We start from the raw sequence: 121,896 nt of genomic DNA, 5'->3' as shown, positions 1-121,896 counted from the left end.
TCCCTAAGTTTTTAAGCTCAAGGCTTGTACTCTATCATTTGAGGCACAGCACCATTTCTGCTTCTTTTTTCTTTCATTCTTTTCTTTTTTTGCGATTTCACTGGCCATAAAAGTCTCCTGGCTGGGCATCAGCGGCTCATGCCTATAATTCTAGCTACTCAGGAGGCGGAGATCTGAGGATCATGGTTCAAAGCCAGCCAGGGCAGAAAAGTCTATGAACTCTTACCTCCAATAAACCACTCAGAAAACCAGAAGTAGAGCTGTAGCTTACATGGTAGAGCATTCACCTTGAGCTGAAGAGTGTAGGGATAGCACTCAGGCCCAGAGTTCAAGCCCCATGACCAAAAAACAAAAAAGTCTCCTGGTCTTTCTTGCCCTGAGCTGGCTTTGAACTGTGATTCTCAGATCTCAGCCCATTGAGTAGCTGGGATTATAGGTATGAACCACCAGCACCCAGTTTGGATCTCTGTATATTTGAGGGTCTCTCTAGGAAGCAGGTGTTTTGGTGGATGAGCCTGGAATCTTATCATTTAAAGGCCTGAGATATGCCTACCACTGGCAGGAAAGTCTCCCGTGTCTCCAATTACCACCTAGAAAACCGGAAGTGGCTCTGTGGCTCTGTGGCTCAACGTGGTAGAAGTTCTAGTCAAGCAGAAAAGCTCAGGGACAGCACCCAGACCTTGAGTTCAAGTCCCATGACCAACTGTCATAGGCAAGCATTTTTCCCACAAAGCACTGGTTTTCATCAACCCTATGCAGAAAAACCTTTTTTCAGTAGAGGTGGAAGCGCCTCCTGGTGACCATCCATGTCATTACAACAATGTGTCTTAAACCAGACACCAGTGGCTCACATCTATCACGCAGCTACTTCAGGAGGCTGAGATCTGAGGAAGCAGGTTTAAAGTCAGCCTGGGCAGGAAGTCCATGAGACTTATCTCTAATGAACTTGCAAAAAGCTGGAAGTGGAGCCCAAGTACAGCACTAACTAGCCTTGAGCAAAAAATCTCAGGGATAGTACCCAGGCCCTGAGTTTAAGCCCCAGGACTGGCTCCAAAAATAAATAAATAGAGGGCTGGGAAGGTGGCTCAGTGGTAGAGTGCTTGCCTTGCAAGCCGGAGGCCCTGGGTTCGATTCCTCAGCACCACATAAGCAAAAAGAAAAAAGCCGGAAGTGGGGCTGTAGCTCAAGTGGTAGAGTGCTAGCCTTGAGCTGAAGAGCTGAGGGACAGCGCCCAGGCCCAGAGTTCAAGCCCCACGACCAGACCCAAAAAAAAAAAAAATAATAAAATAAATAAATAAATAGATAAATGATCTGTGAATGTTCCAGAAAAAGCAGAGAAGGAGGATGGGTAGAGGTGTGGGAGGCTCAAGCCCAGATGGAGGGAGAAAAGGGCAGACGGGGTCTCTGGCTGTGCCTGTGTTGGCCCCAAGTAGATGTCCCTACACTGGGCATCTTTTCTAGAAATGTGTGCCTTTTCCAGAAATAAGTTTTCCTTTAGACATCTTCCCATCTTCAGCTTATGTGGTTTTCAAACTCAGTGTCCCCCACCATGCTATAAACCAGGTACACAAAGATTTGATGAGAGGATCACATGACCCATACCTGTCCAATGAGAGCTCCATCACATGACCCAAATATATCCAATGAGAGCAGGGTCTCCTTGGATATTTTTACCCTCCTGGCCTATAAGACTTGGAATTTACAGGGAGGTAGGTGTGTGTGTGTGTGTGTGTGTGTGTGTGTGTGTGTGTGTGTGTGTGTGTGTGTGCTGGGAAGATGGCTCAGTAGTAGTCTGCTTGTGTGTGTGTGTATGCTGGGAAGGTGGCTCAGTGGTAGAGTGCTTGCCTCACATGCATGAGGCCCTAGGTTTGATTCCTCAGCACCACATAAACAGAAAAAGCTGAAAGTGGCGTTGTGGTTCAAGTGGTAGAGGGCTCGCCTTGAGCTGAAGAGCTAAGGGGCAGCACCCAGACCCTGAGTTCAAGTCCCATGACCAAAAAAAAAAAAGAAAAGAAATGGATCAACCAGGTGCCTGTGGCTCACACCTGTCATCCTAGCTACTCAGGAGACAGAGATCTGAGTATCGTGGTTCAAAGCTAGCTCTGGCAGGAAAGTCGATGAGACTCTTAGTTCCAACTAGTCCCTGGAAAACCAGAAGTGGCACTGTGGCTTAGAGTAGTAGAGCACTGGCCTTGAGTGATAAAGCTCAGGGACAGTGCCCAGGCCCTGAGTTCAAGCCCCACAACCAACACGAAACAAAAAAAGATCAGACAACAGTTGGATCCAGCTGAAACCTGATCCAGGTATTTCCAATGAATCAACCAGCTAAAAACTTTTATTCTCTTAAGTCGACAATTGGGAGATCAAATTTCCTGCCTGCTTCATGCCAGTCCCCTAATTCTTCTCTTCCCCTCTCCCCACAATTTCCTCACTGCTGCTTACATTTGCGAATGCGGAGACCACGTTAATCAAAACCATCTTTATTATTTAAAGAGCATCCTGTCACCAGGGTCCCCTAAACAAGGGTTCCCCAGAGGGCAGAATAATATTTACACATGGTGCGTGGGGAGGCGTGGCTGGCTGGGGGGGGGCCCGCCACTATGGCACACGAGGAGCTCAGAGGGGGTCCTTGGACCCGTAGACTGGGCTCGAGAAGAAACATGGGCCATCCTGGACTCTGTGTGGTGCCAACCACAGGCAGCCAGGGCAGCCACACGCAGGCCAGCGTGGGCGCTGGAGACACGGGCAGCACGGAGATACCACAGGTCAGAGGTGGCTCAGTATGCCGCTGGCTTCGGAGTGAGTCTGGGGAGAGACGGCTGCAGGCTGTGGTGTGCTGAGCACCCCCTCCCCAAGATCCACAACTAATGCCCCTTCTGGATGCCCCAGAATTTCTGCCTCTGTGGTAGACCCACAAAACTTCCCACAGGGGCCGGTGGCTCACACCTGTCAGCTACTCAGGAGGCTGAGATCCGAAGATTGTGGTTTGAGGCCAGCCTGAGCAGGGGAGTCTGTGAGACTCTTATCACCAAGGAACCGGCCAAAAGCCAGAAGTGGAGCTGTGACTCAAAGGGTAGAGTGCTAGCCTTGAGTGAAAAAGCTCAGGGACAGCGTCCAGGCCCTGAGTTCAAATCCCAGGACTGGCATAAGAAACCGAAAACACAGCCGCTGCCTTCTACTGGGCCTGGCTCACCTTAATGGCCTGGAAGATCCACTCTCGGAAGTCCATGACTTTGGTGTAGACTCCTGGCTTCTGAGCTAAGGCGCAGCCGGTGCCCCAGCTCACGATGCCGCACAGGCGCCAGCGCGGGGCTCGCGAGATGCTGTCCTCACACACGAATGGCCCGCCACTGTCCCCCTGCGGGGAGGGGAAGCGCGCTGGAGGCCCAGAGGGGAGGGATGGGGGGGGGCTCCCTCCAACTTTGAGAAGGGCGGCCCTCCCTGCTCACCTGGCAGGCATCCACGCCCCCCTCGGGGTAGCCGGCGCAGAACATCTTGGGTTTGATTTGGTTTCCATAGAAGTCGGGGCCGTTGCAGACATCGTTGCTGATTATGGGGACCCGGGCCTCCTGCAGCACCCGAGCCTGCTGGCCTGGGGGGGGGGGGGCGCGAGGCTAGAGGGAGCTGGGGGAACCAGCCTGCCCCCTCCCTCGGGTTCTGCCCCCTTGTACCCCAGAGGGGGACCCCAGAGCTACCAACCTACCAGAGTGTTTGCTCTCCTTTTCCTTCCTTCCCTCTCTCTCTTCCACCTTCCTTTTTCTTTCACTGACCCCCAGGACTTGAACTCAGGGCCTGGGCACTGTCTTTAACTTTTTCACTGAAGACTGGTTGCTCTACCACTTGAGCCACAATTCCACTTGCAGCCTTTTTTCCTTTTTCGGATGGTTACTTGGAGATAAAGAGTCTCACAGACTTTCCTGCCCGGGCTGGTTTCAAACCACAGTGCTCAGACCTTAGTCCCCTGAATAGCTAGGATGACAGGCATGAGCTACTGGCACTTTGCCTGCCTTCCTCCCTCCCTTCCTTCTCTCTCTCTCCCTTCCCTGCCCCTCCCCGTGCCGGGCAGGCACAGGGCACAGGGCACAGGCAGGACTCACCGTAGTACTGCATGTTTCCCCAGCCGGTCACTGTGCAGATCTTGCCGTCCACCAGGTCCTGGCCGGCCGCGGGGAGACACACAGGCTGGATGTATTCTGTGAGAGAGGCCCCAGCCCCGGGCTGACCTGCTGCAGGCGGGGTGAACCTGTCCATCTGCAGCTCATACCCTCCAACCCCGCCATGGGAAATCAGGGAAATTGAGGCAGGAGAAAGAGCAGCCAGGAAGTTGGAAACTGTATTAGTGAGAAGCTTCATTAGAACATCCGGCTATCACTTTCTTGGTTTTGTGTGTGTGTGTGTGTGTGTGTGTGTGTGTGTGTGTGCGCATGCATGCACATGTGTGTGTGTGTGTGTGCGCATGCGCGCACGCATGTGTTGGTCCTGGGGCTTGAACTCAGTGCCTGGGCGCTATCCCTGAGCTTTTCTTGCTCAAGGTTGGTGCTCTACCACTTGAGCCACGGGTCTATTTCCGGCTTTTTGGTGATTCACTGGAGATAAAGGAGCCTACAGACTTTCCTGCCCAGGCTGGCTTTGAACCCTAATCCTCAGATCGCAGCCTCCTGAGTAGCTAGGGCAGGCGTGACCGACTCACCCGTGAGGGGCAGGGGGCTGGACAGGTGGACAAGAGCGATATCGTTGCTGTTCTCTCCGCTGTTGGGGTCTTGAAAGGGAAGGTAGCCCCCGTGGTAGATGACAGCCCGCACCCCCAGTTGCACGCCATGGGGGGAGCCCTGGGCCACAGCCCCAGCAAATACTTTCCATAGAGACAGGACTCGGTTCCTCCTGCCAGGCAATGGGAGGGACGGCTGGTGGGCAGCCTGGGCACTGCCCTGCCCCCCCCACCGGCTGGCGCTGCGCGGGGCACTCACTCTGGGAAGCAGTGGGCAGCGGTTAGCACCCAGTCTCCAGATAGCAGGGACCCCCCGCACAGGTGCGCCCCGTCATAACGCAGGCTGACCTGCCACGGCCACCGGCCCAGGCTGCTGTCCTGGCCGCCCACGATGCGGTCCACGGGCAGCTTCCTGCGGCCACAGTCTGTGCCAGAGGGGTGTGGGTCAGTGGGGGAGGGGGGACGGGGAGGTGGAGGCCTGCGTCTGGTCCCAGGGGATCTGAGACCACAGGTTCCCCCCCCCCCCGGGCAGATTGAGGGGACACAGCCTTGTTGTTGGGGGGAGGGAGGGAGGGGGTCCTCAGGATGATGGATGCTCTGCCTGGGGCACTGTCCCTGAGCTTTTCTTGCTCAAGGCTGGTGCTCTACCACTTGAACCACAGTGCCACTTCCAGTTTTCTGGTGCTTAATTCGAGGTAAGAATCTCACAGATTTTTGAACTGTGATCCTCAGATCTCAGCCTCCTGAGTAGCTAGGATGACAGGTGTGAGCCACCAGCGCCCCACACAGTCCTCTCTTTGGGGGACCCCAGAGCTCTGTCCCAGGGACACTGAATCATGGGGATGGCGGTGAGGTCCAGGCTCACCTTGGCAGACGGTGGACAGGAAGCGGCCTCTGGGACAGTCGCTGCGGGGCAGGGGAGGGCGACAATGGAGAGAGAGAGAACGCAGGGCAATGAAGGCCTCGGGGGACGGTGGGCGGGCAGGCCCCGGGTCTCCCCGCCCCCGCCCCGCTCACCACACAGAGATGACATCCAGCAGGCTCTGGGCGTGGGGCAGCCGGCCCTCGTCCACGCAGAAGAAGCCCCACGTGCCGTTGGCACCCGCGGCCCTCACGTCCAGCTCGGAATGGACCAAAGCCCTGGGCAGGGCAGGGGTCAGCACCGCTCCATCTGTGTCCCTTCCCCCCCGCCCCCCCCCCCAAAAAAAACCAACCCGTCCGCTTCTGGGGTGCCCAGTACCTGAGAAAGCCCATCTCCTCGCAGCTGAGACTCGCCACCCTGGCGTTGGAGCGGGAGGAGCACAGCAGACGCCACGTCCCCTCCATCCTGTCAAACACCGTGATGCGCGCGTCCACAGGGCTGACCTGCACTGCAGGGCACAAAGGGGGCGCTGGGGCCCAGGTCGCCCCAGACTCGGGGCCCCCCCAGCCTCCCTTCCATGACGATGGCCACAGCACAGGCCTCTTCCCCCAGAGGCTGGGCGCCCAGACAAGCCCTGGGGACACCACGCTCTTGGTTCCCTTGGGTGGGGGAGTGGGGGGTGGACTGGCATGAAAGAACGTTCCAGATTTCCAGAAAGCTCCTTGAAGCCACCCACCCTGAGGAGCCTCCAGAATCACATGAGTTACTAACGGCCCCCTCCCTTTTTTTGGGTGGGTCATGGGGCCTGAACTCTGGGCCTGGGCGCTGTCCTTCAGCTCTTCAGCTCAAGGTGAGCACTCTACCACTTGAGCCACAGCGCCAGTGCTGGTTTTCTGGTGGTTAATTGGAGATACGAATCTCACAGATTTTACTGCCCGGGCTGGCTTTGAACGGTGATCCACAGATCTCAGCCTCCTGAGTAGCTAGGATGACAGGCGTGAGCCACTGGTGCTTGCTACTAATGGCCCCTTTGATCCAGCTGGCTTCTACATTTTTCACTTTGGTGTGTGTGTGTGTACACACGCATGCATACCTGTGTGGAAGACCTGGGGCCTGAACTCGGGCTGGGCGCTGTCTTTAGGTCACTCATGGCTTAGTGCTCTACCCCTTGAGCCACAGCTCTACTGTCAAAGCTTTGTCAGTTCATTGGAGGTAAGAGCCTCATGTCTGTCCCAGTGTTGGCTTCAAACCTTGATCCTCACACCTCAGCCTCCTGCGCAGCTGGGCTTACAGGCGTGCCCAGCTTCCCTTTTTCTTTTGCAGCCTGAAGACTGTTGGCCATCTAAATACTTAAATAAATAACTATGTGGTTGGAGGGGGTGGGGGAAGAGGGAAAAGATGGGGAAGTCCTGGGAGAAGGGGGAGGAGGAGGAAGAAAAAGCAGAAGCAGAAGAAGGTACAGGAGAGAGGAGGAGGAGGAGAAGGAAGAAAAAAAAACAGGAGGAGGAGGAAGAAAAAGAAGAAGAAAGCCAGGGACTGGGAACCCGATTGGGAGGGGGGCTCTTGGGGCTGGCCAGTGGCCACTGGCTGGCAGATCCCTCAGTCCATCCCCCCACGCAGTTGGGGGACCCTTCCTCCCATGTCAGGTCCAACCCCAGCGCCTCTCTTCACACATTTACCAAGCGTGGTGTGATCCAGGCTCTATTTTGGGCAATGACCAAGGCACCACAAGAAGAAACAAATGCAAACTGCTGGGGCTGCTGGGGCTGAGCCTCAGATCCCAGCGGGGAGGTGGGGAAGGAAAGGGACAAATGAGGGACAAATCAGAAAACCCAGTGGTGCTCACCTGGGAGGGGCCCTGAAGCAGGCGGTGTGGGGGAGGGGGCAGAGAAGCCGATGACAGAGGGCAGTGGGGAGAGACGGGGAATCAAGTAGGACACAGGAAACAAACACCGAGAGCAAGCAGCAGCAGAGCCAGGGGTGGGGAGGGGAGGAAGGAGAGAGGGAAGGAGGAAGGGAGGAGGGAAGGGGTAACAGAGGGGAGGAGCAGAGATTTTTGATCTCTTAGCAAGAACAAGTTGCTAGTGGCTCATGCCTGTGATCCTAGCTACTCAGGAGGCTGAGATCTGAGGATCACAGTTCAAAGCCAGTTTGGAGGAGGAATGTCCACGAGACTAATCACCAGAAAACCGGAAGTGGCGCTATGGTTCAAGTGGTAGAGCGCTAGCCTTGAGCTGAAGAGCTGAGGGACAGCGCCCAGGCCCAGAGTTTAAGCCTCAGAACCAACAAAAAAAAAAAAAAAAACAAAACCCCAAGAAGGTGCCATGTCCAAAACACACGAGCCACTGGCCCTCGGCTATATTTTGTGTTTGAGATATGGTCTCCATAATGTGACATTGCCACATTCTTCTTTGAAGCGGCTCTAACTATGTACCCCAGGCTGGCCCTGAACTTCTACCCTTTTACCCCAACTTCCCCTGGAGCACACCGCCATTCTTGGCTCTCCTCCAATTATTTTTAAAACGATGCTTTATGCCACGGGCCTCTCACTTTTCAATTCTTTATTCCTGTCTATATTATTTTAAGCAAGGTAAGAAGTCTGTTCTAGATCACCTGGTGTGCTTCCCAGATTGTGTGATATACTTAGAGCTGTGAAAATCCCAGAAAAAACAAGGTAGGGACAGGGAGAGGGGGTGTTGCTTTTGTTTTTATTTTGTGCTGGTCTTGGGCCTTGAACTCAGCTCTTTCACTCAAGGCTGGCACTCTTATCACGTGAGCCGCAGCTCTACTTCTGGCTTTTTGGGCAGTTAATTAGAGATAAAAGCCTCACAGACTTTCCTGCCCCAGCTGCATTTGAACTACGATCCTCAGATCTCAGCCTTCTGAGTAGCTAGGATGACAGGTGTGAGCTACTGGTACCAGGTCCATTGCTCCATTTGTAAAGTGAAGAGAATGAAAGTCCATGCTCACTGGGTTTGGGGAAAATCTCACGAGATTAGGACCATGGCATGGGTCAGTAATGGAAAGCCAACCTGCCTAGGAAGTGTGAGTTCAGTCCCCAGTACTGCAGGATCACACGTGTATAAACACCATATTGATACATAAGCTAAACAAAAAAGGAACAAAATCGTTTTGTTAACCGGGCAACAGTGCCCAGGCAGTAAAGGCTGTGAGAAATGTATCTCCAATGAACCACCAAAAAGCTGGAAGTGGAGCTGTGGCTCAAGCAGTAGAGCACTAGCCTTGGGCACAAAAGCTCAGGGACAGCTTCCAAGTCCTGAGTTTAAGCCTCAGAACCAGCACAAAAACAAAACAAAATAAAACAAATGTGTGTGTGTGTGTGTGTATATATATATATATATATGTATATATATACAATATACACAAGTAAATAAGTAGATGCAGCATAGAAAAATGAGTAAATAAAAACAAGCAGATAAGTGATTGATGACAGATGAACAAATAAAAACTAGTAAAGGTGCTGGGTGCTGGTGGCTCACACTTGTAATCCTAGCTACTCAGGAGGCTGAGATCTGAGGATCGCAGTTCAAAGCCAGCCCGGGCAGGAAAGACCATGAGACTCCTGTCTCCAATAAACCACCAGAACACCGGAAGTGGCGCTGTAGCTCAAGTGGTAGAGCGCTTGCCTTGAGCTGAAGAGCTGAAGGACAGCGCCCAGGCCCAGAGTTCAAGGCCTACGACTGACAAAAACAAAACCAAAAAAAATAGTAAAGGAGCAAATAGATAAGTGGATAAAAATAACCAATGCAAAAGGGTGCTGTGTGCCTGACTCAAGTCAGGCAAGGCTCAACCTTTAAGAGCATCAACAAAAAAATGAAAATACTTTCACACACATACACAAACATGCACATGCACATGCGCGCACACAGGCCCCCGTCCTCCAGCCCTGTGTACTCACCTGGGTACAGTGGCTGCTGATCACTCCTGAGTAGCGTCACTGTGGAGAAGGTGGAGGTGAGGATGGGCTGGTGGGAGGCCCAGTGTATGTGTGGGGGGAACCAGCCGGGGAGTGGAGGGAGACCCAGCACGGGGGAGGTCAGAGGTAAATACTATGCTCACCAACAGCCCAGGAAGCTGCTCCGATGGCCGTGAGGAGCAGCAGGGTTCCCACGGAGAGCGCAGCCACCTTGGGTCCAGAGCAGCCGTGTACCCTCCGGCCACCTGTAACAGATACCAGGCTGCAGCCACGGCCAGGCCCGGCCCCAGACCTCACCTGGCCCCAGTGTCCTGGTGTCTGTGCTACTCAGAAGGTTGAGATCCAGAGGATTGATGTCCAAAGTTGGCCCAGGCAGAAAACGCACAGGAGACTCCATTTCCAAAATAATCAGTTAAAAAAAAAAAAAAAGCTGAGCTGGAGGCGTGGCTCATGTGGTAGAGTGCCAGCCAAGCAAGCAAGCACAAGCAAGTGTAAGGACCTGAGTTCAAACACTGGCAAAAAAAAAAAAAGGAGAGAGAAAAATAGAGAAATTCAGGATTGGAAACATGGCTCAGGTGGTAGAATACCAGTGAGTGAGTGAAAGCAAATGTGAGCTAGCAAGTAGAAGTCTCAGGCAAAAAAAAAAAAAAGCTCAAGGATCCCTGCCCAGGCCCAGAGTTCTTGCCTGGGCTGGCCTTGAACTATGATGCTCAGAGCTCAGCCTCCTGAGCAGCTGGGCTGACAGATTGTCTTCTGAGTGTTGAGTCAGCATCTTATCTGGGAGTACCCGGATGCCGACACACGATCAGATCTCAAACTGCCTTCCATGTTGTCCCAGATCTGCCGCGCGCAGGCCTGTCTCCAAGGCCCTCATTCCTACTGCTTGGCAGTTGCACAGTCTGACTAGCCCTATCTAACCATTGGGCAGTCTCCCCCTCTGCTCCCCAAGATACAGAAGCCTGGTAATCTGCCTTTCAAGTCCATAGCTTCCCAGTTCCCTTATCGCCCTCAGACTAATATGGCTTTTAGAGATCTGAGGTTTGAACTTGCTTCCTCAAATCCCCAGACAGCAATGTGGGTCATTATCAGACATTTAATAGAACTTCTGCAGAGCAACACAAACCACGGAACTTGTAAAATAACCTATTAAATAGCCGGGCACTGGTAGCTCATGCTTGTAATCCCAGCTACCCAGGAGTCTGAGATTCAAGGATGGAGGTTCAAAGCCAGCCCAGGCAGGGCACTGGTGGCTCATGCCTGTAATCCTAGCTTCTCAGGAGATTGAGGACTGAGGATCGTGGTTCAAAGCCAGCCTGAGCAAGGAAAGTCTGTGAGACACTTATCTCCAATAAACCACCAGAAAACCGGAAGTGGCTCAATGTAGAGCTCTCGCCTTGAGCTGAAGAGCTCAGGGACGGTGCCCAGGCCCAGAGTTCAAGCCCCATGACCAAAAAAAAAAAAAAAAAAAGCCAGCCCAGGCAGAAAAGTCTATGAGACTCTTCTCTTATTAATAAAACAAGCTAGAAATGGAGCTGTGGCTCAAGGGTAGAGCTCCAGCCTTGAACAAAAGAAGGAGTGCTGACTGCAAATCCTGGTACCGCCTCCCAAATCATGATAAAAATAAAATTAAAAACAAAACACAAAGTAACAACAAAACCTAGAAAGGAAGTCATAGCACCAGCGCCATCTGGTGGGGAGACCCTGCACTACCTCGAACCCTCCAACCTTGCGATCAGCCAGTCTCCTCCAACTTCAACTCCAGATATACTAGTGTCCTGTGTGCACATATACTCAGCCCTGCTCTTCCGGCTGCCTGGTCCACTCTAGCTCCTTCCCGCTGGTTCTCTGAGTTGAAACTCAGCTCTCTCTTCTGATCCCAATCCCAGAAGCTTTGGGGGAACCTTGGGTGAATTTCCACTGCACTAAGAAATCTAAAACTAGAAGCTGGTAGCTCACGCCTTAATCCTAGCTACTTAGGAGGCTGAGATTTGAGGACCATGGTTCGATGCCAGCCCAGGGCAAGAAAGACTATGAGACTTTTATCTCCAATTAAGCAGCTTAGTGTTACGGCACTATGGAAAAAGCTAAGTGACATCACCCAGGCCCTGAGTTCAAGACCTAGTACTGATAAATACACAAGAAAAAGAAAATTCCGGGCTGGGAAGGTGGCTGCGTGGTAGAGCGCTTGCCTTGCATGCCTGAGGCCCTGGGTTCGATTCCTCAGCACCACATAAGCAAAAAGAAAAAAATCCGGAAGTGGTGCTGTGGCTCAAGAGGTAGAGCGCTAGCCTTGAGCTGAAGAGCTGAGGGACAGCGCCCAGGCCAAGAGTTCAGCCCCCATGACCAGCAAAAGAAAAGGAAAGGAGCCGGGCACTGGTGGCTCACGCCTGTAATCCTAGCTACTCAGGAGGCTGAGATCTGAGGATTGCGGTTCAAAGCCAGCCCGGGTAGGAAAGACCGTGAGACTCCTATCTCCAATAAACCACCAGAAAACTGGAAGTGGCGCTGTAGCTCAAGTGGTAGAGCGCTCGCCTTGAGCTGAAGAGCTAAGGAACAGCGCCCAGGCCCAGAGTTCAAGCCCCACGACCGATTAAAAAAAAAAAAAAAGAAAAGGAAAGGAAAGGAAAGGAAAATTGCTATTTATACACAAGGAAAGGAAACCCAGAGAGGCCCAGCCACCAATGCCTACTTAGTCCCATCAGGAAAATAGTCCTCAGGATTCCAGCCTCTGCTGTCCACATGCTCAGAGAGCCTGGTTTCATGCGGGACCACAGCTCAGTGATCTGGGGGGAGGGCTCTCAGTGCTACCTGGGTCAAGATCGAGACCCCCTGGAGGAGGCCACAGAGCTGTGCGAATCATTACAGCCACATTTCAATCCTCACACCAGCCAGCACCAGAGGCTCATGCCTATAATCCTAGCTCCTCAGGAGGCTGAGATCTGAGGATTGTGGTTCAAAGCCAGCCCAGGGCAGAAAAAAAATATCCTGGATTTTTTTTTTTTTTTGCTAGTCCTGGGGCTGGCACTCAGGGCCTGGGCACTGTCCCTGAGCTTCTTTTGCTCAAGATTAACACTCTACCACTTCTGGGTATGTGGTACTGAGGAATCAAACCCAGGGCTTCATGCATGCTAGGCAAGCACTTTACGACTCAGCCATATTCTCAGCCCCTGGAAACTCTTATCTCCAATGAACCAGCCAAAAAAACCCAAAGTGGACCTGTGGCTCAAGGGGCAAGGTACCAGCCTTGAGTGGAAAAAGCTAAGGGATGGTGCCAGGCCCTGAGTTCGAGCCCTCTCCAGCTGGTCCGATCAGCCTAGGGAAGAAGACCCCAAGAGCCCACTGCAGGGGTTTCTGAGACCCTGCCTGCCAGCTGATCTGTCGGATGGTTTTCCTGTCATCTCCTAAGTGGTCTCTCTCCCCTCTGTCTCTGTCTGTCTCTTTCTCTCTCTGTCTCTGTCTCTATCCTGGCCAAGTCCCAATCTTCTCTCTGCTCTGTCCATAGGATTAGGAAGCATCTGGAATGGGTGGAGGTTCTGAGCTTTTAGGACCCCCAAATCTACCCAACCCTGCATGACAACTGAATTGTGACTCTATCATCCATTCTGAGCCCTGTTCCGGTGCCTTGGCCCCTCTATTCTCCCCACAATCTCATCCTCACTGGACCCAATGATGTGTATGTTAGGGGGGTTGGGGAGCTGAAGACCAGAGACACAATGCTACTCACACAAAACCACACAGCAAAGAGCGGCACAAGACGCAAATGTAAACTGTTTCACTCTAGAATGGCCGTCCTCCACCCCAAGCAGTGACCACCATGTCCACGCCGCTCCCCATCTGCCACCCCACCACCTCCATCCCAAGTCCAACTGGGGGAAACTGAGGCAAGGTGCCAGCAAGGTCACACAGGGTTAGCAGAGAGGCAAGCCACACATAGAGACAATTTGGTTAATAGTTAATTAGGTGGAGGAGACTTCAGATGGGGGGTGGGGATGAGGGTAGGAGGGGTATCTGGAGAATGGGAAGGGGGGAACCCATGCGAGTGGAGGGGCTGAGGACAGACAGAACACAGGGGAAGGGTGTCAAAGTCGAGCCAAGGTTGGGGTTCAGAGACAAGTAGGGGACACTCACCCTCCTTCTCCGCCATGTCCCGGACTTTCATTAATGATTCCCGGGCTGGCCTCCTGGGCCGGGGCGGGCCCTGTGGGGAGATGAACAGGGACAGGGGAGACAGGCCTGGGGGAGACTGGCCCCCCCCCAATTCTAGGCATCCATCTGGGTTCTAGTCAGGTCAGGCCTTGGTCATGGCCACAGCTTGGAGGCAGGTTTCAAAGATGGGGTCCAAGCAGAGGCTGGGGTGACAGTGAAGATTTTTTTTAGGGCTCAGGACCTCTCCCAAAGCTAAGCCTGGGGAGGAGGAAGGGGGGGACTGAAGATCTGAACTCCTGGATTCGACTGCGGGGTTTGAGGGGGGCGGCTGCTCTCCTGGCGTGAGAGCCAGCAGCTGGAGGTCCAGGGCCCAGGGACACAAGCCACGTCTTAGGGGGGGGTGTGTGGGGGGAACGACAGATGGTGGGAGCCCCTTGTGTGAGGAGTGAGGCTCAGGTGGGCTCGACAAGGGGGTGTGGACGAGTCTCCCTGAGTCTGGGGAGTAAGGGGGGGGAGGGGGGCTCTGGGCCTTACCCTGGGGTCCACCGGAGACAGTGCGGATTTGAGATTAGTCTCCAGGCCTGGGCAGGAACATGGTGCTGGCCCCCACAAGAAGTGTGAGGGGGGGCCTGCAGGGCGATGGCGAAGGCGGCGGGCGACAGGCAGGGGCGGCAGGGGCGGCGGGGGCAGCGGGGCTGGGCTCGGCCTGCTAGGCCCGGGCGGCCTCACCTGAGGAGGAGGGGCGGGGGAAGGGGCGGGGAGGGGCTGGCCCGCGGGATTGGTGACCGCAGAGGCCACCTGGCATTGGGGGCCGGGCTTATTAGAACAAAAAAAAAAAATAAAAAAAAGAGGGGTGGTGGTGGTGGGAGGAGGCTGGACCTGCAGGCTGCGGCCTCAGGCTTGCAGAGGGGTTCAGGTAGGCCTGAGAACAGGCTGGGGTGAGGGTGTTTTTTTTTTTTCCCCCAAAGCTGGAAGAATCTGAGTAGAAGGTTCTAGAAGCATGTGCTCCCTTACCCTCTCCCCGCCCACTGCTCCTGTAACCAGCCCTAGCCCCCTTGGCCTATGAATTCCCAATCACCTCCTGGGTCACCCCCCCCCCCCCCCGTCCCTAGCCCCGCCCCTCCCCCAACCCCTTTCCTAAAAGTCACGGGGCTGACCTGGTCAGCTGGCTGCAATGACCTCTGAGGCCCAGAAAGTCCTCCACTGGGGGAAGGGAGGGAGGAGGGAGGACTTGGCCCGGAAAAGGTGACACAGAGTGCTAAGGGCCAGGCCAAGTGGCCGGAAGGGACTAGAGGCAGATGGCAGCACGCTGTCCAGCCAGCAGGCCAAGAGCCGTCCACCGCTGACCCCGCACCACACAAACACAGCAGGCAGGCGGGGCCTCGGGCCGCAGCCTCCTCCCCAAGCTGGCTGACCCCAGAGCGATGCACCGCTGGGCCTGGACCAAGCTCTGATCACCCCCCTCTAGTGCTCAGCCTGGCTGAGGGCTTTCTATGTGTGTGTGGGGGGGGGGGGGGGTACTAGGACTTGACCTTAGGGCCTAGGCACTGTCTCTTAGCAGTTTGACTCCAAGATGGCTCTCTACCACTTGAACCACAGTTCCACTTCTGTTTTTTTGGTGATACACTGGAGTCTCACAGACTTTTCTACCCAGTCTGGCCTTGAACTGATCCTCAGAGTTCAACCTCCCAAGTGGCCGGGATTACAGGTGTGAACCACCGCACCTAGCAACCCCAGGCCTGAATGTCTCTTTCTCTTTTTCCTGTCTTCTCTCTTCTCCTCCCTCTCCTTCCTTCTCCCTTCCCTCTTTCCTCTGGAGACCCTCACGGAACTACTGTACCCCATCAACTGTGTTGCCCTCCATGGTATCCCCAGGTTTCAGAGCCAACTCTGGGATCCCCCACTGTACCCCAAATGGGTGATGCCTGGCTCACACCTGTCATCTAGCTACTTAGGAGGCTGAGACCTGAGGATCACAGTTCAAAACCAGCCTAGGCAGGCGTCTCCCTCATCTCCAATCAATCAACCAAAAGCCAGAGGTGGAGCTGTGGCTCAAGTGGTAGAGCAGCAGCCTTGAGCACAAAAAGCTCAAGGACAGCGTCTAGGCCCTGAGTTCAAGCCCTAGTTCTTGCACACACAAAAAAAATAAAGCTGAGATTTTACGGTTTGGGGCTAAACATAGGATGAGAACAGAAGGGGGAGGGAAGGAGGAAGAGGAGGAGGAGGAGGAGGAGAGAGGCAAATCAAGTCCAAGAATCTTTATTTCCAGAACAAAACTACTTCTGTAAAGAGAGATGAGGCCCTCAGCGGGCTCAGACCAGGGCTGGTGAGAGGGAGGATGGGGGGGGGGCACCGAGGCGGGAATGCATTACAGGAAGGGGGACCCCAGGTCCAGCCGGAGGAAGCAAGGAGAAGATGATGATGCTAGGGGGTCCAAGGATTGGGAGGGAGGGAGGAGAAGGCCCAGAACCTTCTGTCCCCACAGTCCTGGCCCATGCCAACCCCCTTGCTGGGCAGGGCCAGGGAGCAGGGATAAGAAAGGGCTGGCCCAGCAGTGTGTGTCTGGAGCGGCCAATGTGTGCAAATTAGCAAAAAGAGGGGTGCGGAGCCATTGGCCCCCACACACACTGCCTCACCGCCCTTCCCCTCCCACAGGCAGCAGAAGCAGGGGCTGGGGGACATGGCCAGTATTGCTTTACCCATCATGCACAGCGGCAGGGGGTGGCGGGCAGGAGGGCCACAGGGCAGGAGGAAGGCTGGGTGAGGGGCCCTTGCCCTCCCACCCTGGAGGCTCCTTGGCAGATTTCTGAGGCTCATGGAGGCCCAGGGGCAGCCAACCCCCCCTCCGTTGTGTATGTGGGGGGAGGCTGTACCCCAATGTTGGCATTAGGGCTGGCTCTTCCTTGAGGTGGCAGCCCAGGGCCTAAAGGGAAAGGGAGAGATGAGGGGGAATCAGAGGACCGACGCCCCTTCTCAGATGCCCCCACCACCCTCCCCCTGTGCCCACCGGACTCACCTGGGCTACTGAGCAACCTGAACGACCGTACAGTTCTCTTTGCTCTCCGAAGTGATGGCTAAGTATTCCGAGCTGGGAGAAAGAAAAACAAAAAAGACCAAAATGACAGCTCATCATAATCCAGGCTTGGAAAATGGGGAAGGTTGTTGGGGGTGGCGGTGAGGAGGTGTCTCTCCCTGAGGAACCCTGAATCCTAGCTACTCAGGAGGCTGAGATCTGAAGATCACAGTTCAAAACCCAGCCCGGGGGCAGGAAAGTCCAGGAGACTCTAATCTCCAAGGAAGTGCAGCTGTGGCTCCAAGTGGTAGAGGACCAGTCTTCAAGGACTATACCCAGTCCTTGAGTTCAAGTCCTGAGCCTGGCACAAAACAAACAAACAAATAAATAAAGGGGAGGGAATGCTGAGAGCAGCGGCAGTGGCCCTGGGCGCCGCACTCAACCTCTCTTTCTGGGCCTCTCCCCCTCCTCAGTTGTAGCCAATACATCTCTGGTATGCAGGTGGCTTCCTGCCCCCACACCCCCTGCCCAGGTGGTGTGAGGGTGCTGGTGGCCTCAGCCCTGCCTGACTCACGCGTTCTCCTGGGCCGCAGCCTCCGTGGCAGCTGCGATCTTCTTGTAGCAGTACACCATCTCGGCCACCAGCCAGATGGTCAGAACCACGATGAGTACATACATCATGATCTCAGACACAATGGACGCCATGTCTCTGTTGGCTGGGGGGACAGAGGAGGGAGAGAGGCCCACATTCAAGGACACACCACAGACAGACCCATGCACACTGTGCATGGACCAGCCGCTTGACCTCTCTGGGCCTAGCAAGCACTTTAAATCCTCCTGCTGATTGCCCTATTGCCATGGTGACTGGGATGCTTGACAACCAGCCCCCAGTGGCCTGGGAGTGGGGGTGTGACCTCAATACATCTCTCTCTGTAACTTCAGGAAGTATCTGTGACTTCCAGGGGGCAGTACAAAGGCTCAGGTTCAAATCCTGAGTCTGCTACTTGCCAGCTGTGTGATGTTGGGCAGGTGACACCACCTCTCTGCACTTGTTTTTCCACTCTCAAAAAAAAAAAAAAATAAATAAATGGGGCTGGGAAGCTGGCTCAGTGGTAGAACGCTTGCCTTGCATGCATGAGGCCCTGGGATCGATTCCTCAGCACCACATAAGCAGAGAAAAAAAAAAGCCGGAAGTGGCGCTGTGGCTCAAGTTGTAGAATACTAGCCTTGAGCTGAAGAGCTGAGCGACAGTGCCCAGGCCCAAAGTTCAGGCCCCACGACCAGACCCAAAAAATTAAAAAAAAAAATGCTCATGCCTGTAATCCTAGCTACTCAGGAGGCTGAGATCTGAGGATCAGAGTTCAAAGCCAGCCAGCCCAGGTAGGAAAGTCCAGGAGATTCTTTTTTTTTTTTTTTTTTGTCGGTCGTGGGGCTTGAACTCTGGGCCTGGGTGCTGTCCCTCAGCTCTTCAGCTCAAGGTGAGCGCTCTACCACTTGAGCTACAGCGCCACTTCCGGTTTTCTGGTGGTTTATTGGAGATAGGAGTCTCACGGTCTCTCCTGCCTGGGCTGGCTTTGAACCGCGATCCTCAGATCTCAGCCTCCTGAGTAGCTAGGATTACAGGCGTGAGCCACCAGCACCCGGCTCCAGGAGACTCTTATGTCCAATAAACCACTAGAGAACCGGAAATGGAGCTGTGGCTTGATCAAGCGGTAGAGCACTCACCTTGAGCTGAAAAGCTGAGGGACAGCGCCCAGGCCCAGAGTTCAAGTCCCACAATGGACAAAAAAAAAAAAAATGTGCATAACTACAATAGATTCTCATTGAAGTGTGTGAGAATCCTCAGAATAAGCGGACACTGGTGGCTCACGCCTGTCATCCCAGCTACTCAGGAGGCTAAGATCTGAGCATCACAGTTCAAAACCAGCCTAGGCAGGAAAGCCCATGAAAAAGCTCAGGGACAGTGCCCAGGCCTTGAGTTCAAACCTCAGGATTAGCACCAAAAATAAAAACAGGGAAGGGGAGGGAGAGCAGAAGCCCCTCCCCCAGGAGCAAGTGGCAGTCTGGGTGAGGGGCAGGCCAGGAGGCTGGCAGGAAAGCGCAGGTGCCCGGATGCTGGCTATGCGGGCTGCTGGCCCAAGGGACTCGTCTGCCAGGACTCTTCACTGGCGTGGAGCCTGGAAATGGTTCTCTGAGTCTCTGCGCCAATGGGCCCTGGAAAATTCCAGTGTATGCCAGTCAGAAGCTGGGCTCCAGTGGCTCACTCCTGTAATCCCAGCAATTTAGGAAGTTCAGATGTGAGGACCCCGGTTCAAAGCTAGCTGAGGCAGGAAAGTTGGTAAGACTCATCTCTAATGGACCAACGAAGAACTGGAAGTAGAGCTGTGGCTCAAGTTCAAGACCAAGACCAGCACACACACACACAAATAAAAATAGGGGGGCTGGGAAGGTGGCTCAGTGGTAGAGCGCTTGCCTTGCATGCATGAGGCCCTGGGTTCGATTCCTCAGCACCACATAAGCAGAAAAAGCAGGAAGTGGTGCTGTGACTCAAGTGGTAGAGCACTAGCCTTGAGCTGAAGAGCTGAGGGACAGCGCCCAGGCCCAGAGTTCAGGCACCATGACTGGCAAAAAAATAAATAAATAAATAAAAATAAAAATAGGCCAGGAAAAGGGATCTTGAACAGCTAACGGGCCAGGAAGGATCAAAAACATTACACACTGCTGGGCACTGGTGGCTCACGCCTGTCATCCTAGCTACTCAGGAGGCTGAGATCTGAGGATCGCAGTTCAAAGCCAGCAGGAAAGTCCGGCACCCAGGCCCTGAGTTCGAGCCTCATGAGTGACCAAAAAAAAAAAAGTTATTTTCCAAACCCCCAAGGCCTCGTTTGACCTCAGATCTTCTCTCCCCTTCTCTGCTGTGCACCGGGCATGGAGCCAGCCTGTCCCGAACCCGCCATCTGTCCCTCCGTGAGTCTCCGCAGCGGGTAACACGCACATGGGGGAAGGAGAGCCGGCCGTACCTTTATCCACCACCTCCAGGTGAATCTTCTTCACCACCGTGGTGTTGTGCTCGTAGCTGTCGAAGAAGAGCAGGCGGTAGACGTGGCACTCGTAGTCGCCGGAGTGGTTGTAGGTGACGTTGGTGATGAAGATGGATAGATCCTGCAGGTCCTTGGTGCCCCGACTGCCGTTCCACACCACCCGGCCCTCGAACCGCTCATCGTCCTCTAGCTGAAGCACCTCGTTCTCATAACGCAGGATCTGGGGGCACCCAAGGGGAGAGGAAGAGAAGGGCCACTGCTCGGGACTGTCTTTCCCACCCATAACCTGACCCCAATCTTGTGGCCCGATCTGACCCACACAAACACAGGATGGCCCACACACCTGGACACAGAGATTGTCCTTGGGCCTTGGGCCAAGACACACATGCCCACTCCCAAACCGCTCTCGCTCCTTACTTCTTCCCCGGGCACCAGCTGCTAGAGACACTCCCCTCCCCCCAACCACTGTCCAGCAGGTGCTGCTGACATGCAATTCAAAAATACAAGCCAGGTCACCAGTAGCTCCTGCCTGTAATCCAAGCTACTCAGGAGGTTGAAATCTGGAGGAGTCCAGTCCCAAGCCAACATGAGGAAAAAAAAAAAAAAATTCATGAGACTCCATCTTCAATCAAGCAGCAAAAAAAACGATCTGGAGGCAGGGCTCAAGAGGTACAACGCTAGCCATGAGCCAGAAAAAGAGAAAGCTCAGGGAGAGCATGGGTTCATGAACAGAATCAACACACATTTAAAAAATAAATAATGGGCTGGGAAGGTGGCTCAGTGGCAGAGCGCTTGCCTTGCATGCCTGAGGCCCTGGGTTCGATTCCTCAGTACCACAAAGAAAAAAGAAAAAAGCCAGAAGTGGCGCTGTGGCTCAAGTGGTAGAGCGCTAGCCTTGAGCTGAAGAGCTGAGGGACAGCGCCCAGGCCCAGAGTTCAGGCCCCACGACCGGACCCAATAAAATAAAATAAAAAATAAATAAAAATAAAACACACATTGTGCAGAAAACATAGGAAAAGTTTTGCTTTTGTTCCATGATGACAACCTAAGATTTATTTATTTGTTTATTTGGTGTCAGTCGTCGGGCTTGAACTCAGGGCTTGGGCTCTGAACCTGAGCTTCTTTTGCTCAAGGCTAGTGCTCTACCACTTGAGCCACAGCATCACTTTCGGTTTACTGGTGATTCCCTAGGGATAAGAATCTCATGGACCTTCCTGTCTGGCCTGACTTTGAACCTCCATCTTTAGATCTCAGCCTGTGCAGTGGCTGGGAGGACAGGTGTGGGCCACGGGTGTTGCCAAAGATTTTACTGGTGCCAAATAGTTCCAGTGACCTTTCTTTCCAGCCAGCCAGATGCCACATGACTTCCTTCACCTCCCACTGCCACCCCACCGTTGCAGAAGAGGAAACTGAGGCTTGGAGACTCTCTGTGAGCTGCCCAAGTTCAGCGTTATAACCAGAATTGGAACCTAGGTCATTCATCAGAGCTGATTATGATTATCTTGTTTTGTTTTTGTTTTTTTGGTATGAGGGATCAAACCCAGGATGTTGTACTTGCTAGGCAAGCACTTTGCCACTTAATTCTGATTTTATAGTAGTAAAATAACACTGGCTGCCAGGGGCTCATGGCTGCAATCCCAGCTACTCAGGGGGCAGAGATCTGAGGATTATAGTTCAAAGCAGGACACTCAAGGGAGATTTACTTCTAAGGAACCAGCCAATAACCAGAAGTGAAGCTGAGGCTCCAGTGGTAGAGCAAAAGCTCAGGGACAGCGCCCAGGCCCTGACTTCAAGACCTAGGATTGGAGTAAACAGAGAAGCAGTCTTCCTCCTAAGCTTGAAATCCTCACACATGCCCTGGCCCTTGGGTGCCAGGCCCTGGCACACCTTGACAAAGTCTTCTGTGCCCTTCTGGCGGAAGGTCCATTCGGTGAAGGTCTCCGCGGTGGTCTCACTGCGCCGCTTGCAGGAGATGCACAGGATTTTGAAGGTCATCCCGTACACGGCCTCCGTCTCTGAATCCACCTCCACGCAGCCTCCCCAGGCGGAAGACACTGTAGTGACAAGGGTGCTGGTCAGCCGAGGTACCTGGCAGCTCACACCCGACATCCTAGCTACCCAAGAGGTTGACATCTGAGCATCGTGGTTCAGGACCAACTCTGGGCAGGAAAGTCTGTGAGACTCTTATCACCCATGAACCAGCAAAAAGCCGGAAGTAGAGCTGTGACTCAAGTGGTAGAGCACCATGCTGGAGCACAAAAAGCCAACAAAAGCCCTGAATTTCAGTCCCAAGACTGGCACGTGAACAATTAAATAAACAGGGGCTGGGAATGTGGCTCAGTGGTAGAGTGCTTAGCATGAAGCCCTGGGTTTGATTCCTCAGTTACCACATACACAGAAAAAGCTAGAAGGGACGCTGTGGCTCAAATGGTCAGAGCGCTTGCCTTGAGCACAGAGAGGCTCAAGGACAGTGCCCAGGCCCTGAGTTCAAGCCCCAGGACCAGCAACATAAATAAATAAATAAAGCTCTTTTCCTGCCCCCGCAGCTCCCCTGGACTCCCAGGTCTTCTGAGTCCCTCCTCACCCTCTTCCCTGCTAATGCTGGGGCTCTAGCTCCAGCTCTGGGTCTTTCCCTGGTCTCCAAACTCCTGTCTTTAATCTCTTATGTTCCAGATTCAGCTCTCCTGGGACCTCTTTTCAGTGCACCCCATCTTTATTTCTCTTTGGAGGGGTCTTTCCTGGCTCAGATTTTCCTAAGGAAGGGGGAAGGGGTCGGTCTCTCTCTCTCTTTCACCTTGGCAATGTCTCTCCCGTTTTACTTATTTTTGATTTTTTTCGCCAGGTGTGGAGACTTGAACTCAGGGCCTGGACGCTGTCCCTGAACTTCTCCGCTCAAGGCTGCCTGCCGCCGCTCTTACCACTTAAGCCACAGCTCCACCTCTGGCTTTCTGGTGGGTCACTGGAGATCAGAGTCTCAAGGACTTTTCTGCCAGGGCTGGATTTGAACCTCCATCCTCGGATGTCAGCCTCCTGGGCAGCTAGGATGCCAGGCGGGCCGGGGCCGCCTCGGCCTCTTCCCTTTTGTAAACTCCACTGGGCCTTCCCTCCCTGGGCCTCGACCTCCCCTCCTCCTCCCGCGACCTCCATCTCCCCCTGCCTCTCTCAACTTTCCCTCACCAACTCCTCTTCCTCCCTCTCTCTCTAGCTGTCAGGCTCCGCACCCCAATCTCCCCGAGGAGCACTTGGGGGGGGGGTTCTGGCCGGGTCCTCCATCTCTGGCCTCCTCCCTCCCCTCCCCCCGCCCCGTCCCCCGCAGTCCCCTCTCGGGCTGCGGCGGGGGTTCGAGGCCCGCCGCCTCCTCCGGGCCGCCCCCCCCACCCCGTCCCCGCGCCCCCTCCTCCCCTCCCCGCGCCCCAAACTTCGGAGCCGGAGTCGGCCCGGGCGGGGGCCGCCGGGGGACGCGGCCGCCCGCGGTCCCGAGTGCGAATCCCGCCCGCCCGGGCCCCGCCGCCCCGGCCCGGCCCCGGCCCGGCCCCTCACCTAGCGCGGCGCCGACCACCCAGGCCAGCAGCGCCCCCATGGCGCGGAGCGGACGCGGCGCGGGACCCGCAGGAGGACGCGGCCGCCGCGCAGCAGCTGCGGCTCTGGGACCGGCGGGGGGAGGGGAGGACGGGGGGGCGCCCCCCCTCCGCTCCGGTTACCGCCGGGGGCTGAGCGCCGGGGCCCGGGGCCCCGGCATGGCGGCGGGCTGGGGCGGGCGCGGGGCGCGGCGCGGGGGGGCTGCGCACTGCGGCGGCGGCGGCGGCCCGGGCGGGGGAGGGCGGCGGGGTGAGTCACCGCGGGGGAGGGCGCGGCCGCCCCGCCTTTGCCGCAGCGGCCCGGGAGGCGCCGCCCGCCCGCCCGTTAGCACCGGGGGCTCCCGTGCGCGTGCGCGCGCGGGCGGGCGTGCGCGTGCCCGGGGCGGGGGGGGGGTCCCGGGTGGAGGGGAGGCGCTGCCTCCGGGGGCCCCCCACCCCCGGGTCATAGGTCACACACCCACCCCACTCCCTGACATCCTAAAGGATTGAACAGGGGGTCCCGGTGGAGAGATCCCCCCCAAAAAAGTTAAACGGTGGAGGCCAAGACGCAGAGGAGGCCCGGGGCTTTAGAGGCCTGCCCCCTCCCCTCCCCCCTCCCCCCCTCCCCCCTCTCCTTCCCCCTCCCCTCCCCTCCCTCCCCTCCCCCCTTCCCCCCTCCCCTCCCCTCCCCCCTTCCCCCCTCCCCTCCCCTCCCCCCTTCCCCCCTTCCCCTCCCCGTCCCTGAGGCCTGGGGGTGGGGGCTACACAGTATACAAACAGGAAAAAGTACCCTAGAGTCACCCCCCCCCCCACAGAGGTCACCCTGGGACTGTGGAGGTGCCTGTCACTCCCAAGATCCCCACTGCCCCCCCCCCCGAGAATGACGTCATCTGCCCCTCCCCCTCTAGGCTACCTGCCCCCCCCCCCCCAGCGCCAGAGGCCTTTGTACAACTTCTTGCTTGGGCTCCCCTTTGTCCACAAGGTGACCAGAAGTCTCCGTCTCTGTTAGCTCTCCGCAGCCAGGTGGCCGTGGTCGTTCAGGATAGAGGGTGTCTTTCCAACCTGATTCCTCCCTCCCTCCTTCCTCCCCTCTATAGGACCAGCTGCCCTGGAACTCATCATCCTGCTGCCTTTATCCATGGATAGTCTTGGAATTCTCACAGTGCTGGGATTGCAGGCGTACACCGCCACTCCTGATGTATGTTCTTCTATAGGCTTCACTGCCTGACCCTCCAGCCCTGGGAGAGCACCAGAAGCCCAAACTCTGCTGGCTTCCCAAATGAACAGTGTGAGTCCCCTCGGGTTCCCTCAAACCCATTTCTATGGCCTCCGTGGTCCACTTGCTTTGCTTCCTTCCTTCCTGGGGTTTGAACTCAGGGCCTGTTTGCTGTGTCCCCAAGCTCTTGCTCTACCACTGTAAGCCACAGCACCACTTCTGGTTTCCTGGTGGTTCACTGGAGATGAGGCTCAGGGACTTTCCTGCAGATCCTCAGATCTCAGCCTCCTGAGTTGGGATTACAGGTGGGAGCCTCCAGCACCTGGCTCAATCTTTCGTTTTCTACAGCAAGAAACTGAGGCTGGGGGAAGCTTCTCCCTCCCCGAGGGGTCAGGTAGCAGACCTGGCCAGCCCAGCATTGATGGCGGCCGCCTGTCTCCTGGCAGGACAGGGAATGGGTTGGCAAGTGCACGCTGGGGGATGTGAGACTCTCAGCTCGCCAATGCTGGATGGGTTACCGTCCCAGAATTCCCCTGGCCCAGCCAGGCCAAGGGCAAAAGGAACCAAGATGTGGGGGAGGGGGAGAGATGGCAGGCCCAGGGCAGAGGGGCCCAGTGCCAAGGACACCACACCACACCTCCTAGCTCAGGCCCTTAATCCAGCACCTCCTGAGCTGTGGAAAATAACCCTGAGGACGAACCAGACCTTTCTCTGGGGTGGGGTGGGGGATGGTAGGTGGAAACACAGTTTGCTTGGCCTGGGGGCGGGGGAGAGGGGGGCACCCGCTTCCTAACAGCCCTCTGGGCTGGAGTTCACCAAGTTACTAACGTGCTGCTGGTTCATCTTCTAGGGGGCGCGGGGAGAGGGGGAGCATTGATCATTATCCCCAGTTCACCGGCACGGGCAACTGAGGCACACAGCTCAGAGGGTAGAAAGCCCGCTCTACCTTCCTCTGCTGCCAGTGATTCACTCCCTTCCGCCATCCCTAAAGAAGATGCTCATAAGACGGAGGCTGTAGTGCATGCCTGTAATCCCAGCTACTCAGGAAGCTGAGATCTTGAGGGTTGTGGTTCTAAGCCAAGCTGGGGCAGGAAAGGCTGTGAAACTTTTTTTTTTTGGGGGGGGGTCCGGTCTTGGGGCCTGAACTCTGGGCCTGGGCGCTGTCCCTCAGCTCTTCAGCTCAAGGCTAGCAATCTACCACTTGAGCCACAGCGCCACTTCTGGCTTTTTTTCTTTTTGCTTATGTGGTGCTGGGAATCAAAACCAGGGCCTCATGAATGCAAGGCAAGCGCTCTACCACTGAGGCACCTTCCCAGCCCTTGTGAAACTCTTATCTCCAATGAACCAGCAAAAAAAGCCCGAGGTGTCTCTTGGACACCTGCCCAGGCAGGCTTTGAACAGCTCTCAGCCTCCTGAGCAGCTGGGATTACGCGCGTGAGTACCAGCGTGTGGGGCAGAAATAACATATTGTCAGGGCCGGAGCTGCTTGGCACAGCCATTATGTATGAGTTTCTTTTTTTTTTTTCCCTTCTCAATTTCTCTAAAATAAGCTTAACTTTTTCAAGTCTGTTCTGGGCCTATTATCGGGAGCTACATTTGCTCACACAGGCCTTGAATTATTCAAGCCTTGAATTTCCACAATTGTAGCTTTCTTTTCCTTTTTTCTGTGCCTGTCCTGGAGCCTGAACTCAGGGCCTGGGCACCACCCCTGAGTATGGAGTTTTCCTCCAACGTGGCGCTCTACCCCTTGAACCACAGCCATCCCTTGGAGCTTTTTTATGGCTCACAGGAGATAAAGAGTCTCATGGACTTTCCTGCCTAGGCTGGCTTTGAACTGCAATCCTCAGATCTCAGCCTCCTGAGTAGCTAGGGTAACAATTGGGGAACCCCTGATGCCCAGCCAACTGTGCCTTCTTCCCACCACCCCAAGATCGAGCATGACGGCCATCCTCCCCCCATTCCTGGGACCCCGAAGGCAAAGCCACAGCCATTTCTAACCCTTTATTAGAGCTCTGTGGCCCCAAATAAATATAATACATTATTAACCCCAGAACTGAGGGACGCGGGTACCCGCGGGTACTCCCCCCACCCAGCCCCGCCAAACTCCAGCCGGGTAAAATAAGTTAGTCAGGGCCTGCCAAAGGCCAGGCCAGCTCTCCAACTGGGCAGACCGGTTGCATTCGGTTCTGTGGCTCCCCGCTTCTGCATGGCCCCCATGGTCGGGCCACTGGGAGGGGCGGGCAGGAGAGTTCCAGCCCTCACACTGTGCCAGCAGTGGCGGCCGGGGGGGTTCAGTCTGTGGTGTGTTGTGTCCTTCTGTCCATTTTGGAGGTGACGGCTGTTCGGCTGGAGGCTCTCAGGAGAAGCCATCATCCGTCTGCGGCTGCGGGTCGAACGGAGGTTCCGAGACAGAGATGCCCTGCTGCAGTTTCTCCAGGGAGAATTTCATCTGCGAGGAAGAAAGTGGGGGTGAGCTCATCCCAACACTCCCTGGACAGCAAAGTCCCCTGTCCCCCTTCATCTTCCCAAAGACAGCAGAGGCTGGTGGCTCACGCCTATAATCCCTGCTCCTCAGAAGGCTGAGCTTGGAGGATCACTTTTTTACTCAAGGTTAGCACACAGCTTCACTTCTGACTTTCTGCTGGTTCACTGGAGGTAAGAGTCTCACGTCTGGACTAGCTGGGACCCATAATCCTCAGCTCTCAGTCTGCTGAGTAGCTGAGATTACAGGCATGCGCTACATGCACATTCTTTTATGTCTCATTAGGAAAACTACCCAACATAAAGACTGATTCTTCTATTTTACAGCAGGGGAAACAGAGGCCCAAAGAGCAGAAGCATCTGAACCCCAGGGTCCCATGGCTCTCCACCCTGGCCTGTACCTCATCCAGGAGCTCCACAGAAGCTCTGAGAATCTGCCTCCATTTGTGCACCTCGACGCTGTGGAACTGCTTTTGGAGGGCCAGGATCTCAGCCCACTCCGTGGCCGTCTGGGGGAATTTCCTGTGCGGGACAGAGGGTCTGAGTTGTGCCACCTCGGTTTCCCCCACGATGAGCACTGACTCCCCCTCCTCGCCCCTAAACCCCCTCCCACTACTTACCCCTTGGCTAGAGCCAGGTTGTGCCAGGATTGGAATGTGTGAGCTGTCCGCTCCAAGGACCACAGACGGTAAAAGAGGAGTACATTGAGGGCGATGAGGACGATGAGGCTGAGCATGGGGAATCAGAGGTGAGGAGTTTGGGGGATTGAGGGGGGGTCCTCAGTCTCCCTCCCCCAACCCCAATACAATCAACACTTGGCCCTTTTCAGCGGCATGAACTGTAGCTCAGAGAGGGTGAGTTATTTGCCTAGAGCCACACAGCCCAGAAGCAGAAAAGCCAAGGTTTTCATCCAATCCCATCTGGGGCGGGGGGGGGGGGGGTAGTAAGGGGGCTTCTGGGAGGATGAAACACACCGAGGGGAGCGTGGGGAGGGGGGACCCTACCTCACACAGATCCTGGAGTAGCAGCAGGGAAGAGGGGAAAGCAAAGAGGTGAACACCAGCCAGCCCTCCTGCAACCCCAGAGGCAGATTCCAACCAGCAGACTACTGAAACTGCTGGTCTAGGGGAAACTGAGGCCCAGTGTAGTTGAGGGTATGAAGTTGAGGGGTGCTTCCAGCCTAGGGAATCTGACTCATCTTCCCTCAAAGGACCCTGACTTTGCCAGGTACCACCGATCAGGCACCAGTATAATCCCAGCTACTCAGGAGGCTGAGATCTTGAGGATCACAGTTCGAAGCCAGCCCACCGGGTAGGAAATTCTGTGAGGCTCTTTTATCTCCAATGAACCAACAAAAAAGCCTGAAGTGAAGGTGTGGCTCAGCCTTGAATCAAAAAAGCTCAGAGACAGCGCCTAGGCCCTGAGTTCAAGCCCCAGGTCTGATCTGGGGGCCTTACCTCTCTCCATTCACCTGACTCTTTTTTTTTTTTTCCAGTTCTAGGGCTTGAACTCAGTTTCCCTGAGCCTCTCTGTGCACAAAGTTAGTGCTCTACCACTTGAGCCACAGCGCCACTTCAGGTTTTCTGGTGGTTTACTGGAGGTAAGAGTCTCACAGGGTCTTTTCTGCCTGGGCTGGCTTTGAGCCTCGATCCTCAGAGTAGCGAGGATTTCAGGCGTGAGCCATCAGGGCTCAGTTCACCTGGCTAATGCTGCATGCTCGAACCTTGTTCCTCTAGTCCTGGGTACGAGGCTAGACCAGGCTTCTCTGGGTACCCTGGCCCATCTGAGAGGGCCAGGTCTCTCATTGGCTGGCACTCTACCACTTGAACCACACCTCCAAACCTACTTTTTCTGTGCCAGTCCTGGACGCTATCCCTGAGCTTTTTCCTTCAAGGCTGGTGCTCTTACCACTTGAGCCACAACACCACAACTGCTCCCTCAATCTCCACCTTCTACAAGACAAACTGAGCAACTATTACATATGGCGCTCTCTGGGGTGTTTGCAACAGCCTGTGAGGCTGGCCAGCCCCTCTTCCCAGGTGAGCAGAGAGGCCCAGAGAGGCCCAGCATTTATCCAAGGCCACACAGCCCAGTTGCCGGTACTCACACAATGCTGATAAGAAACAGGGCGCTGGAGATGCCTGCCCCAGGGCCCTGGTCTATGGGTGGTTCTGAGAAGCGGGAACTGAGGGAGCCTATGGGAGAAAACAACTCAGGGTTAGCACAGCCCCCCCCAGCCCCCCACCCTCTCCATCCCCTGCTAGGTCCCTCTGCCCTCCCAGCTCCTCCATCTGTCCTGACTGAAACTCACCCGAGGTGTGCATGCCAGCCCGGGTACAAGGGTCAGTGTCCGGGTGCTGGGGCCCGTCTCCATGTCCCCTCCAGCTCAGGGGGCGCTTCCGCCTCCGGAGACCAGACAACAGTCCCCGAGTGTCCTTGCCACCTTCCTCCAGGGACAGCTTCTCTGCCTTGGCCAGCTCTCGCTCTGTGTGTGTGGGTTAGAGAGAGAAGAGAGAAAAATCCTTCAATGGCCGTGTATAGTAGTGCACACCTGTAATCCTAGCTACTCAGGAGGCTGAGATTGGAGGATGGTGGTTTTGCAGCCAGCCTAGAGAAGAAAAGTCCATGAGACTCATCTCCGAGAAACTGTCGAACAAAAAGCTAAAATTGGCCGGGCACCAGTGGCTCACGCCTATAATCCTAGCCACTCAGGAGGCTGAGATCTGAGGATCTCGGTTCAAAGCCAGCCCTGGAAGAAAGACCATGAGACTCCTATCTCCAATAAACACTCAGAAAACCAGAAGTGGTGCTGTAGCTCAAGTGGTAGAGCGCTCGCCTTGAGCTGAAGAGCTGAGGGGCAGCGCTCAGGCCCAGAGTTCAAGCCCCATGACTGACAAAAAAAAAAAAAAAAAAAGCGAAAAGTGTAGGTGTGGCTCAAGTGGTAGAACACCAGCCTTGAGCAAAAAAAAAAAAAAGACTAGAGCATGTGGTCCTGAGTTCAAATCCCAGTACTGGTACATATAAAATAAAGAAAGAAAGCCGGGCATGGGTGGCTCACCCCTGTCATCCTAGCTACTCAGGAGGCTGAGATCTGGGGATCATGGTTCAAAGCCAGCTTGGGGAAGGAAACTCTGAGACTCTTATCTCCAATGAACTACTCCAATAAACCACTCAGAAAACCGGAAGTGGCTCTGTGGTTCAAGTGGTAGAGTGCTGGCCTTGAGCTGAAGAGCTGAGGGACAGCGCCCAGGCCCAGAGTTCAAGCCCCAAGACTGACAATAAATAAATAAATAAATAAATCTAAAATAAATAAAGAGAAGGTTCTGGATGTCTGTCCCCAGCCAAGCCATTCCCCCCCCCCCCCCCCCCCCCCCCCCCCGCTGGTCTGTGATCCCATACCAAGATGGTGGAAATATTCTTCAATGCCACTCCAGGTATTCTTCTCAATGAGCGACTTCACCAGGCTCCATGGCTGCTTCCGGTAGCGGATTTCTGAGGACACCCTGGTGACACAGAACAGGGGGGACCAAGTTCAGGATCTGGGGGTGAGGACGGGGGACTGTTCCCCACCCCTAGTAGGACCCTCCTTCCCAGGACTCAAAGGCCCCTTTGTCCCACACAGGCAAAATGGAGGCAGGGGTTCTGTTGACTCACCCCAGTGGCTTTTCTGGACCCCCACTTCTCCCCTCTCTGGTGCCCACACACTCGCTGGCTCGGCTCAGCCCCCCAAGCCTCTTCCCCACTTGGCTCCTGACCTCCCTCTGCAGTCCTATATGGGGATTGGCTATGGTGGGGTTCAGTGTGTTCCCCAACATCTCCCAAGGTGGCCAAGATGGGAGCTCATCCTGCCAGAGGCTCAGGACAGATGACCGTGAACTTGCTGCTGCCCCTCCCTCCCCCCATGCCTTCCTACCAACTCACCATAAAGCCAATCTCAGCTGGCTGTTGGCTCGACTTACAAAACTTAACCAGAATCCAACTGCTCTGTGTGTATATTGGGGCTTGAACTCAGGGCCTAGGTGCTAGCCTGAGCTTTCTCCCTCAAGGATGTAGCTCTACCAGTGAAGCCACATTTCCACTTCTGGCTTTTGGGTGGTTCATTAGAGATAGTCTCACAGCCTATCTTGCTCTGGATGGCTTCGAACCACTATCTTCAGATTTTAGCCTCCTGAGTAGCTAGGATGCCAGGTGTGAGCTACCAGCATCCAGCTTACATCATCTTTTTCTTACCAGCCAATTTCCCACTATTAAATCTGAGTGCTGGTCCAAGGGCATAGCTGAAGACCTGGGTGCTGTCCCTGAGTTTTTTGGTTGGTTTTTTTTTCTGTTCGTCGCGGGGCTTGAACTCTGGGTCTGGGCTCTGTCCCTCAGCTCAAAGCGAGTGCTCCACAGCTTGAGCCACAGCGCCACTTCCAGTTTTCTAGTGGTTATTGGAGATAAGAGTTCTCCCAGACTTTCCTGCCCAGGCTGGCTTTGAACCGAGATCCTCGGATCTCAGCCTCCTGAGTAGCTAGGATGACAGGCAGTGAGCACACCTGGCAGCGTTGGGAATCAAATGGGGGTGAGGCGAGGAGGGCACGGGGTAGCCGGGCCTGGCTGTGGCTCACCGCAGCCGAGCCTTGTTCCGGGCCAGGCCCAAGATGCAGTAGCGATGCACGGTATAAAAGTAGTCCTGGTAGGGAATGCCCTGCGTCAGCACCTGGGAGTCCACCACGCACCCGCCCGCCTGCGGGCCCCGGCGGAACAGCGTCTGCAAGGACAGGAAAAGGGAGGGGGGAAAGGTCAGGGCCACTCCACCCTGGCCACCACCACAGGGCTGGCCAGGGCTGGCCAAGCTGGCCAAGCCACCGGGCCCTGTCCCGCGCTCCCCTGCCAAGCCCCACCCACCACACCCAAGCTATCACCCAGCCACTGGCCAGACTGCCTCCAGGCCCCGCCCTCCCCTGCCAAGCCACGCCTTCCCCTCCCAAGCTATCACCCTACCACTGCCCAACCCACCTCCAAGACCCCGCCCCTGCCACCAGGCCCCTCCCTCTTCCCACCGGCCCCGCCCACCTGCGTCTCCACCACAGAGGCGCTCTTGGGGCCCAGAGGGTTGCTGATGGGAATGGTGTAGGTCAGGACCCGACGCTGGTGGCACTTTGCATCCCCGCTCCAGGGGTTCAAGGTCACATCTGGAGAGGAGAGGAGAGGAGAGGAGAAAGGAGCAGAATGAGAAAAATATTCTCTGTTCTCTGGCATCCATGCTGTAGGAGGCTGGGCCTTTTATTTTGTCTGTCCTGGGGCTTGAACTCAGGGCCTGGGTGCTGTCCTTGAGCTCAAGGCTCTACCACTTTGAGCCACACCTACACTTCTGGCTTTTTTGCTGTTCACCGACCTTTCTGCCTGGGCTGGTTTGGAACTGTGATTCTCATACCTCAGCCTCCTGAGTAGCTAGGATGACAGGCGTGAGCCACCAGTGCTGGCAGCCTTTTAGTTTTTGGGAGGGCCTGGACGTCAGTTCTCTGTGGACTTGTCGCTGCCTACCTTCTTCATGTCCCCACTTGGCTCTATGTTACATGTTTCTTCTAAGGAGTCTGAAAACTTTCCCTCTTCCTGCCCAGACTGGTTTTGAACCATGATCTTCAGATCTCAGCCTCCTGAATAGTTGGAATTCATGCTCAGGCATGAATCTGAGCACTAGGCTAAAAACTTTAAACATGAATGATAGTTCTGGCTAAGATTTCATCCCAACATTTCTGGTCTCTCCAGGGTCTACCTCACCCAACCCCTCAGTCTCAATTTTTCTTTTTCTTTTTGTCGGTCATGGGGCTTGAACTCTGGGCCTGGGCGCTGTCCCTCAGCTCTTCAGCTCAAGGCACATGCTCTACCACTTGAGCCACAGCGCCACTTCTCGTTTTCTGGTGGTTTATTGGAAATAAGAGTCTCATAGACTTTCCTGCACGGGCTGGCTTTGAACCTTGATCCTCAGATCTCAGCCTCCTGAGTAGCTAGGATTACAGGCATGAGCCACAGGCACTCGGCTCAATCTGTTTCTGTCTCTGAACAAGTCCCTGCTTCTCTCCAGAGTATCAGACCAGAGAACATGGAACACATTTCCCTGGACCCCTCACTCTTATGGGGGACCCCCACTTTCTCTTGCTCACAAGTGGCCCCATATAAAACTACAGGATATAAGAATGCTCTGTGAGGGATGAGGATGTGGCTTAGTGGTAGAGTGCTTGCCTCCCATGCATGAGGCCCTGGGTTCGATTCCTCAGTACCACATAAACAGAAAAGGCTGGAAGTGGCACTGTGGCTCAAGTGGTAGAGTGCTAGCCTTGAGCTGAAGAGCTGAGGGACAGCACCCAAGCCTAGAGTTCAAGTCCCACGACTGACAGAAAAAAAAAAAAAAAAAAAAAAGAATGTTCTGTGAGCCGGGGCACTGGTGGCTCACACCTGTCATCTTAGCTACTCAGGAGGCTGAGATCTGAGGATCATGGTGCAAAGCCAGCCCAGACAGGAAAATCTGTGTGAGACTCCAATGCACCACTAGAAAACCAGAAGTAGAGCTGTGGCTCAAAGTGGCAGAGCAAAACAGCTTGATCCTTAAGCAGAAGAGGTCAGAGACAGTGTCCAGGCCCTGAGTTCAAACCCCATAACCAACCAAGGGGGGAAAAAAAAATACCTTTATGGGACTTGTGTGTGTGTGTGTGTGTGTGTGTGTACCCCAACACAGTGATTTTTCAGGGAAAGCCCACGATACTGACCTGTGAACTTGCTCTGCTTCAGGAAGCCCTGCAGGAAGGGCGAGTCGGAAAAGAGCATCTGCTGAAGCCGCTCAGCACCCACGTGGAAGACGGAGTTGATGAGGAGCCGGCCAGAGAGGTCAGGAAGCAGAGCGGCCAGGTCAGCTGGGAGGCGCACACAAGGGGGAGGGGAGGCCCTCAGTATTTGGGGTCTCATTCGTCTCTCTCTCTCTCTCCTCCTCCTCTTCTCTCTCTCTCTCTCCCTCCCCTGTATCTCTCTTTGAGCAGACCCAACTTTCTGGAGCACAAAGCACTATCCAGCCCCTTGGATACAGGATTGGTTGAAAGTGACCACATTGTCCCTCCAGCCAGCCACCAGCCAATCAGGGCCACATAATGATGGTTCTGGGTGGGAGAGCACACACACACACACACACACACACACACACACACACACACACACACACACACACACACACACACACACACACACACACACACACACACACACACACACACACACACACACACACACACACACACACACCCATCCTGGCCAATTACTTTCATGTGATCATAAGGTGGCCATGGGATTGGACCAGAAGTGTGGGTGTAACCCAGGCTGGGCCAGTCAGCTATAGTGATTGGCTCAGAGATGAGCTCCTTCTCCAAGAGGAACCAATCAGAGCCAACTCTAGGGGATGTGGTTTGGGTTTTTTTGTTTTTGGCTATAGCCACTGGCAAAAAGCCCAGGGCTTGGGCTTGCCCTGTCTCAGTTAGAATAAAGGGTACCCAAAAATTAGATGGCACAGAGAAAATTAAAAACAATACAATAATTGGCTCAAGAGCTTTAGGCATACTTTACGAATTCATTTGCTTTTCTTAACAATCCTATGGATATAGGATCTTGAACTCAAAGCTTCACACTCTTGCTTGGTTTACTTGCTCAAGGTTCACATTCTACCACACCTCCACTTCTGGCTTTTTTGGCTGGTTCACTGGAGATAGGAGGCTCAAGGATTTTCCTGCTCAGGCTACCTTTGAACCGTGATCCTCCTGAGTAGCTAGGATTACAGGTGTGAACCACCAGTACCTAGCCATGGAGTGATCATTATTAAGGGCTACCTCCATTTTTCTAGATGAGGAGAAAAAAAAAAAATCAGTGTTCAGAGAGGTTAAATCATGTTTACATGTTCACATCACAGAATGAGAGACACATGAGCCAGGATTTGCACCCCAGTGTCTGCCTTTGCTGTTTTGTTTTGTTTTCTTTTCTTTTTTTGTCGGGCATGAGGCCTGAACTCTGGGCCTGGGCACTGTCCCTCAGCTCGTCAGCCACTTGAGCCACAGCACCACTTCCGGTTTTCTGGTGGTTCACTGGAGATGAGTCTCCTGGACTTTCCTGCCTAGGCTGGCTTTGAAGTACGATCCTCAGATCTCAGCCTCCTGAGTAGCTAGGATGCCAGGCGGGAGCCACCGGCGCCTGGACTTGCTCCTTTTGTGTTTGGAGTCTTACAAGGCACCATTTAACCCTTGTAAGTAAAGTTTGCCCTGGGATAACTGAGATAAAAAGCCATTTGGTTCACGCGCGCCTCACCTTCCTCCCCCGTGGATGAAGAGGAGTTGCTCGTGTCTGTCAATAGCTCGTCTCTAGGCAGCAGATCCAAGGGGCCCAGGGTGCTGAGGTTCTCGGGTGGGGCGGGCTCTGTACTGGGGGGCTCTGTGACTGGCGTCACTGTCTGACTGGAGGAGGCGTCTGGCTGGCTGTCCGTTTGCTCTTCCTTGTCTTCCTCCACCTACACAGAAGGCTTCATCCGTCCCTTCCAAGTTCCTTATAAGGCCCACCCTAGCGCCCAGCTTCTCAGCCAGTCCTGGGACTTGAACTCAAGGCCTGGGCACTGTTCCTGAGCTGCTTTTGTTCAAGGCTAGCACGCTAACAGTTGAGCCACAGCACCACTTCTGGCTTTTACTGTTTCTGTGGTATTGAGGAATCGAACCCAGGACTTCATGCATGCTAGACAAGCACTCTACCACTGAGCCACCTTCCCAGTCCCCTGAGGAGTTTTTATTGGAGATAATCTCACAGACTTTCCTGTTCAGGCTGAGTTTGAACAGTGATCCTCAGATCTCAGCTTCAGGATGACAGGCATGAACCCCCAGCGCCTCAGCTCTTCAGCTCAAGGCTAGCGCTCTACCACTTGAGCCACAGCGCCACTTCCAGCTTTTTTCTGCTTATATGGGGCTGAAGAATCAAACCCACGGCCTCATGCATGCGAGGCAAGCACTGGACCACTGAGCCACCTTCCCAGCCTCTCTTTCCCCTGTTTTGTCCATGTCTTTTTCTATCTACATTCATTTTCTTGCCATCTTCCTATCTCCATCTGTTCCCCACACACTCCTGCCCCTCAATAATGCTCCTCTGTTCTGGCCTCTGTCACTGGGCCCCTACTTCCACTGTCACCCCATGAGCGCCCCCTCCTGCTCACCCCATGGTCTGCGTCACTGCTGGCTCGGGAAAGGTTGGGAGTGAGTCGGCCGCGACGTAACCCCACGGGGCTGGGCTCCTGGCTGCGGTCGGTGGCCCCGGAGGGAGCGATGTCACTCAGAGCGATGACATCTCCCACCTCCTTGGGGCTGCTGCGGGGGGAGAAAGAAGGAAGTGAGACTTCTACTCCTTGAGACACTACATAGCTGTTTGGGGAGGGGTTGGGGGGGATGCCAGTCCTGTGGCTTGAACCGGGCATGGCCTGGGTTTATTGCTATGCGTTTTTTTTGCTCAGGGCTAGTGCTCTTCCACTTCTGGCTTTGTGATGATTCACTGGAGATAAAAGTCTCATAGAAGTCAGGTGCTGCAATAGCCAGGATATGGAAACAACCCAGATGTCCCGCCACCGATGAATGGACCCAAAAATTGTGGTATCTATACACAATGGAATATTACGCAGCCATTAGAAAGGACAAAAATAGTGGCATTTGCAGGGCAATGGATGGAGCTAGAAGAAATCATCTTGAGTGAGGTAAGCCAAGAGCAAAGAGACAAACGGCACATGGTCTCCCTGATAAGTGGATGTTAAATCCAAAATGTTAGGTGATATGACAAAATTAACAGGACTTAAGAAACAAAGAACTTCCACTCATCTGGTCAAATCACTACTAAATGATCCCATGCTGCTGATCACATGTATGGTATATATGTGTATACTGGAGGGAAACCAGGAAGACAACACAGAACTAGAGGGAATCAGGGAAAAACATATAACAGCGGGACCCATCAGCTGCACTGGACATTGACCAAAATGAACTAAGCAACTCAATGGCAGCGATGGGAGGGAGGGAACAAGTGGGAAAGAAGGAACAGCTGATGCTATGCAAAACAAAAGAAATGTACATATCACCCAATGTGGAAGAAATAACTGTATTGCAAAGCTCATAGAACTCATAAATGCTATAGAACATGATAGACAACTTGCTCCAGGAAAGTTAGAATGTGTTTGTGACTTTAACTAAGCATCACTATCCCACAATACTGTGAAATTTGGGAAATTATGTAATCACTTAATCACAATAAAAAATTTGAAGAGGAAAAAAAAAAGTCAGGTGCCGGTGGCTCATGCCTGTTATCCTAGCTACTCAGGAGGCTGAGATCTGAGGATTGTAGTTCAAAAGCAGCCCAGGAAGGAAAGTCCATGAGACTTCAATGAACTACGCAGAAAAAGCCAGAAGTGGAGCTGTGGCTCAAGTGGTAGAGTACTAGTCTTGAGCACAAAGAAGCTTAGGGACAGCAACCAGGCCCTGAGTTCAAGCCCCAGGACTGGCAAAAAAAAAAAGAGTCTCATAGACTTTCTTCCCAGGCTGGCCTCGAACTGTGATCCTTAGATCTCAGCCTCCTGAGTAGCGGATGACAGATAGGAGCCAACAGTGCCTGGCCCCATACAGCCTCTTGAGTCTATCCAGGACTCTAGGAGGTCTGTACACAGCGCCCCCATTCCCAGAAATGCCACACACCACCGACTTACCCCAGTCCATTAAGCTGCAAAGGGCAGACATAGTCTTCATCTTCGCTGGTGAGACCCAGCTCCGAGCCGTAGCATTGATGGACCAGGTGCCACAGTTCCCGGGGACTCAGTGTCTGCACACACAGGACAAGATGATAGAAGGTTGGCTTTGCTCCTTGTGGTTTTCTTTTTTTCTGTCTTCTGCCCAGGCCAGTTTTTTTCTAGCCCAGGTTGCCTTTCAAGTCCTTTGTCCAAGCAGTTCCCATGGTGTCCACAAGAGGGCAGCATGACCTCCCTGGCCAGAGCAAAAAATGGAGGCCCAGGAAGGGAGAAGCCATGGATTCAACTCTGAGATTCCAATGCGGTCAAGACTGTGGGAGTGGCCATGATCCCAAGGTCTAAGCTGTTTTGTCCAGCGCCCCACTGTGACCCCAACTATTCCTCCAGGCATCCTCAGGACCCCCAGGGGCTCTGGGTCAACTACAGTCAGAATGGCAGGATGACAACAGGACACAGTTTTAACTGTCAGGAGCCCCAACAGCTCTATGTACTGAGCCCTTAGGAAAGGGAGCGGGGAGAGAAGACATTTCTCACACACGTTCAAAACAGTTCTACAAAGCTCATGCTGAGAGCCGGTGCTGGTGGCTCATGCCTGTCATCCTAGCTACTAAGGAGTCTGAGATCTCGCAGATCAGAGTTCAAAGCCAGCTTGGGCAGGAAAGCCTGTGAGCCTCTTATCTCCAATGAACTTCCAAAAAGCCAAAAGTGGATCTGTGGCTCAAGTGGTAGAGCGCCAGCCTTAAGCAAAAAAGCCAAGCAAGCCAGGCACCGGAGGCTCACACCTGTCATCCTACCTACTCAGGAGGCTGGGATTGGAGGATCACAGTTCAAAGCCAGCCTGGGAAGGAAAGCCTGTTAGACTCTTATCTCCAATCAACTACCAAAAAAAAAAAAAAAAAAGCCAAAAGTGGCATGTTCTCCCTGCGGAAGTTAGATCTAAAACACACTGGGACATGATGAATTACACAGGATTCTAGATACTCCAAAAGAGGAGATAGTCTTAGGAGAGAATCAGAAAGGTGCAATACCCAAGCGTCTCTTCATATCTATATAAAATAATATACATACTGAAATGAACTCCAAAGATATGGAAACAAAGGATTTTTTAAATTTGTTTTCTTCTGATGACTGTATTCTCTACCTTAGCTACAGTGCATTCACGTGCACATTTGTGGGCGGATGGGGGGAGGCCACAGAATCCGAGGAAAAAGGGTGAAAAAGTACAGCAGTGGAGTGCGGTGCACATTGGTGAAAGTGAACTATGCAACTCGTGGGTGGAGATGGGAGGAAGGGCAGGGGAGGTAATGTGGGAACAGATGACACTGTGAAAGGAAATGTACTTACTACCTGAAGTATGAAAATGTAACCACACTGTATCTCACCTCTAAAATAACAATCAGAAGCTAAAACAAAAAGCCAAAAGTCGAGCTGTGGCTCAAGTGGTAGAGCTCCAGCCTTGAGTACAAAAGTTCAAGGACAGGCTGGGCGCTGGTGGCTCACACCTGTCATCCTAGCTACACAGGAGGCTGAGAGCTGAGGATCACGGTTCAAAGCCAGCTTGGGCAGGAAAGTCCCTTAGACTCTTATCTCCAATAAACCACCAGAAAACTGGAAGTGGCACTGTGGCTCAAGTGGTAGAGCGCTTGCCTTGAGCTGAAGAGCTGAGGGACAGCGCCCAGGCCGAGTTCAGGCCCCACGACCGCCAAAAAAAAAAAAAAGGGTTCTGTTGGCACCCCAATCCCTCTGCCCGGGCCTCACCCGCACCCACCTTTTCCAGCAGCGCGTTCTGCCAGAGGCGGAAGATGAGAAGAAAGCAACGGTCACGGGCCCCAAAGGATGTGAAGAAATGCTGGAGAGGAGATGGGGGGAAACACACAGCCGAGTGAGAGGAGATCCCCAGCCTCAGGCAGCCCACGACCACCCCCGACCTGCACCGCCACGCATCGCCACGGGTGTCTCTACGTTCCTCCCACAAAGCATTGAGTGCCTGGCCCTGTGCTAGGTGAAGCTGAGCCCTCACTGGGAAGAGGACACACTGGACCTTCCTCAGAGCAAGCAAGCCAGGTTCGAAGCCAGCCCGGGAAGGAAAGTCCGTGAGACTCTTTATCTCCAATGAACCACTAGAAAACTGGAAGTGGTGCTGTGGCTCAGGTGGTAGAATGCCAGTCTTGAGTGAAAAAGCTCAGGGACAGCGCCCAGGCCCTGAGTTCAAGCCCTAGTACTGGCACAAACACACACACACACACACACACACAAAAAGGAAGTCTGCTGTGGCCTTTTCCCCTGTCCTTCCTGTTTCCTGTTGGGCCACTGGGGTGACATGAGCACTCTTGTCATGAGGACACTTGGATAGCATGGTGGTGCATGCCTATAATACCAGCACTTGGGAGGCTGAGGAAGGAGGATGTCAAGCTGGAGGCCAGCCTAGGCTACATAGATCTAGACCTTGTCTCAAAAGATCAAGTTGCAGCTGGGCGCTAGTGGCTCATGGCTGTCATCCTAGCTACTCAGGAGGCTGACATCTGAAGGTCATGGTTCAAAGCCAGCCCAGGCAAAAGTATCTCTGTGAAACTCTTTATCTCCAATGAACCATTCAAAAACTGGAAGTGGGGCCATGGCTCAATGGGGTAGAGCGTTAGCCTTGAGTGGAAATAGCTCAGGAACAGCACACAGGCCCTGATTTCAAGCCCCAGGATCAACTACATAACCAACTAACTAAGATCAAGTTGCTCAGTGGGAGAGCACTTGCCTTGCATGTACAAGACCTGGGTTTGATTCCAGCACTGTAGAAAGAAGTGGGAAAGGGATGGAAGGGGCTCACCTTCTCACTTTCTGTACAGATCTGGATGGCGTTGGGGATCAGCTTCGCTGTTTTTTCCTTCTTGAGACAAGTCACTTCTTTCAACTGGATGGAAATCTGCAGCCAGGGGATCAGAAGCAGCCAAGAGTTCTAGGAACCCCACCCCACACCCTCATGCCCCATCCCCAGGCACCCTCTCCTAGTCCCAGACCACCCAGGCTCACCGTGGTCTCCCAGCGGAAGATGTTACTATAGAAACAGATCCAGTTCTCGGAGAGGTAGAGGCGGCCCTGCAGCAGGATCTCGCGCTGCAGAGCGCAGGAGTAATCTGAGAGCAAGGAGAGGGGAGAGGGCATCAGGCAGGGGCATCGGAGGGTCACCCACAGGCAGGTGGGCTGGTCCTGGGGTACCCCAGTTCTCACCCACAATGAGACGCTCCGCTTCAGGAAGTTTGCTGAACAGTTTCCGGAAATCTTCATTGCGTTGTTTATACGTGGGGCTGAGCATCTAAGGGAAGTAAAGTCTGAACCCCAATCCAGTCCCAGAGCCGGGCGCTGGTGGTTCACACCTGTAATCCCAACAACGCTGGAGGCTGAGATCTGAGGATCGTGGTTTGAAGCCAGCCCGGATAAGAAGGTCCATAGCATGATTAACCCTGGTCTGCGGACCTCTGTGCCCACTCTGCTGCTGACTCCTGTAGTCCAGGGCTCCCACCCAGCATGTGATCCCTCGCTCCACACCCTCTGACACCCACTTCTGCCCAAATACTCACACTGTACCAGCTCTGCATCTTCTGCAAGAAAAAGAAGGGGGGGTCAGGATGAGCCAAGCGCCCCCGCCATCCTCCCGGCCAGCTGCGCACCCCCAGCTGGCTCCCACACATACCTTGCTGTTGCGGATGAAGTTCCGGCCTCCCAGGCTCTGCGTGCTGGGGGTTCCAGGCACCCCACCCTTCTCTGAGGAGCTATCTGACCCTTTCTCCACCATGCTGCCTGCTTCTGGCTCCACAGGGGGCCGGCCTGGGGGCAAAAGCTGCAGCCGCTTCCGGAGAGATGGAGAGCTGTTTGGGGTGCTCCGACCAGAGTGGGGCGTGGTGCTGTGGGCAGGGGAGGAAGAGGGTTAGAGGGGGAACAGGTTTGGGGGTGGGTGGGCTCAGGCTCACCCATCAATCAGCCCATGGATTCCCCAGCTACCTATTCATCCATTCACTCAACCATCCACTATGCATCCATCCACCATCATCCACCATCATCCACCATCATCCACCATCATCCATCATCATCCATCATCCACCATCCATCCACCATCCATCATTCATCCTCCACCATCCATCCACCATCCATCATTCATCCTCCACCATCCATCCATCCACCATCATCCATCCACATTCATCATCCATGAACCATCATCCATCCACTACCATCCATCCATCATCCACCACCATCCATCCATCCATCCACCATCTATCATACATCAACCATCATCCATCTACCATCTATCAACCATCATCCATCCACCACCATCCATCAACCATCATCCATCCACCACCATCCATCCACCACCATCCATCCATCCATCAACCATCTATCATCCATCCACCATCATCCATCCACCATCCATCCACCATCATCCATCCACCATCCATCAACCATCATCCATCCATCTACCATCATCCATCCATCATCCACCATCATCCATCCATCATCCATCATCATCCATCCACCATCATCCTTATATCATCCATCCATCATCTAGTCACCATTATCCATCCACCATCCATCCATTCATAATCCATTCATTCATTATCCACATAACCACTCACTCATCCACTCATCTACTCACTCATTCATGCATCCATCCACCCACTACCCATCCATTCATCTATCTATCTACCTACTCATCCATCCATCCATCCATCCACCCATGCATGAACTAATCTACCTATCCATCCATCCACCTATGCACTCACCACCCACTCATCTACCTATTCATTCATCCATCCACCCACCCATCCATCTACCTATTTATTCATCCCTCCACTCACCCATACATCTAACCATCCACTTATGCATCCAGCTATCCACTCACCAGTCCATCCATTCATCCAGCCAGCCAGCCATCCATGCATCCATTCATGTATACATCCATCTATCCACTCATCAATCCATCCGTCCATCCATCCATCCATGCATCCATTCCAGTATATATCCATCTATCCACTCATCAATCCATCCGTCCATCCATCCATCCATGCATCCATTCCAGTATACATCCATCTATCCACTCATCAATCCATGCGTCCATCCACTCATTCATGCAGCTATTCATCCACCCACCCACCCATCCATCCATCCACCCATCCATCCACTCATTCATGCATGCATGCATGAAGCCATCCATCTACTTACCAACTCACCAATCTATCCATCCACCTATTCATCCATCCACCCATCTATCCACTCACTCATCCATCCATCCACCCTCCATCCATCCATACAGCCCTTCCTCCCGTGTCCATCCGCCCTACTTCACATCCTTACACTGCAACCCCAGAGCAGCTTCCTTAATGTTTCAGTGTCACTGTCACTTCATGAGGCACCCAGAGCATGACAAACCCAGGTCCTCATCGGGCTGTCTCAAGCGGCACAAATCAACACAGATGCCATTTGCTTCTTAAAAAAATAACTTGCTGGCCAGGTGCCAGTGGCACCTAGCTACTCAGGAAGCTGAGATCTGAGGATCACGGTTCAAAGCCAGCCTGGGCAGAAAAGACCATGAGATTCTGATCTCCAATAAACCACTAGAAAACCAGAAGTGGTGCTGTGGTTCAAGTGGTAGAGCACTGGCCTTGAGCTGAAGAGCTTAAGGACAGCGCCCAGGCCCAGAGTTCAAGCCCCACAACCAACCAAAAAAAAAAGAAAGAAAAAGAAAGCCTAATTCACTAATACAACATACATCTATAAAAGAATGACTTTCTAACTCAATTACTCAAGCTAATTGTATTTTTTTTTCTGTCTTTTTTTTTTTTTTTTTTTTGGGTCCGGTAGTGGGGCCTGAACTCTGGGCCCGGCACTGTCCCTCAGCTCTTCAGCTCAAGGCTAGCGCTCTACCACTTGAGCCACAGCGCCACTTCCGGCTTTTTTCTTTTTGCTTATGTGGTGCTGAGGAATCAAACCCAGGGCCTCAGGCATGCAAGGCAAGCGCTCTACCACTGAGCCACCTTCCCAGCCCTCTGTCTTTTCTTTTTCGGTACTGAGAAACTGAACCCAGGACATTTCACTTGCTAGGCAAGTGCTTTGCCACTGAGCTACATTCCCCAGTCCCAGTTACTTAACCTAAAAACCCCTCACCCCCTCCCTCCATATATAGATAGATAGATAGATATACACATATATATATGTTATTTATTTCTTTTTGCGGGGTGGCGCCTATGGTTTTGTGAGCCACACCACCACGTCTGGCTTTGTGGTGGTTCACTGGGGATAAGAGTCTCATAGACCTTTCTGCCTCGGCTGACTTGGAACCGTGATCCTCAGATCTCAGTGTCCTGAGTATCCAGGGTGGCGTCAGCCCAAATCTATATAATACACATGAGCAACTGAACAAATGGCGGTGCCAGCTGCAGCTGGCAGGAGCAGAGACCATCAGATAAGGCACCTTCCCTCAGAGAGCACCCAGGCAGACGTTAAACAAACAGAACACTCAGTGATAACTGAGCAAACACAAGTGTCCTACGGGCTGTGGGGTGAGACTAGGGAATTTGAAGGAGACCTTGCTGACTCCTTATCAGCACCTCTGTCAAGTCCCGTGTGATTAATGCTATTATTCCGCAAACAACCCTGAGCAATCCCTACTGTTCCCATCTCCATTCAAGAGAGGGGAGTGACGCCAGGCTTTGGAGCTCACGCCTGTAATCCCAGCTACTGAGGAGGCTGAGATCTGAGGATCGCCGTTTGAAGCCAGCCTGGACAGAAAAATCCATGAGACTCCTATCTCCAATGAACCAACAAAAAGCCAGAAGTGGCAATGTGGCTCAAGTAGTAGAGCATCAAACTTGAGCAAAAAATAAAAAAAAGGGGGGGGGGGAGGGAAGAAAGCTAAGGGGCAGTGCCTGTACCCTGAGTTTAAGTCCTAGTACTGGCGTGCATGTACACACACACACACACCACAAAACAAGCACTGGAAATGTAACTGAGTAGTAGAGTGCTGACCAGCAAGCAAAAGATCCTGGCTTCCAGCCATCCACAGCAGAGCAAAAAACAGATGAATCCACGAAGGAGCAAACTGAAGACATGCGGGGTTTTGGAGCACCCTCCCACCCCCCCACCCCGGCCCCTGTTCAGCTTCTCTATCAGAGTCTTGGGCCCAAGAGATTCTCCTAAATGTTCAAGTGTGAAGAGGCAGACAACCGGAAACAGAGATGGCTCCTTCAGCTACAGAGTCTGCAGAGGCCTCCGTGGGGCGAGGCTCCCCAAGCCAAGTGAGGACAAAGAACAAAGTTGGCAGAGAGAGAGAAAGAGAGGGAGAGAGAGAGAGAGGCGGCTCTAGGTTCAGGAACACCAAGTTCAGGGCCAGAGCTGAGCTTGACAGAGCAGGGGAAGCATGGAGGGGTCAGCCAGGAAGGGAGAGGAGAAGAAAGGAGGGCTGCAGAGCGCCGGCAGCTCACGCCTGTCACCCCAGCTACTCAGGAGGCTGAGATGTGAGGATCACGGTTCAAGGCCAGCCCAGGCAGGAAAGTCTGTGAGACTCTCATCTCCAACGAACCACCAAAAAAGGCAGAAGTTGACAGAGCGCCAGCCTGTCAAGGATAGTACCCAGGCCCTGAGTTCAAGTCTCAGTACCAGCACAAAAAATATATAGGAAAGAAGGGAGGAAGGGAAGAAGGGAGGGAGAGGAGGGAGGGCCTCATGCCACAAGCCTGTGAACCCCAGTTTGGAGTCTGGCTCCACCCCCTTCCCCTGCCTCCTTGGGTCTCTCTGACCTGAAACACAGCCCTGCCCTTTCTCTATAAGCCCCAAGTGTAGGGACAAGGCCACCCCAGGGCAGGTTCAAGGCCCCACACTGTCAGTTTTTGCTGTTGGGCAGGACTAGGAGGAAGTGTGTTGAGGGCCCACACAGGAGCCATAGGGCAGCCTGACGCAGCCAGCCGTGGCAGAGAAGGGAGGGCCGGAAGCTGTGGCAGGGCCAGGACCGTTACAGGGCGGGGACTTGGAAGAGAATGAGGTTCTGCCACAGCAAATGCTTCACCTCAGGCTTCCTGGACCCGACAACGGTCCCCCCACCAAGCTGGCCCATGCCGGAGAGGGGCAGGCGCAGACACCCGTGTGCAAGAAAGAGCATGCCAGTGCGCCATCTTGGAAAACTACCTTTCTCTGTTGGGTGCTGGTGCTCATGCTTATAATCCCAGCTACTCAGGAGGTTGAGATACAAGGATCGTGGTTTAAAGCCAGCCCAGGGAAGGGAAATCCATGAGACTCTTATTATTTCCAATGAACCAGCAAAAAGCTGGGAATGGAGCTGTAGCTCAAGTGGTAGAGCGCAAGCTTTGAATTAAAAAAAAAACTAATGGGGGGGCTAGTACTGTGGCTTAGTGGTAGAGTGCTTGCCTAGCATGCATGAAGCCCTGGGTTCGATTCCTTAGTACCACATACACAGAAAAAGTCAGAAGTGGTGCTGTGGCTCAGCTCATGTGGCAGAGCGCTAGCCTGGAACAAATGAAGCTCAGGGACAGTGCCCAGGCCCTGAGTTCAAGGCCCAGAACCAGCAAAAAATAAATAAAATAAAAAAATAAGGGGCAGTGTCTAGGCCCTGAGTTCAAGCCCTAGGCTGGACTGGCACAAAATAAAAATTTAAAAAAAAAAAATCAGGAGAGAGGATCTTTGGTTCAGAAGGGACCACAAAGGGTCTCCCACACACAGAAAAGCCTGGGCACCCCACAATGTCACCGCTGGGAAATTCCCCACAAGGATGGAATTTGAAGAGCAATCAAAACCAGGGCTTTCTAAGCTGCACACACACGTGTGTGAGACACTTCTGTGTCACAAGGGGACACACAATATAGATTTTTTATTTTTTTTGGTCGTGGGGCCTGAACTCTATACCTGGGTGCTGTTCCTCAGCTCTTCAGCTCAACGCTAGCACTCTACCACTTGAGCCACAGCGCCACTTCTGGCTTTTCTGCTTATGTGGTACTGAGGAATCGAACCCAGGGCTTCTTACCACTGAGCCACCTTCCCAGGCCTGGATTTTTACATATGACTAAATGATCATTTCTGGGGTAAGACACAGGCACCTAGGTGACACGCAGAGCCCCGGTGGTGTGCACACACACCACAGCCATAAAGCCACACATACTGGTGACCCACAGCCCACCACATTTGCAGCCACTGGTGGAAGTTTTATGGGTTTTTTTTTGGTGCGGGTCCTGAGTCTTGAACTCAGAGCCTGAGCACTGTCCCTGAGCATTTTTGCTCAAGGCTAGCACTCTACCACTTGAGCCACAGCACCACTTCTGGCATTTTGGGTGACTAATTGGAGATAAGAGTCTCACAGACTTTCCTGCCTGGGCTGGCTTTGAACCATAATCCTCAGATCTCAGCCTCCTGAGTACTTAGGTTATAGACATGAGCCACTGGCACCAGATAAGGTTTCTGTGCCCCTTTTATGGCTTTTTTTTTTTCCTGGTTCATTGGAGATAAGAACCTCATAGACTTTCCTGCGGGGGGTGGCTATGAACCACAATCCTCCAGATCTGAGATTACAGGTGTGAGCCACCGGTGCCTGGCTTTACCTGGTGCGGTTAATGATACATGACTGACACAGACAGCCCAGGGGATTCGAGCTGCCTCAGACACAGCCCGACTCCATCTAAGCCATCATCAGACATAATTTTGTACTTGGGAGCCACAAATGGGGTGGGACACGTCCCTCCCTCTCACACGCACACACACGCACACTGGCACACACAGGTAATTGAGTCTAATCCACCAGACCACGGTAAATTACACACCCACCCCTGTGCTCACCTGCTCACAGCCGATCACACAGTGGGGTGGGGGGCCACAGACAGGCGCAGAGACCCCACAGGACCTGGCCCCCGCCCCGCCAAGCCCCCTCCCCACCCCTCCCGGGCCCTCAGCCAGGGCGGATGGGGTGGGTGGGAGGGGACCCCCCCAAGGCCTGGGCTGACTGGGGGGTGGGGGGGAGGGGACCCCCCCAGGCCTGGGCTGACTGGGGGGTGGGTGGGAGGGGACCCCCCCAAGGCCTGGGCTGACTGGGGGGTGGTGGGGAGGGGACCCCCCCCCAGGCCTGGGCTGACTGGGGGGTGGGTGGGAGGGGACCCCCCCAAGGCCTGGGCTGACTGGGGGGTGGGGGGGAGGTGTTGGGGATCCAAGGACACCCGTCCCCCCCCCCCGCAGGTGCCCACCCCGGGCTCCTAGGCCTGGGACCCCCCCCTCAAACGCCGAAGCCCCCCCCAGCTCTGGCACCCCGCCATCTGCACCCCGCCCCGGGGCGCCCCGGCACTCTGGGGTGTCCCCGCAGGCACCGGCTCCGGCTGCACCCCGGGGTCCCCCGGCCCCCTCCCCCACGGCCCGGATCCTTACTCGAACATGGGTGCAGCAGGCCGGGCGCGGGCCGCGCGGGACCGGGCAGGCAGGGCCGAGCTGGCGGAGCTGGCACCCCACGCGCGCGCGGGCCTCGCCCCCCACCCCGTCCCGGCCCGACCCCGCCGCCGCGCGCACAAAAGGCCCGGCGCCGCCGAGGCCTGGGCCGGCCACCGCGACTCCCCCGGAGCCCGCCCCGTCCCGCGCGTCACGACGCCGCCCCCTGCCCGGGAGGGGCGAGGGAGGCCGGGCCTGGCGGGAGAGGCTGCCGGGAAGAGAAGGGGGGGGCGGGCGGGCCGGCTGACGGACAGGCTGGCAGGCGGACAGACAGGCAGGCAGACAGGCAGGCAAGTAGACAGACAGACAGACAGGCAGGCAGGCTGGCTGACAGGCAGGCAGGAAGGCAGGCAGGCAAGTAGACAGACAGACAAGCAGACAGACAGGCAGACAGACAGACAGGCAGGAAGGTAGACAGACAGACAGACAGGCAGGCAGGCAGGCTGGCTGGCTAACAGGCAGGCAGGTAGACAGACAGGCAAGTAGACAGACAGGCAGACACACAGACAGGCAGGAAGGCAGGCAGACACACAGACAGGCAGGAAGGCAGGCAGACACACAGATAGGCAGGAAGGCAGGCAGGAAGGTAGACAGACAGACAGACAGGCAGGCAGGCAGGCAGGCAGGCTGGCGGACAGACAGACAGACAGACAGGCAGGCACGAAGGCAGGCAGGCAGGCTGGCTGACAGGCAGGCCGACAGACAGGCAAGTAGACAGACAGACAGGCAGGCAGGTAGACAGACAGGCAGGCAGGCAGGCTGGCTGACAGGCAGGCAGGCAAGTAGACAGACAGGCAGGAAGGCAGGTAGACAGACAGGCAGACAGACAGACAGGCAGGAAGGCAGGTAGGAAGGTAGACAGACAGACAGGCAGGCAGGCAGGCAGGCGGACAGACAGGCAGGCAGGCAGACAGACAGACAGACAGGCAAACAGACAGACAGGCAGGAAGGCAGATTGACAGACAGACAGACAGACAGACAGGCAGGCTGGCAGGCAGACAGACAGGTAGACAGACGGGGCTGAGAATGTGGCTTCATGTAGAGTGCTTGCCTAGTACTCATGAAGCCTAGCATTCACGAAACATTCATGAAGCCACATAAACAGAAAAAGTGGTGGTTCTATGGCTCAAGTGGTACGGCGCTAGTCTTGAGCAAAAGAAGCTTAGTGACAGCTCCCAGTTCAAGCCCCATGACAGGCGAGAGAGAGAGAGAGAGAGAGAGAGAGAGAGAGAGAGAAAGAGAACACCGGGGAGCATGCCTGTCATTCTAGCTACTTGGGAGGCTGAGATCTGGAGGATCAACATCAAATGCAAGCATAGCTACAAAGTCCAGGAGACTCTTAGCTCTAATTAATCAACTAAAAGATGGAAGTGGAGCTGTGGCTCAAAGTGGTAGAATGCTAGCCTTGAGCAAAAATAAATAAATAAATAAAGGGGGGGTAGAGAGGGGTTGGGAGGAAAAAAAAAACTGGTACAAAACTAGAGGAGAGGGCTGGGAAGGTGGCTCAGTGGTAGAGCATTTGCCTTGCATGCATGAGGTCCTGGGTTCGATTCCTCAGCACCACCTAAGCAGAAAAAAGCCGGAAGTGGCGCTGTGGCTCAAGTGGTAGAGCACTTGCCTTGAGCTGAAGAGCTGAGGGACAGCGCCCAGGCCCAGAGTTCAGACGCCTCCCCCCCCCCCCCCCCGACCAAACCCCCCAAAAAAACTAGAGAAGAGGTGACACTATTCAAAAAGTTTGTTCACGGCTAGAGCTCTACCACTTTGAGCCACAACACCATTTCCGGTTTTCTGGTGGTTTATTGGAGATAAAGTCTCACACACTTTCCTGCCCAGGCTGGCACTGTGGCTCAAATGGTAAGCGCTAGCCTTGAGCTGAAGAGCTGAGGCCCAGAGTTTAGGCCCCACAACCTACCAAAACAAAACAAAACAAAAAGAGTCTCAGAGGGAGGGGCTGGGAAGGAGTGCTTGCCTTGCATGCATGAGGCCCTGGGTTCCATTCCTCAGCACCACATAAACAGAAAAAGCTCCAAGTGGCACTGTGGCTCAAATGGTATAGTGCTAGCCTTGAGCTGAAGAGCTGAGGGACTGCGCCCAGGCCCAGAGTTCAAAACCCACGACTGATGCCTAAATAAATAAATAAAAAGTCTCGGGGGAGGGGAGTCGTCTGCCCAGGCTGGCTTCAAACCATGATCCTCTGATCTCAGCCTCCTAAGTAGCTAGGATAACAGGCGTGAGCCACTGGCATCCAGCTCATTCTCTAGTTTTATTGCACATCTACTTTGTGACTTCCAGTCAGGTCCCTGTGAGGTAAAGGGTACCTTCTAACTGACCTACCGTCCCCCCTCCATTTGGGCAATGACAGTCACAAGGAACCACCCTCTTACAGAGGGGTGGGGGGAGAGCAAAGACCATCTTTCCCTTCCCACTAGCTAGGCCTGACCTGTTCTGGGTCCTGCGCTTCAGGTCTGGAGTCCTCTGTCTCTTCAGGCCTGGAGGAGTTGGGGTGCATGGTGGTGAGTCCCCATCGCTGGATGGTGTTATTTGAATGACAGGCACCTCCAGGAACCTCCAAAGCTCAGGTGCCAGGCTCTGGGCACCACCACTGCCCTCTGCCTGCTGTCCAGGTTGGGAAGCAGCTGTGTTCTGGGGACTGTCCTGGGTCCCTGGGGATGCCCAAGGCAGTAGGGGCAGGAGCTCATCCATAAGGTAGGTCTGGGTGGCTGTGTGGTTCCTGGAGGAGGAGACGAAGAGAAGAGATGAAGAAACAGGAGCCCATGGCTCACGCCTGTCATCCTAGCTACTCAGGAGGCTGAGATCTGAGGATTATGCTTCAAAGCCAGTGTGGAGAAGAAAAACCATGAGACTCTTATCTCCAACATTCCAGCAAAAATGGAGCTAGGGCTCAAGTGGTAGAGTGCTAGCCCTGAGCACAAATAAGCTCAAGGACAGCACCCAGGTGCTGAGTTCAAGCTCTAGGACTGGGACCAAAAAAAAAAAAAAGAAAAGAAGAGCCAGTCACTGGTGGCTCACACCTGTCATCCTAGTTACTCAGGAGGCTGAGATCTGAGGATCACAGTTCAAAGCCAGCCTGGGCAAGAAAGTCTGTGAGACTCTTATCTCCAATAAACCACTAGAAAACCAGAAGTGGTGCTGTGGGTCAAGTGGTAGAGTACTCACCTTGAGCTGAAGAGCTGAAGGACAGCACCCAGGCCCAGAGTTCAAGCCCTACAACCAACAAAACAAACAAAGAAAAAGAAAGAAGAGAGATGAAGAGGAGAGGCTGTGTTTCAGCACAGTTTGGGGGTGACAGAGCTTTCTACCTCTCCCAACATCTCCCCTTGGTGACTATGAACCTCAGCATATTTGCATAACACTCGTGAATGGCTGGGCAGTACCTAGCCCAGTGTCCACACACAAAATGCTTGTCAAACATCTATTGGCGCCTCTAGACCGGCAGTTTATTCTGACTCTCAAAGGCCAAGATCCCCTTGAATATCCTCCACCAACAGCCAGGAGTCAGCTAGGCCTCAGGCCTGGGTTAGGTGGGCCTGAAAAGGCCATAGAGGCCCAGGGCCTGGGTTAGGTGGTTCTGAGCAGGCCCCGGAGGCCTCAGGCCTAGGTTGGACAGGTCTGAGCAGGCCACAGAGGCCTGGGGCCTAGGCCTAAGTAACTGCCAGCTGAGCACAAAGCAAAGCGGAAGCTAGGATTTCTCCTTCCTGCTGACTGAGCCATTTCCCCTCTTGAGACAAAGGCCTGGCGTCTGGAGGCCTCCAGCAGGGGAGGAAGTGTGGCCACTTCCGGCATCAATATCTGTGAGGTTGGAAGCCACCTGGGCTCTGGAGGCCTCCAGAGCCCTCCTATCCTCGCACCAGGACACAGCCATGGCTTCTGGAGATGCAGCTGCCCAGAGAGAAAGAAGACAGGAACATGGGAGTCCCCCAACCCCGGGATCCCCCCTGGCCTAGAAAAGACCCTGATGCTTACAGGCTAGACCCGGACCTGATCCAGCCCCTCTGAGAGCTTGAAACCCCTACCTTTTGGATTCTTCTTCTTCTAGTCTTGAGGATTCTGATTTCTAGGCCTAAGCCTGCCCTTCCTCTCCCTTCTGAGTCCTGGCCAGGCCAACAGACATGACCTTCAGGCTGGACAGCCTGTGTGGCTGGAGTCGTGTTACCTCTGGCCAGCTGTTCCTGAGAGAAAGGAAGGGGTGGGGGTGGGGTACTCTTACTAACAAAGAGCCCAAGAGCCCCCTCATCGTCCCTTCCCCTGGACTCTAGGTCTCCCGTGGTCTGTCCCTCAGGTTAGCCTCTAACCAAACACAGTGTAGCTCCAGCCTCAGAAATGCTCCTCCAGGAGTGGGAATGTGGCTTAGTGGTAGAGGGCTTGCCTAGCATGCATGAAGCCCTGGGTTCGAGTCCTCAGTACCACATACACAGAAAAGGCCGGGAGCGGTGCTATGGCTCAAGTGGCAGAGTGCTAGCCTTGAGCAAAAGACACTCAGGGACAGTGCCCGGGCCCTGAGTTCAAGCCCCAGGACTGGCAAAAGAAAAGAAAAGAAAATGCTCCTCCAACCAGGCACTAGTGCCTCACACCTGTAATCCCAGCTACTCAGGAGGCTGAGATGTACAGTATCAAGGTGTGAAGCCAGCCCTGGCAGGAAAGTCTATGAGACTTTTTTTTTTTTTTTTTTTTTGGTTGGTCATGGGGCCTGAACTCTGGGCCTGGGCGCTGTCCCTCAGCTTTTCAGCTCAAGGCTAGCGCTCTACCACTTGAGCCACAGCACCACTTCCAGCTTTTTCTGCTCATGTGGTACTGAGGAATTGAACCCAGGGCCTCATGCTTGCGAGGCAAGCACTCTACCACTGAGCCACCTTCCCAGCCCTGTGGGACTTTTATCTTCAATGATTCACCAAAAATCTGGAAGTGGAGCTGTGGCTCAAGTGGTAGAATGCCAGCCTTACAGCAAAAAAGCTCAAGGACAGCACCAGGCTCCAAGTTCAAGCCCAGAACTGGGGCTTGAAACATGCCCCCCAAGTTGAGCAATGACTCCAATCTCCAAATCCCAACCCATTGTCTAGTTGTCTTTTGTACTCTAAGATAAGAAGCCTTGAACCAGGGAAAGCAGTCTACCTTCTGGACCTCTGTGATACATTATTATTTGTGTGTGTGTGTGTGTGTGTGTGTCCAAACTAGGCTTGAACTCAGAGCCCAGGCACTGTTCCTAAGCTTGTTCACTCAGAGCTGGCGCTATACCACTTGAGCCACAGCTTCATTTCCAGCTTTTGGCTGGTTCATTGGAGGTAAGAGTCTCATGGCCTTTCCTGCCCAGTTGGCTTTGAACCATGATTCTCTAGATCTCAGACTCCCAAGTAGCTAGGATTCCAAGTGTGAGCCACCAGTACTCAGCATAATAAAATTTTCTTATCTTCCTCTCTCTCTCTCTCTCTCTCTCTCATGTCAAGTTGACATGTCAAGTTGCAATGAGAATTTGATCAGCAGACCACAACCAATATTTCATTACATATCCACAAATATTCCATCATTGCTCCCAAATCAGAAACCTGAAACATTTGTTTTCTCTAGCATTTTCCATAAAGGAATGCTCAGGCTGCATTGAAGTTTCCACAGTGTCCTCAGGGGGGCGCTGGCACGGTGATGTGGTTTGCAAAAGCTCAGTCCAACTCACTGGATCCTTGTCTGTCAGGTCATCTCAAGCCATGGGGCCCTCCCTGCCCGAGGCTCGGCCTGTGGCCCAGTGACTGAAGACACAGCAGAGAATCCCACCCAGAAGGTTTTGTAGAGAAACATTACGAATTGTAGCCCGGCATCTGTCAGCCTAGATAGTCTGGAGGCTGAGACCTGAGGATGGTGGTTCAAAGCCAGCCTGAGCAGAAAAGTCCTTCAGACTCTTATCTCCAACGAATCAGCAAGAAAGTCAGAAGTGGGGCTGTGGCTCAACTGGTAGAGTGGAGGGGAAGGAGGGGAAGGAGGTGGAGGAAGAAGAGGAGGAGGAGGAGGAGAGGAGGAAGACTTTGACCAAAGAGCCAGGTTCTTGGCAGGCATGAGCCATCTGTGCCCGGCTCAGGTTCTTCTTTTAAGGTCGGATCTTGCTACGTTTTGTTTTGCCTGGAACTGTGATCCTATCTCCACCTCCTGCATAGCTGGGATTACACGTATGATCTACTGTATCAGGCTTTGCTTTCTCCACTTCTGGCATAACTAGGGGCCATCTGAAAGAAAAAAAAAAAGTCAAAGCCGGGCACTGGTGACTCACTTCTGCAACTCTAGCTACTCAAGAGGCTGAGCTCTGAGGATCATGGTTTGAAGCCAATCTGGGCCGGAGACTCTCATCTCCAACAGACTACTCAGAAAAGGCGGAACATGCAGCTGTGTGCAGCTAGCCTTGAGCAAACGAAGCTCAGGGAAGATGCCCAGGCCCTGAGTTCAAGCCATAGAACCAGCAGAAGAAAAAAAAAAGTATAACTATGCTTTAGAGGAAGGGCTCTGAACACAGTAAGAGGCTGGAGTCCAAGAAGAAGCTAAGAACTCGTGCCATGCCGTGGCTGCACCTTAGACTCTGCCAGCTCACCACAGCAGGCTGGTCTTGCCGAACAACCAGCAGAAATGTGGGATGCCCAGGCTGGCATCTGGAAACTTCCAGAAACTGGCTAGACCTAGAGGTGTGGGGCCAGGGAGACAGTTCTATAGGAGCTCACTCTTGTCTGGACAGGAAGCTGCCTGGGGGGGGGGGGGGGGCAGGGGCGGGGCTGCTTTGAAAGCTTCTTTCCTGCTTCAAGCTCTTGACAGCAGAGGCCCAAAACAGGTAAAAAATAAAAATTAAAAAAAAAAAACTCACCCTCAGACACCATCCTCTGACTCTGGAGCTTTATTGTAAACCTAGGAGGTGTTCTGTCAGAATCAAAGATCTCCTTTCTTCCCCCTGTTATATCTGAGTTGCTATTCACTGGCAGAAAGTTCCTCCTGTGGTCTGGCCGCAGTCCCTCCTGCTGTTGGAAATTTACTCTTTCCCCTGAACCCCCTTTTCTCTGGGAAAAGAATATCCATGGGAACAAAAATGTGGGGGGAAAAAAACCAACCAAAACAGAACAAGATTATTGATAAAGGGCAAAAACCTCTTGGTAAAGGAAAACCCCAGACAAAGGCTGACTGGGTACTCAGCCTTTGCCCCTTCTCCATCCTTGCTAAAAAGCAAAATAACATCGCTCCTTCACTCAAGTTTACCAAGCTGGCAGCTTTGCAGAAGGCTACTGAGAACCTTGAGGCTTATCACCAGCTGCACTGAGTTGCTGTATTAGTCAGGAGCTTATAATACGAATCATTTCTCTACTAGTGTCAATCACATTGATAATACTGGTCATGCTGACCAAGACAAGATTATGTTTCACCTATGCTCCTGTGACTGGAGGCTACGTGTTGCTATGTTTCGCTTCTGTAAGCTTGCTTGCCTGAGTAACAGGGCCTTACGCCCACCAATTAAAGACCACCACCGAGTGGTCCCACTATGCGCAGCCTAAATTACTACATATGATATTTACCATAAAGAACAAGTAAATTTAAAGATCATATAACTATAGTCAATGAAAATGTGCCAAACTTGCTCATCTATGTACCTCTATGTAACCTACTCCTCTAAAAATGCATTCTACCCCGAGCTCAAGGCTCTTCTTCTACTTTCCCAGTAGTAGGAAGCGGTCCCTGCGTGGTGGTAATAAAGTTCTTAGCTCCTTTAACTGGGTGTCTGGAAGTCTCTTTTGGATCCGGGATATTATACCCTCCCATCCCACCCCCCAACAAAAACACAGATCCTTGGCCATTTGATACAGAGCACGCAAAAAGAAACAAGCACCAGCATCAGATAGATGTAGGGGCGGCAGATCTTTAGGAGGGTCTTTGGTACATGAGAAATGATAAGGGCTGGGAATGTAGCTTAGCGGTAAAGTGCTTGCCTAGCATGCTCGAAGCCCTGGGTTCGATTCTTCAGTACCACAGAAACAGAAAAGGCCAGGAGTGGTGCTGTAGCTCAAGTGGTAGAGTGCTAGCCTTGAGAAATAGCAGTTCAGGGACGGTGTCCAAGCCCTGAGTTCAAGCCCCAGGACTTGCAAAAAAAAAAAAAAAAAAGGAATCTGGGTGCTGGTGGCTCGTGTAATCCAGCTAAAGAAAGTATGTAAGGATCCACCTCCAAAATACCCAACAAAAAAGTGGGATGGTGACATGGCTCACATGGTAGATCACCCACTGTGAGAAAACCAACAAGATGACTGAGAGGCTCTGAGTTTAAAGTCAAATACTAGCACACACACACATACACACACACACACACACACACACACACACACACACACATACACATCACACACCCTAAAACATTGCTATTGCTATACCTATATCTTTACCATAGAAAAAATTTAAAGCTGGGTGCCAGTGGCAAATGCTTATAATCCTAGCTACGCAGGAAGCTAAGATTTGAGGATTGTGGTTCAAAGTCATCCAGGGTAGGCAAGCCCATGAGTCTCCTATCTTCAATTAACCAGAAAAAGGAAAAGCCAGAAGTAGAGCTGTGGCTCAAGTGGTAGAGCACTGGCCTTGAGAGAAAAAGCTGAGTAAGAGTGTGAGGCCAAGAGTTCAAGTCCCACTGCCGGCACAAAATAGAAGAAAGAGAAGACAAATGTCCTTCCTCAAATATTTTCCCTTGGAAATACTTCTTGTTTTCAGAGGAATCATTTTCCCAAGAATTTTTTTTTTCCTGGCTAGATTTCTTTTTTTTTTTTTTTTGGTCCAGACATGGGGCTTGAACTCTGGGCCTGGGCGCTGTCCCTTAGCTCTTCAGCTCAAGGCTAGCACTCTACCACTTGAGCTACAGCACCACTTCTGGCTTTTTTTTTCTGCTTATGTGATGCTGAGGAATCGAACCCAGGGCCTCATGCATGCAAGGCAAGCGCTCTACCACTGAGCCACCTTCTCAGTCCCTTCCTGGCTAGATTTCTATCTTTTTTTTGGGGGGGGGTCCGGTCGTGGGGCCTGAACTCTGGGCCTGGGTGCTGTCCCTTAGCTCTTCGGCTCAAGGCTAGCGCTCTACCACTTGAGCCACAGCACTACTTCTGGCTTTTTTTCTTTTTGCTTATGTGGTGCTGGGGAATCGAACCCACGGCCTCATGCATGCAAGGCAAGCGTGCTCTACCACTGAGCCACCTTCCCAGCCCTAGATTTCTATCTTTAAGATATCCTTAGCCAGGAATTGGTGACTCTTGCCTGTAACCCTAGCTATTCAGGATGCTGAATAGCCCAGGCAGAAAAGTCCCTGTGAGACTCTTATCTCCAATTAACCACTGAAAAACTGAAAGTGGCACTGTGGTTAAAGTGTAGAGCACTAGTCTTGAGCCAAGGAGCTCAGAGACAACAACTAGGCTTGAGTTCAAGCCACACGACTAACAAAAAACAAAACAAAACAAAAAAAGCCAGGCACTGTCATCCTAGCTACTCAGGAGGCTGAGATCTGAGGATCATGGTTCAAAGCCAGCCCTGGCAAGAAAGTACATGAGACTCTTTCCTACAGAAAACCAGAAGTGGTGCTGTGGCTCAAGTGGTAGAGCACTCACCTTGAGCTGAAGAGCTGAGGCCCAGAGCACAGGCTGAGTTCAAGATCCAGGACCCCCCCTCCAAAAAAAAAAAAAAGAGATATCCTTGCTCTGTCCCCAGAGACCCTTAATTCTTTTGAAAGCAGGCAAGGCCAGAGGGAGAAGGCTTCTTTTCTTCTTTTTATTTTCTTTTGTGCTAAATGTTGCAGTTTATTGAGGAAGTGGAAGGCTTAGAAACAATAATATAATCCCTGTATGACTATTTCTTTTCTTTCTTTTATGTGTATGTGGTGTGTGTGTGTGTGTGTGTGTGTGTGTGTGTGTGTGTGTGAGAGAGAGAGAGAGAGAGAGAGAGAGAGAGAGAGAGAGAGAGAGTACTAGGGCTGGAACTCCAGCTTGGGTGCTATCCCTGACACTTTGCTGGTTAACTGTAGATAATCCTACAGATTTCTTCCTTCCCCAGGCTGGCTTTGAACCATGCTCCTCAGATCTCAGCCTCCTAAATAGCTGGGGATTATAGGATTATATGTAGACGGGCTGCTGGCTGATACCTGGCTTTGAACACAGTTTTTTTGTTTGTTTTTGTCAGTTGTGGGGCTTGAACTTAAGGCCTGGGCTCTATCCCTGAGCTTTTCTAGTCAAGGCTAGCACTCTACCACTGTGAGCTACAGTGCCACTTCTAGCTTTCTGGTGGTTCATTGGAGATAAGAATTTCACAGGAGGGGCTGGGAAGGTGGCTCAGTGGTAGAGCGCTTGCCTTGCATGTGTGAGGCCCTGGGTTCGATTCCTCAACACCACATAAGCAAAAAGAAAAAAGCGGGAAGTGGCGCTGTGGCTCAAGTGGTAGAGCGCTAGCCTTGAGCTGAAGAGCTGAGGGACAGCGCCCAGGCCCAGAGTTCAGGCCCCACGACCAGACCCCCCCCCAAAAAAAAAAATTTCACAGGAACCTTCCTGCCTAGGCTGGCTTTGAACTTCAGTCTTCCAGTCACAGCCTCCTGAGTAGCTAGGATAACAGGAGCGAGCCACTGGCGCCTGGCCACAGGTTCTTCTTCTTCTTCTTTTTTTTTTTTTTTGGGTCCGGTTGTGAGGCCTGAACTCTGGGCCTGGGCACTGTCCCTCAGCTCTTCAGCTCAAGGCTAGCGCTCTACCACTTGAGCCACAGGACCACTTCAGGCTTTTTTCTTTTTGCTTATGTGGTGCTGAGGAATCGAACCCAGGGCCTCAGGCATGCAAGGCAAGCGCTCTACCACTGAGCCACCTTCCCAACCTCCACAGGTTCTTATAGTAGGCACTCAGGGAGGTTTGCAGGCATCCTCAGCCTTGGCTACCCATTGGGGTTACCAGAGGAACTTTGGGCAGTCAGGTGGCACCCCAGGTCAATAAAATCAGAAAGCTCTTCCCGTGATTCTAACTCATAGCCAAGTTTACAGGCAGAACCACAGAAGTTGAATGCCCTTGACATGTGTGCAGAAATGCCTGGGAATCTTAGCAAAACACAGATACTAATTCTGTGGTCCGGTGTGAGGGACTGAGGCTCTGCATTTCTAACAAGCTCTGGGATCTGTGGCCATGTCAGGTAACTGAATGGCAACTTGGCAGAAAGTGGCTGAGACACAGGCCCAGATTATGGCTCTTGCGCCCTCTCGTGGTCAGAACTTTCCCAGCGGTGCCTGGTCAAAATCCTGTGGAAAAAAATACCCTCTATGCCAGGCATTGGTAGCTCATGCCTGTAATCCCAGCTACTCAGAAGGCTGAGATCTGTGAATTGTGGTTCATAGCCAGCCGAGGCAGAAAAATTCATGAGACTCTTATCTCCAATGAACCAGCAAAAGCCAGAAGTGGGGTTGTGGCTCAAGTAGTACAACACCAGCCTTGAGTGAAAAAGTTCAGGCAGAGCTAGGCACCTGCAATCTTAGCTACTCAAGACACAGTTCAAAGCCAGTCTGGACTTTGGACTCTTTGACTGTTATCTCTAATTAGCCACCAGAAAACAGTAAGTAGTGCTGTGCCTCAAAATGGTAGAGTACCAGCTGTGAGCAAAAGAACTCAGAGACAATGCCTAGGCCCTAAAGTCAAACCCCAAGAGTGACAACACACACACACCACACACACACACACACACACACACACACACAAGCTAAGCTAAACTAAGCTAAGCTAAGCTAAACTCAAGCCCCAGGAGAGACACAAGAAACAAACAAACAGGGCTGGGATGTAGCTCAGTGGCAAAGCGCTTGCCTAGCAAGTGCAACGTCCTGGGTTCGATCCCGAGTACCAAAAAAGAAAAAGACAAAAAAAAATAGTTTAAGCTGGGATCCAGTGGCTCACACCTGTAATCCTAGCTACTCAGGAGGCTGAGATCTGAGGATCGTGGTTCAAAGCCAGCCTGGGCAGGAAAGTCCATGTGAGACTCGTATTTCCAATAAACCACTAGAAAACCGGAAGTGGTGCTGTGGCTCAAGCGGTAGAGTACTCTCCTTGAGCTGAAGAGCTGAGGGACAGTGCCAGGCCCAGAGTTCAAGTCCCATGACCGATAACAACAACAAAAAAGTTTTTTTAAAAAGTGAGAAAACAAAACCCCCCCAAAGATACAGTTTGTGGAGTCCCCTAGAGTCCAGTCAGCTGACACCTTAACTTTGGTTTGTTTGTTTTCTGGTGGTTAATTGGAGATAAGAGTCTCTTTCTTGCCTGGGCTGGCTTTGAACCACGATCCTGAGATCTCAGCCTCCTGAGTTGCTAGGATTACAGGCGTGAGCAACCGGAGACTGGCTTAACTTTGGGTTTTTAATAAGTCAAGCAGAGCTGGACACTGGTAGCTCACAACTGTAGTCCTAGCTACTCAGGAGGCTGAGCTCTGAGGATCGTGGTTTGAAACCAGCCCTGGCAGGAAAGACCCTGGGAGACATATCTTTAATAAGCACTCAGAAACCTGAAGTAGTACTGTAGTTCAAGTGGTAGAGCACTAGCCTTGAGCACAAAGAAGCTGAGGGACAAAGAAGCTAGCTCCCAGGCCCTGAGTTCAAGCCCCAAAACTGACCATAACAACAACAACAAACTCACGCAGAGCCCATCCAAACCTCACTACCTCTTGACTCCTAAGATAATAAATGGATGTTTGTGTTTTGGTTGGCCATGGGACTTGAACTTGGGACCTAGGCAGTATCTCTGAGCTCTTTTGTTCAAGGCTAGTGCTCTACCACTTTGAGCTACAACATCACTTCTGGTTTGGGGAAGTTAGTTGGTGATAAGAGACTCACAGACTCTCCTGCCTGGGTTGGCTTCAAACCAGGATCTTTAGATCTCAGCCTCCAGAGTAGCTAGAATGACAGGTGTGAGCCACCAGTGCCCATTGTGGATGTTTGTGTGTTGTGTGTTGGTCCTGGGGCTTGAACTTGAACTCAGGGCCTTGAGCTATTGCTTGTTTTTTGTTTTTTTTCATTCAAGACTGGTGCTCTGCCGGGTGCTGGTGGCTCACACCTGTAATCCTAGCTACTCAGGAGGCTGAGATCTGAGGATCAAGGTTCAAAGCCAGCTCAGACAGGAAAGTCTGTGAGACTCTTTTTTTTTTTTTTTTTTTTTGGTCGGCCGTGGGGCTTGAACTCTGAGCCTGGGCGCTGTCCCTCAGCTCTTCAGCTCAAGGCGAGCGCTCTACCACTTGAGCTACAGCACCACTTCCGGTTTTCTGGTGGTTTATTGGAAATAGGAGTCTCACAGTCTCTCCTGCCCGGGCTGGCTTTGAACCGCGATCCTCAGATCTCAGCCTCCTGAGTAGCTAGGATTATAGGCATGAGCCACCAGCGCCCGGCGTCTGTGAGACTCTTATCTCCAATAAACCATTAGAAAACTGGAAGAGGCGTTGTGGCTCAAGTGGTAGACCGCTCACCTTGAGCTGAATAGTGCAAGGACAGCGCCCTAGCCCAGAGTTCAAGCCCCACAACTGACCAAAAAAAAAAAAGACTGGTGCTCTACCACTTGAGCCACTGCTCCACTTCCAGCTTTTCTCTGGTTCATTGGAGCTAAGAGTTTCACAGACTTTGCTGCCCAAGTTGGGTTCAGACTGCGATCCTTAGATTCTCAGTCTCTTGAGTGGTTAGGATGACAGGCTATATTTCTGTATTTTTTTGGGGGGGGAGGGGAGCCTGAACTCTGGGCCTGGGCGCTGTCCCTCAGCTCTTCAGCTCAAGGCTAGCGCTCTACCACTTGAGCCACAGTGCCACTTCCAGCTTTTTTCTTTTTGCTTATGTGGTGCTGAGGAATGGAACCCAAGGCCTCAGGCATGCAAGGCAAGCGCTCTACCACTGAGCCACCTTCCCAGCCCCATATTCCTGTATTAATAGGGCACATTTTTCACAATTAATGCACCAAGAATGATTCATTATTATTATTATTAAAATGCATGTTTTCTGATTTCCTGTTTACCTACTGTCCTTTTTGTATCCTGCTTTCCCACTCATCCAACTTGCCCTTTAAACAAAATTCCCTGGTGATTCCCAAGATGGTTACTGGGTTTGGGAAGCCCTTATAAGGTATTAATGTTTGACAACCCTCCAACCTCTCTTCAAATCTATTTATTTATTTATTTTGGGTCTGGTCGTGGGGCCTGAACTCTGGCCTGAGTGCTGTCCCTCAGCTCTTCAGCTCAAGGCTAGTGCTCTACCACTTGAGCCACAACATCACTTCGGCTTTTTTCTTTTTACTTATGTGGTGCTGAGGAATCGAACCCAGGGCCTCATGCATGCAAGGCAAGCGCTCTACCACTGAGCCACCTTCCCAGCCCTATTTTTTATTTTTATTTATTTATTTATTTTTGGGGGTCCGGTCGTGGGGCCTGAACTCTGGGCCTGAGTGCTGTCCCTCAGCTCTTCAGCTCAAGGCTAGCACTCTACCACTTGAGCCACAGCGCCACTTCCAGCTTTTTTCTGCTTATGTGTTGCTGAGGAATCGAACCCAAGGCCTCAGGCATGCGAGGCAAGCACTCTACCACTGAGCCACCTTCCCAGCCCCTTCAAATCAAATATTAACCGCAGATTCCAATGTGAATCTAAGTGACAGGTAAAGGGACCACCAATGCCCATCAGGGCAGGAAAAGGAAAAGGTGGACAGGGTCTTTCCAGAGCCTGGGAGCTGCTCCTTTAAGAGAAATGTCAGGGGCGCGGCTTGAGCGACGACGAGGGCGGGACAATATCCTAGGAGGCGGGGCCTGAGCCACGCTAGGAACTAGCCCGGTGGAATAACTGCGGCTGCGCACAGCGTGGCGGCTGACTGCAAGGGGGGCGGGACCGTAACTGCCGCCGTCCAATCGGGGTCCGCGCCGCGGGGGCGCTGAGGCTCGAACCCTCCGCCGCGCCTTTACACCGGGGATCCGGGCGTTGCTGAGGCGGCTTGGGTCTGGGCTTGCACATTTTGCACGCCTTGGGACCGCAGGCCAGCGGTGGAGACTTGGCGGGTGGTGGTGGTAGGGGAGGGGGGGGACCCGAAGTTGGGGTCCCACCTCTGCGGAGGGGCGGTGCTCCGCCTGGTCGGTGGCCGAGCCCGCCGGATCTTCCCGGCCTGGGCCCGATGGATCCTCCCGGCCTTGGCCCGGTGTCGGCGGCGCGGGCGGCGCTCTGCGCTCGCGCCCCGGGGAACGGACGGAGTCAGGTACTGCAGGGTCACCCTCGTGGCCCGTCTGCGGCCCACCCTCTAGCTGGGGTCCCGGGGAGCCTCAGGCACAGTTTTGCATTGTAAACTCCGAAGGAGGAGGGAGAGAAAGGGGTTTTCCAAACCCAGAAATGCGGGGCGGTGGGGACCCCCGAGTCAGCTGGGATCAGGAAGAGCCCGTGGACGGCAGGCTGAGGAGCTGGCCTGGTTTTTGTTGTTGTTGCTGTTGTGCATTTGTTGGTGCTGTGGGTGGGCCTTGAACTCGGGGCCTGGACGCTGGGCTAGCGCTCTACCGCTTCTTGGGTCACAGCTGGCACTTCTGGTTTTTTCGGTGGATCCTTAGAGGTTAAGAGTCTCATGGGCTTTTCCTGCCCTGGACATGGCTTCCAACGTTGATCCTCAGATCGCAGCTTCCTGAGTAGTTAGGATTATGGCCATGCCACCCGTGCCCAGCGGGAGCTACTGTTGATGAGGGCGCTGGGAGCCATGGAAGGTTAGGTTTTTGTTTTGGGCTGGTCCTGGGGCTTGAATTCAGGGCCTAGGTGCCATCCCTGAGCCTCTTTTTTTTTTTTTCCTCAAGGCTAGTAGTGCTCTGACAGTTGAGCCACAGCACCCCTTGTGGCATTTTCTGAGTGGCTTTTTTAAGAGATAAGAGTCCCAGGGACTTTCCTGCCCTGTCTAGCTTTAAACCACATCCTCAGATCTCAGCCTCCTGAATAGCTAGGATGACAGGCCTGAGCCACCGGCGCCCTGCCACTTGCCTATTTCTTGTTGCTGGGGACTCACATAGAGGTCCCCTGGAACATGAGGAAAGAACAGGGCTTGGTGTCTTCTTGGGGACCTGGGAGAAGACTGAGGGAAGGGGGGGCGGTCCCTTGGACAGAGGCTCATCAGGAAATCTACTGTCCTCACCCAGCTGGGCCTTGTGAGCTTTGAGGACGTGATTCTGCACTTTTCACCAGAGGAATGGGAGCTGCTTGATGAAGCCCAGAAGCTCCTGTACTGTGACGTGATGTTGGAGAATTTTGCACTCCTAGCTTCACTGGGTAAGCCTGGCACGCCCACCCCGCTATTCCCTGAGCTCATGGCTGCCTGTCCTTCTGTTGGCCCAAAGGACATCTCTGGCCCTTTGCATAGCCATTATATTACTCCTGCCTGGCTTTTTCCCTAGTTTGGGTCTAGGTCTCAGGGTGGCACTGTGCACTGTGCTTTCTCTCCCTGCCCAGCCTCCTGCTTGTTGCCCAAAATACTACATTCTGTCTTTGGGGGACCATCCCAGTCCTTAATTCTCCCGCCTGTCCCCTGATAGTGTTTCCCATTCCATTCCTTTTTGCTTGCTGACACGTTCTGTGCTGGACATTCTAGAACCTGCTGTGGTTTCTCCCTGCTGTGACGGTTGGGATGATCCTGCCATGCCCCCTACTCCTGGATCTTCCTTTTTTTCCTTTTCCTTTCCTTTTCTTTTTTTTTGGGGGGGGGAGTGCCAATCCTGGGGCTTAAATTCTGGGTTAGGCACTGTCCCTGAGCTCCTTTTTGCTCAAGGCTAACACTCTACCACTTGAGCCACAGTGCCACTTCCAGCTTTTTTTTTTTTTTTTTTTTTGTATGTGTATGTGGTACTGAGGAATTGAACCCAGGGCTTCGTGCATGCTAGGCAAGCACTCTACCACTGAGCCACATTCCCTGCCCTACTTCTGGCTTTTTGTTGGTTCAATGGAGATAAGAGTCTCATGGACTTTCCTGCCTTGGCTGGTTTTTTTTTTTTTTCTTTGTCAGTCATGAGCCTTGAACTCTAGGCTTGGGCACTGTCTCTGTGCTCTTCAGCTCAAGCTAGCCCCCTATCACTTGAGTCAAAGCACAACTTCCAGTTTTCTGGTGGTTAGTTGGAGATAAGAGTCTCACAGATGTTCCTTCCTAGGTTGGCTTTGAAACATGATCCTCCAGATCTCAGCCTCCTGAGTAGGTGGAATGACAGTCGTGAGCCACCAGCACCTGGCTAGATCTTGGCTTTTGTAATACTGACTTTCCCTCTGGATATGTTGTGGGTTATCTCCCTATGCCTGGTGACTTGGAGACTGACGGGCTCCATCTTTCTCTCAGGACTTACAGCTTTCCGATCTCATGTAGTTGCTCGTTTGGAAATGGAGAACAAGCCATGGATCCCTGACAGAGGGGCAATGACTTCAGCCATGGCTAGAGGGGTTTGTGGTACTGGTAAGTAAGGGGGATTGGGGGGGGGATGATGTCACCTAGTAGGGTTGGGAGTTGGTGACATCACAAAGTAGGGATGGGGAGGAAGTGATGTCACTAAGTTGGGTATAGAAGGAAATAACATCTTTAAGTGGAGTCTGGGAGGCGATGATGTCACTGATTGGGGGTTGATGAGTGACGTCACTCCTATATTCAGCATCTTCCCTAATTCATAATGGTTTGGAGCCACAGCTAAGGGCTGTCCCTCATTTTTTCCTTTCCTTCCCCATCCTTGAAAAACTATGTATGGGGCTGGGAAGGGCCTCAGTGGTAGAGTGCTTGCTTTGCATCCATGAAGCCCTGGGTTCGATTCCTCGGCACCACATAAGCAGAAAAAGCCAGAGGTGACGCTGTGGCTCAAGTGGTAGAGCGCTAGCCTGGAGCTGAACAGCTGAGGGATAGCGCCCAGGCCCAGAGTTCAGGCCCCACAACCGACCAAAAAACAAAACAAAACTATGTATGGTTGTTTTTGTTTCTTTGTTCATTTTTGAGACAGACTCTTTCTTTTTTTTTGGTCCAGTCTTGAGCCTGAACTCTGGGCCTGGGTGCTGTCCCTCAGCTCTTCAGCTCAAGGCTAGTGCTCTACCACTTGAGACACAGCGCCACTTCTGGCTTTTTGCTTATGTGGTGCCGAGGAATCGAACCCAGGGCCTCAAACATGCAAGGCAAGCGCTCTACCACTGAGCAACCTTCCCAGCCCTTGACTCTTTTTTTTGTTGTTGTTGGTCTTGGGGCCTGAACTCTGGGCCTGGGCGCTGTCCCTCAGCTCTTCAGCTCAAGGCTAACACTCTACCACTTGAGCCATAGCGCCACTTCCGGCTCTTTTTTTTTTTCTTCTGCTTATATGGTTCTGAGGAATCCAACCCAGGGCCTCATGTGTATAAGTCAAATACTCTACCACTGAGCTACCTTCCCAGCCCCAAGAGACAGACTCTTTTTTTTTTTTTTTTGGTCGGTCGTGGGGCTTGAACTCTGGGCCTGGACGCTGTCCCTCAGTTCTTCAACTCAAGGCGAGCGCTCTACTACTTGAGCTACAGCGCCACTTCCAGTTTTCTGGTAGTTTATTGGAGATAGGAGTCTCACGGTCTCTCCTGCCCGGGCTGGCTTTGAACCTCGATCCTCAGATCTCAGCCTCCTGAGTAGCTAGGATTACAGGCGTGAGCCACCAGTGCCCGGCCAGAGACAGACTCTTATAATGTATCCCAATCTGGTCTCAGACTTGTGATTCTTCTCTACCAAGTGCTGGGCTTACTGGCATGTGCTACCATGCCAAATTGGTGATAAGGATTGCATAGATTCTCATGCCCGAGCTGGCTTTGAACCCCAATTCTCAGACTTCTCAGCCTCTTGAGTAGCCAGGATTACAAGCATGAGCCACTGGTGCCCAACTTCTCCCATTAGTTTTGCCATGGTGCCAGGCACATTAGTTCAGAGCAGGCCTGAGCCCTCTCGTAGATCATGAGGTCACATAGGCCTGCGTCATGGGGCTCTTGTCTTTCCGTTAACGTTTGTGTAAACTTCACCATCCTTCATCTGCTTGCAGATTTTTGCCAGGGCACGGAGGGTAGGCAGCATTTTTCTGGATACAGCGTTCCTGGTGAAGGAGCCTCACAGCAGAGGAGTCCCAAGATGGCTCTGTGTATCCGAAAGGCCTACCTGTGTGGCCTGACCCTGAAAGACACTTTCCACCTGGGCCATTACCAGGCCACACTTCCCAATCAGAAGCCGATGAAGGTTGGGGTGAATAACACAGGATTGGAGCTCCATGCATGCCCTCCCCTAGGGCAGGGTGCCCAGCCGAATCCAGCCACATGTGTGAGAGGGGAGGAGAGCAGGGCCTTCCTCATGAAGCCAGACACAGGTTCCCCATCAGAAAAGCCATTCGCATGCAGGAAGATCAGAGGGGACTTCATGGCGGATTTCATGGCTACCACAGGTTTTCTGGCACCTCAGATCACTCCCTGGGCCAAGGAGGGCCTAGCACGAGCTCCCGCCATACAGATGCATGACCAGATCAGTGAGTTTGGGGACACTCTCAGTGACAAATCTACCCCCATTCAGGACATGAGAGTCCACACCCAAGAAAGGCCATGGGAGTGGATCAAGTCTGGACTATTCTTGCCCCCTGCCACCAGCAGTCTCCCACCCCAGAACATTGACGGTAGAGCGCCCCCTTCCGATGGCCGCCAGTACGGAAGCTCCTTCTCCCAGCCCTCCAGCCTCATTCATCTGGACATGGTTTCCAGCAGTGAAAACACTAGTGAATGGAGCACCTATGGGAAATCTTTCAGCTGGAACTCCAGCCTCACGAACCCTCAGAAAGTCCACAGCAGAGAAGCCCCTTCTGAGTGCCCCGATCGCGGGGAGTTCTTTAGCCATCTTGATCTCATTCCCCACCAGCAAGTTCCTAGCAGTGAGCAGCCGCCGCTGCCTTTTGCATGCGGGGAATGCGGGATGTTCTTCAGCCAGCGAGGTGCCCTCAGGAAACACCAGAAAATCCACACGGGGACCCGGACTTTCGGGTGCAGTGAGTGTGGCAAGGTGTTCACGCGGAGCTCGGATCTCATGAAACACCACCGTGTGCACACCGGAGAGCGGCCCTACGAGTGCAGCGAGTGTGGGAAATTCTTCAGCCAGACTTCCAGCCTCAACAGCCACCGGCGGCTTCACACCGGAGAAAAGCCCTTTCAGTGCAACGAGTGCGGCAAGTTCTTCAACCAGAGCTCCAGCCTGCACAATCACCGGAGGCTGCACAGCGAGGAGCGGCCGTACCGGTGCGGGGAGTGCGGGAAGACCTTCAGGCAGATGTCCAACCTCCGGCAACACCAGAAAATCCACAAGCCCGACAAGCCTTACCATTGCAAGGAGTGCGGCAAGGCCTTCAGCCAGCTGCCTACTATGATTCGGCACCAGAAAATCCACACCAGAGAAAGATTGGCAGCGGGGGCGCTGCCTTCTAGTTCAACACAAGCCCCGCCTCCACCCCCACCCCCACCCCCACCCCCACCCCCACCCCTGGGGAGCTCTGAGACTGGCCTTGATAAGGAAATGGCCAGCCAGATGTTGAACCTTGCTCTTCCAAGTATTCCCAGTGGGACAATGCCCAATGACTGTTAGAAATGTCGGGAGCTTTTGAGAACCTAAGATGCATTGTGTGTGTGTGTGTATGTGTGTGTCTGTCTGTCTGTCTGTCTGTCTCTCTGTCTCTCTCTCTCTCTCTTTCTCCTGGGGCTTGAACTTGGGACCTGAGCACTGTCCCTGAGCTTTTTCTTTTGCACAAGGCTAGCACTCTTTACCACTTGAGCCACAGTGCCACTTCTGGCTTTTTGGTGGTTTGTTGGAGATAAGAGTCTCACGGACTTCCCTGCCCTAGGCTTGCTTTGAGCCATGATTCTCAGAGCTCACCTTCTCTGAGTAGCTAGGATGACAGCTGTAAGCCACCAAGCGCCTGGCTATAATTTGCCTCTTCTGACCATTGTTGTTTTTTTTGTTGTTGTTGATGTTGTTGTTGTTGTTGGTCTTGGGGCTTGAACTCTGGGCCTGGATCCTGTCTCTGAGCTCTTCAGCTCAAGGCTAGCACTCTACCACTTTGAGCCACAGCATCACTTCCAGTTTTCTGGTGGCTCATTGGAGATAAGAGTCTCACAGACTTTTCTGCCTGGGCTGGCTTTGAACTGTGATCCTCAGATCTCAGCCTCCTGAGTAGCTAGGATGACAGGTGTATAGCACCAGTGCCCAGTAGGGGTTTGGTTTTTTTTCTGCCAGTCCTGGGGCTTGGGCACTATCCCTGAGCTGCTTTTGCTCAAGGCTAGCACTCTACCACTTGAGCCACAGCACCACTTCCAGCTTTTTCTGTATATGTGATACTGAGGAATGGAACCGAGGACTTCATGCATAGTAGGCAAACACTCTACCACTAAGCCACATTCCCAACTCAGTGACCATAGATTTTATTAGAGTTTTGTCACTGCAGTTGACAGAAGCCATTCAGCTGTGCCTGCTGACAGGCCTGGGCAGTGTCGCCCCGTCCCTGGTATTTGGGAAAGGCAGACCTCTTTCCTGCCTTGTGAGCTCCTGAAGGAAATCATGGATTGCTTGAGGCTATGCAACTCGCTCCCCTGTGGCTGGTTTATCTGTGGAAATAACCCTGCTCTGACCTGAAACCTGACTGGGATCTGCTGGCAGATTGCAGAGAAGGTTTTCCCTCTTTCAAGCACATTATTGGGCTAATGAGTTGCTTGTGATTTATCCACCTTCCAATCACGTGACTTCACTGCCTCTTTCGTACGGCATGCCGAGTAAAACAGCCACCTCTTCTTTTTTTTTTTGGTTTCAGTCCTGGGGCTTAAATTCAAGGCCTTGGTGCTGTCCCTAGCATTCTTTTTCTCCTTGCTAGTGCTCTACTGCTTGAGCCACAGTGCTACTTCCAGCTTTTTTTTTTTTTTTGGAATGGTTTATTTATTTTTTTGGTTGGTCGTGGGGCTTGAACTTGGCCTGGGCACTGTCCCTGAGTTCTTCAGCTCAAGGCTAGTGCTCTACCACTTGAGCCACATTTGTCACTTCCAGTTGTCTGAGTGGTTTCTTGAAGATAAGAGTCTTAAGGACTTTTCCTGCCCAGGCTGGCCTCAAACCACGATTCTCAGATCTCAGTCTCCTAAGCAGTTAGGATTACAGGTGTGAGCCAACAGCACCTGGTGATAATTTCCTCCTTTCTTTCCTTTTTCCCTCCCTCCCTCCCTCCCTCCCTCCCTCCCTCCCTCCCTTCCTTCCTTCCTTCCTTCCTTCCTTCCTTCCTTCCTTCCTTCCTTCCTATCTTTTTTTTTGGCAGTCCTGGGGCTCAAACTCATGGTCTGGGCACTGTCCCTGAACAACGTTTTTGCTCAAGGCTAGCACTCTACCACTTGAGCCACAGCACCACTTCCGGCTTTTTCTGTGTATGTGGTGCTGAACAATCGAACCCAGGGCTTCGTGCATGCTAGGCCAGCGCTCTTGCACGAAGCCACATTCCTAGTCTGCCCAGCTGCCTGCCCTCTTTCCTCCCACTTTCCCTCCTCCCTCCTTTCCTCTTTCTCTCCCTCCCTTCTTTTCATTTTTATGAAGCTGTATTTGACATGCAATAACAGTATATGTGGGAGCATTCAATTTGATAACTTTGGAAATATGCACATACTCAGGGAGTCAACTGTGTCCATGCGCACAACCCTTAAGACGACTTCACAACTTCATGCCGGGTTCTGGTGGCTCACACCTGTCATCCCAGCTACTCAGGAGGCTGAGATCTGAGAATCATGGTTCAAAGCCATCCTGGGGGGGCTGGGAAGGTGGCTCAGTGGTAGAGTGCTTGTCTTGCATGCATGAGGCCCTGGGTTCAACTTCTCAGCACCACATAAGCAAAAAGAAAAAAGCCAGAAGTGGTGCTGTGGCTCAAGTGGTAGAGCGCTAGCCTTGAGCTGAAGAGCTGAGGAACAGCGCCCAGGCCCAGAGTTCAGGCCCCATGACCGGACCCAAAAAAAAAAAAGCCATCCTGGGCAGGGAAGTTTGTGAGACTCATCTCTAATTAGTTGTCATCAGAAAGATGGAAGTGGAGCTGTGGTTCAAGTGGTAGAGGGCTAACTTGGGAGGAAAAAGCTAAGGGAAAGACCCAGGCTCTGAGTTCAAGGATCAATGCCTGCTAAAAACAAAAAACAAGCTACCTCATGCCCCTTATTAATCCTTCCGTGCCTTCCTCAGGCTTCCCTAGAAACCAATAAGCACACCCCAGGGAAGCCATTGGTTTAAGTATTTTTCACTGTGGATTTATTTGCCTTCCTTAGAATTGTATACAATTGGAGTAATAAGGTACTTAATCCCCCCCCCCTTTTTTTTTGGTGTTGTGTGTGTGTGTTTGTGTGTGTTGCACACACGCACACACATGAGCACCAATCCTGGGCTTGAATTCAGGACCCAGGCGCTGTCCCTGAGCTCTTTTGCTCAAGCTAGTGCTTACCACTCTGAGCCACAGCTCCACTTCTGGTCTTCTGCTGGTTCATTGGAGAGTCTCATGGGGGAGTGGCACTCAGAACACTTAGGCCCTGAGTTCAAGCCCCAGGACTGACCAAAAAAAAAAAAAAAGTCTCCTGGACTTCCTGTCCTGACTGGCTTTGAATGACGATCCTCAGATCTCAGCCTTTGGAGTAGCTAGGGTGACCAGCGTGAGCCACCGCTGCCCAGCTGACCCGGTTTATTTTGTATGTAAATACTTTTTAATTGTCTTTTTTGTTGTTGTTGTTTCATTTACATTAACATTTTTAGGTTAGTTCAGATTTCAACCAGAGTATGTTTATGTGTGAAAGCCGTGGTTATCTCGAGAATCTCCGTGCTGTGTGTTTGTGTGGTTCATTCCTTTTTGGGCTCAGTATGTCAGGATTTCAAGTCTGTATAGAATTCCATTGCTTATTCGAAGGCTTGTTGGTTTATTCAGTGGACACAAGTGGCTCCCTCTGGTTATTAGGGCTAATAGGGGTAAGAAGGGTAATAGCTCTAAAAATTAGTGTATCTTTCTCCATCGTTTTTGTTTGTTTTTTTTGGTGCTCATTCTGGGCCTTGAACTCAGGGCCTGAGCACTGAACCTGAGTTCTTTTGCCCGAGGCTAGCGCTCTACCACTTGGAAGCATAGCTCTACTTCTGGTTTTCTGGTGGTTTATTGGAGAGAAGAGTCTCATGGACTTTCCTGCTTGGGCTGGCTTCAAATGGTGATCCTCATCTCTCAACCTCCTGATTAGCTTGGATTCCAGGCGAGAGCCACCAGTGCCTGGCCATTTTCAGCTTTTTACTGTTTAATTGGAGAGGCTCACAGACTTTCCTGTTCAGTCTGGCTTTCAGGCACAATGGCAATTCTCAGATCCCAGTTTCCTGAGGACAGGTGTGAATCACCTGCATCCTGCTCAGGCCTTATTTTTAATTAAAATTTTTATTTTTATTTTGTTAGTCATGGGGCTTGAATACTGGGCCTGGGTGCTGTCCCTGAGCTCCTCAGCTCAAGGCTAGCCAGAGTACCACTTCCAGTTTTCTGGTGGTTATTTGGAGATGAGTCTCATGGACTTCCCTGCCCAGGCTGGCTTTGAACCATGATCCTCAGATCTCAGCTCCTAAGTAGCTAGGATAACAGGCGTGAGCCACTGGCTTCTGGGTCAGGCCTTATTTTTTAATGTAAATTTTATAACTAGCAACCCTCCCCTCCCCCTTGGCACTGTTTATACTCTTGCCCCCTAAGTTTGGTACATTGTTCCCCTTTTATTTCATCTCTTGATGTTTTATAATCTCATTTGTGATTTCTCTTATTAAATGTTTAGTATTTGGTTTAATTTTCATAAATTTTTGAATTTTCCAGATTTTTTTTTTCTCAACCTGGGGCTTGAACTTAGGGCCTGAACATTGTACCTTAGCTATTTTGCTAAAGGCTTGTGCTCTAGTATTTGGGCTACACCTCCACTTCTGGCTTTTTGGCGGTTCATCGGAAATAAGAGTCTCATGGACTTTCCTGCCCAGGTTAGCTTTGAACCGTGATCTTCAGATCTCAGCCTCCTCAGTAGCTAGGATTACAGGTGTGAGCCACCAGCACCTAGCTCTGTTTATCTCTTACGGAATGGACCACATTCCCCTATAAATCTTACATTTAAATCCTAATTACAAGACCTTGGAATGTAGGAATCATCTACTAGCAATTTGTACAGTGTTTGGGCTTAGGGCTGTAGGTCATTGGTTGTGTTTGCCTTTAATGTAGGGTTTCTGTAGCAAAGAGAAACAAAATGAAAATTGTTATTGTTTTTGGTTATCATTTTTTTTTGTTTTGTTTTGCTGGTCCTGGGGCTTGAACTCTGGGCCTGGACACTGTCCCTGAGCTTCTTTTGCTCAAGGCAAGCACTCTTTGACTTGAGCCACAGCGCCACTTCCAGCTTTTTTGAGTCATTTATTGGAGATAAGAGTCTCATGGACTTTCCTGCCTGGACTGGCTTCGAACTGTGACCCTCAGATCTTCACCTTCTGAGTAGCTAGGATTATGGTCTGCACCACCAATGCCTAGCTTTAAGTCATTCTTTGGGACTGAGCTCCTTCACTAGGCACCAGCAGATAATACCAAACCAAAATGGACTGTTATCATGCTAAGTGCTACATAGTCAAAGTGGAGCTACAAAGAAACAGATGAATCCAAAAAAGGACCCATTTCTCCCTGGAAATAGAAGATTCCAGACTACCTCCATCATCATAATTCAGAAATCCCCTTTGGTTTCAGTCTTGTAACAATAATAACTGCAGTCATGTGATGTCACTCCATCAAGTGTTTTCTAACTGTTGTATTTTCTACTGTTCCATTTTCCAAAATCTATGCTCTTAACTAGTGGGAGCTCTCATTCTGTTTTGTAGAATGGAGTTTTTCCTGTTTTTTTGTTTTTTGGGGGGCTGGTCCTGGAGCTTCTCTGTCCCTGACCTTTGTGCTCAAGCTAGCGCTCTAACCACTAAAGCCACAGCACTACTTTCACCTTTTTCTGAGTAGTTTATTGGAGAAAAGAGTCACAACTTTTCTGCCTGGGCTGGCTTCAAACCATGATCCTCAGATCTCAACCTCCTGATTGGCTAGGATTATAGACATGAGTCATCATGCCTGGCTTTCCCTGATTTTTGAATCATAAATAAAATTCAACTGAGTTTCTTGACATAGTTTGTTGTAGTTTTGTCTTTGACAATTGTGACTGTCAAGAAAAGGACCGGATGGACATTCTTAGAGCATTATGCTTCTTTGAAGAATGCTGGACAGTATTACTGACCCCTTTGGAAGTCTCCTTGTTTCCTGTTCTCAGATCCAACATTACTCTTTGGTTCCTGAGCCCCTCTTCCCATGGTTTTGGCTTTTACGGGTCTGGGTCTGTGTGGGAGCATATGATATATGGTTTGGGTTGGGTTGGGTTGGGTTTTTTTTGGTCATGGGGCCTGAACTCTGGGCCTGGGCGCTGTCCCTCAGCTCTTCAGCTCAATGCTATTGCTCTACTACTTGAGCCACAGCACCATTTCTGGCTTTTTCTGCTTATGTGGTGCTAAGGAATCAAACCCAGGGCCTCATGCATACAAGGCTACCACTCTACCACTGAGCCACCTTCCCAGCCCTGATTCTGGGGTTTGAATCACTGGTAAGATCAGAAATCATTGCAGAAACAGGATTGGGTCCTTCATGGACCAAGAGGGAGGTTACAGGAAACCAGCTAGACCTGCACTGCTGAACAGTGAAAACAGGCCCTAGATTGATATAGGTATTCGTGATGGTGTACATTTCAGACAAGATTTGCAACAAGAAGAAAAAGGCCCTTAAAGAATAGTGTTTGTGTGTGTGTGTGTGTGTGTGTGTGTGTGTGTGTGTCCATGTGTATCATCGTCTGTCCCCATCTGTCCATCCTGGGGCTTGAACTCAGCACTGCCCCTGAGCTTTGTTGCTCAAGGCTGGCACTCACCACTTGAGCCGCAGCTCCACTTATGTCGTTTTGGCGGTTAATTGAAGATATAATGCCAAGGACTTTCCTGCGGGGGCTGGCTTTGAACCGCCATCTTCACATCCTCATCACCCAACCACAAAGCCTTCAGAGAAGTTTGGCCTTTGCCTGCAGACAGACGCGAAGCCACGCCCTCCCCTAGTAACTTTTTAAGAGGCCGTTTAGCAGGAAACCGGAAGTCTGTTTAGGTGGCGCTCGGGTTCAGGTCCGAAACTACACTTCCCAGGAGGCATTGCTACAGAGAAGCAGTCTCTGCCAATCACGCGTTGCCGAAGACTCCTGAGGCCGTGTGGGTGGAGCTTCCGGCGCTGTGCCGGAGACGTCATTTGGCTGTGACTGTCCTCTGAGTTGGCGCCGTGTCTCTCGTCAGCTGCCGCTCTCTAGGCCTTTCCAAACTCAGGAGAGGAGGACGGAGAAGCGGGGAGACAGGCGTGGCTGTCACCCTCCGACGTCCGCCACTAGTGCTGCCCGCCGAGCCCGGAAGCCGAGACTGCAGGCCGAGCCCGGCGGTGCCATGGCGGCTCTGCCCCTGGTGAGTGCCGGGCCTTCCCGGCCGCGCGCCGCGGCGAGGGCTGCGTCTGCAGGTTCTCGGCCTTCCCCTCAGGTCTGAGGCTTTGGGGGGGGCGAGGGTCCCAACCGAAGCGCCCTCAAGTCCAGTGCAGACGCCGGAGGGTGCTCCCCGTTACCGAGTGCGCAGCACGCTCACCTGGCTGCCCCCGACCCTGCTACCTGTGGCCGTCAGGAGAGGCGGAGGGACTGACGGAGGGGACAGTGGGGATACGGCTCGGGCCTGGGCGCTGTCCCTCAGCTCTTCAGCTCAAGGCTAGCGCTCTACCACTTGAGCCGCAGCGCCACTTCCCATTTTTAAATACTCTTAAGAGTGTAAAAAAATGTTTTTAAATGTAAAATTATTGAACAACTTTCTGCCCCTGTGTCTGGGGATTCATCGTAGTGTCAGGAAAGGATTCTAAGCCACAGACCACGGACCAGAGGGACCCAGGACCAGTTCCTGCCTCTTCGGTTAGATACATGATGCTGGGTGACTGTGTCTCAGATCCTCAGGGGAGAAGGTGGTAGCGTGTATGTCACAAGCTACGGGATGATCCGTAAAGTTTACAAACACACAGGCAGGCTGTGCAGTCTGCTTTATGAACATTTTCTTGTTGCTGCTGCCGTTTGTTTTGTTTTTGGTTGGTTGTGGGGGTTTGAACCCAGGGTCTGGGCGCTGCTTCTGAGTTCTTTTGCACAAGGCTAGTGCTCTACTGCTTTGAGCCACGACTCCACTACTGGTTTTCTGGTTGTTCATTTGGTAGTAAGAGTCTCATGGACTTTACTGCCCAGGATGGATTTGAACCTCCATCCTCAGATCTCAGCCTCCTGATTAGTTAGGATTACAGGTATGATCCACAGGTGCCTGGCAACATTTTCTTTTTGAGTTATGAAATTAAAGTCTGTCGTAGTAGGAGCTATGATTGGAAAATGAATCTCAAAGAAATCGAGACTTCTCAAAGACTACACATGTGGCAACATTGGCTGGAGCTTTAAATCTATCCAACCTAGAGGCTTTCGTTTGTTTTAAACACAATTATGCAAAGCCACAAGACAGACCCTGAGCCTCAACTGCTGCTGTACTTGTTTTTACTCTCATTTGTCATCCCTCTATCCTCCCTCCCCAGCTTATTACTGGCTATTCCTCACCAGTGTTCATGGGGTTGACAGTCCCAGCTGCCTCGGTCCTAAGCCCAGCCTCAGCATTGCTCAGAAGATGGTCCCTTGTTCAGGCCTCGGGTCCCCGTTTCTTATCTGTATCAAAGCAGTAAGCTCAGATCTGACCTGTTACCTGCACAGCCATCCCACCAGCTCTGTTTGGGTTTCCAGGCATCGATATCATTTGAAGATTTGGCTGTGACCTTCACTGAGGAAGAATGGGAACATCTGGACCTGGGCCAGAGGAACCTGTACCAGGAAGTGATGCTGGAGACGTACCAGCTTCTGGTCTCACTGGGTAAGGCCCCCTTCCTTTCCACCTGGAGGACCTCTAGCCTGTTTCCATGCACTCTTTCAAGGCAGGGCTGGCCAAGGTTGCTTTCCTTAGGGTATTATGGTCAGTGCTCTTCACAATCCCTGTGTCTCCATCAGGGCTTGCACATACAGCCTCAGCCTGACAATGTTGTTCCAAATTGCCACAGAGTCTAGGTAGCAAGATCTGCCCAAAATTGTTGGTTCTCCAAGAAGAGGATGCTTTGGACAAAGGAGTAGCTAGGTCAATTACACCTGGACATGGAAAAAGGCACAGAGCGGATGCAGAGTACATGGGAGTTATGCACTTGATACAAAAGGACTTCAGAATGTGGTTCAGCTGGAGGTAGGAACCTGAGGCAAAGGAAAGGACAGTTCCTTGTCCCACTGTGGTCTTAACGTAGACTTGGAGATCTGCCTGCTTCCTCCCTCTCATTTTCAACAATAGTCCCTTTAATTAGTGGAGAAGGCCAAAAACTAGGAGAAGCCCTTCATAGTCCAACTCCATTGTACCCAGAATCCTAGTGCTGACCACTCCATCACCTCTCCCTCCTCCCACTATCTCTGATAGAGCTCTCTAGCTTATTATCATTTTCTATTTTGTTTTTTTTTGCCAGTCCTGGCTCTTGCACTTGGCCTGGGCACCGCCCCTGAGCTTCTTTTTTGTTCTACCACTGGAGCCTCAGCGCCACTTCCGGCATTTTCTGTGTATGTGGTATTGAGGAATCAAACCCAGGGTTTCATGCATGCTAGGCAAGCGCTCTACCACTGAGCCACCTTCCAGCCCCAGCTCTCTAGGTTAGTGTACTTAGTTATTTGATGTGCTTATCCTCACTTGCCTTTGTGATGCTGACATATTTCTAACTAAAGCCAGGTGCTGTGTGCTCGTACCTGCAATCTTGGCTGCTCAAGAGGCTGAGATCTGAGGAGCACAGTTCAGAGCCAGACCAGGCAAGAAAGTCTGTGAGACTTTCTGTGAGACTGAGCGGTGCGGGGGCGCAGTGCACGGGCTCGGGGAGGAGCCCAGCCTCACTAATGGCATATACGCTGCATTCCCTCCAGGAGACCAGGTGAGGCTGGCGGCCCCCACGCTCGGCACGCCCCTGCCAGCCCTCCCCGAGCAGCCCCGGCTCCTCGGACTGCCGTCGCAGCGGCTGGACCGGCGCAGGACGCCACCACCGGAGCCCCGCAGCCCTCCCCTGCACCACGGCCTCCACCCGCCTGCCTCCCCACCGACAGAATGGTGTGGGGTGGATATGGAGTGCTTGAGTACGACGTGGCCGCTGGCGGGGCATCCCCAGATCTGTGCGGGAGCGAAGCCTGGGGACTGCGGGCCAGACCCCGTTCAGGCCCCTGCGGGGCGGCCCCACCGGTGCCCAGAGTGCGGGAAGGGCTTCACGCGGCGCTGCCACCTCACAGAACACCGGCGCGTGCACACCGGGGAGCGGCCGTACGTGTGCGGTGACTGCGGGAAGGCCTTCACCCACCGCTCCTCCTTCGCACAGCACTGCATGACGCACGGTGGGGCCAAGCCCTTCCCGTGCGGGGAGTGCGGGAAGTCCTTCTCCTACCGCTCCTCGTTCGCGCAGCACGCACGGGCGCACGCAGGCCCGCCGCCATTCGCGTGCGGACAGTGCGGCCGGGCCTTCGCCCAGCGCTCGGCCTTCGCCCGGCACCAGCGCACGCACACCGGGGAGAAGCCGTACGCGTGCGGGCTGTGCGGCCGGGCCTTCGCCCAGCGTTCGGCCTTCGCCCAGCACCACCGCACGCACACGGGCCGCAAGCCCTTCGTGTGCGGGGTCTGTGGCAAGGCCTTCTGCGACAACTCCTCGCTGGCGCAGCACCTGCGCATCCACACGGGCGAGAAGCCCTACGTGTGCGGCCAGTGCGGCAAGGCCTTCACGCAGTGCTCCACCTTCCTCCGCCACCGGCGAACGCACACAGGCGAGAAGCCCTACGCCTGCCCGCACTGCGGCAAGGCCTTCAGCGCCAGCGCCGCGTTGGTGCAGCACCTGCGCGTGCACACCGGCGAGAAGCCGTTCTCTTGCGGCCAGTGCGGGAAAGCCTTCGCCCACCAGTCCGTGCTCATCCGCCATCACCGCAGCCACAGCGGGGTGCGGCCGCTGCAGTGCCACCACTGCGCCAAGGCCTTCTTCTACTCCTCGTCCTTCGTGCGCCACATGCGCGTGCACACCGGCGAGAAGCCCTTTGTGTGCGGGGACTGCGGCAAGGCCTTCACCCAGAACGCCAACTTCCTCCGCCACCGCAGGACGCACACCGGCGAGAAGCCCTTCGTGTGCCGGGACTGCGGCAAGGCCTTCAGCGACAACTTCGCCCTGCAGCGGCACGTGCGCACGCACACCGGGGAGAAGCCCTTCCAGTGCGGGGACTGCGGCAAGGCCTTGGGGCACAGCACGTCCTTCACGCACCACTGCACAACTCACAGTGTGGTGTAGATGCCGCCCGCGATCGCTGCAGAGTCTCCAGCGGGGTTGCCAGGACTTGTGCTGACAGGTCCTGAGAATTGCTTCTGCCCACCCAGACCTTGAGTGCCAATCCTCAACGCTGTGCCTCTGCCTGAGCTGTTGTGCTCAAGGCTGGTGCATTACCACTTGAACCACAGCTCCACTGCTGCCTTTTTTTTTTTTTGGTCAGTCTTGGGGCCTGAACTCTGGGCCTGGGCGCAGTCCCTCAGCTCTTCAGCTCAAGGCTAGCACTCTACCACTTGAGCCACAGCTCCACTTCCTGCTTTTTCTGCTTATGTGGTGCTGAGGAATCAAACCTAGGGCCTCATGCATGCAAGGCAAGCACTCTACCACTGAGCCACCTTCCCAGGCCTTTGGTCGTGTTTTTGAAGAGTCTCATACACTTTCCTGCCCTGGCTGGCTGCCTCAAACCTTGATCTTCTGATTTCAGCTTCCTGAGTAGGTAGGATTACAGGTGTGAGCCACCTGCACCTGGCTCTAAACCTAACCTTGATCCTAAGGTGGAACCTCCGAGGTAAGAAGCCCAGTGGCTGGGATGCTGTCAGCAACAAATTGCCTTTTGTTTATTCTCTCCATATAATTTGGGTATTTTCAATAAGCAATGTTGGTAGAAGGTGAAATTCAAAGGACAGGTTGAAAATGATCCCCTAAGTCTCCCTGTGGTTCAAGGAGATGAGCAGTGAAAAGGCTGGGAGTTGCCAGCCAGCCAACTAGGAGACTGACCCATTCAAGTAGTCTTTGCTCCTAAACATGCTCATTTGTACCTGTGGAGAGCATAAAGCATGTGAGGAGCAGGCTGGAGTCGTGGGGTACACAATACACTTCCATTTGTGGGCATTCCGGGCATCTTGCAGGTGCTGTGTTTGTGCCAGGTTCTTGGCCTCTGCACCAAACATTTTCCTAAATCAGTCAGTACACAAACTTTTTTTTTTTTTTTTGGTCAGTTGTGGGGCTTGAACTCTGGGCTTGGGAGCTGTCCCTGTACTCTTCAGCTCAAGGCAAGCGCTCTACCGCTTGAGCCACAGTGCCACTTCTGGTTTTCTAGTGGTTTATTGGAGATAAGAGTCTCACGGACTTTCGTGCCCGGGCTGACTTTGAACCGAGATCCTCAGATCTCAGCCTCCTGGGTAGCTAGGATTATAGGCATGAGCCACCGGCGCCCAGCCTCACAAACTTTCTCTTTTTGGTCAGTTGTGGGGCTTGAACTCTGGGCTTGGGCACTGTCTCTCAGCTTTTCAGCTCAAGGGGAGTGTTCTACCACTTGAGCCACAGTGCCACTTCTGGTTTTCTGAGTGGTTTATTGGAGATCAGAGTTTCACAGACTTTCCTGCTAGGGCTGGCTTTGAACCGAGATCCTCAGATCTCAGCCTCCTGAGTAGGTAGGATGACAGGCATGAGCCACCAGCGCCTAGCTATACACAACTTTCTAATGTTGACTTTCTCTTAAAAACAGCTTGTGATTAACATGTTTCTCGTACATTTATAATTGCTATACTTTATAATAAAAGTACCTATAGCATTTTGGTGTGGTGTACTCTTCATATTATTGCTGTATAACTCTGGCTTAGTTGTGTCCACACATACAGCCCAGGTTGGCTCATGGCATAGAGCTCTAGCCTGGAGCATAAAAGCTCAGGTCCTGAGTTCAAGCCCCCTTTGGTTTGGTTGTGGAGTGTTAAAAATCTCCATTATTGTGTTTTGGTCTGTCATATTCAGTGAGTCCACAAGTGTTTGTTTAATGTATTTAGTTGATCCACTGTTTGGTGCATAAATATTAACCACTGTGATTTCCTTTTCAGGGATCATTCCCTCTATTAATATGCAATGACCTTCCTAGTCTTCCTACTGATTTTAGTGAGAAGTCTATCAGATTACCATATGGCTACTCCAGTGTTGAGAGATTCATTTGCATGAAAGATTTTTTTTCATCCTTTCACTGGGAATTTATCAGTGTGACATGACTGTCTTGGAAACAACAAATGGTTGGACCTTGTTTTTTGTTTTAAATATCCTTTGTAGTTCAGGGTTTAGTGTTCATGAATTCCTTTAGTTTTTGTTTGTCGTGGAAGGTTTTAGTTTTGCCATTGTGGAAGATAGTGCCCGTGGTACCAGTTAGGGTTGGCAGTTGTTCATCTCCAGGGTTTGAGTTAAATGTCTCCTGGCTCTCCTTGCATTCACTGTTTCTGTGGGGAGATCTGCAGTAATTTTCATCTTTCTGCTATAATATAGTTCCTTCTTTTATTTTACTTGACTTATATAATTAATTCCTTGTTTGATAAGTCCAGAGTTTTCATGACAATGTGTGTAGCAGTCTGTCTTCTTGGCTCCTGTCTACTAGGAATTCTGTATGCCTGTCAGGTGGGTGCTACTTGCTCTTTTGAGATGGGTACGTTTCCTGTTATTGCTTTGTTAAATGGGTTTTCAAGGCCTTGAGTTTTGATTTCTGCCTGGTCTTCCTGACTGTAGATTTGATTTTTTCACTGAATTCAGTTTTGAATTTTGCTTTGATATGTTCTGGGTTTTTTTGTTGTTGTTTCCCCATGCCTTTGATTTTTTTTTTCTTCTAATTCCTCTGTTTTACCCTCCACTCTTTTTTTTGGGGGGGGGGGTAATAGCCTAGGCTGGTCTCGAACTTGTGATCTTCCTGCATCATCATCCTCGTTGACTACCAGCATGAGCCACCACAGCTGGCTATCCTTCACTCCTATTTCTGTTTCACTTACTCTGTTGCTTAAGGTTTCAACTGTGGTTTGCAATAAGGAAACAACTCTGTTGAAGTCAGTTCTCAGAGTGTTAACTTGGTCTGATTTTTTTTTTTTTTTTTGTCCTAGGGCTTGAACTTTGGGGATCTGGGTGCTATCCTTGAGCTCTTCAGTTCAAGGCGAATGCTTTACCACTTGAGCCACCGTGCCACTTCCAGTTTTCTGGTGGTTGCTTAGAGGTAAAGAGTCTCATGTACTTTTCTGCCTGGGCTGGCTTTGAATATGATCTCAGCCTCCTGAGTAGCTAAGATTACAGGCATGAGCCACTGGCACCTGGCCAACTTCATCTTTTAATGACATGTGTAAGTGCTTCTATCTCTTTTTGAACAGCCTGGTCATTTCCTCCTTGTATTGGGTTTTGGATCTCCCTTTTTATTTTATTGGCTAATTCTCTCATCATTGCTTTAATGGTTATTTTATCCTCCATCTCTTCTTCGCTCTTTCTAGGGTTGTTGCCTGGATTGTTGTTGGCTTTTGAATTTGGCATGTTGTCTTGATTGTCATGGCTTTTGTACTCTTTTGTTGTGATGTATGCATTTGGGTTCAGGGACTGTTGGGGTTCAGCAGTGTATTAAGTGATGGTGGGGTATGGTTCTCTGGATGGATCTGTGGGACTTTGTACTTGGCCACTTTCCGCACAGGCTGGTGCACACAGTGTCATGGGCTCTGGCCAGCTGTTAGGGCTCTGGGCTGAGCTGGGTGCTGGTGGCTCACGCCTGTAGTCCGAGCTACTCAGGAGGCTGAGATCTGAGGATTGCCATTCCTTGCCAGCCTGGGCAAGGAAAGTCCCTGAGACTCTTAAATCCAAGTAACCACCAGAAAACCAGAAGTAGTGCTGTGGCTCAACTGGTAGAGAGCTAGCTTTGAGCTGAAGAGCTGAGGGACAGCGCCCGGGCCCAGAGTTCAAGCCCCATGACCGACACGAAGGGCTCTGGCTGGGATCCATGTAGGTGGGCAGCCTGGTGTCCTGGCCTCATATGAAGAGGGATTTTTTTTTTTCTTTGTGCTGGTACTGGGCATTGTACTTAGGACCTAGATGCCATGTCTTTCTTCTTTTTTTTTACTCAAGGCTGGTGCTGTGCTATTTGAGCCACAGTCTACTTCAGTCTTTTTAGTGGTTAATTGAAGATAGGAGTCTCATGGACTTTCCTGTCCAGGCTGGCTTTGAACTGTAATCCTCAGATCATAGCCTTCTGCCTGACTAGGATCAGCAAGTGACAGTGATGACTGGGCGTGTTTCCGCTAGCATGCACAAGGTCATGAGTTCAATCCCCAGCGCTGCAGAAAATACCAATGACACATGTTAGGCCCCAAAAGGCTCAGAGACTAGACAGAGGCAGCTCAGGGCAGACTGGGTTTAGTTTTAATTTTTTTTTTTTTTTGGGGGGGGGCTTCTGGTCGTGGGGCCTGAACTCGACCTGGGTGCTGTCCCTCAGCTCTTCAGCTTAAGGCTAGCGCTCTTACCACTTGAGCCACAATGCCATTTCTGACTTTTTCTGCTTATGTGGTGCTGAGAAATCGAACCCAGAGCCTCAGGCATGCAAGGCAAGCGCTCTACCACTGAGCCACCTTCCCAGCCCCTGGACTGGGGTCTGTTGTGGGGAACATCTGGAGGTGGGGCTTGCAGCGGGGTGGGCCAAGTACTGGGAAGCACGTGTCACAGGGTTAAGGGAAGCGCCTGGTGTGGTGCGGGTCCCTGCCCCGCGCCAGCTCGCAGCAGGGTTCCGTGGGAGAGGTGGCACGGGCAGGAGCAGGGCCGGCTCAAACTGGTGGGATGTCAGGACGGACCCCCCACGTGAGGGAAGCGCCCAGGCCCCACGGCCGAAGACAGCAATGCTTTCACCAACACAATGACTTTCGGGCCAGCTTTTATTTGCAGCCTCGCAACACTTACGGGACCAGCGAACATTCGCTGGGAAGAGCTCGGACCGGAGCAGATCCGATCTGCGTGGGCCCGCGCTCAGCCTGGCGGCCCTCCACCCCACCTCGCCCGCCTCCCAGGTCCGCTCCCCACCCCACCCCACCCCACCCCAGCACCCCGCCCCCTCCCCCCCACTGTGGGTCGCGTCCGTCCGGCTTCGGCGCTGCAGGTTCTGGGAGCCGGGAGGTGAGGGGGGAGGCGCGGGCTCGGGTGGCGTCGCGGCGAGGCGGGGAGCGGGGAGCGGCGGCCGGCGTCTGGCGAGGCGCCCGTGTCTGTGAGTGCGGCCTCACCGGCACCTGTGCGGACCCCGCGTCCCAGGCCCGCAGCCCCGCGTGGCGGAGACCCGGCGCCGGCCGCGGCGTCGGACGAGGATTTGCCCGGGGTCCCGGATGCTGCGCCCGCGGGGCGGGGCGGGGCGGGGCGGGGCGGGGCGAAGGTGACGGCGGCGCGGAGGCGGCGGCGCAGGGGACAGAGGTCCGCGGCGCGGGAAGGCCCTGGAGACTGCGCGACGGACCCCGGCGGAAGCCCGCGTGCCGCACCCGCGACGGGCCGGCCGCTCACGCCGCGAGGAGGCCGAGCGCTGAGGCCCCGCTGCGCAGTCAGCCTGCGGGAGAGGCCGCGAGAGGAGGCCGCCAGTGAGCCGCCGGATGCTGCGCGCGGAGATGCGGCTCTGCTGCTGGAGCGCCAGGCTGCAGCGCGACAGCCCGAGACAGCGCCGGCCCGAGTGCAAGCACTGCGTGCGCGCGCACACAGGAAATGCCTAACAGTCACTTGGTTGCATTTTTATAAAGTTTTTTTGGGGGGGATGTGGGGCCTGAACTCTGGGCCTGGGTGCTGTCCCTCAGCTCTTCAGCTCAAGGCGAGCGCTCTACCACTTGAGCCACAGTGCCACTTCCGGTTTTCTAGTGGTTTATTGGAGATAGGAGTCTCACGGTCTCTCCTGCCCAGGCTGGCTTTGAACCGCGATCCTCAGATCTCAGCCTCCTGAGTAGCTAGGATTACAGGCGTGAGCCACCAGCGCCCGGACAGTTTTTTTTTCTTTTTGCTTATGTGGTGCTGAGGAATCGAACCCAGGTCTCATGCATCCAAGGCTCTACCACTGAGCCACCTTCCCAGCCCCTTTTGGACTTTTCTGAACCACGATCCCCTGGATCTTAACCGCCTGAGTCACTAAGATTACAGATATTAGCCCCTGATACCTGGCTGGATCAAGATTTCTTGGTAGGGAAGAGCAGGTGTTCAGATGATATTTCCTGAATGGTTACTTTGGCAGCTGTGGTTCATAAGCAGTGAACATCCAGGGAGAATTTGCTGCCCAGATTGGCCTCAGTAAGGGTTTAAAGTCATTTGCACCTTATGTACTCTGCTGTCCATCAGTGAATTTTAACCTATAGCTGTGGCTCAAGTGGTAGAGAAACAGCAGAACATGAAAAAAGACAACTCAAGCCCTGGTTCTGGCAAAAGAGCAAGTGAGACCCTGATTGATTGAGATCTCAAAACCCTTTGATCTTGTGAGCCATCTCCTTTGATTAATTCCATATAAAAGTAAAATGAATGAAAATATAGCTTACATAATTTAAGTATAATTAATATATTAACATGTTTATGAAAATCTAGCATTTTAGCTGGTTTCTCTTGCCCCATTCCTGTAATCAGAATTATACAGGAGACTGATTTCTGAGGATCAAGGTTCAAACCCAGCATAGAAAAGAAAGAACAAGAGACTAATCTCCAATTAAGCAGCAAAAACGTGGAACTGGAGCTTGAGCTCAAGTGGTAGAGCACCAGATTTGAGGAAAAAAAGCTCAGGGACAGAAATTAAGCCCGCAGTTCAAGGTGCAGGTTTCTCACACACAGACACAGAATTTTTTTTTTTATGGGGGGTGGAGGGGAACCTGATCCTGGGGCCTGAACACGGCCTGGGCACTGTCCTTCAGCTCAAGGCTTGCACTCTACCACTTGAGCCACAGCAACACTTCCAGCTTTTTACCTTTTGCTTTTGTGGTGCTGAGGAATCGAACCCAGGGCCTCATGCATGCAAGGCAAGTGCTCTACCACTGAATCACCTTCCCAGCCCCCACAGAATTCTCAAATTAGAAAATTCTTGGGAAGCAAGATCACTACATGCTCAAAATTTCTCATGCCCTTGTTAAGAGGAAGCAGTTGACTGTGTGTGGGGGCTGTGTGGGTGTGGATATGGGTGAGCTCAGGCCTGAGTCCTGGGTTCAGGCATCACATTGGGTCAAGGTGAGTCGGTTCTGCTCTTCAACTAGAGTGCGCCCCCCAGTGGTCAGGTGGTGCCATGCACAGTGGAGCCAAAGGGGAAGGTGGATGTGAGCAGGGCCCTGAGAAGGGATTCCTTCTGCTGTCCTCCAGGAACTAAGTTTTGGGGTGAGCCCCTGTCATGTAATGGGCTTGTGGGTCCTTTTCTGCCTTATGTGGTGGTGCAGCCAGGGCGCTCGGCTGCCTCCAGCACAAGGGGCTCCGCAAATTGCTTTGCTTCTGAGAGCCAGCCTCCGGACGTTGGTGAAAGCAAGTGCAAACTGGAGGATGCCATTCTCCAAGAGTGGTCTCCTCGGGGCCTCCTGAGACTCTCCTCCCAAGGGTCTGAGGGCTCCTGGGGAGCCTCATGGTGAACCCCAGCACATTCACAGGCACCTGAAAGAGGGGGCCAGAGCCATGCCCAGACACTGCAGGAGGTAAAAGGGCCTGAGAAACACCCAGGTGAGAGCCGCAGAGGGCTCTGAGGCCCTGGAGACTCTTCCTTTAGGATGAACTGACGCACACTGACAGTTGATGTCTAGGTTCTGAACTTTGAACTTTGCCCTCTGCTCTTTCTCTGCCATCACACACTTTTTCTTTTGGGGGTGTGAGTGTTCCTGGGACTTGAACTCTAGGCCTGGGTGCTGTCCCTCAGCTTTGTTCTCAAGGATAGAGTTCTGTCTACCACTGGAGCCACAGCTCCAATTATGGCTCTTTGTTGTTGTTGGTGGTGGTAGTAGTAGTTAGCTGGAGATCAGAGTCTTCTAGACTTTCCTGCTCAGGCCGGCATCAAATTGGGATCTTCAGTCTCAGCCTGGTGAGTAGCTTGGATTACAGACACCCTCTACCCAGCACCTGGCTTCACCCACTCCTTGGTGGGGCTCACCAAAGCCCTGCAGATAGGAGGTGCTACTTCACTTAAGAGGCTCAGAGGGCTGGGAAGGTGGCTCAGTGGTACAGCGCTTGCCTTGCATGCTTGAGGCCCTGGGTTCGATACCTCAGCACCACCTAAGCAGAAAAAAAAGCTGGAAGTTGTGCTGTGGCTCAAGTGGTAGAGGGCTAGCCTTGAGCTGAAGAGCTGAGGGACAGTGCCCAGGCCCAGAGTTCAGGCCCCACGGCCAACCGGACACAGACACACACACAAAAAGAGGCTCAGAGAGGGACAGAGACAGAGGCATATATATTTTGTATCTCTAGCAGTGGGCAGAGCAGATCATGCCACTGGGACCTGAGCAGACATCCCTGGGCCTGAGATCCCTCCTCTGTGAGAAGAAGATTCAAGAGGGCAGTAGTGGCTCACACCTGTCATCCTAGCTACTCAGGAGGCTGAGATCTGATGGTTGCAGTTCAAAGCAAACCTGGGCAGGAAACTAATAAACCACCAGAAAACTAAAGTGGTGCTGTGGCTCAAGTGATAGAGTGTGTGCCGTGAGCTGAAGAGCTCAGGGACAGCACCCAGGCCCAGAGTTCAATCCCCAGGACTAACAAAAAAAAAAGGGGGGGATCCACCATCTTTCTAGTCTCCTGGGAGGGACGGTGTGTGTGCCCCGTGGACGCTGTCCTGGGACAGGACCACATATGGGGGCTCTGTGAAAGTCACTCTGTGGAAGTCACTGTGGCCTTCCCCTCCCCAGCCTGTGCTCCATGGGGAAAGAGGACACTCACTTCCCCAGAGGAGTTGCCAAGGTTTTATTTCCAGAACCTTCTACCAAACACACTGGGATATGGAGCTCTGTGGTGAGCAGGCAGTGGCTGAGAGGAGGTCCATCAACATAAAGGGCTGGAATATATCTTCTCCTGCACAGGGGCCAGGGACCTGGTGAGGCCCAGCAAGGCAGGGAGCCTGCAGACTCCTCCCCCCCAGCACCCCAGGAGCAGCACAGCACCCAGCAGGGCCAGGACACTAGTGGGCGCCATGATGCGGTGGGCGCAGGTGATCCCCGACCCAGTGCACGGCCCTTTTATCCCTGATCTGGCCATATGGTGCTCAGGGAGGGGCCTGGGTCAGAGATGTCTTCGGGGAGCACCCTTCTCCCTGCCTCCCCGACCCCCCCTCCCCACACCAGACACAGCCTTGATCCAGGGCCTGTCTGTGTGTTGGCAAAGGAAAATATCCAGAGGCAGCAGAGAGAGCTGGCTGTCCACCCTCCACCCGTGTCAGCTGACACAGCAGCCCCAGGAACATCTCACTAGCCATGGGGGCTGGAGGGGTGGACACCATCTTCCTGACCCCCACACCCACAAGGCTGGTCTGCGTCATATCTGGTCACATCTGGATATCTCGGGCCCTGTCCCTGAGCCTTTTTTTACTGAAGGTCAGGGCTGCTCCACTTTCAGTTTTCTGGTGATTCTTGGGAGATAAAAAGAGTCTCAGGAGGCTGAGTTCAGAGCGGCTCTCATCTGTCCTACTGGCACCCCCGAGGCTGGAATCTGGAGATCTTAGTTCAAAGCCAGCCAAGGCAAGGAAGTCTCTTACCTCCAATGAACCATCAGAAAGCTGCAAGGGAGCTGTGGCTCAAAGTGCTGGAGCACTAGCCTTGAGCGGAAAAGCTCAGGGTCAGCACCGGGGGGCTTTGGGGGACCAAGCCCCAGGACTGACAACACAAAAAAGAGTCTCATGGACTTTCCTGCCTGGGTTGTCTTTGACCCTCAATCCTCAGATTTCAGCGTCCTGAGTAACTAGAAGCGACCTCCATGCACGGCAACTAGTTTTCTTTTAATAACTCATGTGCTGCCGCCCTGGCTGTCACCTGTGCAGGGGGCACCGCACAGCTTTGTGGGATTGGATTTCATCCCTGCTTCTGCTCAGGACGCTGCACAGCTGGGGGCTGAGCAAGAGCCAAGCCACTTGCTGTGGCCTCCACTTCTGTGGGTCCACACCCAGGACCCCCCTCCATCCTGCAGCGTCTGTGCCTTGTCCAGCCACACTCCCCATATGCCTCCCAACCCTTTGTAGATCTTTTTTTGGGGAGGGATCATTCATAGTTCTTGAACTCAGCCTGAGCACTGTCCCTGAGTTCTTCAGCTCAAGGCTAGTGGTCTATCAGTTAAGTCACAATGCCACTTCCGGTTTTTCTGCTGGTTTAAAGATCAGAGGCTCTCAGTCATTCCTACCCAGCCTAACATTGAACCCCAATCCTCAGCTTTCAGCCTCCTGACTAGCTAGGATTACAAGTGTGAGCCATTGGTGTCCTGCTTAAGAGATCTTCTTTTACATTTTGTGTAATGCTGGACATCCAACACAAGCATTCATGCCAGACAGGCCTTTGCTCTACACTGAGCCATAACTCTGCCTCGTGTGGTAGAGTGCTCGCCTTGAGCAAAAGAAGCTCAGAGACAGTGTCCGTGTCCACAGTTCAAGCCTCAGGACTGGCAAAAAACAAAACGGCTGGGAAGGTGGCTCAGTGGTAGAGCGCTTGCCTTGCATGCATGAGGCCCTGGGTTGATTCCTCAGCACCACATAAGCAGAAAAAGCCGGAGATGGCACTGTGGCTCAAGTGGTAGAGGGCTAACCTTGAGCTGAGAAGCTGAGGGACAACACCCAGGCCTAGAGTTCAGGCCCCAAAAAGAAGAAGAACTAGGACTCTGGGCCAAACAGGATACTCATCCTTTATCTCGAGAAGCAGGTGCCAGATCCCAGGGGCAGCATCGGCTGTCCACATCCTGAGCCATGACACTGTTTTGATCTTTGTTCTTATTACTTTGGCCTGAGTCACCTTGCGAAGAAGCCCTGGAGCCAGTGGCCCAATGTGCTAGTGCTTTCTTCCTCAGCAGTGCTGGAGACAGAACTTGAGGTCTCCTGAGGGCTGAAACCAGGGCTCTGCCAGCCAGGAAACCCCAGCCCTCAGCTCTGGACCCCTGCTGTTTTTCTCCTCATTTAGACCACAGTAAAAGACTGCTGCCTCTTGAGACTCATGCCTTTCTTTCTTTCTTTCTCTTTCTTTTTCTTAGAGCCTGAACTCAGGGCCTGGATGCTGTCCCTCAGCTCTTCAGCTTGAGGCTAGCGCTCTACCACTTAAGCCACGGTGCCACTTCTGGCTTTTTTTTTTCTTTTTGCTTATGTGGTGCTGAGGAATCAAACCCAGGGCCTCATGCATGCAAGGCAAGCACTCTACCACTGAGCCACCTTCCCAGCCCAGGCTCATGCCTTTCATCCTAGCTACTCAGGAGGCTGAGATCTGAGGATCATGGCTGAAAGCCAGTTTGGGCAAGAAGATCCATGAAACTCTTATCTTCAGCTCATCACCAAAATGTCAGAACTAGACCTGTAACTCAAAGTGGCACAGCACCATCTTTTTTTTTTCTCTTTACTGGAATTGATTATGCAAATTTCACAAAATTCTCAGAGGAGTTGCCAAGGTTTTATTTCCAGAACCTTCTACCCAACACACTGGGGTGTGGAGCTCTGTGGTGAGCAGGCAGTGGCTGAGAGGAGGTCCATCAACATAAAGGGCTGGAATATATCTTCTCCTGCACAGGGGCCAGGGAGCTGGTGAGGCCCAGGGGGGCAGGGAGCCCGCAGACCCCCCAACCCGGCACCCCAGGGGCTGCAGCCTGGTCTGCAATGGGGCTTAGGAGGTGGGAACGGACAGGGAGGTCAGGGCCCCCGGGCTGCTTCTCTAGAGGTCTGAGGGGCTGTCATTGCAGGGGTGACCTGTGGGGCTGGGTGGGCATGTGTGGGTACCTGGCGAGGGAGCAGGCGCTCTGGGGCCACAGTCAGCCCTCACTGCACCCCTCAGGATGTAGCCCCACCAGCAGTGGGGGGGCTGGTCTTTGATTCCCCAGTAGGGAGTACCAAGGAGGGGAGGACAGGACAGGGCTGTTGGGGAGGGGGCGAGGGGCTCCTGGGCTTCATCTCAGGCCGGGGCACTTTCCCTGACATTTGTGCTCAAGCTGGTGGCCCTGGACACACTCACCAGCCCGCTGTCCACCAGCGCCTTGTCCTGGGCGGTGAGCTTCGCGTCCACGCACGCCTTGAGAGTGGCCGCGTTTTGTAGGAAGACGGGCTCGCTGCGGTACTTGGCCACCTTGCTCACGTACTCTTCCCGGCTGCCGTGGATGAACACGTTCACGTCTTCGCGCACAGCTGGGCAGATGTCACAGCCTGAGCACAGAGGCAAGGTGAGCCCTCCTCACAGCCCGTCCCCCGGCGCCCAGCCTCGAACCCAGCACCCGAGCCCAGCACCCACGTCCACCCGTGGTCAGGTCAGCACCCAGCAGGGCCAGGGCACTAGTGGGCGCCATGATGCAGTGGGCACAGGTGCTCCCCGACCCAGCGCAGGGCCCTTTTATCCCTGATCTTGGCACACAGTGCTCAGGGAGGGGCCTGGGTCTGAGGTTGCTGTGGAGAGCACCCATCCTGCCAATTACCCCCTCCTCCACCTGCCCCCCCCCGCCCCACTCCTCCCACCCCTCCCCCCCCCCTCCCCCCCGCACCAGACACAGCCTTGATCCAGGGCCTGTGTGAGTGTTGGCAAAGGACACTATCCTGAGTCAACAGAGGGAGCTGGCTGTCTGCTCGCCACACGTGTCAGCTGACACAGCAGCCCCAGGAACATCTCACTAGCCATGGGGCTGGAGGGGTGGCCAACATCTTCCTGACCCCCACCGCCACAGAGCTGGTCCGCTTAACATCTGCTCACATCTGGATGTCTGGGGCCCTGTCCCTGAGCCTTTTTTTACTCAAGATGAGCGCTCTAGCACTTGAGCCACAGCTCCACTTTGAGTTTTCTGGTGATTCTTGGGAGATAAAGAGTCTCAGGAGGCTGAGTAAGGAGTGGCTCACATCCCTCCTGCTGGCACCCCCGGAGGCTGGAATCTGGGGATCTTGGTTCAAAGCCAACCTAGGCAAGGAAGTCTGTGAGCCTCTTACCTCCAATGAACCATCAGAAAGCTGCAAGGGAGCTGTGGCTCAAAGTGCTGGAGCACTAGCCTTGAGCAGAAAAGCTCAGGGTCAGCACGGGGGGGGGGGGGGGGGGGAGGGGGGAAGGGGGGCAGGGGGGGTTCTGGGGAACCAAGCCCTAGGACTGACAACAGAAAAAGAGTCTCATGGACTTTCCTGCCTGGGTTGTCTTTGACCCTCAATCCTCAGATTTCAGCGTCCTGAGTAACTAGAAGCGACCTCCATGCATGGCAACTAGTTTTCTTTTGTTTTTTTTGTTTTTTTTTTTTTTTGGTTGGTCTTCGGGCTTGAACTCTGGGCCTAGGCGCTGTCCCTCAGCTCTTCAGCTCAAGGCCAGGGCTCTACCACTTGAGCTATAGCGCCACTTCCGTTTTTCTGGTGGTTTATTGGAGGTGGTTTATTCTCCTGCCCAGGCTGGCTTTGAACCGAGATCCTCAGATCTCAGCCTCCTGAATAGCTAGGATTACAGGTTTGAGCCACCAGCGCCCGGCTAGTTTTCTTTTAATAACTCATTTGCTGCCGCCCTGGCTGTCACCTGTGCAGGGGGCACCGCACAGCTTTGTGGGATTGGATTTCATCCCTGCTTCTCCTGCTCAGGACCCTGCACAGCTGGGGACTACGCAAGAGCCAAGCCACTTGCTGTGGCCTCCACTTCTGTGGGTCCACACCCAGGACCCCCCTCCATCCTGCAGCGTCTGTGTCTTGTCCAGCCACACTCCCCATATGCCTCCCAACCCTTTGTAGATCTTTTTTTGGGGAGGGATCATTCATAGTTCTTGAACTCAGCCTGAGCACTGTCCCTGAGTTCTTCAGCTCAAGGCTAGTGGTCTATCAGTTAAGTCACAATGCCACTTCCGGTTTTTCTGCTGGTTTAAAGATCAGAGGCTCTCAGTCATTCCTACCCAGCCTAACATTGAACCCCAATCCTCAGCTTTCAGCCTCCTGACTAGCTAGGATTACAAGTGTGAGCCATTGGTGTCCTGCTTAAGAGATCTTCTTTTACATTTTGTGTAATGCTGGACATCCAACACAAGCATTCATGCCAGCCAGGCCTTTGCTCTACACTGAGCCATAACTCCGCCTCAGGTGGTATTGTGCTCGCCTTGAGCAAAAGAAGCTCAGGGACAGTGTCCATGTCCACAGTTCAAGTCCCAGGACTGGCAAAACAAAACAAAACAATAATGGCTGGGAAGGTGGCTCCGTGGTAGAGCGCTTGCCTTGCATGCATGAGGCCCTGAGTTGAATCCTCAGCACCACATAAGCAGAAAAAGCCAGAAATGGCACTGTGGCTCAAGTGGTAGAGGGCTAACCTTGAGCTGAGGAGCTGAGGGACAGCGCCAAGAACCAGAGTTCAGGCCCCACTTCTGGAAAAAAAAAAAAAGAAGAAGAAGAAGAAGAACTAGAAATCTGGGCCAAACAGGATACTCATCTGATATCTCGAGAAGCAGGTGCCAGATCCCAGGGATAGCATTGGCTGTCCACATCCTGAGCCATGACACTTTCTTGGTCTTTGTTCTTATGACCTTGGCCTGAGTCACCTTGAGAAGGAGCCCTGGAGCCGGTGGCCCAATGTGCTTGTGCTTTCTTCCTCAGCAGTGCTGGGGACAGAACTTGGGGTCTCTTGAAGGCTGAAACCAGGACTCTGCCAGCCAGCACACCCCAGCCCTCAGCTCAGGCCCCCTGCTGTTTTTCTCCTCTTTTAGACCATAGTAAAAGACTGCTGCCTCTTGAGACTCCTGCCTTTCATCCTAGCTACTCAGGAGGCTGAGATCTGAGGATCATGGCTTAAAGCCAGTTTGGGCAAGAAGGTCCATGAAACTCTTCAACTCATCACCAAAATGTCAGAACTAGACCTGTGACTCAAAGTGCTAGCGTACAATCTTTTTTTCCTCTCTTTTTTTTGAGATTAAGTGATTGTACAAATTACACAAAGGGCTGGGAAGGTGGCTCAGTGGTAGAGCGCTTGCCTCCAATGCATGAGGCCCTGGGTTCGATTCCTCAGCACCACATAAGCAGAAAAAGCCAGAAGTGGCGCTGTGGCTCCAGTGGTAGAGTGCTAGCCTTGAGCTGAAGAGCTGAGGGACAGTGCCCAGGCCCAGAGTTCAGGCCCCATGACCGGCAAAAAAAAAAACAAAAAACAAATTACACAAAATTCTCAGTATTGTGGGAAAGGGATGCTTAGTCAAAGTCACAAACAAATTCTAACCTTGGTGAGCCGCATTGTCGATATCAGGGTCTATAAGCTTATGGACTCTACAAAGTTGGACACTACAGCTATTTTCCCCAAGTACGATGACAATTCACATTTCTTTCCCAGCTTACTGTAAGCTGTTCCCTCTTTCTCTCTCCCATCCCATCCCTGTCCTTGAGTTTCTTAGTTCACTTTAATCAATGTCCAGTGCTGGGTCCCTCTATTGCATGTTTTTCCTGTATCCTCAGATTCTGTGTCAAACTCCTAGTTTCCCTCAGATGTGTGCGTGTATGCCATAATATTCTATCTATGTGGTCAGCAGCATGCGGTCATTTAGAAATGATTCCACCAGATGAGTGGAGGTCCTTTGTTTCTCAAGTCCTGTTTACTTGGTCGTATCTCTTTGCATCTTGTAATTAACATCCACATACCAGGGAGACCAGGTACCTTTTGTCTCTTTGCTCTTGGCTTATTTCTGGGTGATTTTTGGCCACTCACCTATCCTGTGTTCCCATGGCTGGCTCCACATCCTGGTTTTGGGAAGCTCTGTGCCATGCAAGTCAGGAAGCTTGGATCATTTTTGGGGGGACTACCACACCAGGATGTGGATTTCTGAATGGATGCACTGAAAAAGGTCAGCAGTTATTGCTCTTTTGGCAAAGGGTCAGCCCAGGTTTTTCCCCAGAGGGACACAGCATAGGGATAAACATCTCTGCCATTTGCTTCCTGGTGGGAGGGACTTCCTGTGTTTACTCACCCCACTCCCTGGGCCCGGGGCCCACTTGGGGACTCAGGAGGGCCTGGCCCTTAGGCAGTGGGGATCAGCAGGGCAGGTGAGGGCTGGACAGAGGGTGGGTGCCTTGCAGAGGTTTAAAAGCTGCAGAAACCCTGCCTTGAGCTCATCCTCCAGCAGGGGAGCCATGAATCAGACACTGCTTGTGCTGGCCTTGCTATTGTTGGACCTGGGCTTCCAGTCAGGTGGGAGCAGTAGGAGGAAGGGCAGATGGTTTTCTGGATCCTTCCATAGGCCTCTCCAAGCTGTATCTAGGGACAGATGCAGGGGATGGCTGGGAGGACCCTGCCCAGAGTCCTGAGGAAACCTCAAAGCTCTGAGCCTCCAATGGGAGGGGGATTTGGGAGTTGGGGGCTAGTCATGAACTTAGGGCCTAGGCATCATCCCCAAGTTATTCTGCTCAAGGCTAGTTTTCTATGACTTTGAGCCATTCCTCGTTTTCTGGTGGTACATTGGAGATCTTTGTGCCCAAGTCTTAGCACTCTGCTTACTACTTAGGCCACGCCTCCCTCCACTTCCAGCTTTTTGGTGGTTCAGTGGAGATCAGAGACTGAGCAACATTCCTGCGGGGTGTGACTTCAAAACACCATCTTCAGATGTCAGCCTCCTGAGTGGGTAGGATGACAGGTGTGAGTCACCATCGCCCAGCTGGAATGTGGCCCTTAATGGAAGGTCTTTCCTGACTTTTTACAGCCCGAGCTTGTCCCACATTTTATGGAATCTTCAGTGTTTTGACCATTGGGGACCAGAGAGCCTTGAACACCTCCCTGTTGGGAGTGGGTGCCACGGAGGAGGAGAAGGCAGCCTTCGGGAAGATCCAGGAGTGCTACAATGAGGCCGGAGTGGCAGCAAAGTTCTTGGATTTCATCGTCATGGTAACATGTTCCCTGGGAGCCCCACTGTAGATGGCTTCCTCCAAATACAGCAGCCATCAGCAGTGTGTGCAGCTGGGCACACTGCCCCCCTCCCATAGCCCACACAGCTGACGCTACCACAGGGGCATGGCCAGCCTGCTCTGCCACATGTTCCTACAATACCTGGCAATCTCCCCTAAAATGCGCAAATAGAATAACATCAGACAGTACTGCCAGGCACCAGTGGCTCACACCTCTCATCCTAGCTGCTTAGGAGGCTGAGATCTGATGATCAGAGGTTTGGAGCCATGGGCATGGGGCTGGGAAGGTTGCTCAGTGGTAGAGTGCTTGCCTTGCATGCATGAGGCCCTGGGTTCAATTCCTCAGCACCACATAAACACAAAAAGCTGGAAGTGGCGCTGTGGTTCAGGTGGTAGAGCAATAGCCTTGAGCTGAAGTGCAGAGGGACAGCGCCCAGATCCAGAGTTCAGGCTCCACTGCTGACACACACACACAAAAAGACTCATGGGCATTCCTTCTGGGACTGACTATGAACTTCGATCCTCAGGTCTGGGCCCCTCAATAGATAGGATTACAGGCGTGAGCCACCAGTGTCCAGCTTGGCTTTGAATCTTGATCCTTTTTTTTTTTTTTTTGGTTGTGGGGCTTGAACTCTGGGCCTGAGCGCTGTTCCTCAGCTCTTCAGCTCAAGGCCAGCGCTCTACCACTTGAGCTACAGGGCCGCTTCCGGTTTTCTAGTGGTTTTTTGGAGATGAGTTTCATGAACGTTCCTGCCTGGGATGGATTTGAACCGCAATCCTTAGATCTGAGCCTCCTGAGTAGCTAGGATTATACGCATGAACCACTGGAGCCCAGCTTGAATCTTGATCCTTACATTGCAGAGAGTCTTGAGTAGCTGGGATGACAGGCATGAGCTCAGGGCACCCAGATATAAGAAATTTCTTGAACTAGTAAAGGCCCACAGGGTGCCTGAGGCTGTTTATGACACTCATGCATGAGTGGGTTTTTTCATTTGAATTAGTTTGTCTTTTGTGGGACTTCAACTCAGAGCCCTCACACTGTCCCTGGGCCTCTTTGTACTCCTGGCTGGCACTCTATCCCTTAAGCCACAGAGCCATTTCCCAGTTTTTTTAGTGGTTAATTGGAGAGATAAGTCTCAGGGGGAGTTTTCTGCCCAGGCTGGCTTCGAGCCAAGATCCTCAGATCTCAGCCTCATGAGGAGCTAGGATTACTGGCATGAGCCACTGGCACCTGGCTTACATGTGTGTGTTTAGAATACGTTCATATCCCACACACCTGACAGATACCATCAGGTACAGGAGATTTTGCACAAACCCAGAGTCAACTGCCTCCCCTGCCCCCATGTCCTCCAGAACCTTCTCAGCTCTTTCTCCCTGACTGGGGAAACTGTCCACATTCCCCCTTGATAGTTGTGAGTGGCCTCTGGTCCCTGCTGGGGCAGGTACACTGTGAGCTAGAATTTCCTGCTGCTATGGGGCTGAATCACTGGGGGTGAGGGGGTTGGGTGATCCTGGGAGTTCCAGGATGTGCAGCACCTCCATCCCTGCCCCTCCCCCCACACCCCTGTTTCTCTTTTTCAGAGCACCATCACCACCAGCCCAGAGTGTACCTTGTTTCATTTTAATTTGCTTTTTCACAATTTTATTTGGGTTTCTGTGGGCTGAGTCGTTTGTCACTGGTGCCTGACCAACCACCCAGTCATGATGGACTCCATCCCAATACACTGGACTCCAGATACCTGTGTCCACCCATGGCCAATTGACTCCTGTGTCTGAATAAAACCCAGGCAGCCTAGCTCCGTGTGCCTGCTGTCTGCCTGCTGTGTGGGGTGCATGCAGGCCTGGCAGGAAATCTTGGGATGTGACACACAAGGCTACTCAGCATAGGGTGTAGCATCAGGGGAACCAGGGTGACTCTAGACCCTGCCACTGAGTACCTATGTGCTGTTGGGCCACAGCCATTTCATCTTTCTGATGGTATAAAATCGGGGCTGTGGGCTGGGAAGGTGGCTCAGTGGTAGAGCACTTGCCTTGCATGCATGAGGCCCTGGGTTCAATTCCTCAGCACCACATAAGCAAAAAGAAAAAAGCCGGAAGTGGCGCTGTGGCTCAAGTGGTAGAGCGCTAGCCTTGAGCTGAAGAGCTGAGGGACAGCGCCCAGACCCAAAGTTCAGGCCCAGGATCCCTCATCTGTAGGCACACACACACACACACACACACACACACACACACACACACACACACACACACACACACACACACACACACACACACACACACGATTTTTTTGTTTAAATCACTTTTATTGTCTTAAAAATTACTTCTTTTTGAAAATGCTAATCGGTGTTTACAGGTAAATATGTGAATTAAGAGTGCATTTCCTCTTGGAAAATGTCACCCCTTCTCTTTATCTTCAGTACTTGTGTAAGATGTATGGGAGGGTGTCAGTTTACAAGCACAAAGCATCTAGAAACAATATTACCCCTTCCATCACCTTCCACTCCACCTCTCCCACCCCCACCCACACCCTGGAATTACCTGGTTGCATATTCATCTCTACATTGCAGATTCTGACTGCATTAGCCCCTCCCCGTCCACTTCCTCCCTTCTTTTGTCTGATCTTTCCTTTACTTGTTCCCCTGTGAAGACAAGATCTAAAGCCAGGCATCAGTGGCTCACCCCTGTAATCCTAGCTTCTCTGGAGGCTCAGCTCTGAGGATCACCATTCAAAGCCAGCCTGGGCAGGAATGTCAGTGTGTCTCATTTCCAGTTGGCCACCAGAAAGCCGGAAGTGGCACTGTGGCTCAAGTGCTCACATTGAGCTGAAGAGGTCCGGGCAACACCCAGGCCCAGAGTTCAAGCCCCACAACCGGCCAAAAAAAAAAAAAGAAAAAGTAAGAAAAAAATGTATGTTTTAGCTTTCTGGTACTAATTCTATAACAATGTGTCACAAAGCAGCATCACGAAAAGCTAAAATTCATCAGTGTTGCAGTTTTTGAAGTATTTACAGGCAAGTGTGGCATGCAGGCAGACTTACCAAAATTACATATTATAAGCACTGCCAACATCAGTAAAACCCTGGTTCTTTGAGTGATGAATAGTGCATATGTGGATCTTGATATGTAGATGGATGGCAATCACACCACCATTGTGTGTGTGTGTGTGTGTGAGTGTGAGTGCACGCACGTGTGTGCATGTGCTGGTAGTGGAGCTTGATCTCAGGGCCTGCATGCATTCCCTCAGTTTTTTTTTCAAGGCTGGCTCTCTACCACTACCACTTGACCCATAGCTCCACTTTCGGCTTTTTCATGCTTTATTGGAGATAAGAGTCTTACAGACTTTGCTGCATTCTCTGGCTTTGAACCTCAGTCCTCAGATTTTACCCTCTTGAATAGCTAGAATTACAGCTCTGAGTCTGGAATGCCTGTCTAAGGAAGTTGAGTTCGGTTTTGTTTTATTTTTATTTATTTTTTGGGTCTGGTCGGGGACCTGAACTCTGTGCCTGGGCGCTGTCCCTCAGCTCTTCAGCTCAAGGCTAGCGCCCTACCACTCGAGGCACAGGGCCACTTCTGGCTTTTTTTTTTCTGCTTATGTGTTGCTGAGGAATCGAACCCAGGGCCTCAGGCATGCAAGGCAAGAGCTCTACCACTGAGCCACCTTCCTGCCCCGGTTTTGTTTTATTTTTTAGTTTATTTATTTATTTTATTGGTTTTGGGACCTGAACTCTGGCCTTGGGCTCTGTCCCTCAGCTCTTCAGCTCAAGGCGAGTGCTCTACCACTAGAGCCACAGCACCACTTCTGGTTTTCTGGTGGTTTATTGGAGATAAGAGTTTCACTGCTTTTCCTTCCAGGCCTGGCTTTGAACCATGATTGTCATATCTTAGCCTCCTGAGTAGCTTGGATTACAGGCTTGAGCCACCAGCACCCGGCTTTACATTTATTTTTATTGTTATTATTTCAATGCTGTACAGTATGGTTACTGTTTCTTAAATCAGGTAAGGATCCTTGTGGACAGTGCATCTCTAGGAGGTTGAGTTGGCGTCGTGAGTCCCACCACTGGCCTGTGAGATGTGGAGATCACATGGGCTCCTGGACGCCCTCCTCCACAGCATCACTTTCTGCCTCCCAGCTCTGTGGCTGCTGAAACACCAGCATTTGCTACTTGCTCTTTGTGGTTTTTGCCAATGAAGCTGTAGTGAATTTTTGTGGACTAGTCTTTCTGTTAGGTTACAGCCTGAATGTCAAACACTTGAGTGGCTCAGCGTTGTTTTTGTTGTTGTTAGGTTTTTGTAGTTGTTTGCTGCCAGCAGTGGGGCTTGAACTTAGGTCCTAAGTGGTGTCCCTTAGCTGTTTGTTCCACCCAAAGTTTGTGTTCTAACACTAAGACCTCAGCTCCAGTTCTCCAGTCTTTTGCTGGTTCATGGGAGATAAGATCTCATGTACTTTTCCTGGCTGCGCTGGCTTAGACATGCGATCCTCGGGGCTGGGAAGGTGGCTCAGTGGTATAGCGCTTGCCTTGCATGCCTGAGGCCCTGGGTTCGATTCCTCAGCACCACATAAACAAAAAGAAAAAAGCCGGAAGTGGTGCTGTGGCTCAAGTGGTAGAGCGCCAGCCTGGAGCTGAAGAGCTGAGGGACAGCGCCCAGGCCCAGAGTTCAGACCCCACGACCGGACCCAAAAAAAAAAAAAAAAAGAAATGCGATCCTCACGTCTTAGAATTCTGAGCAGCTAAGGTTACAGGGATGAGCCACCAGCGCCCAGCCACACTTTACCTTTTGAAGATTATCAGTGATCCGGAGAGACCAGTGCTTGGCAAGAGGATCTGAGTCCTCATATTTCTCAAGAGAAGGAGCAAGAGCACGCCTTAGCTAACCGGGCCCCACAGGGAACACTAGGCTTGGTCTGGGGGGTTGAAGTGAGCAGGACTGGGCATAGAGATGTCTGCTTTGAAGAAATCCAGCATGTCACCTGGCCCGTGGGACTGGGGTGCAGTGGGACTCGGCAGGTACTGGTGTGGAGGTTTGGAGTCAGCTCATTGCACCTGTAGATGCAGAGTTGGAGGTTTTGGATGTAAGCCATGTCCTTTGCTCCCGGCCAGGCCCTTTACAAAAGAACTGGTCCTGGGAAGGGGCGGACACTCCTGAGCCAACAATATTTAATGTGGATGTCTGTTTTAAAAGCGTGAGTGTTCTAATATTTCTCCTTACACACCTCCAGCAATGTATGAATCTTGCTCTGTGTGCATCCAACACCAGGTACCTTCAGTGTGTACTTTCTCTGGTGTGTGTGTACACACAAGCCTGTGTGTGTCAATCCTGGAGTTTTGAATTTAAGTCTGGGTACTGTCCCTGAACTTTTGTGCTCAAGGCTAGTGTTCTACCATCTGAGCTACAACTCCACTTTGGCTTTTTGCTGGCTAAGTGGAGATAAGTCTTATGGACTTCCTTGGCAGGGCTGGCTTCTAACCATGATCCTCAGATCTCAGCCTCATGAGTAGCTAGGATTACAGGCGTGAGCCACCAGTGCCCAGTTTAAGACCTGATCTTTGAGATCAGAAGGATTAATGTTTGAAGCCAGCTCAACCAGGAAAGTTCAGGAGCCCTCTTCTTCCCAGAGAGCTGGATACACTGTGGAGTTCCCACCATGGCAGGGAGAAAATCTTACTCTAGGCAGATGGCAGCCGGGGTGTATGCCCAGTTAGGAAGTGAGACCATATCTCAAAAACAGTGGTGGACCACCTTTCTGGCAAGTACTACATACACAAAAGAGGAGAAATTTGTAGTGTTGGGGACCAAACTCAAAGCCTTGTGCAGAGGATGCATGCAAGTGGTTTGACCTCTCCAGCCCATTCCCAGCACAAGTGTATTTTTCTTTGGCATAAATGTAATGTGGCTCTCTCGTGAGCGGGTCCACGGCCATCAACCGGCTATACACAGACTCTGAAAATGTCTGCAAAGTCCTATATGCCTCGCTCTGTCCTTGCATTCATTCATCAGCGCATTATTGTCTGATTTTGTTTGTGAAGAGGATTTTCTGCACTGGAAGGACATTTTCATTCTTAATTATTCCCCAATGTGTGTCAAAGAAATTCCCCCTTTAAAATCAAAGAGCATGCCACTGTGGAGGCACATGAGGGAGGCAGGAAGATTGAGGCTGGCTTTAGCCACACGGCAGAACACTGCTGCCAACACCTGGAGCCTCTATGTCTTGGGGAAACATACAAAAACATCCAGAAAGTAGACACTGAGTTGACCATTATTGGCATGAAAAACTTTACTACTGCCAAGCAAACCTATTTCTCAAAAGATAACTGTGTTTTGTTTTGTTCCTTCACTTTCTTGGTATTGAATCCGAGGGCTTGTGCATCGAAGCAAGCACTCCAATATTGAGCAGCACCCGGCCCCTTGGGTTTTGGACTCAAGGTCTCACTGTACAGCCCTGGCTGGACTTGAACTTAAGATCCTCTTGCCCTCAACCTCCTGAGTGCTGGGATTACAGTTATGCACCACCACTCCCAGCTGACAGTGCCACTTAAAATGTGCATGTTATGAATTGACTTGTGCATAAGCTATTGAGCATGGCAGCCTTTGCGCTGCTGGGTGAGGCGACAGCGTGGTGAGTGGGGGGGGGCGTGCAAGCCTTGCTGGCTTTCCCTGCTCACAGGAGCTTGCGTGTCTGCGTTTCAGATGGTGTTTAGTGACATGGCTAGGCTCTGCTCAGAGGAATTTATACAAGGATGCAGGGGTCGAGTTAGGAGAGCCTGGTCACTAGGGCAGGGCGTACCCCCTTGCGCTAGAGGGAGGGAGATCTTCATCCTAAGTACACGGCCCCCCTTCGGTCTCCAGCCTGGAGCTCACTGTTTCAAACAGGATCTGCATGCTTGTGTTAGCAGGCCAAAAGCCTTATGCGATCACTCTGCTGGAAGATGGAAAAGAACCCTGGATGGAGAAAAGCTGTCAGAAGGGATGAGTCAGGTCAAGGAAGTCTTTGTCAGATGTTGGCTGCACTCTGAGCAATAAAGCTCCTGAGTTCAAAGCCCCCCTGCCCCCCTACCACCAGCTTACACAGTACAGAGGCCTTTTCAGTTTACTGTATGTCAGAGATCCCAGACGTAAATGAAGGACTCATTGGCTTAGATTTTAGGGTTTAGTTGACAGTGCTGGGTGAACCCATGCCTTGCACACGCAGGCCTTTTACACTACTAAGCTCGTTAGTGATTTGGACTTCAAAGCCACTGTTCTACCACTCATGTTTGTTCATCAGAGTTAGAGGATTTTTATCATGGGGGCAATTCTAATCTCTATCCAAAATAAAATGAGGAGCCACTGTTGGTTGGCTCAAATGATAGAGTGACAGCCCTGAGCACACAAGCTCAGGGACAGTGCCCAGGCCCAGAGTTCAAGCCCCAGATTTGGTACACCCCCTCCTCCACCCCCACCAATAACATTGTTTTTCTATATCCATATCAGAAAATTGATTTACTGATGGTCTTATGCTGGGAAAAGTTGTCACTTACCTCTAGACAGAGTTTTGTAATCATCTTGGATCATCTGTCCACATAAATAAATGTTAGAGGAAATAAATATTACACTATTTCCGTAAAGGCCAGTCCATTGCCCTACCATTTCACATAATTAAAAAGCCTTCGGGCTGGGAAGGTGGCTCAGTGGTAGAGTGCTTGCCTTGCATGCATGAGGCCCTGGGTGCGATTCCTCAGCACCACATAAGCAAAAAGAAAAAAGCCGGAAGTGGCGCTGTGGCTCAAGTGGTAGAGCGCTAGCCTTGAGTTGAAGAGCTGAGGGACAGCGCCCAGGCCCAGAGTTCAGACCCCACGACCGGACCCAAAAAAAAAAGCCTTAATCTGGGATGTAGCTCAGTGACAAAGTGCTTGCTTAGCAAGTGCAATGTCCTGGGTTCCAACCCTGGCACCAACCTCCCCACCCCCAAGGGGGAAAAAAAACCCTAAACAAAAGCCTTCATCTCTGAGCCCTTGGGAGCGTCTGCTTCTGAGTTCTGGGTTCTCGGTGTGTTACCCTGACGCCTCGAGATCAGGTACGGGGTGGAGCAGGCTGTGAGGTAACTGTGATGAACTGGACACGGTGCAGGCTGAGCCTCCCGCCCTCCCAGCCCCGTCCGCGCTGTTGCGGGAAGTGCGGGTCACGTCCACCCGGTTCTCTTCCCCGATCAGGTCTTTTCACGCAGAGGAGACGGTCACTGCTGTGCCGCCCGTGTCTTTCAGGCTGGGAACCGACGGGGAAGGGAGGAGTGACGGGCACAGCCCAGCGCAGGGGGAGGGAGATGGGGGAGCTGCGCACGGGGCCGGGGGCTCCACTGTGACCCGGACCTGAGCTCGCTCCAAGGCGAAGGGCGATCGCCACGGGGAACGAGCGGCAGAAGGAAAGCTCGGCGGGAAGGCCTTCCACGGGTGTGCGCAGGGGCGGACCCATGGGCGGGCGGGCGAGGACGGCTCAGTGACGCCACACACCCGCCACAGAACGGGAAGTCCCGCCCTCACTCCAGAGCCTCTGCGTTCTTTCGGTCGGCGGCTCGGCGCACAGGTATCTGGGTAATGTAGTTTTCCTTCCTGAGCAACGTCCATCCCCTGCAGACTGCATCCCTGATGTAGCTTAGCACCTGGGACTCGCTGAGCCCCTGGGCAGGACGTGGGCTATTGTGTGAACAGTCCTTGCTGCCGACATGTAGCTTTGTCTTTTGGGTACTGCCTTCATCTCTTTGGGACTTGCACCCCGGAGTGAGATGTGTGCTCTATTTGTACTGAAATCTGCATTTTAAGGAACCCCCAGATTGTTTTCCCCCAATGGGTCTGAAAGATCGACCCCCTCTGGGGAGGGCACATGCTGGGGAAGGGGTTACATTTCTGACCCATAAATATGTGTGTGTGTGGCTGGGGTGGTTGGGTAGGTGGGTTAGGAGTGAAATTAAGGAGATGAGAATCAGGCCACCAGCGGCCCTACCACTTGAACCACGCTTCCAGCCCTACTATATATTTTGGAGATAGTGTCTCATAGACTTCCTCCCTAGGTTGGTTTGAATCTGGATTCTCTGCATCAGAGCTTCCCAAGTGTTTAGGACTGCAGGCAAGAGCCAGCAGCACCGCCCTTGTGCCTTCAGTGTGTTGCACTGTTTCCTCCTAGCTTCTCCATATTAATAGAGCATGCCTGGCATCTGTATGTGAAGGCCTGGCTTATTTCACTTAACAATCATGATTTCCAGCTCCATCCATTTGCTAGCAATGATATAATTTCATTCTTGATATCTGGTAGGTGAAGCCTGTGTGTGTGTGTACATGCACACACATACATGTATATGTATATATATATATATATATATATATGTATGTATGTGTGCATATATCTCTCATTTAGTCCTCAACCAGCCCCCATTTTATACCATCAGAAAGATGAAATGGCTGTGGCCCAACAGCACATAGGTACTCAGTGGCAGGGTCTAGAGTCACCTTGGTTCTCCTGATGCTACACCCTATGCTGAGTAGTCATGTGTGTCACATCCCAAGATTTCCTGCCAGGCCTACACGCACCCCACACAGCAGGCAGACAGCAGGCACAAGGAGCTAGGCTGCCTGGATTTTATTCAGACACAGGAGTCAAATCGGCCATGGGTGGACACAGGTATCTGGGGTCCAATGCATTGGAATGGAGTCCATGATGACTGGGTGGTTGGTCAGGCACCAGTGGCAAAAGACTCAGCCCTCTAAGATTCAATAACATTGTGAACAAGCAAATTTAAATAAAACAGCGTACAGTCTGGGCTGGTGGTGATGGTGCTCTGAAAAAGAGAAACAGGGGTGTGGGGGGGAAGGGCAGGGATGGAGGTACGTTGCATCCTGGGGCTCTGGCAGGACTAGCCAGTGCCCCCATACTCACCCCCAGTGATTCAGCCCCATCACAGCAGGAAATTCTAGCTCACAGTGTACCTGCCCCAGCAGGGACTGGAGGCCACACACAACTATCAAGGGGGAATGTGGACAGTTTCCCCAGTCAGGGAGAAAGAGCTGAGAAGGTTCTGGAGGACATGGGGGCAGGGGAGGCAGCTGAGTCTGGGTTTGTGCAAAATCTCCTGTACCTGATGGTATCTGTCAGGTGTGTGGGATATGAACGTGTTCTAAACACACACATGTAAGCCAAGTGCCAGTGGCTCATGCCAGAAATCCTAGCTCCTCAGGAAGCTGAGATATAAGGATCCTGGTTTGAAGCTTGGAGCACAAACAGGCACAGGGACAGTGAGGGCCCTGAGTTCAAGCCCCAAAACAGACAAAAAGAATTCAAATAAAAAAAACTCTCACCTTGGCAGGGAAGGTGGCTCAGTGGTAGAGCACTTGCCTTGCATGCAAGTTCGATTCCTCAGCACCACATAAGCAGAAAAAAAAAAAAGCCAGAGGTGCTGCTGTGGCTCAAGTGGTAGAGCGCTAGCCTTGAGCTGAAGAGCTGAGAGACAGCGCCCAGGCCCAGAGTTCAGGCCCTGTGACCGACCAGAAAACCCCCCACTCGTGTATGCGTGTTATAAACAGAGTCAGGCACCCTGTGTGCCTTTATTAGTTCAAGAAATTTCTTTTTATTGGGGGGGGGGGAGTGTCTAGTTGTGGGGCTTGAACTCTGGGCCTGGGCGCTGTCCCTCAGCTCTTCAGCTCAAGGCTAGCAGTCTACCACATGAGCCACAGCACCATTTCCAGCTTTTTACTTTTTGCTTAGGTGGTGCTGAGTAATCGAGCCCAGGGCCTCAAGCATGCAAGGCAAGCGCTGTACCACTGAACCACCTTCCCAGCCCTCTGAGCCTCTTAAAGGAAGTAGCACCTCCTATCTGCAGGGCTTTGGTGAGCTCCACCAAGGAGTGGGTGAAGCCAGGTGCTGGGTAGAGGGTGTCTGTAATCCAAGCTACTCACCAGGCTGAGACTGAGGATCCCAATTTGATGCTGGCTTGAGCAGGAAAGTCTAGAAGACTCTGATCTCCAACTAAACACCACCACCTCCACCAACAACAAAAAGCTATAATGTTAGCTGGGGCTCCAGTGGTAGACAGAGCTCTATCCTTGAGAACAAAAGCTGAGGAACAGCACCCAGGGCTAGAGTTCAAGTCCAAGGAACACCCCGACCCCTAAAAGAAAAAGTGAGAAAAGGCTCCAGTTTAAGGGTGTGATGGCAGAGAAAGAGCAGAGGGCAAAGTTCAAAGTTCAGAACCTAGACATCAACTGTCAGTGTGCATCAGTTCATCCTAAAGGAAGAGTCTCCAGGCCCTCAGAGCCCTCTGCGGCTCTCACCTGGGTGTTTCTCAGGCCTTTTACCTCCTGCAGTGTCTGGCATGGCTCTGGCCCCCTCTTTCAGGTCCCTGTGAATGTGCTGGGGTTCTCCATGAGGCTCCCCAGGAGCCCTCAGACCCTGGCGATGAGAGGCTCAGGAGGCCCGGGGTGACCACCCGTGGGGGATGGGAGCGTGCATTCCCCAGTTCGCACTTGCTGTCACCAACGGGACAGGCTGGCAATCAGAAGCAAAGCAGTTTGTGGAGCCCCTTGTGCTGGATACGGGCAGAAATGGACCCAGAAGCCCAAGTACATGGGGGGGACTCACCCCAAAATTTAGTTCCTGGAGGACAGCAGCAGGAATCCCTTCTCAGGGCCCTGTTCCCATCCACCTTCCCCTTTGGCTCCACCGTGCATGGCACCACCTGACCACTAGGGGGCGCCCTCTAGTTGAAGAGCAGAGGAGACTCACCTTGACCAAGTGAAGCCTGAACCCAGGATTCAGGCCTTAAGTTCAAGCCCCAGGACCAGCTCATCCATATCCACATCCACACACAGCCCACATACACAAAGTCACCTGCTTTCTCTTTTTTTTTTTTTTTGGGTCCCGACGTGAGGCCTGAACTCTGGTCCTGGGCGCTGTCCCTTAGCTCTTCAGCTCAAGGCTAGCGCTCTACCACTTGAGCCACAGGGCCACGTCCCACTTTTTTCTTTTTGCTTATGTGGTGCTAAGGAATCGAACCCAGGGCCTCAGGCATGCAAGGCAAGCGCTCTACCACTGAGCCACCTTCCCAGCCCTCCCCAAGAATTTTCTAATTTAAGAATTCTGTGTGTCTGTGTGTGAAACCTGCAGCTGGAACTGAGAGCGTAGGTCTTGTCCCTGAGCTTTTTATCTTCAAAGCTGATGCTCTACCACTTGAGCTCAAGCTCCACTTCCAGGTTTTGGTGTTTAATTGGAGATTAGTCTCTTGTTCTTTCTTTTCAATGCTAGGTTTGAACCATGATCCTCTTAAATCAGCCTCCTGTATAATTGGGATTACAGGAATAGAGCATGAGAAACTAGCTAAAATGGTAGATTTTAATTATCATGTTAATATATTAATTATACTTAAATTACTTAAGCTGTATTTTCATTCTTTGTTTTACTTTTATATGGAATTAATCAAAGGAGATGGCTCACAAGATCAAACGGTTTTGAGATCTCAATCAATCAGGGTCTCACTTGCTCTTTGCCAGAACCAGGGCTTGAGTTGTCTTTTTTCATATTCTGCTGTTGCTCTACCACTTGAACCAGAGCTATAGTTCAAAATTCACTGAGGGACAGAAGAGTACACAAGGTGCAAATGACTTTAAACCCTTCCTGAGGCCAATCTGGGCAGCAAATTCTCCCTGGATGTTCACTGCTTATGTGTCACAGCTGCCAAAGTAACCATTCAGGAAATATCATCTGAACACCTGCCCTTCCCTACCAAGAACTCCTGATCCAGCCAGGTACTAGGGGCTAACATCTGTAATCTTAGTGACTCAGGCGGTTGAGATCCAGAGGATCGTGGTCCAGAAAAGTCCACAAAATTCCATTTCCACAATACTAAGTTAAACCGGGCACTGGTGGCTCACACCTGTAACCCTAGCTATTCAGGAGGCTGAGATGTGAGGGTAGCAATTTCAAGCCGGCTCAGGCAGGAAAGTCTGTGAGACTCATTGTCTCCAGTGAACCACCAAAAAGCTGGACCTGAGCTGTGGCTCCACTTCAAGTGATAGACCTGTAGTCTTGAGCACAAAAGCTCAGGGACAGCGTCCAGGTCCTCCGTTCAAGCCCCAGCACAGGAAGAAAAAATTTGTTTTGTTTTGTTTTGCCAGACCCGGGGCATGAACTCAGGGCCTGGACTCTGTCCCTCAGCTTCTTTTGCTCAGGGCTTGGCATTCTACCATTTGGGCCACAGCACCTCTTCCGGAATTTTCTGTGTATGTGGTACAGAGGAATCAAATCCAGGGCTTCATGCATGCTAGGCAAGCACTCTACCACTGAGCCACCTTCCCAGGCAGGAAAGTCTGTGAGACTCTCACCTACCAATTAATCACTGAAAAAAGCAGGAACTGGAGCTATGGCTCAGGTGGTAGAATGCTAACATTGAGCAAATCTGTCAGGAGCAGCACCAAGGCCCTGAGCTCAAGTTGCAGGACTGATATACACACATGCGCACACATACAAACCCAGAGCCCAACTAACTTTTTATTTGGGTTAGTCGTAGAGCTTGAACTCTGGGCCTGGGCACTGTCCCTGAGCTTTTCATCTCAAGGCCAGCACTCTACCACTTGAGCCACAGAGCCACTTCCAGTTTTCTGAGTGTTTTATTGGAGATAAGTGTCTCATGGACTTTCCTGCCCAGGCTGGCTTTGAACCTCGATCCTCAGATCTCAGCCTCTTGAGTAGCTAGGATTACAGATGTGAGCCACTGGTGCCCGGCCAGGCCCCAACTTTTAGCACATGAAACAAACCAGTATATCCCCTGTCCTAAGCCTCCCAGGACCAGACAGCAGGTAATACGATGATCCAAGGCCCAGAAAAATTATTCAAGCCTGTCAATCCTGAACTGACTATTGAACTGACTACTCAATTTGCTGGGAGAATTCGCAGCAAGGCTTGGGCCTTTCCCCTGCTCACTTCAACCCGCAGACCAAGCCTAGTGTTCCCTGTGGGGCCCGGTTAGCTAAGGCGTGCTCTTGCTCCTTCTCTTGAGAAATATGAGGACTCAATTCCTCTTGCCAAACACCGGCGTCTCCTGATCACTGATCATCTTCAAAAGGTAAAGTGTGGCTCATCCCTGTAACCTTAGCAGCTCAGAATTCTAAGACGTGAGGATCGCATGTCTAAGCCAGCGCAGCCAGGAAAAGCACATGAGATCTTATCTCCCATGAACCAGCAAAAGACTGGAGAACTGGAGCTGAGGTCTTAGTGTTAGAACACAAACTTTGGGTAGAACAAACAGCTAAGGGACACCACTTAGGACCTAAGTTCAAGCCCCACTGCTGGCAGCAAACAACTACAAAAACCTAACAACAACAAAAACATCGCTGAGCCACTCAAGTGTTTGACATTCAGGCTGTAACCTAACAGAAAGACTAGTCCACAAAAATTCACTACAGCTTCATTGGCAAAAACCACAAAGAGCAAGTAGCAAATGCTGGTGTTTCAGCAGCCACAGAGCTGGGAGGCAGAAAGTGATGCTGTGGAGGAGGGCGTCCAGGAGCCCATGTGATCTCCACATCTCACAGGCCAGTGGTGGGACTCACGACGCCAACTCAACCTCCTAGAGATGCACTGTCCACAAGGATCCTTACCTGATTTAAGAAACAGTAACCATACTGTACAGCATTGAAATAATAACAATAAAAATAAATGTAAAGCCGGGTGCTGGTGGCTCAAGCCTGTAATCCAAGCTACTCAGGAAGCTGAGATATGACAATCATGGTTCAAAGCCAGGTCTGGGAGGAAAAGCCGAAACTCTTATCTCCAATAAACCACCAGAAAACCAGAAGTGGCGCTGTGGTTCTAGTGGTAGAGCACTCGCCTTAAGCTGAAGAGCTGAGAGACAGCACCCAGGCCCAGAGTTCAAGCCCCATAACCAACAAAATGAATAAATAAACTAAAAAATAAAGCGAAACTGGGGGCTGGGAAGGTGGATCAGTGCTTGCCTTGCATGCCTGAGGCCCTGGGTTCGATTCCTCAGCAACACATAAGCAGAAAAAAAAAGCCGGAAGTGGCCCTGTGGCTCAAGTGGTAGGGCGCTAGCCTTGAGCTGAGGAGCTGAGGGACAGCCCCCAGGCCCAGAGTTCAAGCCCCACGACTAGACCCAAAAAATAAATAAATAAAAATAAAACAAAACCAAACTCAACTTCCTTAGACAGGCATTCCAGACTCAGAACTGTAATCCTAGCTATTCCAGAGGGTGAAATCTGAGGACTGAGGTTCAAAGCCAGAGAATGCAGCAAAGTCTGTAAGACTCTTATCTCCAATAAAGCATGAAAAAGCCGAAAGTGGAGCTATGGCTCAAGTGGTAGTGGTAGAGAGCCAGCCTTGAAAAAAAAACTGAGGGAATGCATGCAGGCCCTGAGATCAAGCTCCACTACCAGCACATGCGCACACGTGCGTGCACTCACACTCACACACACTCACACACAATGGTGGTGTGATTGCCATCCATCTACAATCAAGATCGACATATGCACTATTCATCATCCAAAGAAACAGGGTTTTACTGATGTTGGCAGTGTTTATAATATGTAATTTTGGTAAAACTTTCTGCATGCCACACTTGCCTGTAAATACTTCAAAAATTGCAGCACTGATGAATTTTAGCTTTTCGTGATGCTGCTTTGTGACACATTGTTATAGAATTAGTACCAGAAAGCTAAAACATACATTTTTTCTTACTTTTTCTTTTTTTTTTTGGCCAGTTATGGGGCTTGAACTCTGGGCCTGGGTGATGCCCGGACCTCTTCACCTCAATGTGAGCACTTGAGCCACAGTGCCACTTCTGGCTTCCTGGTGGCCAACTGGAGATGAGACACACTGACATTCCTGCCCAGGCTGGCTTTGAAAGGTGATCCTCAGAGCTGAGCCTCCTTAGTAGCTAGGATTACAGGGGTGAGCCACCAATGCCTGGCTTTAGATCTTGTCTTCATAGGGGAACAAGTAAAGGAAAGAACAGACAAAAGAAGGGAGGAAGTGGACGGGGAGGGGCTAATGCAGTCAGAATCTGCAATGTACATATGAATATGCAACGAGGTAATTCCAGGGTGTGGGTGGGGGTGGGAGAGGTGGAGTGGAAGGTGATGGAAGGGGTAATGTTGTTTCTAGATGATTTGTGCTTGTAAACTGACACCCTCCCATACATCTTACACAAGTACTGAAGATGAAGAGAAGGGGTGACATTGTCCAAGAGAAAATGCACTCTTAATTCACATATTTACCTCTAAACACCGATTAGAATTTTCAAAAAGTAATTTTTAAGACAAAAGTGATTTAAACATAAAAAATCATGTGTGTGTGTGTGTGTGTGTGTGTGTGTGTGCCTACAGATGAGGGATCCTGGGCCTGAACTCTGGGCCTGGGCGCTGTCCCTCACCTCTTCAGCTCCAGGCTAGCACTCTACCACTTGAGCCACAGCGCCACTTCTGGCTTCTTCTTATGTGGTACTGAGGAATCGAACCCAGGGCCTCATGCATGCAAGGCAAGCGCTCTACCACTGAGCCACCTTCCCAGCCCACAGCCCCGATTTTATACCATCAGAAAGATGAAATGGCTGTGGCCCAACAGCACATAGGTACTCAGTGGCAGGGTCTAGAGTCACCCTGGTTCCCCTGATGCTACACCCTATGCTGAGTAGCCTTGTGTGTCACATCCCAAGATTTCCTGCCAGGCCTGCATGCACCCCACACAGCAGGCAGACAGCAGGCACACGGAGCTAGGCTGCCTGGGTTTTATTCAGACACAGGAGTCAAATCGGCCATGGGTGGACACAGGTATCTGGAGTCCAGTGCATTGGGGTGGAGTCCATAAAGACTGGGTGGTTGGTCAGGCACCAGTGGCAAAGACTCAGACCACTACGACCATAACATTGTGAACAAGCAAAATAAAATGAAACAAGGTACACTTTGGGCTGGTGGTGATGGTGCTCTGAAAAAGAGAAACAGGGGTGTGGGGGGAGGGGCAGGGATGGAGGTGCTGCACATCCTGGAACTCCCAGGATCACCCAACCCCCTCACCCCCAGTGATTCAGCCCCATCACAGCAGGAAATTCTAGCTCACAGTGTACCTGCCCCAGCAGGGACTGGAGCCCACACACAACTATCAAGGGGGAATGTGGACAGTTTCCCCAGTCAGGGAGAAAGAGCTGAGAAGGTTCTGGAGGACATGGGGGCAGGGGAGGCAGCTGAGTCTGGGTTTGTGCAAAATCTCCTGTACCTGATGGTATCTGTCAGGTGTGTGGGATATGAACGTATTCTAAACACACACATGTAAGCCAGGTGCCAGTGGCTCATGCCAGTAATCCTAGCTCCTCATGAGGCTGAGATCTGAGGATCTTGGCTCGAAGCCAGCCTGGGCAGAAAACTCCCCCTGAGACTTATCTCTCCAATTAACCACTAAAAAAAAAACGGGAAATGGCTCTGTGGCTTAAGGGGTAGAGCACTAGCTGGGAGCACAAAGAGGCCCAGGGACAGTGTGAGGGCTCTGAGTTGAAGTCCCACAAAAGACAAACTAATTCAAATGAAAAAACCCACTCATGCATGAGTGTCATAAACAGCCTCAGGCACCCTGTGCGCCTTTACTAGTTCAAGAAATTTCTTACATCTGGGTGCCCTGAGCTCATGCCTGTCATCCCAGCTACTCAAAACTCTGACAGGCTCCAGTGGTTCATGCCTATAATCCTAGCTACTCAGGAGGCTCAGATCTGAGGATTGTGGTTCAAAGCCAGCCCAGGCAGGAACTTTTGTGAAACTCTTATCTCCAAAAAAACCACTAGAAAACCGGAAGCGGCCCTGTAGCTCAAGTGGTAGAGCGCTCACCTTGAGCTGAAGAGCTGAGGAACAGTGCTCAGGCCCAGAGTTCAAGCCCCACAACCAAAAAAAAAAATAAAAGGATCAAGATTCAAAGCCAGGCCGCACACTGGTGGCTCACGCTTGTAATCCTATCTACTAAGAGGCTGAGACCTGAGGATCTCCGTTCATAGTCAGTCCCAGAAGGAATGCCCATGAGTCTTTTGGTGTGTGTGTGTGTGTGGTGGAGCGTGAACTCTGCATCTGGGCACTGTCCCTCAGCTCTTCAGCACTTCAGCTCAAGGGTAGCACTCTACCACATCAATGACAGCACCACTTCCAGCCTTTTCTGCTTATGTGGTGCTGAGCAATTGAACCCAGGGCCTCATGCATGCAAAGCAAGCACTCTACCACTGAGCCACCTTCCCAGCCACATGGTTGAATCATTTCTAAATGACCCCATGCTGCTGACCACATAAATAGTATATTATGGCATACATGCACACATCTGAGGGAAACTAGGAGGACACAGAATCTGAGGACACAGGAAAAACATGCAATAGAGGGAACCATCAACTGCACTGGACATTGATTAAAGTGAACTAAGAAACTCAAGGACAGGGATGGGATGGGAGAGAGAAAGAGGGAACAGCTTACAGTAAGCTGGGAAAAAATAATAAAGGAAAGAAGTGTGGATTATCATCATATTTGGGGAAAATAGCTGTAGTGTCCAACTTTGTAGAGTCCATAAGCTTTACAGACCATGATATCGACAATGCGGCTCACAAAGGTTAGAATTTGTTTGTGACTTTCACTAAGTATCCCTTTCCCACAATACTGAGAATTCTGTGTAATTTGTACAATCACTTAATCTCAAAAAAAAAAGAAAAAAAAGATTGTGCTCTACCACTTGGAGTCACAGGTCTAGTTCTGGCATTTTGGTGATGAGTTGAAGATGAGTTTCATGGACCTTCTTGCCCAAACTGGCTTTAAGTCATGATTCTCAGATCTCAGCCACCTGAGTAGCTAGGATGAAAGGCATGAGCCTCAAGAGGCAGCAGTCTTTTACTGTGGTCTAAATGAGGAAAAAAACAGCAGGAGGCCAGAGCTGAGGGCTGAGGTGTCCTGGCTGGCAGAGCCCTGGTTTCTGCCCTCAGGAGACCCCAAGTTCTGTCCCCAGCACTGCTGAGGAAGAAAGCACAAGCACATTGGGCCACCGGCTCCAGGGCTCCTTCTCAAGGTGACTCAGACCAAAGTAATAAGAACAAAGACCAAGAAAGTGTCATGGCTCAGGATGTGGACAGCCGATGCTGCCCCTGGGATCTGGCACCTGCTTCTCCAGAAATCAGATGAGTATCCTGTTTGGCCCAGAGTTCTAGTTCTTCTTCTTCTTTTTTTTTTTCCAGAAGTGGGGCCTGAACTCTGGTTCTTGGCGCTGTCCCTCAGCTCCTCAGCTCAAGGTTAGCCCTCTACCACTTGAGCTACAGTGACATTTCTGGCTTTTTCTGCTTATGTGGTGCTGAGGATTCAACCCAGGGCCTCATGCATGCAAGGCAAGCACTCTACCACTGAGCCACCTTCCCAACCATTTTTTTGTTTTGTTTTGCCAGTCCTGGGACTTGAACTGTGGACAGGGACACTGTCCCTGAGCTTCTTTTGCTCAAGGCGAGCACAATACCACCTGAGGCGGAGTTATGGCTCAGTCTAGAGCAAAGGCCTGGCTGGCATGAATGCTTGTGTTGGATGTCCAGCATTACACAAAATGTAAAAGAATATCTCTTAAGCAGGACACCAATGGCTCACACTTGTAATCCTAGCTAGTCAGGAGCGGAGAGCTGAGGATTGAGGTTCAAAGCCAGGCTAGGTTGGAATGTCTGAGAGCCTTTGATCTCCTTTAAACCAGCAGAAAACCGGAAGTGGCACTGTGACTTAAGTAATAGACCACTAGTCTTGAGCTAAAGAGCTCAGGGACAGTGCTCAGGCCCAGAATTCAAGTGCTATGAACCATACCTCCCCCAAAAAAGATCTACAAAGGGTTGGGAGGCATACGGGGAGTGTTGCTGGACAAGGCACAGATGCTAACAGGATTGGGGGGTGTCCTGGGTGTGGACCCCACAGAAGTGGAGGTCACAGCAAGTGGCTTGGCTCTTGCTCAGCCCCCAGCTGTGCAGCGTCCTGAGCAGAAGAAGCAGGGATGAAATCCAATCCCACAAAGCTGTGCGGTGCCCCCTGCACAGGTGACAGCCAGGGCGGCAGCACATGAGTTATTAAAAGAAAACTAGTGGCCGTGCATGGAGGTCGCTTCTAGTTACTCAGCACGCTGAAATCTGAGGATTGAGATCAAAGACAACCCAGGCAGGAAAGTCCATGAGACTCTTTTTGTGTTGTCAGTGCTGGGGCTTGGTCCACCAGAGCCCCCCGGCGATGTCCCTGAGCTTTTCCACTCTAGGCTAGTGCTCCAGCACTTTGAGACACAGCTCCCTTGCAGCTTTCTAATGGTTCATTGTTTGTTTGTTTGGTTTTTGCCGGTCATGGGGTCTGAACTCTGGGCCTGGGGGCTGTCCCTCAGCTCTTCAGCTCAAGGCTAGCGCTCTACCACTGGAGCCACAGCGACACTTCCGGCTTTTTCTGTTTATGTGGTGCTGAGGAATCGATCCCAGGGCCTCATGCTTGCAAGGCATGCACTCTACCGCTGAGCCACCTTCCCAGCCCCTCTGATGGTTCATTGGAGGTAAGAGGCTCACAGACTTCCTTGCCTAGGTAGGCTTTGAACCAAGATCCCAAGATTCTAGCCTCGGGGGTGCCAGCAGGAGGGGTGTGAGCCACTCCTTACTCCGCCTCCTCAGACTCTTTTTATCTCCCAAGAATCTCCAGAAAACTCAAAATGGAGCTGTGGCTCAAGTGGTAGAGCGCTCATCTTGAGTAAAAAAAGGCTCAGGGACAGGGCCCCAGACATCCACATGTGAGCAGATGTTAAGCGGACCAGCTCTGTGGCGGTGGGGGTCAGGAAGATGGTGGCCACCCCTCCAGCCCCATGGCTAGTGAGATGTTCCTGGGGCTGCTGTGTCAGCTGACACGTGTGACGAGCAGACAGCCAGCTCCCTCTGTTGACTCAGGATAGTGTCCTTTGCCAACACTCACACAGGCCCTGGATCAAGGCTGTGTCTGGTGCGGGGGGGGGGGGGGGGGGGGGGGAGGAGTGGGGCGGGGGGGGGCAGGTGGAGGAGGGGGTAATTGGCAGGATGGGTGCTCTCCACAGCAACCTCAGACCCAGGCCCCTCCCTGAGCACTGTGTGCCAAGATCAGGGATAAAAGGGCCCTGCGCTGGGTCGGGGAGCACCTGCGCCCACCGCATCATGGCGCCCACTAGTGCCCTGGCCCTGCTGGGTGCTGTGCTGCTCCTGACGGCGGGTGGACGTGGGTGCTGGGCTCGGGTGCTGGGTTCGAGGCTGGGCACCGGGGCATGGGCTGTGAGGAGGGCTCACCTTGCCTCTGTGCTCAGGCTGTGACATCTGCCCAGCTGTGCGCGAAGACGTGAACGTGTTCATCCACGGCAGCCGGGAAGAGTACGTGAGCAAGGTGGCCAAGTACCGCAGCGAGCCCGTCTTCCTGCAAAACGCAGCCACGCTCAAGGCATGCGTGGATGCGAAGCTCACCGCCCAGGACAAGGCGCTGGTGGACAGCGGGCTGGTGAGTGTGTCCAGGGCCACCAGCTTGAACACAAATGTCAGGGAAAGTGCCCCGGCCTGAGATCAAGCCCAGGAGACCCTGCCCCTCCCCAACACCCCTGTCCTGTCCTCCCCTCCTTGGCACCCCCTACTGGGGAATCAAAGACCAGCCCCCCCCAGTGCTGGTGGGGCTACATCCTGAGGGGTGCAGTGGGGGCTGAATGTGGCCCCAGAGCCCCTGCTCCCTCGCCAGGTACCCACACATGCCCACCCAGCCCCACAGGTCACCCCTGCAATGACAGCCCCTCAGACCTCTAGAGAAGCAGCCCGGGGGGCCCAGACCTCCCTGTCCGTTCCCACCTCCTAAGCCCCACTGCAGACCAGGCTGCAGCCCCTGGGGTGCCGGGTTGGGGAAGTCTGTGGGCTCCCTGCCCCCCTGGGCCTCACCAGCTCCCTGGCCCCTGTGCAGGAGAAGATATATTCCATCCCTTTATGTTGATGGACCTCCTCTCAGCCACTGCCTGCTCACCACAGAGCTCCACATCCCAGTGTGTTGGGTAGATGGTTCTGGAAATAAAACCTTGGCAACTCCTCTGAGAATTTTGTGTAATTTGCATAATCAATTCCAATAAAGAGAGAAAAAAAAAGATGGTGCTCTAGCACTTTGAGTCACAGGTCTAGTTCTGACATTTTGGTGATAAGCTGAAGATAAGAGTTTCATGGACCTTCTTGCCCAAACTGGCTTTCAGCCATGATCCTCAGATCTCAACCTCTTGAGTAGCTAGGACGAAAGGCAGGAGCCTGGGGCTGGGAAGGTGGCTCAGTGGTAGAGCGCTTGCCTTGCATGCATGAGGCCCTGGGTTCGATTCCTCAGCACCACATAAGCAAAAAGAAAAAAGAAATAGCCGGAACTGGCACCGTGGCTCAAGTGGTAGAGCTCTAGCCTTGAGCTGAAGAGCTGAGGAACAGCGCCCAGGCCCTGAGTTCAGGCTCCACGACCAGACCCAAAAAAAAGAAAGAAAGAAAGAAAGGCATGAGTCTCAAGAGGCAGCAGTCTTTTACTGTGGTCTAAATGAGGAGAAAAACAGCAGGGGCCAGAGCTGAGGGCTGGGGTGTCCTGGCTGGTAGAGCCCTGGTTTCACTCCTCAGAAGACCCCAAGTTCTGTCCCCAGCACTGCTGAGGAAGAAAGCACTAGCACATTGGGCCACCGGCTCCAGGGCTCCTTCGCAAGGTGACTCAGGCCAAAGTAATAAGAACAAAGACCAAGAAAGTGTCATGGCTCAGGATGTGGACAACCAATGCTGCCCCTGGGATCTGTTACCTGCTTCTCGAGTTATGAGTATCCTATTTGGCCCAGAGTTCTAGTTCTTCTTTTTTTTTTTTTTTTCCCCAGACATGGGGCCTGAACTCTGGGCCTGGGCGCTGTCCCTCAGTTCCTCAGCTCAAGGTTAGCGCTCTACCACTTGAGTCACAGTGCCATCTCCAGGTTTTTCTGCTTATGTGGTGCTGAGGAATCAACCCAGGGTCTTATGCATGCAACGCAAGCACTCTATCACTGAGTGACCTTCCCAGTCGTTTTTTGTTTTGGCCAGTCCTGAGGCTTCAACTGTGGACATGGGCACTGTCCCTGAACATCTTTTGGTCAAGGCGAACACTCTACCACCTGAGGTAGAGTTATACCTTAGTGTAAAGCAAAGGCCTGACTGGCATGAATACTTGTGGTGGATGTCCAACATTACACAAAATGCAAAAGAAGATCTATGAAGCAGGACACCAATGGCTCACACTTGTAATCGTAGCTACTCAGGAGGCTGAGAGCTGAGGATTGAGGTTCAAAGCTAGACTGGGTAGGAATGTCTGAGAGCCTTTGATTTCCTATAACCAGTAGAAAAACCGGATGTGGCACTGTGACTTAAGTGATAGACTACTAGTCTTGAGCTGAAGAGTCTGGGACAGCTCCCAGGCCCAGAGTTCAAGTGCTATGAACGATCCCTCCCCCAAAAAAGATCTACAAAGGGTTGGGAGGCATATGGGGAGTGTGGCTGGACAAGACACAGACGCTGCAGGATAGAGGGTCACCTTGGGAGTGGACCCCACAGAAGTGGAGGTCACAGCAAGTGGCTTGGCTCTTGCTCAGCCCCCAGCTGTGCAGCGTCCTGAGCAGAAGCATGGAAGAAATCCAATCCCACAAAGCTGTGCGGTGCCCCCTGCACAGGTGACAGCCAGGGCGGCAGCACATGAGTTATTAAAAGAAAACTAGTTGCCGTGCATGGAGGTCGCTTCTAGTTACTCAGGACGCTGAAATCTGAGGATTGAGGGTCAAAGACAACCCAGGCAGGAAAGTCCATGAGACTCTTTTTGTGTTGTCAGTCCTGGTGCTTGGTCCCCCAGAGCCCCCTGGTGCTGACCCTGAGCTTTTCCCTCTCAAGGCTAGTGCTCCAGCACTTTGAGCCACAGCTCCCTTGCAGCTTTCTGATGATTCATTAGGGGTAAGTCTCATAGTGGTGCTGTAGCTCAAGTGGTAAGGTGCTAGCCTTGAGCTGAAGAGCTAAGGGACAGTGCTAAGGCGCAGAGTTCAGGGCCTAGACCGACAAAAAAAAAAAAAAAAAAAAATGCCCAAATAGTGTCACAGTCTTCCTTGCCTAGGCTGGCTTTGAACAAAGATCCCCAGATTCCAGCCTCAGGGCTGCCAGTAGGACAGATGTGAGCCGCTCTGAACTCAGCCTCCTGAGACTCTTTTTTTTTTTTTGGTCCGGTCGTGGGGCCTGAACTCTGGGCCTGGGCGCTGTCCCGCAGCTCTTCAGCTCAAGGCTAGCGCTCTACCACTTGAGCTACAGCGCCACTTCCGGGTTTTTTCTTTTTGCTTATGTGGTGCTGAGGAATCGAACCCAGGGCCTCAGGCATGCAAGGCAAGTGCTCTACCACTGAGCCACCTTCCCAGCCCTCCTGAGACTCTTTTTATCTCCCAAGAATCACCAGAAAACTGAAAGCGGAGCAGCCCTGATCTTCAGTAAAAAAAGGCTCAGGGACAGGGCCCGAGATATCCAGATGTGACCAGATATGAAGCAGTCCAGCCCTGTGGGTGTGGGGGTCAGGAAGATGTCCACCGCCACCCCCAGTGGCTAGTGAGATGTTCCTGTGGCTGTTGTGTCAGCTGACATGCATGGAGGGTGGACAGCCAGCTCTCTCTGCTGCCTCTAGGTATTGTCCTTCACCAACACACATACAGGCCATGGATCAGGGATGTGTGTGGTGGGGGGGTGAGAGGGTGGAGATAGGAATCTCAGGGTCTCTCCTGCCTGGTCTGGTTTTGAACTGCAACCATCAGATCTCAGCCTCCTGAGTAGCTAGGATGACAGGTGTGAGCCACTGGTGCCCAGTTGAATGCTCTTCTCACAGAGGAGGGATCTCAGGCCCAGGGATGTCTGCTCAGGTCCCAGTGGCATGATCTGCTCTGCCCACTGCTAGAGATACAAAATATATATGCCTCTGTCTCTGTCCCTCTCTGAGCCTCTTTTTTTGGTGTGTGTGTGTGTGTCCGGTTGTGGCGTGTGAACTCTGGGCCTGGACACAGTCCTCAGATATTTGGCTCAAGGCTAGCACTCTACCACTGGAGCCACAGCACCACGTTCAGCTTTTTTTTCTGCTTATGTGGTGCTGAGGAATTGAACCCAGGGCCTCAAGCATGCAAGGCAAGTGCTCTACCACTGAGCCACCTTCCCAGCCCTCCGACCCTCTTTTTTTTTTTTTTTTGGTCCAGTTGTGGGGCCTGAACTCTGGGCCTGGCCACTGTCCCTCAGCTCTTCAGCTCAAGGCTAGCGCTCTACCACGCGCCACTTCCGGCTTTTTTCTTTTTTGCTTATGTGGTGCTGAGGAAGCGAACCCAGGGCCTCATGAATGCAAGGCAAGCGCTCTACCACTGAGCCACCTTCCCAGCCCCTCAAGAAATTTCTTATATCTAGATGCCCT

General features: G+C 52.5%; 5 protein-coding genes across 7 annotated transcripts; 2 read left to right on the top strand and 3 right to left on the bottom strand.

Moving 5' to 3' along the window:
* Positions 1 to 2,464: 2,464 nt before the first annotated feature.
* Positions 2,465 to 14,351, bottom strand: Hpn (hepsin). Of its 2 annotated transcripts, XM_042668041.1 has the most exons (13): positions 14,188 to 14,351; positions 13,636 to 13,705; positions 9,651 to 9,752; positions 9,490 to 9,528; positions 5,949 to 6,078; positions 5,726 to 5,848; positions 5,574 to 5,614; positions 4,968 to 5,133; positions 4,691 to 4,881; positions 4,098 to 4,193; positions 3,450 to 3,592; positions 3,194 to 3,358; positions 2,465 to 2,805 (listed from the first exon to the last, which is right to left on the bottom strand). In XM_042668041.1, exons 2-13 carry the CDS (start codon positions 13,664 to 13,666, stop codon positions 2,767 to 2,769), a joined length of 1,266 nt encoding a protein of 421 aa, XP_042523975.1. In that variant the 5' UTR covers positions 13,667 to 13,705; positions 14,188 to 14,351; the 3' UTR covers positions 2,465 to 2,766. The 2 variants fall into 2 exon arrangements, with proteins under 2 accessions (XP_042523975.1, XP_042523977.1); XM_042668043.1 differs by lacking the exons at positions 9,490 to 9,528; positions 9,651 to 9,752 and having other exon boundaries at positions 14,188 to 14,350.
* Positions 14,352 to 15,896: 1,545 nt separating this feature from the next.
* On the bottom strand, positions 15,897 to 23,365 carry Scn1b (sodium voltage-gated channel beta subunit 1). Its single transcript, XM_042668070.1, has 6 exons — positions 23,248 to 23,365; positions 21,595 to 21,761; positions 19,687 to 19,927; positions 17,241 to 17,382; positions 16,670 to 16,741; positions 15,897 to 16,576 (listed from the first exon to the last, which is right to left on the bottom strand). Exons 1-5 carry the CDS (start codon positions 23,285 to 23,287, stop codon positions 16,675 to 16,677), a joined length of 657 nt encoding a protein of 218 aa, XP_042524004.1. The 5' UTR covers positions 23,288 to 23,365; the 3' UTR covers positions 15,897 to 16,576; positions 16,670 to 16,674.
* A 3,101-nt stretch (positions 23,366 to 26,466) lies between these two features.
* Gramd1a (GRAM domain containing 1A) lies at positions 26,467 to 50,908 on the bottom strand. Of its 2 annotated transcripts, none has more exons than XM_042667982.1 (19): positions 50,646 to 50,908; positions 41,430 to 41,640; positions 41,317 to 41,337; positions 40,967 to 41,051; positions 40,769 to 40,872; positions 40,566 to 40,661; positions 39,513 to 39,593; positions 37,706 to 37,818; positions 36,176 to 36,326; positions 35,287 to 35,485; positions 33,711 to 33,854; positions 32,017 to 32,135; positions 31,569 to 31,711; positions 30,361 to 30,464; positions 29,273 to 29,446; positions 29,069 to 29,156; positions 27,582 to 27,689; positions 27,363 to 27,483; positions 26,467 to 26,929 (listed from the first exon to the last, which is right to left on the bottom strand). In XM_042667982.1, the coding sequence occupies exons 1-19, from the start codon at positions 50,906 to 50,908 to the stop codon at positions 26,837 to 26,839; spliced, it is 2,418 nt and encodes an 805-aa protein (XP_042523916.1). In that variant the 3' UTR covers positions 26,467 to 26,836. The 2 variants fall into 2 exon arrangements, with proteins under 2 accessions (XP_042523916.1, XP_042523917.1); XM_042667983.1 differs by lacking the exon at positions 50,646 to 50,908 and adding an exon at positions 48,149 to 48,252.
* A 12,452-nt stretch (positions 50,909 to 63,360) lies between these two features.
* Znf792 (zinc finger protein 792) lies at positions 63,361 to 69,921 on the top strand. Its single transcript, XM_042667761.1, has 5 exons — positions 63,361 to 63,441; positions 64,358 to 64,487; positions 65,542 to 65,655; positions 67,235 to 68,628; positions 69,877 to 69,921. Exons 1-5 carry the CDS (start codon positions 63,361 to 63,363, stop codon positions 69,919 to 69,921), a joined length of 1,764 nt encoding a protein of 587 aa, XP_042523695.1.
* A 5,612-nt stretch (positions 69,922 to 75,533) lies between these two features.
* Znf599 (zinc finger protein 599) lies at positions 75,534 to 79,861 on the top strand. Its single transcript, XM_042668095.1, has 3 exons — positions 75,534 to 75,744; positions 77,091 to 77,217; positions 78,294 to 79,861. Exons 1-3 carry the CDS (start codon positions 75,727 to 75,729, stop codon positions 79,685 to 79,687), a joined length of 1,539 nt encoding a protein of 512 aa, XP_042524029.1. The 5' UTR covers positions 75,534 to 75,726; the 3' UTR covers positions 79,688 to 79,861.
* Positions 79,862 to 121,896: the final 42,035 nt, after the last annotated feature.

This window comes from Dipodomys spectabilis, unplaced genomic scaffold, assembly GCF_019054845.1.
Source record: "Dipodomys spectabilis isolate Male_0828 unplaced genomic scaffold, ASM1905484v1 ptg000422l, whole genome shotgun sequence".
NCBI lineage: Eukaryota > Metazoa > Chordata > Mammalia > Rodentia > Heteromyidae > Dipodomys > Dipodomys spectabilis.
This window is presented reverse-complemented; position numbering and strand designations above follow the sequence as displayed.

Bases quoted from the DNA above. Each gene is read 5' to 3' on its own strand.
- Hpn (XM_042668041.1), bottom strand. From the start codon at position 13,666: ATGAAAGTCCGGGACATGGCGGAGAAGGAGG. The intron at 3,359-3,449 runs GTGAGCAGGGAG...CCCTCCCCGCAG, and splicing joins GGGGCGTGGATGCCTGCCAG to GGGGACAGTGGCGGGCCATT. The intron at 2,806-3,193 runs GTGAGCCAGGCC...GTCTCTCCCCAG, and splicing joins GGATCTTCCAGGCCATTAAG to ACTCACTCCGAAGCCAGCGG.
- Scn1b (XM_042668070.1), bottom strand. From the start codon at position 23,287: ATGGGGGCGCTGCTGGCCTGGGTGGTCGGCGCCGCGCTAG. The intron at 17,383-19,686 runs GTACGGCCGGCT...CTGTCCCCCCAG, and splicing joins CCTGGAGGTGGTGGATAAAG to CCAACAGAGACATGGCGTCC. The intron at 16,742-17,240 runs GTGAGTCAGGCA...TCTTTCTCCCAG, and splicing joins GCTGCGGCCCAGGAGAACGC to CTCGGAATACTTAGCCATCA.
- Gramd1a (XM_042667982.1), bottom strand. From the start codon at position 50,908: ATGGATGAGCTCCTGCCCCTACTGCCTTGGGCATCCCCAGGGACCCAG. The intron at 36,327-37,705 runs GTAAGTCGGTGG...CTCCCCCCGCAG, and splicing joins TTGCAGCTTAATGGACTGGG to CAGCCCCAAGGAGGTGGGAG. The intron at 33,855-35,286 runs GTGAGGCGCGCG...TGCGCCTCCCAG, and splicing joins TTCATCCACGGGGGAGGAAG to CTGACCTGGCCGCTCTGCTT.
- Znf792 (XM_042667761.1), top strand. From the start codon at position 63,361: ATGGATCCTCCCGGCCTTGGCCCGGTGTCGGCGGCGCGGGCGGCGCTC. The intron at 63,442-64,357 runs GTACTGCAGGGT...GTCCTCACCCAG, and splicing joins CGGGGAACGGACGGAGTCAG to CTGGGCCTTGTGAGCTTTGA. The intron at 68,629-69,876 runs GCAGCGGGGGCG...ATCTGCTGGCAG, and splicing joins TCCACACCAGAGAAAGATTG to ATTGCAGAGAAGGTTTTCCC.
- Znf599 (XM_042668095.1), top strand. The intron at 77,218-78,293 runs GTAAGGCCCCCT...CATTCCCTCCAG, and splicing joins CCAGCTTCTGGTCTCACTGG to GAGACCAGGTGAGGCTGGCG.